Source organism: Hemiscyllium ocellatum, chromosome 2 (genome assembly GCF_020745735.1).
Source record: "Hemiscyllium ocellatum isolate sHemOce1 chromosome 2, sHemOce1.pat.X.cur, whole genome shotgun sequence".
NCBI classification, from domain to species: domain Eukaryota; kingdom Metazoa; phylum Chordata; class Chondrichthyes; order Orectolobiformes; family Hemiscylliidae; genus Hemiscyllium; species Hemiscyllium ocellatum.
In genome coordinates, this window is record NC_083402.1 from 75,099,243 (window position 1) to 75,243,421 (window position 144,179).

The 144,179-nt window shown below is 40.6% G+C and overlaps 1 protein-coding gene across 2 annotated transcripts; it reads right to left on the bottom strand.

Moving 5' to 3' along the window:
* Window positions 1-2,370: 2,370 nt before the first annotated feature.
* On the bottom strand, window positions 2,371-104,033 carry cep120 (centrosomal protein 120). 2 transcript variants are annotated; one of them, XM_060837686.1, is made up of 21 exons: window positions 103,850-104,033; window positions 95,229-95,385; window positions 94,366-94,480; window positions 91,506-91,647; window positions 80,182-80,342; window positions 79,259-79,456; window positions 71,237-71,461; window positions 70,030-70,252; window positions 63,945-64,025; window positions 56,999-57,173; window positions 52,068-52,217; window positions 44,999-45,181; window positions 40,348-40,444; window positions 36,479-36,640; window positions 36,036-36,125; window positions 26,887-26,979; window positions 22,990-23,151; window positions 20,549-20,671; window positions 14,871-14,969; window positions 9,378-9,523; window positions 2,371-5,593 (listed from the first exon to the last, which is right to left on the bottom strand). In XM_060837686.1, exons 1-21 carry the CDS (start codon window positions 103,899-103,901, stop codon window positions 5,359-5,361), a joined length of 3,069 nt encoding a protein of 1,022 aa, XP_060693669.1. In that variant the 5' UTR covers window positions 103,902-104,033; the 3' UTR covers window positions 2,371-5,358. The 2 variants fall into 2 exon arrangements, with proteins under 2 accessions (XP_060693669.1, XP_060693677.1); XM_060837694.1 differs by lacking the exon at window positions 63,945-64,025.
* Window positions 104,034-144,179: the final 40,146 nt, after the last annotated feature.

Below are 144,179 nucleotides of genomic sequence, written 5' to 3' on the forward strand. Positions count from 1 at the left end.
AATTAAACTTCATGAGAGAGGAGTTTTGGCACATTGATTGGTGTGAAGAAAGTGAGGATTACAGATACTGGAGAACAGAGTCGAAGAGTGTGGTGCTGGAAAAGCACAGCCAGTCAAGCAGCATCCAAGGAGCAGTTGAGCTGACTTTTCAGCATGAGCTCTTCATCAGGAATGAGGGGGTGGCCAAGGAGGCTGAGAGACAAATGGCAGGGGGTGGGGCGGGAGGGGAAGGTAGCTGGGAATGCGATAGGTCAATGAAGGTATGGGTGAAGGTGATAGGTTAGAGAGGAGGGTGGAGTGGATAGGTAGGAAGGAAGGACAGGTAGGAAAGTTCAAGAGGATGGTGCTGAGTTGAAAGGTTGGATCTGGGATAAGGTGAGGGGAGGGGAAATGCGAAAACTGGTGAAGGCCATATTGATCCCATGTGGTTGGAGGGTGCTCCTGGCCCCATCTGTGTTTTGGAGAGACCATTCCCTCATGACTCCCTTATTAGGTCCATACCCCCACTAACCCACCCTCCCCTCCCAGTACTTTACATTGCCACCATAAGAAGCGCAAAACCTGCGCCCACACCCATCTCCTCACTTTTGTCCAAAGCCTCAAAGGCTCCTTCCACATCTGACAGAGATTTACCTTCATTTCCACACACGTCATCTACTGTGTCTGTTGCTCTCAGTGGAGTCTCCTCTACGCTGGGGAAACGGTGCCAACTTGCGGAACATGTCACAGAACATCTCTGGGTCACACACATTAAACAACTCACCACCCTGTGGCTGAACACTTTAACTCCTCCCATTCTGCCAATGACATGCAAGTCCCGGGCCTCCTGCACTGCCAGACTTTAGCCACCCAATGCCTGGGGGAGGAGCTGCCTTAGGATCTCCACTGGGTCAAAATTCTGAAGGAATGGTGATATATTTTCAAGTCAGAAAGATGAGTTGTTTGGAGGAAGTTGCAGGTCTTCCTGTGTATCTGCTAATCTTGTTCTTCTAGATAGAAGTGTTTGTGGGTTTGGAAGGTGCTGACTAAATGAATTTATATAGTGCATCTTGTAGATGGTACACATTACTGCTACTGAGTATTGGTGGTGGAGGGATTGAATTTTTGCGAACGTGGTGCCAATCAAGCAGACTGCTTTGGTCTGGATGACGTCAAGCTTCTTGAGTATTATTGGAGCGAGACCCATCCAGTGAAAATGAGGAATATTCCATCAAACACCTGACCTATGCCTTGTAGATGGTGGATGGGCTTTGCGGAGTCAGGAATTGAGTTGTAGGTTTCCAAGTCTCTGACGCTGTGCACTGCCTGCTATCTACTTGCTCATATACAGTTAACATAATGGTACACTTGTGAGTTTTTTGGTTAAAGCTGAATGTTTGTAGGTTTCAATCCCTATCAAGAACAGTTTATAAAAGTCATCTGGATCAGAAGGAAAATACTGATGAAAGCATTTCAACTTGGATTGATCATCTATTGCAGGAAATACCCAGCTGTTTGTTTTTTTGTAAAAATTGATATGTGGGCTCCAATCTTCCCTGGGGAATATCAGAGGCTGGTTGCTTCTTCCCATGGTGTTCTTGCAGTGCCCAACATTCATTTCTGGCATGGACGGGATTGCTAGAACCATCCGCTCAATCCACGTGACCAAGAAATCTTGAAAAGGAGACTTTGTCCCTTCTGAGGGGTGAATCTCTGACCCTCACCTTGATAAAACTGCCTGGATTGTGTCTCAGCTGTGGGATGGCCTGGTTTAAAGTCAGTCATTTTTTTAAACTGAGGTGGCCAGCAGTACAATGTAAACATTCAACTCCCTTAAAATTCAGCCCCAAGTATATAATTGCTATGTGATGCTTCTGGATATGTCTCCCAAATATGTTTCTTTTCCCCACTTACATTTGTGGTCCAAGCTTTGGTGTCTGGTCATATATTTGTGTAGCATTTAAGATCTGCTATGTAAGTTGTTTAATTCCATTCCATATCAATAAAAATTCTTTTGCAGTAACTTCATTTTGAGGTCACATGTCCCCAACTACTTGAGGCTTCATAACTAAATCTCTTGATGCTAGTGGTCAATTTGGTGCCAGAGATCAATTTATTGTGAAAGTTATTCCAAGATGTAGTTTTCAAGTACTCTGCAACACTCAACTGGATTATTTTATTCATCCTCAGGTTGCCAACAGATTCACCCAGTGGGAATACTGTCAACTAGTATCCACACAGCTTGAAGGATTAAAAGATTGTGAATCAACTGTTACAAATTTACCAAGAAATAATGTAACCCAATTACGTTTTTGGTAGTTAAACAGATGACGTTCTGCAAAATAACACTTTGATTTAAGTCGTTTGTTTATTAAATCAAAAACCAATTCAATTAAATCACAAAAGTTGCATTAAAAATTCGCAGTTCAAGTTCTGATCCATAATGTTAAATAGAATCAAATTTCATGGAGAATGGTAAGTAGAAAATCAATACTACCACATAGGGCCAGAGCTTTTCCTTTGCAGGAGCAGCGCCCTCTGCTGCTAACAAAAGTTTCAAATCCATCATTTGTGCCAAGGAGATTCAAATAGCAGGTTGATTTCTTGCAAACCGTACTGATTAGTTACGTATTCAGATTTCACTGCACAGACTTTCCTATTCCAATGGAATAAATGTTAGTTATAATGTTGTACAACAGGTTTTGTTTTTATTTTACTGGGAGGAACAGAACAATCCTAAACTTATTATGCAATGCTGTCAGCCGTTTACCTCCAATACTGCTTTAAGGTTAAGTGGACCATACAGCTCCTTGACCATTTAATATTATCATGGTTGATACAATCCTGACACTCCCCTAAGGTTAACTGGGCCATACAGCTCCTTGAACATTTAATATTATTATGGTTGATATGATCCTGCTTTAATGTCATTTTCCCATCATTCCCCATTACCTTTGATAGTTACATCTATCCAATATATTTAACGATTCACCTCAGTAACTTTGGTCAAGAATTTTGAAGATTCAGGATTCTTTAAAAAAAAACTCAATGCCATCTTAAAATGAGTAAGAATCCTGATTTTGAAACTTTACCTTCTATTTTTAAGCACCCCCTACTCAGACAGCAGAACATCCTCAGTATTGACTTTGTCAAGCCTCCTCAGAACCAAATGTTTCAAAATATCTTGTCAATTTTCTTCAGTCTAACAGACCCAATTTTTCTTCGTAAGGCAGACTCAAAATCACCCAAATAAATCTTCGCTAAATTGTTTCCAGCACAAGTATATCCTTCCTTAATTAAGAACAAAACTGTACACAGTACACTAGGTGTGTTCACCACCGCCCTGTACAGCAAGATCTTTCTTTTTGTATTTTATTACCTTTTACAATATATGTCAACATCCAATAGGGTTCCATATTTTCCAAAGTACAGTTGCTGGGCTGTGTATAATTTATAGTTTTCTGCTTTGTCTCCTTTACATGAACATGGATGCTACAGCTGCAGTTTTCTAATTGACTGGGACCTTTCTAGAACTTCTGCCAGTAATACTCCCTTCACCAACTTAAGCAATTTTAATTAGAATATATATTCTCAAGAATCAAATTTTATACAATGTAGACACATGAAGTTCCTTTACGTCTAACATGAGAACATAAGAAATGGGAGTAAACTACATGGCCCTTGAAGCCCACTTTACCATTCAAAATTACTGTAGTATCTAGGCTTAATCTCCACTTTCTTTCTCAATCTCTTAATAATAAATGGTTCAAAATGGGGAGAAAAAAGCAGCTTGAAATAAATTATTGTTTGACTATCAATTATAGCAAGTGTGTTCAGGTTTGATGAGCTGAAGTCATAACCTGAATATCTTTGTGCACAGAAAATAACTATGATACTGACTAGTACTTGGTTTGCCCACGTATACCTTCTCTGCATTCCAGGTATTTTCCAAAAAAAATTCTTTAAAATCTTCAAACTGAAGGACTTGGAATAAGATTTATAGTGATGCAGTAGGTCAATACCTCTATAAATGCTTGTTAATACATAAATTTCAACATTGGAAAATAAATTTTAATAAGACATATATATATTCCTCATCTACTTATTTAAAACTCCAGAGAACACATTTTAAAAAGCCAAACTTGGTGCAATTTTTCCACATCAGTGTGTTACTTAAACAAGAGTTGGTGAATTAAGATTTTTAAAATCAGTCTGACAAAACATTTTACAACATCATATAAAAAACATCAACTGACTAAATGACCAAAAGCACTTAATTAAAACCTTTGAAGTGAAATAATTTCAGAATATTTAAAGTAATACTGGTGCATTCTCCTCTGAAAGTGAGCGCAAAGCAATACTTGTGACTATTAAATCCTGTAAAACCTCTCCCGCCAGCCTTTAGAACTGCGTTGGATACTGATTTGGCATCTTCTGCATGGTAAATACTCATTCTAAAAAGTTACAATTAAATTATTTTCTACTTAGCTTAACTGCAAAATGCAAATTTTTGTCACGTTTGACACAAGTACACTTAGTCAGATTTTTGCTCTCATGAGAGTTGCACTGTAATTACTTTGACAGAATGGTATATTTCAAGTCACAATAATAAAAAATAAATTAAAGCCAAACTGGTTGAGTATATTAACCATATAGTATATGTGGCATAAAGGACTTTTAGATATGTTTGCTAAGGCAGCTGGGTTTTCAATGAACATGATTTTAAAAAATGGATTATTTATTTGATATTGATTAAAATGCCATTCAAACAATTTCAGATTTCCATCTTCCCAACTCTACAGAAGATCGTATTAAAACATGTCCTCTGTACAGTTCCAAAATTTTGCATATACCTCAATTGCAGGTAATGAATTTATTGCTGTATACAAAGCAGAAACCTCCTGGTATCTCCACATTCTATGACCCTTTCAAAAATTTTTTTTAACTCAGCTATTGTTTTTACCATGAGGTGCTATTGTCATATCTGTTCTTCTTGATAGCTGATTTTCCTGCATGTATGGCATCAGCTTATCAGCCCAGTGATACTAGCAAAGAAAAAAAATGCATAAAATTTAATTGGTATTTAATGAATTTGAGTGGGGTTTACTCTCAAAAATAGCTATTTATAGACCCATTTAAAAAACATCACACATCAATAGAAGTAACTGTTCAAAGAATGAACAGAAATTTTGTTTCAAGATAATTTTTCAAAAACCTATTAGTTGTATAAAAGTCAATGTAAACTCTATCAAATATGAAAATATGAAATATACACAAAATTTACACTAAGTTTCTATCAAAGGTATGATTAGCGAAATGGTAGATGATTTTGTGGTTGTCTTGTTACATGCCACATAAACATTCAGTGACATATTATTTTCATCTCTGACCACCTCTCTTTGTCATAACTTCACGGATTTGTTTGTCAAGCTCACTGATAATCCGATCCTCGTGAGTGTATACCCCTGTCCTTAGTAAAGTGTCCCTCTCCTCTATGAGCCGAGCAAGATAGTTGTCCAAAGCCTCATCTGGCTGTTGAACATGATCTCCAGCCTCCCTTCCAACTGCAGGAGCACGCTGATCTGAAGCATCTTTAACTTCTTGTAGCTTTAACCTGATAAAAATATAAAATTTCTATCATACATATCTTTTAAAAGGTTTACGTTCTAATAGTACTTCCTGTGAAACAAGTAAAAATTTCAGATTCCTTTAAACCATGCGATAGAAAGAATAAAAAAATGGAATGAGAAGTGCAATGATTAATGGAGGTGAAATATTATCACACAATGTCTTCTAGTTGTGAATTATAGATGAATGTTTATCTTTCATTGAGTTTTGATCTTTGCTGCTGCGATTGCTGCAGGAATGTTACATGTGGGTGAGAAGGGGAGCTACCATCACTTGTCATATATACACAGCTTTCAGCTTCACAGTCATGTTACGGGTACATTAGCAAACAACAAATCGAGGTTAAGAACAGGCAGAAGTGGCGCTAGGCCTCTTTCAACAATGTCACAAAGCCTCAAGGCTATCTACTAACTTAAAATGCAAAACATTCCTTCATCAAAATATTCTGAGAAAAAGTAAGATTATGGAAAAATAATAGGAGCATTTCAATGACGCATTCAAGGTCACAAATTCACAAATGGGAATGCTACCAAAGGTAAGTGCCTTTGATGCCATCACAACGTCCGACAGAATTGGAAAATCTGAGTTTAGCACTCACTGTGAATCTAAAATGTGGATTGGCATGTAAAACAAATTTCTCTGTTCAAATTGTACGAGTGCAAGTTACTAGTACAAGAACACGCAGCATGGACTGGTTGGAGCAAAGGGTCTGTTTCTGTGCTGGATGACTCTACGACTCCATGAGGTAGAATAGATTATTTCATCTGCTTCTCCATTCAATACAATCATGGCTGATCTTGGGCTTCAGCTCCAGTTTTCCAATATGTGTAAAGCCAACAACTTAACTTTTGCTCAAGCTTTCCAGATACCTTACGCTTCCAAGGTAATCACAGAGACGTACAACATGGAAACAGACTTTTTGGTCCAACTAATCGATGCTAAACATGTTCCAAACTAAAGTAGTCCCACCTGCCTGCGCTTGGCCCATACCCCTGCAAACCTTTCCTATTCACATACTTATCCAAATATCTTTTAAATGTTGTCAACTGTACTTGCATTCTCAACTTCCTCTGGCAGTTCATTCCACACAGAAACCATCTATGTGAAAAAACGTTGGTCCTCATGTCCTTGTTAAAACTTTCTCCTCTCACCTTAAAATATTTTCTCTAATTCTGAACTCCCCCACTACCCTAGGGAAAAAGACGCTTGCTGTTCACCCTATTTATGCTCAAGGTTTTATAAACCTCTATAAGGTCACCCTTCAATCTCCTACACTCCAGTGAAAAAAGTCCCAGCTTATTTTTATAACTCAAACCCTCCATTTCTAGCAACATCCTGGTAAATCTCTTCTGAACCTTCTCCAATTTAATAATGTCCTTCCTATACCAGGGTGACCAGAACTGCACATACTACTCCAGTACAGGCCTCACCAACATCCTGTACAACATCATAATGACATTCTAACTCCTATACTCCAAAGTCTGAGCAATGAAGGCAAGTGTGCTAAACGCCTTCTTAACCATCCTGTCTACCCGTGATGCAAATTTCAAAGAAATATGTACCTGAAACCCTTATCCAACATTATCCAAGCACCAGCATAAATGCATAAGTCCTGCCCTTATTTGTTTTATCAAATTGCAATACCACACATTCATTGAAATTAAACTCCTCAGAGCATTCACCAAATTGATCCAGATCTCTTTGTAATCTTCAATAACCTTCTTCACTGTCCATTATACCACCAATCTTGGTGTCATCTGCAAACTTACTAAATATGCCTCTTATATTCTCATCTAAATCATTTATATAAATGACAAACAAAAGTGAATCCAGTACTGATTCTTGTTGAACATTGCTGGTTACAGGCCACCAGACCAAAAAACAACCCTCCACCACCACTCTGTCTCCTACCATCAAGCCAACTTTGTATCCAATTGGCAAGCTCACCCTGAATCACATGTGATTTAACTTTATTAATTAGTCTACCATGTCAAACTTTGTCAAAGGCTTTAAAAGTTCATGTAAGCAACATCTATCACTCTATTCTCATCAATCTTTTTGGTTAATCAAAAAAACGGAATCAAGTTTGTGTGACCTAATTTTCCTCATGCAAAACCATGTTGACTATCCCTAAATCAGTCCTTGCCTCTCAATGCATGTAAATCCAATCCTTCAGAATCACCTCCAACAACTTACCCACCACCAATGTCAAGCCCACAGGTCTATAGTTGCCAGGCTTTTCCTTAAAACATTTCTTAAATACAGGCAGAACATTAGTCACCCTCCAGCACTTTATCTGTGGTTATAGATGATACAAATATTTCTGCTAGGGGCTCCGCAATTTATTCCCTAACTTCCTGAATACACTTGGTCACATTCAGAGATTTGTTCACCTTAATGTTTTCTAAGACTTCCAGCACTACTTCTTCTGAAATATGAACTGACTTTCAAAACATAAGTATTTATTTTCCAGAATTCTCTAATCTCCATTTGTTTCTCCAGAGTAAAAACTGGTTTTAAGAGTTAATTTAGTATCTCTATTTCAAATTCATGCTTGAAATGCAGCAGTCATATGAGTTCCCTTCCCTCAATATCCTAAATGAGAAATCGGCCTAGGCATTCTGCATCACTGCTATTGCAAACCTACCTAGTCAGTATTCATGCTGGTATTCCTGCAGTTTCACATGCTACAAAATTAACCTCATCAGCAGCCTTCTTAATAGGGCTCTGAGCCATTTGTTCATTGTTTAAACTTGCTGCTGACATAGGGAGTATCAAAGCCTGCAGGATAGCGTAATCAGATAATCTCTCACTGTACATTACAATATATCTTGATTCTGAACAGTGTCCAGTATCTCTCTGATTAACCTACGCATGTGAACCTAGATATTTCACGTGGCCAATAGCACAAACATGGTATTTGTTACAAATAGGTGTTTGTGTCAAGCCAAAAAGACCTCCTGCAAGTCACACAAACGAGTGACATAGTATATGAAGTTTGGCGATGTATGGCCATATATGCCGAAGAATGAGTGATAACATTAAACAGCATATCCCTTCGGCTGTCCACAACAAGAAAGGTAGTGGCAATACCCATACAACCTATGCTTGCAAAACTCACAACAAAGTCCAACAATAGGACAGGATTTGCTGAACAATTGAGTGTGTGGTGTATTATACGGACAACCATTTAATGTCACCAAGTTCACAGTGGGCTGCTTATGTGCACTGGAAGCTGTGTGTATAAATACACAAACCCTGTTCTTTACAAAAAGAACATGTGTGCACACTGTGCCTGTTTCAACTCAATAAAACAGGTGACAGCTATTCTCTGCTTCATTTCCCAGGGCAATTCCGTGACCAATCAGAACCAACCTGACTGATTTGAAATTTAAATAAAGCCTGGAAGTTAATTGTCAATCATTACTAACTAGTGGATACTCCATGACACTATCAGAGTCTACTTGTCAAGCAGTGCTTTCCTCTCATTACACAAAAATGTTTTCTGTTCAAAATAGTATTTCTTGTGATATGTCCTGATGAATGCAAGATAAAAACAAAGAAAAAAACATGTTTCCTTAAAACAATACTCAAGTTCTGTAGAGCCAAATGATTATTTTTCGAACCAATTCACCCCAAATATTGCGTTTATTGCTAAGGCTTATGAAAATGGTTCTCTTTTCATATCATGCATATATATCAAATGCTTCACATTTTTATCTTAAACTTAAAATTATGTAATTACGTGGCATTTCTCCACTTTCTGGTACCTGTTCAATTCATTCCTAATTTCTGCCAATTCTTGTCGTTCTGTTTTAACTACTTCTTTCTCCTCAGCTGCCAGGTAACGCAACCTCATATGTTCCAGTTCTTGTTGCTGTTTCTTAAGTCGTGCCATAGCATTTTCTTGCTCACGCTACAATAAAATACATTAAAATAAAATTGCAATCAGTGAATGACTTTCCAGACTCAATTACTAACAGCATGTGAATGATATTTAAACTCATTCAACTAACTTTTCATTGATAATTCAAGAACTTTGCATTGTTAACTGATTTACCACTCAAGTATATTGAAGAGTGTGAAGCTCCTATAACGAATTTGACATTTAAACTTATTATTTTAACTGATATTTTCTGATTCCGACTCTGTACTTATTAATGATTCAAGTTGATTCTTGAGTAGATGCAGAGTTGCTTGTCTGTTTACACATTAATCCGTAAGCCCTCTACAGGATGTTGCAATTTTCACTGGTCAACTGATTGAAACTTTCAGTGTAAAAGCTCATCGGAAATCTAACAACACTCATAGCATAATCCAGCCACGTACAGTAATCCTGAAGCAGATTCTTAAGTAGAAGTCTACTTGCACTCCAAACAAGAGTGAATCAAGTTGCAAAGTTATTCCATAATTAGAATGGAAACTAAATGAAAGAAAATTCTCCTGCCTCTAAAATAAAAAAGCTGCTTTGTAATGTGTTTCCCTCCTGATTACAGCTCATGGGGACGAAGGCTCAGGTCTATGTTAAATCATTTAAGGATACTTTAACATCTGTCTATTGAGAAAGTTTGCACAGTATTCGTTTCAAAATTTGGTTTTGTATTGAAAATGATTCTTACCAACATTTGATCAAACAGCATGATAGTAATGATATGCCTGTTGTAAAAGATAATTTGGAGACGCCAGTGTTGGACTGGGGTGTACAAATTTAAAAACCACCTGATGAAGGAGCATCGATCTGAAAGCTAGTGCTTCCAAGTAAACATGTTGGACTATACCTGGTGTTGTGTGATTTTTAACCCTGTTGGAAAACTACCTGATCTCTTCAGAACATGAATATTAACCAGTGAAATAATTCCCTATGAGGATGATAAAAAGAAATAGGGAGACAAAGTCTACATTCTTAGTGCTATGTAACTTCGGTAGTATGAAAGACAGGTTTGTGATAAGTATAAAGGGTTCTACAAGTTCAGGTGATTCTCCATCTGGTGTATGCTTGCTGTTGTCCATGAGTTTGACATTAAATGCTCAGTTCTAGTACTCTATTGTTTTTATTCTCTGTCATAATATCCCTGTCTGTGTATTAATGTGCATTAATGTGTTTATTAATATTTTCTGAAAAAATATCTTTGTTTGTATACATGTTCACACTTCTGTTACCAGAAGAAATAAAACTTAATTAATGTGAAATAATTGTGTTCAATTTGTTTGTTTTAATATTCTGAGCTCTGGCTTGGCACCTTTTGAATGGCATCATCAAAACATCATCTCATCATGTGGATCTCATGAACTAGGCTGTAGTACAGTCCCAGTATAATATTTATCTGAACTACTTTTGAAATGGAGCATTGGAGTTAAGCACCTTATCAAAACAGGCAAAGTGTGATCTCAGTACTGTGTTTGTTCTGATTCCAACACAAATAAGACACCTATAAATCTTTAGCCCACCATTTCATATAGTGGCAATCTTTAAGCAAAAAACTGTTAGCCACATCATAATTTATTTACATATGTTGACAACCAAAAAACATCATAAATATACACCATATTTCATAACCTTTCAAGTGGTCTCACAGTGGGGGCAGCCAAGCTATTTGAGACAATAAGCAAAGAACATTTTTTAATAATTAAGATTAAATTCATTTCAAAATATATTGGAAATGATATGTAACTGATGTAGGAAGACACCTTAGTGTCAGAGACTAACAATTTAAATGTTTCATCATTTAGTTTTGATGTCATTGAATGCATAAAACTCCCAAGTAAATGATCTACCAGTACAGCACACAAAACAATACTTTTCACTGTATCTTGGTACATGCAAAAACAATAAATCAATTAATCACTCGAAATACAGTACATCACTAAAACAGAAAGAACAGAATTCTCTTTTGCAAGTGTCACTGTTAAGAGGTCTCTCTACCAAGTAAATAAACATCTTTACTTGGCAGTACTGCTCATAAATCTGAAGAGTTGTTGTAAACATACAGCCATTAGACTAAACAATGGTCAATCGCTGGTCATTGGACACTGGTTGCTAAGCTGTAGCACAAGCCTTTGGCAGATACTGAAGAATGCAACAAGAGTGGTTTTCTGAAAATAACCCAGAGTTGTCAAGCGTATAGAACAACCTGGATGACTTCAAGACTTTTTTTTTGCATACAACTGCTTCATTTTCGGAAAAATTTACAACAAATCTTTAACCAATTTGTTCAGAAATAAATCAATTTAGAGAAAAAAAATGCTGAAAGGTTGAGAAGAAATTCAAGGGGAACGGGAGTTCTTAGAACTGACAAGAGTTTCCAGTAAAGAATATCTTTAGCTTTCAGAGATCACTGCTTGCATATATTCTTTAAATACTCCAGCAAAAACAATATTAATACACAAAATGAACACAGACAATATAATCAGAACAAATGTTACTTGTTGCATAAATTGTTATTCCAAACTTAAAGTTGGATCAAGTATGGCTGCACATTGATGGTCTGTATAAAAACCTCAAAAGATACATCATGTTCTGTCTAAAGTAGACTACAGCTGGATGTTATCATTAACATTTTATTAGGGAGTTTTGAGATTTCCTTCTGCGTGCAATAGGTTATGGAAAAGCTTTGACAGAACTCCACAAAGATTTTGGAGCTAAGACATAAACTGAGATTTTAGACCTACCGGGATTCAGTAAGACTTTAATCAAGTTTTGACATTTATTCTGTGAAATAATTAAGTTTAATCATAAAACTTGAGAGCACATGCCAATTGTGGTTCCTGCAGCTGAAGAAATCCTCATATTTGAGCAAAAATATGCAACAAAAAAAATGTTTTGGGGGCAGTCTTGATCCAGAAAACTCCTGCCTATATGTTGTACATGATGTAGAGTGATGTGGGTTCAATGTGGGTTCAGTTCGCACATCAGCGAAGATCTCCCCTTTTGCAACATCTCCTGAGGAATGGTGAGCCTCAGATTGAAATCACCACCAGTCATATTTCTCTAAACAGACAGCAACTTTATAATCGTCTGGGACTATGGCAACTTTACTTTATACTAACGTACCGTCCGCAGTGTTACAATTGTGAGGTAAATATTCTTCTTACAAACAAGATGGTGACAATGTTGGCAATTTGCTCTACAAATCCATCTAGTCCCCGATGAAGGAGCGGTGCTCCGAAAGCTTCCTTTATCAAAAACCCTTGGGGCAAGCTGGTTTTTGGATTTTGGAATAAGTGACCGTTACATGGTGAAATAAAAGAATTACCAAACAGCAAGCGCACCTGTGAGTACTAAGAGTGCTGAGGCAGAATTGACATTTGCCAGAGCTGGGCCATGCTACCATGTCACATTTCAGTGAAGTGGGTTGAGCGGGTGTGGAGTTGGGTTAACTGTTTGCATGCCAAACAACCTTGTTATGAGAAAAAAACTTCACGAAGAAGACTTCGGATTTCGGAGCTTTTCGGATTTCGGATAAAGGATTGTCTACCATACTTCCAAACAAAACTGTTGAACTATAACCTGGTATTGTGTGATTTTTAATTTTGTCCACCCTAGTCCAACACTGGCACCTCCACATCATGGCAACCAAACATCAAAACTGAAGGGAAAATGCTGTCACAGCGATTTACAATGATAAATATTAACAGAGGTGTGAGGAAAATGAAAATTATTTGAGAACCAAGTGTGTTCAGGATGTGAGATTTTTAGATCTATATCTGTAAGATATAGATCTTACTATTCTAATATATGACCCTAAAAACTGCATTGTCATGCTTCCTCTCTTGAAGTTATTAATTTGTTACTGATCCTTCAGTATTTTGCTCAAGTGGTTTGTGTACATGCAAGAGACTAGACACTTAAAGTTGGTATCAACGCGACCAAAAGGGAAGTTAAATCACTGCTCAACCAATATGATCATTTTCTAGACAGCCCACAGGTCTCACTATGCAGCTATAAACAAAGATAATTTAAGATGACCTTTTATTGCCTAATCCTAGCACAGTCAAGCAAAATATAACTTTTAAAAATTCATTCACAGGACGTGAATGTCACTGGCTAGGCTAGTAGCAATTGCTCATCAGGCAGTTAAGAGTCAACCACATTGTTGTGAATCTGAAGTCTCATTGTAGGCCAGACCAGGAAGTCACTGCAGTCTTCTTTCCTCAAGGATATCAGTGAACCAGATGGGTTCTTTACTGTCACTTTAGTTGTGATGGCTAAAAAACTTCAAACTGGCTAAGTAGTATTAACTCCAAGTAGTACAGAGTTTACTTAAAAAGGAAAATAATAAAGTCTATTATTTACTGAAATACACAAATATCTCCATAACTGTTAACATCAAAATACGGTGGTATTCACAAACTAATTCCTGAATATCCCAGTTGTAATTTCTAAACATATGCTTAAGAAACACAGGACAATCGCACAAAACAATGTTTGTCAAAAAAAGCTTTTGTTGCCACCTCAGTGGCTTTTACTAAAATAAAAATAAACGTCACATTTCTAAAACGTATTGATGTAAACATTCAATCTTTGTAGAATATTTACTGCCATTGTTAACACTAAGAATACTTGAGCTGAAGGCAATATCCTCAACGCTACCTTAATTAATGAACTCCTACAGTAGCAATTCAAGTTTATATTTCTCAACTTTATACAGTAACCCCTTTACAATGTGATTGCTAAGCGCAGATCAATGGGAAGCAGAAGAGAGATTATGGTAATCTTGTCTGATTGTAGACAAACAGGAGTCTGGAAGAACACATCAAGCCAGGCAGCATCAGGAGGTGGAAAGTCAATGTTTCGGGTATAACCCTTCTTCAGGTTGACTTCTCCACCTCCTGTTGCTGCCTGGCTTGCTGTGTTCTTCCAGTCTCCTAACTGTCTACTTTGGATTCCAGCATTTGTAGTTTATTTTGTCTCTAACTAATTTTGTTTGATAGTTTAAATAGTTATGGTGAGCGACCAAAAGTTTCATGTTTGCAGGTACAGAGATGAGAGGATGCAAGACAGCAAGGGTGTAGATAGAGAGAAAGGGCAGGTAGAGACTCAGCCTGCAAAAGGACATTGGCATGATAAGAATGGCTCAAGCATGTGAGAAAAATTAACAAGATAATATGGTGTTAGAAAGGACAATAAAAGCAATTAGAACAACTTTGCTGACAATCTTCCCAATTAAATTGATCTTTTTCCATTTTGAAACATGGAATTTAAGAAGTGGTTACTCAAACCATGGTTTACATAGGACATTTGAAAGGAACAGGAGGTGCTTTACCTGTTTTAGCCGTGCTAACTCTTTCAACGCTCGCCCCCACTGCTGCTTATAGTGCAGCTTAGATTTTGTGGCCGATTCCAATTTCCTCTCAAATTCCACCTAATAAAAACATCAAAGGTTGAAACAAAGCTTATGTTTTGATATCACTTAAAAAATTACTACTTCTATTTTCAGGAACAAGATCTGAATCCATGTAAATATTTTAGAAGAAGTAGAATTTTGGCATAATGGGCTGAAATTATTTCTTAAGAACACTTTTACACAGCATTCACTTCATAAGTAATTTATCTCTTGTTCACTTCAGACAGCTGAATTAAATATTATCATCATTAAAGGAACTTTAATATATAAAAGCCAAATGCTGCAGATGCTAGAGACGAAATAAAAACCAAATGCTACAGAAACTCAGCACATCTGGTGAGAAAAACAAAATTAATATATCGAGTCCAATGACTTTTCTTCTGAACTACAATATACTTGGATTTATATTTGAAGGATCTAATTAGTAACATTCGATATGAGTACTTATGAGTTCATGAGTGGGAATAGGTTTGCCCTATCCACTTTGTCCCGACCCCTCATGATTTTGAAAACTTCTATCACATCTTGTCTCCAAGTCTTCTTCTTTCCAAGGCAAGCAGTCCCAAATTCTTCAATTTTTTATCTTAATTTGCGTAAGTATCTTCAGTGCTCTATCTAATGCATTCACTTCCTTCCTTCAGTGTGATTGTCAGAACTATGCACAATACTCCAGATGAGGTCTAACCATTGTCTTAAAAGTTTATCATAACCTTCTACTTTTGAGTTCTATGTCTCTACTTATGAAGCTTAGAATACTGTATCATTTCTCTCTCTACCTGTCAAGCCACCTTTAATGATTTATGCATAATTATAACCAGCTCTCCTGTACACCCTTTTGAACAGTATCCTTTAGTTTATACTACCTCCCATGTTACAATGCCCAACGTTGAACTCCAGGTACCAAATTTTCCATTATCTGTCAAAATGGAAGCATGGGGTAAACTTTAGAGATACTGTTGTGTTTGATTTGATTTGATTTATTGTAGTCACATGTACCTAAGTACAGTGAAAAGCGTTGTGTTGTAAGCAGTACAAGCAGATTATAGTAAGCCAGGACATACAGATCATAGGGTGCTTAGATAGAGTGAGGAATACAGGTTAAACTACACAGGAAGCGTGCAAAGTAAGATCAATATTAACAAGATCAACATTATTTGAAATTGGAGAGTCCATTCATCAGTCTAATAATGGCAGGGAAGAAGCTGTTCTTGAACCTGTTGGTGCATATGTTCAAGCTTCTGTATCTTCTGCCTGACGGAAGAGGTTATAGGAGAGCATCATGAGGGTGGGAGGAGTCTTTGACGATGTTGGCAGCCTTTCCTTGGCAGCAAAAAGTGTGAGCGAACTCCATGGATGGCAGGCTGGCTTCCGTGATGGCCTGCACTGTAGTTTCTTAAGGTCCTAGACAGAGCAGTTACCATACCAGGCCCCTATGCACCCGGATATGCTTTCTGTGGTGCGTCTGTAAAAGTTGGTGAGGGTCTTTATGGACATGTTGAATTTCATAAACTGCTTGAGGAAGAAGAGGCATTGTTGTGCCTTCTTGACCATCCCATCTGCGTGACAGGTCCAGGACAGGTTGTCGGTTATCACCACTCCCAGAAGCTTGATGGTCTCAACCTTCATTGATGTAGATGGGGGTGTATTCTCCTTCTTTCTTTCTGAAAAGAATGTTCAGTTCTTTTGTTTTGCCAACATAGAGAGATTGTTACCATTGAACCATTCCATCAAGCCCTCTACCTCCTTTTTGCATTCCAACTCATTGTTGTTTGATATCCATCCTACCACCCTGGTGTCACCAGCAAACTTGCAGATGGCATTCATTCAGAATTTGGCAACACAATCGTGGGTGTACATGGAATACAATAAGTGGCTGAGAACACATTCTTGGAGGGGCTCCAGTGTTGAGGGTTATCAAGGAAGAGATGCAGGTGTCTATCTTCACTGATTGCAGTCTGTGGGTCAGGAAACTGAGGATCCAGTTGCAGAGGGTAGAGCCAAGGCCTAGGTCTCAGAGTTTTGAGATCAGTCTGGAGGCGATTATGGTGTTGAAGATGGCGCTGTAGTCTATCAGTAGGAGTCTTGACATAGGTGTCATCATTGCTGAGATATTTCAGGGACGAGTGTACGGCTAGGGAAATGATGTCTGTTGTGGACCTGTTATATCAGTAGGCAAATTGCAGGGGATTGAGGGAGGCTGGGAGCGGAGAGAGGGGAGAGGAAATGAGGAAGCTGTGGAAATCTGCATTTACCTTGTGAGGTTGCAGAGCCCCAAGGCACAATATGAGGCGTTCCTCTTCCAGGCATTGGGTGGTAATAGTTTGGCAGAAGAGGAGGACCAGGACCTGCAAGTCTTTGACGGAGTGGGAGGGGGAGTTGAAGTGGTCAGCCATGGGTTGGTGGGTGCGAGTGTCCCAGAGGTGTTCTCTGAAATGATCTGTAAGAAGGCGTCCTGTGACCCAGGTCCACACACCCACCAGCCCACACCCTATCCTGGCACCTTTCTCTGCCAATGCAGGAAGTGCAAAATCTGCGTCCATACCACTCCCCTTACCTTCATCCAAGGCCCCAAGGGATCCTTCCATATCCATCAGAAATACACCTGTACCTCGACCAATGTCATCTACTGCATCCGTTGTATCTGGTGTGGTCTACTCTACATTGGGGAGACAGGACACCTGCTTGCGGATCATTTCAGAGAACATCTCTAGGTCACCCGCACCCACCAACACCACCGGCCCATAGCTGAACACTTCAACTCCTCCCACTACTCCGTCAAGGACATGCAGGTCCTGGGCCTTATCCAACGCCAAACCATTACCATCTGATGCCTGAAGGAGAAACGCCTCATATTGCACATTGGGACCCTGCAACCATACGGGATAATTGTGGATTTCAACAGCTTCCTCATTCCCCCCCCCCGAAACATTTTCCCAGTCCTAAGCCTCCAACCCAGCATCGCCCTCTGGACTCATCCATCACTGTTCCACTCTGACCTATCACCTGCTCCCTCACCTGTATCCACCTATCACTTTCCCAGCTATCTTCCCCCCAACCCCACCCCCCTCCTATTTATCTCTCAGTCTGGACCCACAAGCCTCATTTCTGATGAAAGGCTTATGCCCAAAACGTCGATTCTCCTGCTCCTCGGATGCTGCCTGACCTGCTGTGCTTTCCAGTACCACACTCTCGACTGTGGTGCACCCACCAGTTTGCAGAACTGAGTCTAATCTAGGTAGAGACCCCACTGAGATCAAAGTCTCTGAGCTGATGGTACAGGTAAAAGCCTTATTAGTGCATCCTCTAAGGGTTCAGTGGCTTCCTCCTCAGAGGTGGAGATGGAGAGTATGGTGTCTGCTACTGGCCTCTTCAAGGCAGAAGTTTGTTGATTGCTGCTAGTGGCTCATAAGAAAAGAGAGTTGTGCAAAAGAGATCAAAACTTGTGCAGATTAAAAAGATGTTAGTGTTGATGGTAATGGAAAACAGACCAACACAATGACGCTTGCTGGGTTTGTCACCCATTGGGGTTTCTCCATCTTGACTGGACCGAATGTGTTCTTCTCTGGCCAGCTTGTTGCACGGGCAACGTACCGCCCCCCACATCCCCACTTCTGCCTCTCTTGTTTTATGATTTCATGAAAGTAGCCAGTACATCATGTTTGCATTATTAAAGAGGAAGATTGAAACAGAAATCGCTGAGAGCCATGGCGGACCAGATGTCATGAATCTCACTCGATTAAACACAGACAAAATTCAGACCTTTGTCTCAGAAAGCACAAACTATCTAAAACAAAAACTGTCTTAAAATTTAACAAATTGAAGTTTTGTATATGCTTCTTAAACTAGGGAACTGCCATTCCTTAATCATACTTGTATAACTGGCAAAGTGAACATCTTTTCAATAAGTCTATACAGTGCATAATTAGGGGAGAACATAAAGAGAAGTATTTTTGATTTGCTCAGATTTCCTTCACTATTGCCCATAGTCTAGAATTTTTATTGTATACTGAAATGCCGTTCTCATTCTAAAGCAGTCCATTCTGGTCCCCATGTGACATTTCAAGGGGATCAGAAAGTCTTAACTAATGAAATAGTAAATTGGCTGCTATGGCTGCACTGAAGTTTAATCTTGGATTCAAACATGTCGTGCCATACTGGCATTTTTTCATCAATACACATGAGACTACTTAGCATCAACTTAAAGATGGAAGAACATGTGCAGCCCTCTATTGGTATTCCCCCATTGTAAGGACAAATCATATTGAGGAACAAAACAACAAACAGTATTCTAGAAGAATTTTACATGAGCAATGATCCAAAATATTGAGCCAATCATAATTATTAATGGACAGCAAAGCCCATAAACCTGAAGAGAAGTGAGTATTTCTGTTCAAAGAATCAATGGTGGTTCCTGAAGAAACGTGATAGCAAAATACAGAGCACTTTGGGGAATTGAACTTCCATGCCAGAAGTCCTTAAAAATGGTAGAAGCCGATATAGTTCAATGAAAAACTAATCTGACATCTAAACATTTCATTAAAGTTTTATTATGAAAGATAGATTTTTTTTTAGAACTGTGGAATGATTTAGAGAATAAAATATGCTGAATGTTTGAATTGCCTAAGTTTTTACACCTTTTAATAACCAATCAGCTAATTTGATCTCTAACAGAGCATTAATGTTCCCTAAGTGCTAGATACAAATATGTTTAATGAAGCAAAATTCTCAGCCACAGAAAGTGGTTGATGCCAAAACACTGCAATATTTTCAAGAAGAAATTAGAAACCATTCTTATGGCTAAATAGATCACAAGATATGGGGAGAAACAGGAACACCGTACTGAATTTGACGATTATTCATTATCAGAATAAATGGCAAAGCAGGCTTGAAGGGCCAAATGACTTACTCCTGCTCCTGCTATATTCCTATGTTATGGCTCACTGAGATACTGGCAAATTACATTATGCAAGAGAAAAACCGATTCAGGAAATTGCTTAAACTTCAACAGAAATCTAATACATTTCATGCTGGGTTACTGTTAAACTGCAGCTACTTAGAAGTAAATACCTACATCTGTTCATTTGCATTATCAACTTTGAAAAATCTAACTTCCATGAATGACTTACACATGAAATTTTATGCAATAATTTCAAAGAAAGAAAAAGGTTTCATGGTCCCAGTTTCATTTTCCATTGGAAGTTAAATAGCTATTTGAGAAAACGATCACTACAGATTGCGTAGTTTTTACTTAAGAGTGAAAAATTAGCATCTTTATATTTGTCCCCATGATGAGGTTTTCTTTTCAATCACGAATGTTTTATGTCAATCTCTACGAAGATAAAATAAATTGATTAAGCTTTATAATTCAAAAAAAGGTCTAATTATTTGCTTATCTCCATGTCATTTTTTCATCCAGTTTGTCTAACCAAAAATAACATTTTGTTGGGGCAATTTACCTCAACAAAACATTCAAAAGAAACATTTCTGGAGGTAATCACTCCCTTTAAAAAGGAACAAAATATGTGAGATTGTTTTACTGATTTCTCTACGTTAGTATGGGAACTAAATTATATAAGAGACATCTGAATGCATTTTACCTTTTCAAGAGTTAAAAGATTGATCTCTGACTGAAGTCGAATTTCAGGTTTACTGCTCTGCTGCTCCTTGTACTGATGGAACTCTTTTTCAAGTAGTTTGTATTTCTGTTCTGCTTCATGGAGCTAGATAGAATTCATGAAAGGAAAAAAACTTTCAAGAAACTAAAGGAAGTCAGCTTATCCTTTAGACATTAAACAGATGCTCTAAACATTCACATTCAAAATAAATGGGTTTTTAACACAACTGAAGTACATGCAGACTAACAGCAAGATAGCTGAACACTGACCAAACTGCAGTTTAAAAATGGATGAATAATTTCATTGTTTACATCCTGCTGACAATGCCAGTGAGGATACTAAACAGCAACACATAACTAGCTAATTCTTCTACAGCAGATCATTATTTATACATCTATTCAGTTAGCACTTTGGCAGTTTACACTACATTGCAATAACTTTTTAATATATACACTGTACAATATCCAAGTGTAACTTAATAAATAGGCCAACGGGTATACTGACAACACAGATTTTAGGATGTTACTCCAGCAAGAAATTGAAAAATTATTCTTCCTCCTGATGACTAACTTCAAATTATAAAACATATGAGGTCATTAGTTACTGACAAAATGTTAAATGCTGACATGCAAAAATAACCTGCTTTTGATGAGTGTTAAAACTGAAGTTTTAATTAATGCAGTTTCTTAGACACAAATCGAAGTTGCTAAAACGTATCAGTAATTTAACAACCATGGAAATTGGTCTGAATACAATTATAAAAAACGCATCATCTGAAAATGCATAATAGTTAGCATAGTACCCAAACATGTGAAAATGTTATGTATGAAAAAAAGTTCAGACTGGGAGCTTTTCTGGAAGGGGGAATTTCTTAAAATAGGTCCACAGTCTGAGGAGAAACAGTAGAAACACTCAGATATATTAAGTTTATAGTGTTTCATTGAATAGGCACTGAAGATGGGAAAGGCCTGGTTGTAGAACACACTTATTCTACAATTATGGGTACACAATGTAATTGAATTTATCAACTATGAAACTCGAATGAAACAAAGGCATAGATTTAGTTCAAAACAGTAGCTGCTTTATGAAACTTACTTAATAAATAGCTTAACATTTTATTAACAAGTGGCAAAATGCTGCAAAATAAACTGACAGCCAAAACAGAAAATGGAAATGGATCAATAGCTAGGGCACTTCATATTTAATTTAATTGCAGGAGCATTGAACCTAGACAGCAGAAATTTGAGATCCCACTTTCCAACTGCATACGACAACAAGTTGGTCACTTGAGCCCATGTGATAGTAATTAACACTGGAAGAGAGCTTTCTTATGTGATCAATTGGCAATAAGACGTTTCCATTTCTGTGAATGAATTACAATTAATTCAAAAGTTAATTTTTGTTAATTGGTCAGGAATTTCATTGCTTCATATAGCATTACTGTCAATTTTCATTAACAATGTTGCAGAAAGCTATCCTGACAACTAATGTATAGCCCTCGACGCTTGAATATTTCTGTGCACTAGATTACCAAATTGCTTGTAATCTGTTACCTTTTGGTCAAAGTAGAATTTTAAGATCTTAGATGAATGTGAAGAGAATATCTTTTCACTCTATGACAGTATACAAGTGCCTTGTACTTGTAACTGTGATTGAAATCTGGTATCCTCACTTGAGCAGCACATCAAGCAAAAGCTGAAAGCACTGTACTGAGCTAGATGCCTAAGTTGTGAGCTCAAATTGTGAAATGGGAGTTGCATCAATGATTTTCCAACTGGCAAGTAAGCTACCTCTAAGCAAAGGTGACATGAAACTTCCTGAGGTGAAAAACACTGATGTCTGCAACTGGGTGCAATTGTACAAATAAGTTATAAAATAGTGGCATAAAAAAGTAGCCTAAATATTTTTGAGCGCACCTATAAATCTACATGGCTGGATTTTACATGTTCCTATCAGGCGTATTTTTGAAAAGGCAGTGTGGGAGAGAAAGGGGTTCACAGAAAACATGCCCACAGTCTGGGGAGAAATGCTGGATGCGTTCTGCAAAACTAAGTTAATAATGTTTCACTTGTTAGGCAATGAAGGTGGAAAAGGCTTCGGAAAGAGCAGGCTGTAGGTGTCTGACATCATGTTGTTGACAATGAGACCATTATGCAAGATCACCTGGTGCCAACTTTCATGGAGATTCTGATAAATGAAGACAAAAGTAATAACAAATTCAATTTCTAAGTGCAAATACACCAGAAAGAATACTTAATGTGATGCCATTGCTAAAATACCTACAAGTATGAAGAAATGAAAATTGCATGCTTCATTGGCAAGATGGATGAGCACAATAAATAAGAACAAACTGATCATAAAGAATTACTAATGCTTTGAAAAAGCATCTTATGTTGCCTCTGACTAGCAATCCTTTTCCTCACCTGCTGTTGTAAACGAGACTTATCATGTTCCAACTGGTTAAGTTTTAACTTTTCCAGCTCTACCTGACGGACAGAATCTTCTGTACAACGTCTCATGGTGTCTTGCATTTCTCGCAAACTTCGATCATGCTCATCTTGTAACTCTCTTCTCAACCTCTGGAGCTATATACAGGATAATAGTTCAAAAACTTACAGATAAACTTAATGACAAACAAGATAATTAATAAAATACTGATGATGCAGTAACCACTTTTGTTAATTCCTGTACACGATGTTGCCAATGTTGGAAGTGCTTAGTGTCCAGTCCAAATGCTGTTGAAAAGGTGTGAAGAAGCCATTGCATCCCTTGTCAAGATATTTTTCACAGTGCTGTTAGGTGAAAAACAACAGGATTTTGGCCCAGCAATGGAGAAGGATGCCAGACATTGAACAGCTGTCCTGTGAAACTTGTTTGCATTACATTATGCAAATTTCAACTGACTGATAAATTATTGGTTTATTTGATCTACTCTAATCTTATACACATCTTGCATGGTTGAAAGAGCTGACCACTCAACAAATTCAAGTGGGAACATCCTTTAGCTTAGTCTGCTCACAATATTTATCAATGAAAACTAATTTTGAGTGCAGTGCTGTGGAAGTTTAAAAGCATACTATAAATGAAACAATGTAACTTATGAAAATGGAATGCAAGTTATGTTTGAGTATGTATCATACTTTTAAGCATCACAGTAATCTGGACTAGTATTTCAGGGCATTTCACCTAGACTGGTTTATCATCAGTAACTCTTAGCCACAGCTTTCGTGGTCAGTCATAGACTGGTTCTTAGTAAGGTGAAGGTCTGATAGCCTGAGATTATTAGATCTGTTAACAGATTTAGAGTCTCCTGATGCTGAGGTGAGCTTCAGACTCATGTTCATGTCCTCTATAAGAATGACTCTTTTAATCTCTGTAACATCACTCAAATTCACATTTGACTCAGCTGATCTGTTGTTGAAATCCTCATCCATGTCTATGATTACTTCTAGAGCTGATTATATCAACTCAATTTTGGCTAGTTTCCCACAGTCTATTCCCCATAAACTTCAGATCATCCAAACCAAGACCATGTCTTACTTTGTGACATGCCTTATTCATCCATTACCCCAGTCCTCAACAAGGTCAAGCAACAACTTGATATTGGAAAAATCATCCTTGTTTTCAAATCACTCCACTGCCTGTCACTTCCCATCTCTATGATCTCTTCCAGTCTCACAACTCATTTTAAGAGTTTTGTATTCCTCTAATTATTGTCTTTTGTGTATTCCCAATCATAATTGCAGCACTTTTGGAGTTATTTAATTCCCACCTTCCACATCATTTTTAAGACATTGTAAAAACAAAGTTACTTAATATGTCTTCTGTGGCTCAGGCTCAGTGTCATACTTTGTTTTGTTACACTCCTGTGAAGTGCATGGATATATATCATTCTGTTGAATAAGTAAAATTTGTCCTTGTCAAAGGTGATCTGCATTAATTTGGTGCTCTTGATGAATACCTTACCAGGGCATAAATTAAAATATTCCAAATGATTTGCTTTGTACACTACTCATGCACTGGAAGTCCTTAGGCCTACAAGATGCATGCCTCCCTTCCCATTTCAGCACGACAAATCAAAAAGAGATGTCATGCAGCTAACCATATGTGCAGTGTTAATTTTCAGCTTTCAACAATGCATATTTTCGAAGTCAAAGAAATTGAATCGAATCCCAATTTTGCTTGCAACTTTAGGGTGAGTATTAAAACACTGTCCATGAGATACTGACAACACAGCAATAGGAAATTATTCTTTTGAAACAGAAACTTTGTTGTAATTTACCAAAAAGAAAATATTGAAGCCAAAACTAAGAGGACTTCTTTTTAACCAATGAGGCAACTGAATTATTTTATTAAGCAAAATGATTTTTTTCTTTGCTCATCTAAACTCCAAATTTTGCATTTATCTTTTCAACTTGAAACTAATTTTTACACAAATAATATTGAAATCACAATGCAGAAATTCATATGTCCAGTCTTGTGAAAGGTCAAGTCAACATTTTGTTTTATATTATAGGTGAAAAATAAATTACGATAAACTTTACACAGTTCACTTGAGTACAAAGCCTGTCAGTAATTCCTCAAAAGTAATTTACTATCAGTATATAAGATTGACTCAAAAACGGTAACCATACTTACGGATTTACTAAATAATTCTAGTACAAGAATGGGAAAAGGAAAAGAAATCTTCTTAATAATGTTTGGATTATAGAATGGATCAGTTCAATTTAATTGTAATCATAAAGAATGTTGCAATTATAAGTCTGCTTGCTTGTTCAGTAAGATTTAAAAAAATCTCAAGGCAACATTTGAAAAAGAGAGTTCCCAGTATCCCATATGGCCTACATTTATGCTTCAATGAACCTTACTAAAAATATTAACATGCTCAGTTCTGGTCTCCCTGCTACAGGAAATATGTTGTGAAATTTGAAAGGGTTCGGGAAAAAATGGCAAGCATGTTGTCAGGGTTGAAGGGTTTGAGGTATCGGGAGAGGCTGAATAGGCTGGGGCTATTTTCCCTGCAGTGTCAGAGGCCGAGGGGTGACCCGATAGAAGTTTATAAGATCATGAAGGAATGGATAGGGTGAACAGTCAAGGTCCTTTCCACAGGGTAGGGGAGTCCAAAACTAGAGGGACTAGGTTTAAAAGGTGCATGGGGAGAGATTTAAAACAGACTTAAGGGGCAACTTTTCCATGCAGAGGGTAGTGTGCGCATAGAATGAGGCACCAGAGGAAGTGATGGAGGCTGGTACAACTACAATATTTAAAAGGCATCTGGATGGATATTTGAATGGGAAGGATTTAGAGGAGTTTGTGCCAAATGCTGGTAAATGGGGCTAGATTAATTTAAGATATCTGGTCAGCATAGAAAGTTGGACTGAGGCGTCTGTGTCCATGTTGTACATCTTTAAGTCATTATTTCATTGCTGATTGGAATATGCAAATTGTTATTTAGACAGAAATAGAAATGAATCACAGACTTTAAAAATAATTAGTTAGCTGTGAATCATTTTGGGACACTAAGAAAATGATAGGCATTTTTTAAATGTGGCAATACAGCACCAATACCATTAAGTCTCCATCGTTAGCATTTCATCGCTACTGACCAGGAGTTTAACTGGATAAACCATCGAAGAGTTAATTTGCTGAAAAGAAACTATTTACCTCCTGACCTTTGAAAGCAACTCCAGTAGTTAACAACTAAAGTCAAAGTTGCAATGGAATAGTCAATTTTCTGTATGGCCCAAATTTAACTCAAATCAAGTTCAATGCCATTTAGGACAGCACAGTTCAGTTGCTACTGTCCCATCATTCAACTCAATATTCATTTATTTCACTAACAGTGAACTGTGGCTGTAGTATATTCCATCTACAGCATGCAGTGCAATACTTCAAGTTCACTTCAAAGATCGCAGCCCTTTAACCTCCATATCAGAGAAGAGCAAAATTCCAAGGGCACGGGAATATATCTCAAAACCCTTCATGCCATGGATTGTCCTGACTTGGACATAGACTGCTATTCCTCAATTGCATACATACCCTAGAATTCTCTCCTCAACACCTTACCTGCAGTGATTCATAAAGCTCACCACTACCACCTACAGGAAAATGAGGGATGTACAACAATTACAATCTTGATAGCAATGTCCAATTGTCAGGAACAAATGTTTCTTTTAAATCTTTTTAAAACATTAAATTTACTTGAAATTTTACACTGCAACTAAAGAGAAAGGTTACATGTTCATGAACAGTATCAAATAAAAAGCAAGATTATTGTATTTTGCACCTTTAATGTTATAACAAATTTTAAATACAATCACCTCCACTTCACCATGAGCAAGCTGTCTCTCTCTTTTTTCCAAATCTGCCAATGTTTTTTGTAGTCGTTCCTCAAGTGCAGCATATTCAAGCACCTAACATCAATAACAAAAGAATCCCAAATTATGCAGTTTCTTTTCAGTGCAGTATTGGTAACTTACAAAATCTTACAAATCATAATTGGACAAGTGGCTCCCCACTTTCAGACTGTCTCTCAAAAAAAAGAATAAAAGCCTCATTTACCATGTTCAGTTATTAAAGCAATTTATCTTTATCATTATTCAAACCAAGGTAAGCAAGGGAAAAAAGTGTTGAGATCTGGTACAAGGGGATATATCTATTGGACGTAATACGCTTCCTTTTACTTCAAACTTGCTCAGCACTAGGATTTATTTATCAACTTTTCCTACAAGATGTTTTGAGTTATAATGATTAAGTGCTTATGCCACTCCTTTGTAATGGTAGATAGGAATTTTACATGTGAAGGATATTTTTAAAAGGTTCAAAGAACCTTCTAAGCATTTTACAAAAGTTAGCTGGACTTTTTAAAAAAATACCCCAAATGTCAGTGCACATGTCCAGAATCTCACTATATTTGCAATTTACTAGTTAAAGCTGAGTTCTGTGCACATGATAAACTCCACACCACTGCCTATTATCTATATTATTTTATATTCTGGTCATCACCGGTAAAGTCTAAATATCATAAGCATAACTTCAATAATGCTGTGCAGCCTTCTATGCACTTGAGAAGAATTTTAGTTTTTAATTTCAGGCTTTGAACATTTGCAGTTTTAATTTAAATTTTACAAGCCCAAACTTTGATTACTAGTTAAAATATGTATTATTACAGATCATGTAGAGAATGAAATGAAGGTGAAATCAAACACAACTTTACTTTAGCTGACCAGACATGAGTATTAAATCAGTTCCAGCTATTTAGCTACAGACAAATAATAATCACCACTGTTCTGAGCTAAATTAACATATATTGTTCAAAGTATGTCACCACTTAAATTGCATCAGAATTCAAAGTGTTAATCTTTATGACATACATTACAATGCCTTCTCTCTCAGTCAAATGTTACAAATAAGAGAGGGGTTTCCTCTGCATTAAATATCTCAAAAACATAACGAGTTGCAGAGCAAAACAGGATTATTTAATTGCATTTTGTCTATCCTGTTACAAAGGACTGAAACACAAAATATGCCTCACATCTTTATGAGATAATGACAACAAGTGTAAACTAGCACCCAAATACAACACCAATAATAGCTCTAACTGCTCATTGAAACTTTTTCACTTAAACTTTCAGGGATGAATGAATTTGAACTCCTCTGTCAGAACTCATACAACACCAGGTTATAGTCCAACAGGTACATTTGAAATCACAAGCTTTTGGAGCATTGTCCCTTCACCAGATGAAGTGAGAGAGAAGCACATAGACACAGAATTTAAAAGAGGCAGTGAGATAATTACAAAAAATTTAAAATAAGGTCATGCTGGAGACAAACCAAATGATTGGAACAACATGCGTGATGTAAGAGTCACATGCTGAGGGTCTAACCGAAGTAATAAGCAATCCAAAACTGTACAAGCTAATTAAGGTAGAGAGATCATAACAATCTACCAAGGTCATGGTGTCAACACAGGAAGATTTTACAGATATAGAACAGTGCGGTGGGGTCACATATAATGCAACATGAAATCAAGATCACAGGTGAGGCTGTCTTCATGGGTACAGAACTTGGCTATCAGTTTCTGCTTGGACATTCTGCGTTGTTACATATTTGAAAGGCCGCTCAAGATTGGAGGCTGAATATTCTTAACCATTGAAGTGTTCCTTGACTGGGAAGGAACATTCCTGTCTGGCATTGTTGTGTGCTGTCCATGTTGTAACGTCTGCATGGTCTTACCAATATAGCATGCCTTAGGGCATCCTTGCTTGCAGCATACGAGATAGACAACTTTGACTGAGTCGCATGAGTATCTGCCAGGTTTGTGGCGGGTGGTGTTTCCATGTGTGATGGCACATCTCTGTCGATGATTGACCTGTCTTGCAGAGGTCGCTATGGCAAGGTTGTGTGGTGTTGTGGTCGATGTTGTACTGAAAGCTGAGTAGTTAGGTGTGAATGATAGTCAGTTTAAGGTTTGGCGGTTGTTTGAAGATGAGATGTAGAGGATGATCTTGGTGAGATGTTCATCATTACTGATGTCATATTGAAGGCTGTGAAGAACATGGTGTAATCTCTCTGCGCTCAGGAAGTATTGGACAATGGAGGGTACTCTATCAGTTGTATCCCATGTCTGTCTTCCAAGGACATCATTAAGTTTTTTTTGCTGCGGCACATCAAAACTGTTGATCAATGAATTAAGCATTGTATCCCATTCCTATGAGGGCATCCTTCAAAATCTTCAGGTGTCTGTCGTGTTTCTCCTCATCTGAACAGATCCTGTGTGTATGTACTGAGCATGTCCATAGGTGATGGCGTGTTTAATATGTTTAGGATGGAAGCTAAAGAAGTGCAGCGTCATGAGGTTATCCATGGGCTTGCGGTAGAGTGAGGTACTGAGGTGTCTGACCTTGATGGAGATATATGTATCCAGGAGGGAGACGGACTCTGAAAAGTAGTGTCCATGGTACGCCTGTTGATTGGATGAAACTTGTTGACATTGCTAAGTTGACGTTTCAATGATTCCTCATCAGGAATCCAAACTCCTGTATCACTGTTGCTGAGCACTATATAGTACCTTTTCCATGTAGTTTGATTTCCATTTCTGATTTATTCCACAAAATATACAACCTCACAATTACAAACTATAATCTATTTGCCCAGTTCCCATAACTACATGTCAAGTCTCTTTTCTATTGTCAACAAATTCCAAGATGAGGTGTCCCTGATGCAACTTCAAATTATTGATTTACTCACAAATAAGGAAGTGGAGCCAACATCTATCCCTGAGCAAATCTACATCCAACTCTTGCCTTCTGCATAAATAATTTTCACTAATTTCATCAATCCAAGCAAATTTATTTATCTAGCACCTTTAAAATAGTAAAACATCCCAAAGCATTTCACAAGAACGTTTAAAATAAAAACTGACACTCTGCCACATGGGGAGCGATTAGTGCAGCTGAACAAAAGCCTGATCAAAGACGAGGTTTTAAGGAGCACTTTCAAGGAACACAAAGTAGTGGAGGATGGAGAGGCTGGGGGTGGGAATTCTAGATCTGACAATCTTAGCAGATGAAGGTAAAGCTGTCAGTGGAATGGTGATAAAAATTAGTGATTGTTTAGAAGCCTGAATTGAAGGAGCACAATATGAGGGCTGCAGGAAAGTGACAGAATGAGAGAAAGGCAAAGTGTTGTGAGGATTTGAAAATAAGGATATGATTTTTAAATTTGACAGATTGCTTAACTGGGAACAGTGCACATCAGCAAAACATATGCAAAATCACATTCAATACTGAGTTTAAGGCTAGCTGCAGGGTTCTGTATAAGCTCTAGTTTAAAACATGCCATGGGAGGCTAAACAGGAGAGCATTAGAATAGTTAAGGCTAGAGACAACCAGATCTTCAAGCAGACACCAAAGACCATGGCTTGAGTAATCTTCCCACTATTTTGTTGAAGACTATTTCAGCACATCCAATTTTTCAAATTAGACAAGCAGTCTGATGATTTAGAGAAGGTGGAGGGTAGAAAAGAAATGGTGCAGAGACGGAATTGCTAATGTGAATAAATCTGTGGAAGCTATAGTGTTATCAGATGATGTCACCTGAGCTTGTGTTGATGAGAAGCAGGAGCGAACCAAGATTAAATTTTAAGGGATTCCAGAGGTAAAAGAGTTATAACAGGAACAGAAGTTATTGCACATGATAGAGAAAAGATAGGAATAGGACCAGTCGAGTGCTGTCCCACTCAGCAAGACAACAGAAAAAGACATTGAAGAAATATGGTGTAGTCTTACCATGCCAAAGGTTACAATTAGGTAGAGAATGACATTACCACTACCACAAAGAATGACATTTCTGATTTTTTTCCTATTCATTCACAAGATGCAAACATTGCTTGCTGGGTCAACATTTACTGCCCATCCCTAATGTGGAGTCGGGACCTTAACAATGATGTTAAGGAGAAGGTTCCAGGATTTTGACCCAGCATCAGTGAAGGAGCGGCGACACAGTTCCAAGTTAGGATTGTGAATGGTAAGGGGGTAATGCGTAGGGTGGTGCTCCAGTGTACCTCCTACCTTTGCTTTGTTGATGGTGGAAATCACATTTGGAAAATGTTCTGTAAGGAGTCTTGGTGACCTGTGGCAGTGCATTTAGTGGATTAGTCAGCAGTAAGTGAATATGCAGGTATTGGAATTGGCACCAACCCAGCAGGTTGCTTTGTCCTGTGTGGAGTCAGATTTCACAATTGTTACTGAGGCTACACTCCTCCAGCTAAGTGAACAGTACCCTACATTCCAGATTTGTGATGCCTAGAGAGTAAGCAGGATTTGACAAGTCAGGAGCTGAGTTCCTCACTATAGAATTCATAGTCTCTGACCTGCTCTTGTAGCTACAGTATTTACATGGCTAATCCAGTTCAGTTTCTGGCCCAAGGTAACTGTAGGAATGTGTTTCGAGTATAAGCAGGTAGGGAAAGAATTAAGTGTTGAGTATTGTGAAACAAGAGATTCAGCTGAGCATGACTCAGATCAGATATAAACTTGCCGTTAACAATGGGGTGCTGGAGGCAAGAGTAATCGGTTAATAAGGTGGAAAAGCATCCATTATGTAGAGCAATTTAACAATATTGTAAGATTCAGTATGTAAGGTCAGTTTAACAAGGTGAAAAGTATTCATTATGTAACAGCAGATGGCTTAATCTTTACTATTGACACTCTCTGTTTGTAACAGTCATGCAATCAATGTGTATGTTGCCTTATCTGGATGCTCCTCCCTGTAAAATGATGACATAATTCATCAAGAAACTGCTATTCCAGAGAAGACTGAGAACACATGTCCCTGCACACATGAATGATTGTTCTCTCTCCCTCCATGGTCCAGAATAAAGATGAAGGAGGTAAAACGTTACTGTGTCTCCGAGCATTTTGCATTGACTAAGGGGGGAAAACGGGAGGACAATATTGGCATAGTCAGCAGGATCCAAACAAATAGGTATGATCGGACTGTGTCAGTGGTTGCCCGGAACATTGGTGTCTAAAGACGGACGGGCCTACAAGGTAAGATCTTAAACCTTGGCCCCTCTCAATATTCCTGTGTGCCAGAGACGGCCCCCTTGCTTAATCACTTGCTATTCTAAGGATCCCTCCAATGGTAATTAGTTCAGTTGAGAGACAAAGTTTCGCAAGCACACTGACAAAGAGGCTTGAGTCCTCTGCGCTGCATTGGGGGAAGGGGGGTATGATTGAGGTTTGAGTCCTCTGCGCGGTACTGGGGTTCAAGACCCCTAGGGAGGTGTGATTGAGGTACAAGTCCACTGGGTGGGTTGATTTGAGGTTCAAGTCCTCCGCACTGTGCTGAGATTTGAACTCTGTGTTTAAGTGAGGTTCGAGTTTTGTGTTTAATTAGGATTTGAGTTTTCTGTGTTTAATTAGAATTCGTGTTTTCTGTGTTTAATTGGGGTTCGAGTTTTCTGTGTTTAAGTGGGATTCAAGCCCTCATGAGGTGTAAAGTGAGAAAGGGGTTAAAGTCCCCTAGTGGTGAAATTTGAAGCTCTGCGAGTCTTTGTTCTGGGGAACAGAGTAGCTTGGACTGCAATGCCATGTGGTCTATTGTGAGGGCTTTCTGTTTTTATAAGTGTAATTTCAATGACAGGATGCAAAATAAAAGAAATGCTGAAATTAAGGTTGTACTGATACTTGGGTCAGAAAAAGGACACTTCAATGTAAATTATGCCATGCTGACAAAGTGTTTGATGTTTAAAAAGTTTGGTTTGTTAAAATACTGGTTCAGAAAATCCCTTTAAGTAACTTTTTTGCCTTGTTTGAATCAGGGTCTCAATTCAATGTGTTTTGTGGGCTATGTAAGGGGCAGATTTGTTTTAACATTGAAATTGTACAACAATGTGTCCTTTTAAAAATTATCAAACTTGTTACCTTAAAACAAATTCATTAAGTGCTTTGAGCCCCGATTTGTTTAAAATTCTACAATGCCTATTAAAAAAACAGTCAGGTCAGTGGTCATGCTTTAGCCAGATGAGAGCATTGTATTAAAATATCTTTGCTGCTGTATTTTTAATGCAGTGTTCACAAAAAGAAGAGTGCACAGTGCCAGGGACCCAGGTTCAATTCCCGACTCCGGCGACTGACTGTGTGGAGTTTCCACATTCTCCCCGTGTCTGCATGGGTTTCCTCCGGGTGCTTCAGTTGATAATGTCAGTCCAAAGACACTTGATAATGTCAGTCCAAAGATGTGCAGGTAAAGTGAATGGGTGGGTTGCGCTTCGGCGGGTCGGTGTGGACTTGTTGGGCCGAAGGGCCTGTTTCCACACTGTAAGTAATCTAATCTAATCTAATTTTGAGTTTGATGTTTTGTTAAGATTTTAGAGAATATTAGAATTTGAGACTGAGCTGTTTCAGTTCTGTTAAATATTAAGACTTCATTAGCCCCCTTCATATTGCAAATTCAAAGAATGCTGATCTCTACCAAAGTTGTCACTGTAATTTCCACTGTCTTATTTGGGAAATTTAATTTGGAGAATACATTTTAAAATATTCAGCATTTATTTCCCACAAATATTTGAGATTTAAATCTGAATCGAAATTGCCTCTTCAATTGCTAAAGCACAGGAAACATTTTGTTGTTTTCTTGCTGTTCCAGATTTTGGAAATACTTTTCCTGACAGCTTTCAGATTAGCCAAGTACCAATTTGTTAAAGGAACATCATTTTTGAATAACCCGAATGAGGTACCAGAGGGTTTGATTTTAGGATCATTGTTGTTTATAATGGACTGAATTGTTTAGGTAGTACATTTAGAAGTTTATGGATTTTATAAAACTTGATAATGTCATAAATAGTGAACTGAATAATAGACTTCAAGAATTCAAAGAAGGTTGAAATAGACAGACATAATTTAGTGTAGTTAAATGTGTGACTGTCTTTATACTGATAACCACCTTGGCAAGGAAAAAATGAGAGAGGAAATGCAGAGATACTTTCAGCAGCTAACATCGTCTCTAGGGTTTCTCCATTCACAGGTAAAGCACACCTTTGGACCACTGCAACCACACCTCCCCCACCCCCACCTCCCTCCACCCCCCACAACCTGATCCAACGGGTTCAATCAGCTCTCCAGTCATGAGCACAAAGGTGAAGAAATTAACAACAGTGAAGAGGAGGTCGGTACATTTTTTGTCAGTGGCCTTCCTACAGACGTGAAACCACGTGAGCTTTACCTTGTCTTTCGATCATTTAACAGATATGAAGGTTCACTGATCAAACTAACATCACGGCTTTGTTACACTTAACAGGCGAGCAGGAGCAAACATAGCAAAGAATGTTGCGTTCACCTAGCCTGCAGCAGCAGCTGCTGCTCTGCACGCTCAAAGACTAATGTGCAAGTATCCTGCATCTGAAGCATCTCTGAGTTGACGGAAATCTCGTCAGTTTTGTGAAGCACTTAACTGCCCTTATCCAAGAATTCAGATTTCTCTGTGGAGTGAAGGAGACTTTGGAGAATTGGCTCATTGGAGGGGATGGAGTGGTCACTAAGGACTGTGGATTTAAGAACTTTACTGGTGAACGTGTTTTCCACATGGGAGGATTCTTCAAATTCTAATTACTGTAATGGAATAATAATTTTTGTTGTGATCATCATAGTATGCTGTGTATCAATAATTTGCTTAAAGATGGCTGTCAGAGTCTTACGAAAGATGGCAGTGCCATCTCGGTGGTTATCATGAAATGATAAAAGGAGGGAATGAGAATGTGTACAGGGTATAAGCAGGTCAGGAAAAAGTTTTGTGTTTTATGAAACAAGAGGTTCAGCTGAGCATGACTCAGATCAGATAAAAACTTGCAGTTAACAATGGGGTGCTGAAGGCAAGGGTGATGGGTTAACAAGGTAGAAAAGCATTCATTATGTGGAGCCAATTAACAATATTGGAAGCATTCAGTATGTAAGGTCAGTTTAATAAGGTGAAAAGTATTCATTATGTGAAGGCAGTTAAGATAAAGAACATTCATTATGTAACAGCAGATGGCTTAATCTTACTATTGACACTCGCTGATTGTAACAGTCACCAATCAATATGTACGTTGCCTTATGTGAATGCTTCTCCCTGTAAAACGACAATATAATTCATCAAGAAACTGCTATTCCAAGAAGAATGAGGACTCATGTGTCTGTGCACATCAGTGATTGATCTCTCTCCCTCCATGGCCAGGAATAAAGATGAAGGAGGTAAAACCATACTGTGTCTCTGAGCGTTTTGCTTTGACTGAGGGGGGAAAAAGGGACGACAACTGCAGGATGTTGCTTGTAATGGATTCAGCAAGACTATTGCCATGGTAAGGTCCTTAGTTGGCACCTGTGTGGCTCTTGCCATTACCAGCCCAAATCAAAATATTGCCCGGCTCTTGCTGCATTTGGACGCTGACTGCTTTGTTATCTGAGGAGTTATGAATGGTGCTGGCTATTGTGCAAGCAACAATGAACATTTCTACCCATGAACCTTATAAAGCTTAATTAATAGTGGACATTTGCACAGGACACAAATAATTCTTTTCTCCTTTTCATGGGGTGTTGTGGTATCATAGAGACATACAGGCTTTGTTGGACACCTTATTTCATAACAGTGTTCGAGTCATTGGGCAGAAACATTGCAGTCAAGAGTGTCTGGGCAATTTGGATAGCAGTATTAGGGTTTGGAATTATTCAGCAAGTGAAAAAGTAAGATCTAAAGCTTTCCTTTAATCCAAACTCCAAGGAAGTAATTTACCACTGTTTAAAATGCAGTATACTATATTTTTAATATACACTTTAGTATAGTTTATTTTATTAAAGAGACTAAAAGTTCATGAGGCTATTTAATTTATAAATGCATAGTCCTTGACTTCACCCAGGGATTAACTTTAAACTCTTGAACAAGCATACAGTTACTTTAGCATCATGCAAATTTATCTCCTCTACCTCACCTTTTTCTTCACAAGTGCTTCCCTTTCTCGGTCTCTCTTCTTCCACTCCTCAGCAAGGGCTTGCATGTGTGCCAACTCTTTGTGCTTCAACTATTGGTAAGAAACAAATAATACATTAGCCACTTAAAAACCACAATAAAATATTTATCCACATAGAACACAAGATTTACTTAGATAATTAATCAGGGAGTTTTGAGTTGGAGCCTGTAAAGAGATGAAGAAAATTAAAGAAAAATGGGGAAATGTTTAATTCTTTATAAGTTACATAACATCTAGGTTGTAATTAAAAATACAAAAAGCTCAAGTAGTAGGGAGTTGCTTTCAATGTTATACAATTAGGCTGGCCCCAATTATTTCAATGGTCCAAACATAATTTTCCGCTTTAGCATTAACAACGAGTTACTCATTAAATTGGGTTTTTTGCTCTAACAAAAAGGATTTACCTGGTCCTGAAACAAATCTTCTTGTGCTTCTTTCCACATTTCTAACTCTAATGCAGCTTTATATTCCATCGTCTCACGAGGCCTAGGGTCACGACCTGGCTCTGACGCCTGACCAGGCTTAGCTGAAGGATCAGGCTGTTGCTGGTATCCAATATTTGAATTCTGCAGTAGAAACAGTTTGTTAGTATTTAAAAATATATTTGCATTTGTGCGCTAAACAAATACCAGTGAACAAGACGTTGGCAGGCAGCTCTTTGAATGTGTTGAATCACTGAATTAGAGTAGGGTCTGCAACCTGTGGTTCCAGAACCATCTGCAGTCTTTAACGTTTCATTCACAGGTTCCAACCTTGACAAGTTGAATCCATCTAATATGAAAAAACCTACAAAAGAAATCAAGCCAAGAAACACAACAGCCATGCTTTTGTTGTAGGGATTAAAAGCTAATCAATATTGTGTATTTTAAGGGTTTAAATGATAACTGAAAACATTTTCATACTCTAAATACGCAGTATAACTACACAATGGTTACAGAAAATTACTGTGTCAAGAATAGATTTTATGAATGTGATCATTATTGCTTGAAATGTAATGGGGATTATACATCATTCTAAATAAGCTGTGGGAAGATTTTTTAAAATTGATCTATCGTATATACTCCTGTAAAAGTTGATTTTTTTCAGGCTATTTTTTAAGATTAAATTTGTGGGGTCAACTTTTACATGGATACTACTTTTGAGAGGCTGAAATTCATGCTACATTTGAATTATAATTACATGGTACATCTTAAATTGAATATGTCAATAAAAATGTGATAAATCTTGCATCACATTAATTATACTAATTATAGCACTTGCTTGATAATGAATTTAGAAATCCATAGTCTAACTTTGGTGTAAACATCAAAATACAAAACAGCACAAAAAAAATCCTCATTGTAACATTTATGGACAGGATAATACCTTGACTCACAAATGTTGATATGTTATCTGTGAAGAACGAGGGTTGACTTTTATAGGAGACAAATGGAAAATTCCAGATTTATCTGGCCACAAATGGGGTTGACTTTTACTCGAGTATACATAGCTGCAAAAATTACTTTACCTTTACAAAAGCTTGTTTTAAAAATTTCTTTACAAGCAAAATTAGAGTCAAAAAATCTAAAACCCCTGTACTAACTCAGCATTATGGAATTCAAATAGATACATCACTGAAAAGGTTCATTTGGACAGTCATGTCTGCACTGGTTCCCTGTAGGAGGAATTAAACTAATGCTACTGCCTTGCCTTCTCCTCAGAACCCTGCACATTCCTCCTTTTCAGGTAATGATCCAATTCGTTCTTAAATACCTTTATTGATCTTGGCTCCAACAGACTTACAGTCAGTGTATTCCAGATCCTACCCACTAGTTGTGTGAAAAAAAAATTCCTTATGTTGCCACTTCTTTTCTCAATTCCCTTCAATCTATTTCCTCTGATTCTTAATGCTTATACCAATGCTAACAATTTCTTCCTGTTTCAAATATCATCTCAAACTTTTCTCCAAGGCTACAGTTCCAATTTCTTCAATCTACCTACGAAACTGTTTCTGATGCATAGACCCTTCCTCATGCTGTTACTCTTAATCCTCTATAACGCTTTCATATCCTTCCAGTGTATGTGGTGCAACAACGACACATATTTCAACTGAGGATAAACCAGTGTTTTCTATGCCTGTATTGATAATACCCAGCATGTTTTATGCTTCATTAACAGTTCTCTCAACCTATCCTACCACCTTCATCAATTTTGCACATGCAGATGCTCATGCATCCCCTTTAGACTTCAGTCTATTTGAATTTAATTTTTTTTTACTGAAGCATTAGATGCATACAAGAAGTCAAACCTGTATTGTATTGATGCAAATTATGCATTTTACTGGAGATGTAAGGCAATGTCACATCTCTGATTTGCAGAAATCATGGACAAATCTTTCTAAAAAGGCACTTTAGTGAAGAAAAAGACGCACTCAACTAATTCCTGGAATGAAAGGTTTGGAATAAAGAAGGCAATGCATTCTTTGGATCTAAACTCATTGGACTTCTGAAGTTTGACAGATGATCTTATTGAAACATACAAGATCCTGAGGGGTCACGACAGTGTGGATGTCTTGCTGAGGAGACTATAACTAAGGGACACAGTTTAAGATTAAGAAGTCTCACTTTTAAAACAAAGATTACAAGAACTCTTTGAGAATCATTAGTTTGTAGGATTCTCCTCCTTAAAAAAGAATGAAGCTGGATCACTGCATTTATTCAAATGGTTAGAACAATTGTTGATCGATAGGAGAGTCAAGGTTTTGTGTGGTACAAGTGTGAAAATGAAAGTTGGGACTACAATCAGATCAGCCGTTTTCTAACTGAACTCACAGCAGTTCATAATTTATGAAAAAAGATGCTTTGAGAACTCAGTCATTGGACATGGTATGGGACAGCTTGAGGACAAGAAAAAGCATTATATAAATGTTAGTTAGTTCTTTCTCGAGTGAAAAGGTCAGAGGAAAGGATCAGCCTTCTTTTTATCTTTTAAAAAAAATCAGACCAGTCCATTTTGTGATTTGATAAACTGTTTAAAAGTTTAGCTGGAATTGCTAATACAGAAAAGTGTCTTAAATGCTCTCAATCTGATTTTCTAGATCATGTTCAGAGTATATATAAAGTAATCAGGCATGAATATGCATCAAATTTCATTAATATCAAGGGGTTCTTTAACGAGTTATTAATTCTCTTATCTGGAACAGTCATCTTTAGTGCACTAATTATGCCAGCTATCTTGATTCCTTTAATATGTCAACTTGCCCCCATTCAGTTCCTTTCAAGCCCCCTATCCTTTTCACTTGTCTGCACAATTTGCAACAGAACTTAGAAAACAGATATAGAGAACTCTGAAAGGTCTGGGTCTGCGAGCTCTGCAAATTTCATGGACTTTTTATGTGAGGTAGACAAACAGGCAATAATCACATTTAACTGTTTTTTTGCAGTTTGTGGGAAATAAACTTGGGAGGAAACTAGGGGGAATTGGCGGCAAGAGAATGGTTCACCCTCACAGAAGAAAGGTAGGTAGCCAACCAATTGAACCTCACCCTTAAACCAGCTCATGGTGAGACTTCCACTAGCTACCAGCCATTCTGTTTGGGTGGCCGCTCCAGTAGCTCCAGCAACATCAGTGCTCCAAAGTGGATGCCGCTGGCACAGCAGGAAGGCCTAGAATTCTCCTTCTTCTGGAAGCAATTACCCCATTTGTTCTGGATGGGGTGGAGATTGGGAGGGGGATAGCAAATGTGGTGGATTATAAAGAACATGAGTGTAGGGTGGAGGAGGGATGCTGTCTTCTCAGTGGTGTCTTGATGGGCAAGTGAATCCTTCAATTATAATACCTCTCCTTCCTTCCCATCGTTTCAAATGCTTTGGAGAAAACAAAACTCTTGCCCACACCTACCAAACATCTTATGGCATGGGTATAGTAACACTAGGGAATAATATTTAACAACATCAAATGACCCATAATTATTTACCTACATATGATGGGTGGGCTGGGGATTTCCGCACTTGCCAGCCTCTGCGTTATTAGGCTGACCTCATGAGTGGATGGCAAAGCATAAGCTAGCCATCTGATGAATATTACCTGTGAAAATGTACCCAATGGGGCCATATAATATCCAGGTCCACGATAAAGTTATATTTTAGTTAAGTTTTCAGTTGATCGTTTTTACAAATTCATATGCTGTGTTGATTACACAGTACTTAAGTAAATGCAGATCAAAACAACGGTTTTTCAAATCAAGATCAAAAAACCCTAAGCTTTAATTTATGTAAGGATACCATGGGCTCACCTGAGATGAATCAGATACAGTAACATGTTGAGTTTTTACAAAATTATAATCCTCCAGCGTCATGGAGTAGTACAGTTCAGCAATTTTGTTGTTTGGCCTAATAAAATAGTGGAATAATTTTAAATAAGAACTTATCCTTACAATATCAATTCTCAGAGCACAGTATCAAATTCAAAAACTTTATAATTAATGAGAGAGTCTGTTCGCTCGGTTGGTTGGACAGCCATTGTGTGAATTAAATTACACTAAAAGCACAGGGTTTGATTCCTGTACAGTCTGTTCTGCTATAATGCAGTAGTTCCATTCTCATTCAATCCCACGTTATAAGAAAATTGAGTAATCGTGGTACCATTTAAACTAATTGAGCTGGTATTGCATTATAACCAATGCGTGCTTTAAAAGTTCGCACTTTAGAAACAGTGTCCCCGATTCGTCAATCACGTCATCGCAAATTCAGGTTAATGAAATGCACGTTATAGCAGAATGACCTGTACTTCATGAGGTAGATTCAGGGCCAATCTCATCGCTCTTCCTGAAGCAAAAACAATTACAGCAGTTTACTGTGGCATGGTAAATAATTGCCAAGGTCCTACCTTAGACAGAGAATACAGGAAAATGATAAGTAATGACAAAAAGGGTGACTAAATGGTGTTTAAAGATTTTTTTTTAATATCTAACTTTAGCCCAGTCTGATATTTTCCAATGTGTTCACTATATAATTTTCTGAAGAATAAATGAATAGCATAAACTATTGCTTTAGATGTAATTAAACTTTTAATCCAGTGATAATATTGGAATGTATTACTAACAACATTGTCACAATGAAACAATTTTGTCAGCAGTTTTCAATTTTCAATTACAATCTCATTATTGTTCCCTTTCTCCTTCATCTCTCTTCCAATAGTTGGCATGGAGAAGCATTTTTCTATTTATTTCTCGCACAAATGAATACGTAAAAGAAGTGTTTTCCCAACAAAAAACTACCTTGATCTTAAAGGATAAATGCCTATTTGCTGAATTATTGGTACACAAATATCATTGCTCAAATATTCTGTACCTATGAGTGCCTTTCAGAAAGTACAAACATATTAAAAACACAAATGCCACATTGCATTGTCAATAAATCTCACCACACAAATCTTTCTCCTACTTGCTGCCTAGATTTTTTCTACTTTTCTGCCAAAATTGCCATTGTACAGGGAATCAGAGGTTCTCCTGCAGTTCTTTTTTGTTTACAAAACTGTTTCCAAGATGTGCATAAATACCTGCCGCAGCACAGCCAAAGGGAAATAGTGGTCATCAGAGCTTGACTCCTCACAAGTCATTTTAACTGCAGTAAATTTGTCTTAACAAGAAGCCAGCAAGCTTTTGCAGGATACTTGGTTCCATTAAATTGGATCTCAAGCTCATTTTGAAATTCCAAAATAGGTGTTCAATCCTCAAAGTTTATATCTAGCTTACAGACACACTTTTTAATAGTTTATCACTACAGTCAAACCGCATTTCAGAATCAAATTGTTCAAGATACTCAAGTCACAGGTTTAGATTTTCCACCATCTCAGGTCTACACAGTGAAAGTGTGAGTCTTAAGGGATCACTTGTACTTCATAGCAAGCAGTTTTTCTTTGAGTATAAAGCCACAGCCCAACCTGTCTTCCAAAAATATTTTATTTATTTCAATCCCACCCTCAGCAAACAGAGAACTAACCAAATGTTAAATTTATCAAAAAGCATTATTCAGACAGAACTTTGTTTCAAACACTGCTGACAAGTAGAAGAAACAAAACTAAGTCAGAATACATACAAGCAAAATATTGCTTAAGTGATTATAACGCAGTCAGGCAGCTGGGCCTCAGAGAATAGGAGTTCCGATTGGGGCTGTTAATCTGGTCCACTCAGGGATTCCTCGCTGACAGATAAAAAGAGTGTCAGAGATTCTGATCACTCTGGGTGCTGACTCTGATGAGACAGCACCAGAATCAAGGATTTTCCATGTGTAAATAAATGTACTTCGGTGGAGTTATTTCAGTAGGAACAAGTGTAAAGGACATTCCTGAAGAAACTCGCTCTCAACAGTCGTGTTTGAGTAGGGGTAAGCATTTCTTGCATCATGCCATTACTTGGGAAGCTTGACTCGTTCAACCCTGCCATCAAGGACTTGGCTCAGTATGCAGAAAGAGTTATTTTTTCAGTGCAAATGACATTGGGGCAGATGAAAAGCAATGAGTGATTATCCTGATAAGGCTGTGACTCCACAGTCTTGTCTGTTAATAGGAGCCTAACTTTCTCTGAGGCACCAGATACTGAAACCTTTCAAAGTTTGATGGATTTGGTTAGTGAATATTATGACCCCCAAGCCTCCCTTGATTCTGAGACACTATTATTTTTACTTGGCATTTTGAAAACCAGGGAATCAGTTTTGGGATTTTTAACTCAGACGATTAGCAGGGGCATGTGACTACGATTTATCGCTTAATGAGTTGCTCAGACACTGGTTGGTTAGTGGGATTAATGATATAACCACACAAACGCACTTACTAGGTAAAGGCCAACTAGACTTCAGACAGGTGCTACAACTGGCTTTATCATTGGAAAGTGCAACATATGGAACATATGATTTGCAGGGTAATCCGATGGAAATAGACACCTTTGCCAATCTAACTGAGTTTGGGGAACATCATTTGAGTGCAGGCAATTGCACAGTCTCACTCAAAATATATAGCGATTGGAAGGACTGTAGTTCAGCCAACAGCAAAACAAAGCTTAACCTCGGCCAAATGGTTAAGCTTTTCTTCAGGATCTGGGCCAGCAAGCCATTACAGTTGCTGCTGGTATGCAAATTTGAGGCAGCCAGAGTCCTATTAGACCTAACATCAGTAAGATAACTTATAAGCTGATACTCAGGGGATTGCACACCCTGGAAAATCCACTTATATCTTGGTTGGAACAATTAAATTGCTTCACAACAGCCAAACCAGAATGAAAATAAATGTCAATTTAAATGGTCAACAGGGTTCTAATGGAGGCCGATACCAGCATGGCTGTTTCAGTGACCGCAAAACTAGTCTTTAATAAAATTTGCTCTGGACTCCAACCTTTAAGTTACGTGGTATAGGTTGGCTGAGAACCTATACCTGGGAACCTTTACAGATTAAGGGTACAACTTTGATTCCAGTCTTATTTGAAAAGCAGCTGGTTCAGTTACCACTGATTGTAGTAAAAGGCTTGTTCCCAAGCATGGTGGGGTGAAATTGAGTGAGAAAGATTCACCTATATTGGTTCAACATTTTTCAATATGAAAATGGCTGCCTGAGTGAAGTCCTAATGAAATACTCAGGAGGTTTTGTGGGGGCAACCAGAGGAAGCAAGGCCACCTTGCATGTTGACCCGGAAGCAATTCCATGCTTCTGCAAGACATGCCCAGTGCCATTTGCCCTATGGGGAAAAGTAGAGGCAGAAATCAGAAGGCTAGAAAATGAAGGAACCATCAAACTATTCTAATTTGCAGAATGGGCAACACTGGTCTACTGATTTTGAAGCCCAAAGGCTCTTCCATGTGTAGGTTTTAATGAAACAGTAAACCACATTGGCTCATGTGCAGAACAAAGCGCATGAATCAATCCCCACTGAAATTGCGCTATTGCCAACAGAGGTAAGAGTTCTCCAAAATATCGTTCCCTAATTCTTCACTGACATTGTAGCCAAATTGCATTGCTGAAATACATGTTATCCCAAAACTACTTGTTTTTTAAGTCATGGTTCTCAAAATGGGATAGGAAGAGACAGAGAATGTACAATCATTGAAAGTGCAGCAATTAGGTTCAAAGGAGGAAAAGTGATTTAAAAAAAGCAAAATTAAATAATGTCTCTTTACTAGTTTATACATAGTATTCAGATCAAAATAAATGAATTAACAGTACCAATAGAGATAAATGGTATCTGAGAGCCATTACAGAGATTTAGTTACAAAGCAGAGAACTAAATATTCAGAGGAGTTTTTTTCGGCAGGAAAGAAAGGGTGCTGGGGTAGTTCTGTTTATAAAAAATGGAATAAGAATGATGGCAAGAAATGGTTTCAGGAGTTCAGGAGAGATGATTTTCCTGAAACATAAGATTCTTTAGCTGTGTGACAATGATAAATGCTGATAGAACATTTCTCATTTGTAGCGCACCATTGAAGACAGAGATGAGGAGGAATTCCTTCTCTAAGAGGATTGTGAAACTGCGACGTTTCAGGCATAAGTCCTTCTTTGCTGCGCTTTTCCAGCAAAACATTTTTCAGAATTTTAAATCAGTAAGGGAATCAACGGTTATGGTGAAAAGACAGGAAAGTGGAGTTGATCAGATCAGCCACAACCTCATTGAATGGCTCACATCTGCTTATGGTCTTTTAGGAGAACAAAGAAGCAGTCCAGTGATTTGGCACAAAACCACAGTACACATCCCACAACACAGCCAAAGTCACACTGGTGAATCTTTGCAATTAAAAAAAAACTTACATGAATGACTTATTCTACTTGCCTGTGAGAGTTTACCATAGGATGTATTACTAAAAATGTAAGGTGCACTATTACACGCGGATAAAATTTGAAAATGAGACATTAGAACTGAGATTAATCATTTTTAGTATTATTTTAATAATTGTACTTGCCCCTGTGTTGCTATCACTGGTATCCTCTCACTGTAGGTCTGACGCCAACACTGATCTCCTGATGGTCCCAAAAAGCGAGATTTTTCTGCTGTCAGAATATTGGACAATTTCAGTCTTGCTACTCCCAACAGCAAGTCTTTGGCCATTTTATCTTTGTGCCATACTTCAACCAACAAAGGTAACCTAAAAGATTAAATGAATCTGAATTTATAGTAAATATAACATGCATTATTCAATTGTTACACTTAAATCTATTTACTCACTTCCTTTGAAGTCAAATTCAAAAATAACTTAGTTAGAATCTGAAATGAATTTGTTTTTGAGACAAAAAAAACCCATCAAGTTCCTAACTAAATCAAGCAGGTAAAGATGATGTTGGATTTAGTCCTTGATCTATGCTGATTGGGTAGTGTTAACTTCAATGGCCTCAAAAATTAATGAGAATTGTCCAGGGTTCTCTTTTTTGACTGTTACTCAATTACTCAAGACAGAAAAAGTGAGAACCAGAAAAAATGTACAGTATGTAGCACAAGTATACCAAGTATGGCTTCAAAACTTAAACAGATCAGAAATTCTCAGGATTAGCACATAATGATCATGTAAGTATGGGACAAAAAAAGTAACTAATTAGATGCAAGTATTCCAGTAAGGAGTTAATACCTGCAGGGAAAGAAAGTTTTTAAAATTAATTTACTATTTTAACATCTGACGAACAGCAATATCTTCCAGAGGCCAATACTGGAGTCTCTGGTCTCTTTGTGAAAATATTGGACATGAGCGTATGCAGGTAGTAGTTTCAAAGTTTGCAGACAACACAAAATTTGGATCGCAGGAAACAATAAGGAGGACAAGGTAGATTAAGGTTGCTGAAATAGGTAGAAATTTCACAGATGAAATCTAATGTAGGAAGTATGGTGCAGTGGATCTTTGAAGGAAGAAGCAGGAAAGGCATTATAAATCAAATAGTATAATTTTAAAGAACAAGACATACCAAATAGAGGAGTCGGCCACTCATCCCCTCAAAGCGAAAGTGAAGACTGCAGATGCTAGAGTCAGAGTGAAAAAGTGTGGTGCTGGAAAAGCACAACATGTCAGGCAGCATCCGAGGAGAAGACAGTTGACGTTTCCGGCCGAAGCCCTTCATCAGGCATGTTCCTAATGAAGGGCTTATGCCCTAAACATTGACTATCCTGCTCCTCAGATGCTGTTTAACTTGCTGTGCTTTTCCAGCAACACACTTTTTCACTCATGCCCTCAAGGCTGTACACCATTCAATAAAATCAGGGTCAATTTATAAAATCATTCCTGCCCATCCACAATAACCTTTCATTCTCTTGCTGATCAAGAATCTACTCAGCTGCTCTAAAGACTCATGACCCTCTTTGCGAAAACATTTCTTATTTCGTTCTTACATGGATACCTATTATTTATGATAATGACTCCTATTATAGGTTCTCACATGCACCCTGTCAAGAACCCTCAGGATATTTTATGCTTCAATTTAATCATCGCCTGCTCTTCTAATCACCAACAGATACAAGTCTAAAATACAAGTCTTTCAGCTCATAAGACAACCCACCCATCCCAAATATTAATCCAGTAAACCTTCTCCAAACTGCTTTCAATGCATTTACACATTTCCTTCAATAAAACCACTCCTGTATACATAATGCAGATATGGTCTCACTGATATCCTTGATAACTAAAGCATAACATTTCAGCAACCTTGATGTCAGAAATGACTGCTGGAACGTGAAACCTGACATGAATCTTCACTGACCATATTCAGTGCATCCTTTGGATGGTACAAATCCTGGAATCTGCCATTATTCTTAAAGAATCAAGATGTGCCAGAAAGTAATCAACATATGTAAAGAAAGCAAACAGACATTCAATATAACTGATGATATCTTGCCCCATGGTGTAGACGGAAAATATTATGACCTCCACTGCATGAAGTCAAATATGATTGTTGGGGTCAAGTTGAACAAATATACTATTAAGTTGATAATGCCAGTTCTTTGGAGTGGTGTATACACTGACGAGTCTAACTGAAAATTATCAATGATCACACAATAAAGACAGCAGGTCAATTGACATGCTACAATAGCAGAATGTGGGAACCTCTGGATGCTAGTGTGTTCTGGAAAACACATCTGCAGCTGCAGGAACCTCTGCTTGGTCAGTGATGGAAGCCAAGCTGCAGGTACTGTGGCACATAAGGAAGGGGAAAGTTATCACATCACATCATTTTAGGAGACACACAGATACCTTGAAATATGGTCATCTGATTTGATCAGTGATTTCGGACAGGAGGATACAACTGAGAGTAAGACAGTTAAAAGAACCCAGAGGCAGGAGCCCTAGCCTTTTATACTATCCAAAACTTACATGAAAGGTTTTATTCAGCATGTTTAGACAAGAATGCGGGCTGCAGGGTGGATAAGCTAACTGCCCAATGCACTGTGGTACTGCAAGTCACTCATGAGGTAGTACAACGTGGTCCTGGGGCCTAAGATAGACTTCAGCTTAGCTCATAAAAGAGGTGGCTACTAAGATGTTAGATGTATTCGTGATAATCTTCCAAAATACACAAAAGATAGGAATGGTTCCATTGACCAGAAAGTAGCAAATATAACTCTTCTTTTCAAAATGGGAGGGAAGAAGTAAACTAAAAAACTATAGGCCAATTAGCTTGACATCTGTGGTGAAGAAGGTGTTAGAATCCATCATTAAGGAGGTTACAACTGGGAGCTCGGAAAATTTGAGACAATTGGGAAGAGTCAGCCTGGTTTTGTCAAAAGGAATTCATGTTTAACCAATTTATTGGAATCCTTTGAAGGACTAGTATGCACTGAAGTTAAAGATTAGCCTTTAGACATACTACATTTGGATTGACAGAAGGCATTTGATAAAGCGCCACAGAAATTATTGCACAAAGTAGAAGCAGGTGATTACAGGATAACATATTGGCAGAGAAAGAAGTATGGTTGACTGGTAGAAAACTGTGGGCATAAATGGTATTTTTCTGATTGACACAATGTGATGGATGGGGTTTCTCAGGGTTGTGTGCTCGGTTCTCAACTGTATACAATTTATGTCAATGGTTTCATTGAGGGAAGTAAAAATGTAGAAGCTAAATTTGCAGATGATACAAAGATAGATAGGAATGTTTATTATGAAGAGAGCATTAGGAGGTTACAGATGGATATAGATAGGTTGAATGAGTGACATTAATCTAAGAGATGAAGAGTAAAGTTGGAAAATACTATGCAGGATATTGTTGATACCACATCCCAAATACTGTCTGCAGTTTTGGTTTTCTTACTTAAGGAAGGATGAACATGCAATGAAAGTAGTTCAGAGGAAGTTCAATGGATTGGATATCTGGAATGACTGGATTGCCTTATGAGGAACGGTTGGACAGACTGGATCTTTTTTCACTGGAGTTTAGCAGACTCAAATTGACTTGGTTGGAATATACAAGATTCTAAAATCTTGACAAGTTGACACTGAAAGGTTGCTTTTTTTTCTTGTGGGTGAGTATAGAACTAGGAGGTGCTATTTTAAAGTTAGTGGTGCCCTTTTAGAACTGAGATCAGGAGAAATCTTTTCTCTCAGAGTTGTGCAACTTTGGAACTTTCTCAGAAGATAGTGGAGAAGAGGCCATTGAGTATTTTTAAGGCAGAGATAGATGAGTTCTTTGCCCAACAAAAATCTAGGGTAATTAACTGTAATGGGAAGTTGAATTCAAAACATAAACCCACCAGCTATGATCTTATTGAATGATGGAGCAGGCACGAAGGACCTAATGTCTTACTCCTCCTCCTAATGCAGATGTTCACGTGCATTCAATACTACTCGCCAATAAACAGCAAAATTCTTTTAGTAATTACTTGCTGTAGTTTCACACTAACCTTTGTGGATCATGGACTCAGACACCCAGGTCCTTCAGCACTTCAGAGCTTTACAATCTCTTATCATTTATGCTTCTTTTTATATTCTTCCTCCCAAGGTGGGCCATTTCATATTACATTCCATTTGCTGGATTTTTGGCCACTTACTTAACCTATTTATATCCTTTTGTAGACTCACTGTCTTGACTATCTGTGTAATTTATCAAATTTGGCAATTGTGTCTTCTACCCTTTTGTCTAAGTTATTTATGTAATTTCTAAAATGTTGAAGCATCAACTCGAATACCTGTGGCACATCACTTGTTACATCTTGGCAACCAATAAATGACCCATTATGCTTACCATCTGTTTTCTGGTAGCCAGCCAAGCTTCTATCAATGGCAATTGTTAATTCTTATATAATGAACTTTTATCTTCCACAATTTAACTTCAATGCTATCTGATTCCTGCAAATCAAAATCCAGCAAATGTCATCTCACTATGAGAGAGAAAGAGAGAGAGAGAGAGAGAGACAGAAAGACAGAAAGAAAAAGGGAACAACAGATTTGTTAAACTTACATCAAAATGGTGTAATAGATTATAAAGGATGTGATAAATGAATACTTGGTAACAATGATTAGGTTGGGCATAGTTAATGTGGACTTGTTCATAAGAATTTGTGTTAAATTAACTTATTTGAAGTTTTCTGAAGATGTAACCAATAAAGTTGATAAAGAAATGTTGATGGATATAATATATGTGGATTTCCAAAAAGTTTTTGGTAAGGAGCCTCACAGGAGGTTAGTTAGCAAAAGCAGAAAAACTGGAAACGAGATAATGCATTGGCAAGGAGTAAGGATTAGCTAACAGGCAGGAAACAGAGTAGGAATAAATAGGTCATTATTGCAGTGGCAGGGTATAAGTAGTGGGATATTATAAACATCAGTACTTTGGACCCCATCGGTTGACAATATCTATCAATGATTTGGAGGTGAAGACCAAATGTAACATTTCAAAATTTGTGGATGATACGAAGCTAAGTAAGTGGGAACATGTTTTGCAAGGAAGCAGGAACGTAAAGTGCAAAAATGTAAGGTTATTCACTTTGGGTAGGAGGAATTGATGTGCAGAGTATTTCTTAAATAGTAAAAGCTTGGACAAGGACCTAGGTGTCATTGCCAATAAGTCACTGAAGGCTACCATGCAGGTGCAGCAAGCTATTAGGAAAGCTAACGCAACGTTAGCATTTATTGTAAAAGGATTTGAGTACATAAGTCATGATGTCTTGCCGGAATTGTAAAGAAGCTTGGCATCTATATGACTGTGTTCAGTTTTGGTCTCTTCATTTCAGGAAAGATATCACTGCCATTGAGAGAGTGTAACAAGGTTCACCGAACTTGTTCTGGGATGGCAGGACTGTCCAATGAAGAGAGATTTGGGAAAAACTTAGCCTACATTCTCTTGAGTTTTCAAGAATGGCAAGGTGATTTAATTAAAACCTACAAAATACAGAGGGGATAGACAGAGTAGGTGGAGGTGAAATGTTACCCCGGTTGGAGAGTCTAGAACCAGAGGAAATGTTTAAAAATAAGGGAATGCAATTTAGGACTGCAATTAGTAGAATTTATTTGTATTGAGTGTTGTTAATCTTTGAAATGCTTATGCAAGAGTGCTATGGAAGCTATCTTTGAGTGTGTTAAAGTAGAAACTGATATATTTCTTATTACCAATAAAAGAAAGGGTTATGGGGATTGTGTGGATAAAAGGCTTTGAAATGTCTGATCAACCATCATTGTACTCAATGGTACATCAAACCAGATGAATTAAATGGCCTACTCCAGTTTCTATATGGCACCATGTCAAATCTCTTCTTGGAAATCTAAGTTAGTACATTCACTAGTCCCCCTTTATCCACAGCACAGGTTACTTTGTCAAAGTTCTCCAATAAACTGATTAAACATGATCTTTCTTTTAAAAACCCAGGTTAATTCTGCTGATTATCTTGCATTTTCTAAGTGTCTAACTACAATAACTTTAATAATAGCTAGTAACCTTTTTCCTACGACAGAGATTTGGATTGTACATTCAAAAGTCATAGGAGGTACAAGTGTTTTCCAACTTATACCAGGTACAGAGCACAAAAATGAAGAACTTATGCAAAACCTTCATATAACATGAAAGCTTCATGAATGTCCTTTAGGGAAGGAAATCTTCCATTGCTTACCTGGTCCAGCTTACATGATTCCAAACCCACAACCACATGGTTGACTCTTATCTGCCAGCTGGACAACTCGGAATCAATAATAAATGCTAGCCTAGCCAATGACACACATACTTCACAACAAAGAAAAATTTCTAATCAACCTGTTCAGAGATGTTCAGACATGGAGCAAGTAGGACTCGAACCCAGGTCTCTAGGTTCAGGGATAGGGACACTACCACTAAGGCACAAGATGGCTGCCGTACTTCACGAACAAATGAAAGGAACTCCAGGCCCAGCTGGAGTGCAGTGTTTAATTTTGGGCAGCACAATTTACAGAAAAAAGTCAAGACCTTAGTGAGGGTGCAGAAATCTATTAGAATGGTATGAAAGATGTAGGACTTAAGTTAAGCAGAAAGACTGTATTGTTTCCATTTGAGCAAAGAAAGTTAAGTGGATACTTAATTAAGGTGATCAAAATCATGATGGGTTTTCAGAGAGCTAAGTAAGAAGAAACCATTTCCAGTGACATAAGCACTAAAGATCAGATGACAGATTAAAGGTAATTGACAAAATAACCAATAGAAGTTTGAACAAACTTTATTAGTGAATTTTCATGATTTGAAACATACAGTTTGAAATACTGACATAATATTCAATAATAAATATCAAAACTTAAGTGGTTAAACATTTTAAGCGGAGAAAATGGCATGGTTACTGGGAATGGACAGAAGAGTTGGACAGCTTGAAGGGAAAAAAAAAGCATAGGCACAGAGAACCAAAAAACACAACTTCTGTATCGTTCCAGAATTCCAACAAAATTGTTTGATTATACTAACATTTTCAAAACTAAAATCAAATCCTGTCATTAGCGTTAATTGAACAAGATAACTCAAGAAACTGAAAAAATCATTTGCAGCTTTACAGGGGGAAATAAATAAAACACATTAAAATACAAGTTTAGATAATGATACCTGAAGAAAGTATCTTGCAGTTGATGAGGTAGTGCTGCAAAATCAAATGCGCAGTATGATTGAGGGAAGACCACTTCCATGTTTCGCTTCACCTCCACTGGAGGATTCGTCATGATTGGGGCTGCAGTTCCAAAAAATGGATAGGAGTACCTGGTCAGCAAATAAAAGGAAAAAAACACCCTACACAGTTAGGATATCATGGTACATTCACGACAAAATAAGCAGACATGCAGCCAAAGGTTCCTCAACTGAGCTCAAACACTTTTACTATAAAAACAGAAAATGCTGCAAAAATTCAACAATCGCATCACAAGTATGGTGAAGGAAACAGAGTTCAATCTCGGATTAATTAAAACTGATGACCACCAGAAATGTAACAGCTTCAAAGCAGGTGCAAAGGCAGATAAATGGAGGGCTGTCACAGTGTGGAAGGCAGGAGAAATTAAATGGTAAATGGGGTCATTATGCAAAACAAAAGGGGATGGTAATGGGACAAGTGAAGTCCAGTGGAGACGTAAAAGACAGAAAATGTTTTGTCCACAGACAAGTGATAACAGTGGTTCGGATCTGAAATTGCTGAATGCAATGTGAAGTCTCGAAAGGCTTGAACTTATGTTACAGGTGACTGGAAGTCACTCAGCTCAAGTAAATCAAGCTCTCTGAGTGGAGGCTGGACACCAATGCCGACACTTCATCTCACCATAACTTGAGAGCATGACCCCACCACCAAACATCAAGCCTTCATTTTAATGAATGTCACTGATTTTATCTCCCCTATTCCTGAATATTATATTTAACCTCCTAGTCACTCAAACTGGCACAGCTCTGCTTCTCCTTCACAGTGTCTTCTTCTTTTAAGAACTGATTGCTTCCTGGGTCTTTTTCACCTACATCTGTGACGCTTTTGATACCCTTCTGCATTTCACGTCAATGGTGAAAATCTAGTCCTAAGCCACTGACATATATTAAAAACGGTTACTTGATCACTGGGATCCACACTTTGAAATTTCCCTTGATGCATAGAAAGAATTGTTGCAGCATAGAAGAAAGCCATTCAGCCTATTAAATCCCTGCCAGCTCTCTATAAGAGCTAATCGCTTAATAAACACCAGTCCTAATGAGTTTGAGTTGCAGTGGCAATATGCATGTGTAAATGTATGTTGTTGTCCCAGAACTATGAATAGGAATAGAAGGATCTCCAATTTTCTTTCTTTCACATGATTGACAAGCAACCCTTCCCAATCTTACTACCTGCTATTGACTTACAGTTTGGGAAACCTGGGCAGCATGAACAAGTTGGACCAAAGGGTCTGTTTCCGCTCTTTGAGACACTATGACTCTATAAGCAATGTTGAAAAAATCTGCAGGTTGATACTTCCTTGGCCATTAAATCCATGAATGGGAATGAACACAGAGCTTCTGGCTCAGAAGCAGGGATGCTTCCAGTTCACTACAAGCCCTCTGCAATGATGTTATATTACCACAAAGGTTATATATTCTCTTGAATAATTTCTTGAATTAATGTCAGACTAATAGCACAGAAGAAGTGAGCGATCATGTTATAATTAATCAACAGCAGTCACATGTACAAATGGATAGTTAAACACATGACTGATGATTAATTGCCAAAATAGATAACTTAACTGTTTGGAGGTAATAAGTCAAATCGTTACCATGCTAATGACAAGAACTTTTGTTAAAAAAAAATACTTTTTGCACTGCATAATTAAATGCTGTCAAAAAGTTACAAAATGATGGATGAATTTTAATGAAACATTTGCTTTCACAACAATATGATGGGTTAGTTATCCTACTAATCAGTCATGACAAAGTTAATTAATGCTGAGATATAAATCTGGATTACTGTATGAAAAAGGTTAATAAAACTGTCTCAGTTTCTAATTACTTTTTGCAGTGAATATTAAGTTAATAGTTTGTTTCAAAATCTGACCTGTAGCTATAACAGAAAAAAGTAGAAGACATTTTCAACCCTTCAGAAAGTGAAACACTATTCCTAAGTGGCAAGTGAACCAGCAATAATCATTGTCAACATTAGATTTGTGCGCAAAGTGAAATGTGAAAATTAGCATGCAAAGACAGAATGATTCCTTGGATTTTGAAGATTATTAATTGGAACTGATTGGTGATGACAGTTGTTCAGCATATTTTCTTTCATCTGTAGGAATTGAATTTTGATCAAGCACAAGTTGAAGCAATGAACAGAAAGGAGTATCCTAGCCAGCAATGACATCAAAACTGGACTGTGGTAAACTTCATGATCTGTTACCAAATACCTTCTGAAATGTGAGACATTATACAAAAAGCTATAAGTTGAGTTCAAAGCTGTGGAAATTCAGGATAAATACTCAAAATTAATGGGAAATAGACCGAAGTATCAAAAAAATTGATTTTTCAAAAATTTGCCAAAGACCCATCAAGAAAGAAAATGCTGTCTGAGTTACAGTGAAAGACGAGGGAGTTGACACTAGGATGAAAAATGTCAGTTATGGGAAAGGATGGATAGCTGGATTTGTTCTCCATGGAGCAGAGGAGGGTCAGTGGGATCTCAGGTGGCACAGTGGATCGGTTGTTAGCACTGCTGCTTCACAGCACCAGGGATCTGGGTTAGTTTCCAGATTCTGTCTGTGTGGAGTTTGCACATTCTCCCTGTGCCTGCGTGGGTTTCCTTCAGTTGCTCAGGTTTCTTCTTACAGTCCAAGGGTATGCAGGCTAGATGGATTGGCCATGATGTCCAGGGCTGTGCAAGCTTGTTGGGTTAGCCATGGGAAATGTTGGGTTGCAGGGATGAGGGGGGATGCTTTTCAGAGGGTGGGCGTGGAAATGTTGGGCCAAATAGTCTGCTTCTGTAGGGATTCTGACTGAGGTATACAAAATTATGAGAAGTATAGACAGGGTAGATCATGAGAATCTTGTTCTCATGGCAGAAGTGTCTAAGACCAGAGGATATAAATTTAAGGTGAGGAGTAAGTGGTTCAGAGGAGATCAGAGAAAAATGTTTTCACCCAGAAGTTGGTAGAAATATGGAATGTGCTTCTTTGGAGGGGGGGTGAAGATAGGTCCTCTTGTAACATTCAAGAAGCAGCTGGATGAGCACTTAAATTTCCAGGGCATTGTAGGCTATGTACCAAATGTAAAAAAATTGGATTTGTGCAGTTCGATGTTTCTTGGTTGGCATAGGCATGGTGGAATGAAGGGCTTATTTCTATGCTGTATGATTCTATAAATGTTCACAGAGAAGATGCATCAGATAGGCTGGCTGTACTTTAAGTTGATAAGTCACCAGCAATGGATGAGATGTAACGAAGGATACTGAGGGACATGAGGGTGGAAAATGTTGAGGCAGTATCACACCTTTTAATTCTCTCTAGATTTGGGGATCATGCCAGAGGATGACAGAATTGAGGAATGGTTTAGAAATTATAATTCAGGACGAGAATCAATAAACCACTTCTCTAAATGTGGTTAACTAAGGAAAACCAGCAGAGACTAGTTGAGGGCTAATTATGTCAACTAACTTGCTTGAGTTTTTTTTAATGAGAGAGTAAATGAGAGGGAAGTTGGTGCAATTATAACATTTAGAAGGCATCTGGATGGATACATGAATAGAAAAGGTTCAGAAGAATATGGGCCAAATGCTGGCAAATGGGACTAAATTAACTTGGGATATCTGGCCAGTATGGACGAGTTGGACTGAAAAGTAGGTTTCTATGCTGTACAACTCTAAGTGGATGATGTACATGGACTTCTAAAAGGCACTTGATAAAGTGTCTCAAGACAGACGTGAGTGAAATTAAAACCCAAGAGCATGAATGACAGCTCAGATATGAAATTGGATGGGTAACAGAATCAAAAAGCAGTGGTGAAAAACTATCATTGCACTGTAGGAAGGGTTGTGTTAGGACCACTGCTCTTGATGATTTATATTAATGACTTACATTTTGGTGTATAGGGCACAATTTTAAAATCTGTGATTGACATAAAACTTGCAGGTATGTGTAGAGGGTGGTGTTAAACTTGTGTAGGATATAGACAGGTTAGTGAAATGAGCAGACATCTGGGAGATTACATTTTATGTAGTGAAGTGTGAATTATTGATTTTTGTAGAAAGAATTGAGACATGCCACATAGAATGAAGGGTACAATTCTCAAAGTGTATACAAGAAAAGATGTACCTTTGAAGTCATTGATTTTAACAGGTGATACAGATTGAGAGCATGATTAAGAAAGCAAAAAGGATTCTGGGTATTATAAGGAGCTCAGATTACAAAAGACTAAGTAATGCAAAACCTATACTTAACACTTGTTCAACCTCAACTGGAGACTGTTTACCTCAATTGAGGAAGGATGTGAGACCATTTGAGAAAATACAGAAAAGATTCACAGGCAGGTCGCAACTGAGTTCAGTTGTGTGCATAAATTAGAGCACTTGAGACTAATTTCTTTGAATAGAACACTGATAAGAGGTTTGAAAGAGGTATTCAAATAATGAGAGGTCTGTAGAATTTAAGGGAAATTTTGTCCACAATGGAAAGATTGAGAACAAGGCAACACCGATTTAAAACAATCAGCAAAGGAAGCAACGGAGAAACAAGAAGAAACATGTCCATTTAGCAAGTGTTTGGGATGCAAAATGCACTGCCAGCGAGTGTGGTGTTTACAGGCTCAATCAAGGCATTCAAAAGGGAATTTGATTATTATCCGAAGAGGAAGATTGTGTAGATAAGAAGCCTGGGAAATGGTACTTATGCACTCAATTTACTTGGAAACCCCATGCAGACATAACAGGTCAAACGGTCTCCTTCCGTGCTGTAATAGTTTCATCATTAGTATCGCGTAATTGCCATAATTGGAGTATTTGTACTTTACACGATACATTTAATGAGTCAAAACATCAACAGAAGGACTTTTACCGTACTATACAATTCACAGCAAAACTGACATCCAGCTGTCTAATACTTCTTATATCCAGGGCAAAACAGAAATGGTGTGCTGATGCTGGAATGGAAATCTTTGGTGCTGAAGAGGAATCAGATAACTTGGAAACGAAGGCAGGACCACATTGTGGTTCCATTGCCGCAACTGGTGCTGCAGGGGAAATAAGAGAAAAATGCAATTACTATAACAATCAATAACTGCATCTACTATGTACAAATATACAATTAGGAGCAGGAGTTGACCACTCGACCCCATGAGCCTACTCATCATTCAAAAAGATCATAGTTAACCGAATTATTTCACATTCTTAGCCACCTTGAATAAATCTTTTTGCTCTTACTTAGCAATAATTTAGTTACCTCTGCCTTAAAAATATTTGAAGACTTCGGTTCCATTGCTTTTTGAGAAAATGTGAAAGTTTTTAACAACATGTAAAGCAATGTTTTCCAGCAAAACATCATAATCAAACATCACATTCACATCAGGTACAGTATGATCGATGTAAAACTAATGGTATTCTGTCAGATTTTGAATTTCTCAGAAATATTAACAGCACCTGTTAACCACATTACAGCTACACAGAGTACAGAGCTCCAACAATATGTTAACTTATGGAAATGGTCCTGCAACTCAGGCTTCAAAAAAATTCAAGTGCCTGATCAGCTTGGGAGTTATACTGCCACTGTCATTGCAAAGTGAACCCAAGATTGTTCTGTTGCTGGGTAACTGCTCATCAACATTTTCAACTTCCCAGGTTATTACTTTGTAGTCAATGGTGCAACTTTAAAGCTAGAAATTGTTTCTCACTATCTGAAGATTGGAAGATTTGGGCCATTACATGGACATCCTTTCAAACTACACACGACAATAAACATGCGACAGCATGTCCACTCATGTTTTACCTTCGACTCATCATATCTGCAGGCATTGATATGCTTAACCATATCCTCACCTTTGTACTCCAGCGCTCAATAAAACCATTGCATTCTCTCTCTCTCTCACACACACACACACACACACACACACACACACACACACACACACACACACACACACACACACACCTCCCCCAGCAAAGCTCTCATTTCCACGCCTTAAGTGAATGGTTTGGCTTTGGAATGCACTACCTGAAAATGTGGTAAAGATAGATTTAATTGAGGCATTCAAGAGAGTATTGGAAGATTATTTAAATGGAAACAATGTGTAGGGCTACAGGGAAGAGGCAGGAGTTTGGCACTCAAACAAAGTACTCACAGTCAATGCAGACACATTGAACTTAATGGCTGCCTTCTGCACCATAACAATTCTGTGATTATTTTCACAGTCACAGATTGGAAGGGGCATGGCATCCAATTAGTTTAGTCTTGGCAGCTTGGGGCCACTTCAAACTATGGGGGCCTAGATTCAATATTCCTGCAAAGATAATCCTGATTTTTTTTGCTGTGCTATAAAGTATCTCCTTAAACCCCTCTTCCTTAGATCCTCCATCCTCATCTCCAAAAAGTGCATGGAGGCTTTTAATAAAACTGAGATCACCAATTAGCTGTTCATGATCCATCCCTCTAACTATCAATCCAATGAACCAAACTTCCCTCTGAAGTTACACCTTCTCCTTGTCCCAAACTCATATTTTCTCTAATTTCTCCATTCTTGCAGATGTCACCACGAAGCCCATTTTACTGTCAAGATCCACTTCCAGTTCCGTTGACCCTCTTTGCACTAAATTGCTGAGTACCTGACTTCCCATCCTGGTCCTAAAATTAGTTGATACTGCTAATGGTTCACTTTATTCAAGCATGGTCCCTCTCCCCTTTATGTTTGCCATCATCAATCCTCCTGGACCAACACTCAACCTTTATCATTCTTGAGACTTCAGCCCCATCTCCAACCTTCCTTTGCTCCTTAACTGTGATGTTACCTTCCAAATCTGTGTCAATTTTTTCTTGGAAACTTATTTTAGCATGCCTGCCAAAATATCAAAACAACTTTTCCCAAAACTGCAATGACATTCTATGTGATCATGACAAAGACAAACTATCCCTCACTGCCCTTCTTGACCTGTTTGCAGCCTTTAACATGGTTGACCATATCAACTTCCTTCAATGTCTCTCAACTGTTGTCCAGCTGGGTGGAACTGCAAACACTTAAATTTAGCCAAAATATCACTTGCAATGGCTTCTCATCCTGCTCTCGTATTCCCACAAGGGGCTATCCTTGATTCCCAGTTTCTCATATTTACATGCTTTCCCTTAGCTATAACATTCAAAAGCACGTCAGTTGCCACATGTGCACTGAAGATACCACCTGTCTTGATTCTGGCAATGTTGCCACATTGTCTGACTGTTATTCTGATATCCACTTGTGAATGAGTAGAAAAGAATATGTATTAAATATTGGAAACATTGAGACCGTTGTCTTTGGTATCCTTACAACTCTGTTCCCAGCAACCAATGCCTGGCAACTGAGGCTGAACCAGACTGCAAGTTTGGTTTCATATTTGAGCCTTCAATGAGCTAATAACCATATCTGCAAACCTTGATTTTTACTCCTATATTATCACAAGACTTAGCAAGCCTCTGTCTCATTTAAAACTCACTGCCTAAGCAAATATGCTGTGGAAATCCTAATTTATGTCATTATTATCTTAACTATTTCAACTTACTTCTAACTGGCAATACAGATTCTACCATCCATAAATTGCTCATCAAAAATTCTGACTCACACCAATTACCCATTACGCATGTACTCACTGATCTAAATTGATCCCTGTTAAAAGAGAGTTTCAATTTTAAATTTCTTATCCTTGTTTTCAAGTTCCTTCATGCCTCATCTCTCGCTACTTCTGTAATTACCTTTAGATTAACAACCCTCCAAGATACCTGCATTTCTTTAATTCTGACCAGATATCCATGATTCAACTGTTCCACCATCAGTGACTTTGTCATTAGCTACCTATTTCCTGAATACTGGAATCCTTTCCCTGCAACATGTAGGAAATCAGAAACACTTCCAGTGTCCATAGTGACTACAAATGCAGCAAGTGTGTTCACCTGCAGCTCCTGATTTGCTGCATGGTGTGGACTTACGATGGAGCATCCACGAAGCTGAGCATGTTGTGGATAGCACATTTAGCAAATGTAGCACCAGGAAGATGAGTAAGTGTGGACAGTCAGTGCAAGAGTCCATTGTGGCCATTCCCCTCTCGAACAGGTATACTGTTTTGGATGCTGTTGGGTGGGGAACGGCCTCTCAAGGGAAAGCAGCAACAGCCAGATCAGTGGCACTACAACTGGCACTTTTGTACTGCAGGGAGGGTTGAAGGTTAGGAAAGCAGCAGAGATACTTGACTCTACAGTCCAGGGCACAGACAGGCATTTCTGTGGCACAAGTAAAACTCCAGAATGGTGTGTTACCTTCCTGATGCAGGGTGTCTCTGAGCGGGCACAGGATATTCTGAACGGAGACAGTGAGTAGTGTTATGACGGTTCTACCGTCCCCGTGTTCGTTTCGGAGGAATGAGACACCGGGTCAGATTTTAAGAAGCAGACTGCTTTATTCGAGAGAGAATCGAGTTACAGCAAGGTATCAGGCTTGCTGGAGAAGGCGTTCTGACTATTTTTTAAATTTGTCTATCCTTTTGTTCTCTCACATTCCAGAGTTACATCCTTATTTGGTAAAAAGCAGAATTTTCGTATGTGATTGGGTCTCGCCTGATAACGTTCTATTACCTCAGTTTGAGCTACGTGTATCTAGACACGGCTCTAATGTCCTGTTATCTCTCACCCTCCCTGGGGCCTCTTCAGGCTATACCATCAGCTTTTCAGTCTGTTCTTAGTGTAACATAATGGCTTACTGTTGTCTAGTGAAGCTAACAAGTTCCAGACTTGCTAATACTACCTTACGTGAGCACTACCTAACAATAAAGTTTCTTACACTACCCAACCTTAATAATGGATCCCAACAGTAGCTAGAGGCTGTGGTCCATATTGGTACCAACGACATAGGCAGAAAGAGAGATGCAAAGAGATTTCAGGGAGTCACACAGGAAACTGAGAAGCAGGACATGTGGGACATGTTATAATCTTAGGATTATGTCCTGTGCCATGTGCAAGTGGAGTATGCAGTTAGTACAGTTAAATATGTGGCTAAAGAGCTGGTGCGGGAGGTAAGGCTTCAGGTATGTGGATCATTGGTATGTCTTCTGGTGCAGTTGGGACTTGTACAAGAATGATGTGTTCCACCTTATGTGGATAAGGTGATCAAGAAGGTAGACAGAATACTTGCCTTCATTAGTCCGGGCACAGAATATAAAAACTGCAAGTCATGTTGCAGCCGTATAGAAATTTGGTTAGGCCACATTTGTAATACTGCAAACAGTTCTGGTCACCACATTACGTGGAGGACAAGGAGGTTTTGTACTGAAACAGTTTACCAGAATGGTGCCTGGTTTGGAGGGTATTAACTGTAAGGAGAGATCTGAAAAAATTGATTTGTTTTCATGTGAACGTCAAAGGATGAGGAGTGACCTGATAGAAATTTACAATATTATGAGAGGCATAGATAGAATGGGTAGTCAGAGTCCTTTTTCCCGGGTAGAAATTTCAATTACAAGGTGACCTTACAAGCATAACGTCAAAGGGGATGAGTTTAAAGAAATGTGAGAGGCAAATTCTTTACACAGAAGTTGGCAAGTGCCTGGATTGCACTGTCAGGAGGAGGTGGTGGAGGCAAATACAATAGCAACATTTAAGAGGCATCTTGACAGATACATGAATAGACAGGGAATAGAGGGATATGGACTGCACAAAGGCAAATAGTTTGAACTTGAAAACGGCATCATGTGTAGATGCAATCTTGATGGGCTGGAGGGCCTGTTCCTGTGCTATACTGTTCTTTGTCTTCTCGGTTTTTCTTTCTTCCTTTAAACCGTATGTTAAACCTACCTCTTAGACAAAGCTTTTGACATAACATTCCCTAGGGGGCTGTGCAACAAATGTTGTTTCACAATACACCTGAGAAGCACTTTGGGACCTTTTGTTACACGGAAGAAGATGATATATATGTTACAAAATAATCCATTAAAATCCTTTAACCAAATATCCCATAAGTTAACAAGCACACAAATAAGTTTAAATTCATCACAGTTGAGAGTGGGGAACAGTGTTCCTTTTCAACGAAAGACAAACCAATAATTTAAATGAGATAACACCTGTCCCCTTTCAGGAAGCACAACCTTCGACAAGATCATGATATTTAATAACTAATAATTCAAATAAAATTAGATAAAGAACATTCAAAATGCAGGCTCTCACAATTCAAAATAAATTGCTTGACATATATTAGCTTTGGACAATATCCTCAGAATAATGAACTCAAAAGTCCACAGGATTTTTATGTCTGTAATTGATCAAACTGGAAGAAACAAAATGAATGACGAGAGATATATCTTCCTGGTTTTGTGAAACTACAACTCACATAATAATGCACAAAGACAATCCAGCAGAGAGTAATTTGAGACTTCATTACATATTTAATAAGTAAACAAGGCTGTAAATGGACATATCTTCTTAGAAGAATTTGCTTCAGACTAATGGTAGGGCAAAAGAAGGTGTGGAATCAATGAGCAGACTTTAAAAAAACTCCTGAGAGGACTATAATGTGCTTCACTTTCCAGATATATATTTGCAACAAGGTCAAGAAAAGCAATATTGGTTTAGAGATCAAAATACGGCAAGCAATGTGGTAGTACAGTTAAGCTTTGGAACTGGAAAGAAATTTAACTCTAAAAATGTCACAATTGAAAAGAAAATTTAGAATCACAAAGCAGAATTAGATCCAAGATTAAACATGGTAACAATTACTATACTTTGTTATTAAAGATTAAACAATAGAAAAAGATAACCTCATATCAATAAACATGAACAGCTAAAGGTACAATTTACCACATTTTAAGAAATGCTTCTTTTGGTCTATATAATACACTGCTGCTACATCTCTACCTCTCATCAAGGTGTCCGTCTCTATTCCAATGTCTCCCAAATGCCCTCTCATCAAGAGCATTTATTTAACTTTGCTTCTGAGAAAGCTCGTGCTGTCAGCTGCAAGAAATATCTGAGCCTAAAAATTCGTCCTAAGTATTGAACTATTTTCTCTATTTTACCCCCATGAAAGTAACAGTTCTTTCTGGTCCCAGTCCCACTTGAAATTTAATATACAAACATTCACATTTTGGAGCAAGGACCATATTATGAGCACCCCAGGTCCATATGTTACTCAATTTGAGATAAGTTCAGTTCGGAATGTTTGAAAATTGGAGAATTCTCATTGAAGCAGTCTTGTGCATTGCGCAACACTTTTCATAGAAACTTTTAATGTGTAGTAGATTCAGTATTCTGCAGGTTAATCAAATAGAGAAATATTGAGAAATGCATATGTTGCGGGATTTTCATTTTTGATTAGAAATTTTACACAGGGAACATATATCATTGGGGCATACACAAGATTAGGATAAAAGCCAAAATATGCAACATCTAAAGAAAACCTGGAGAAATTTGACATTTCACAAATATAAAATTTGATTCTCAGGTCATTCAAGAATTGTGATGAACTTAAAACACTATTAAGAATGCATTTAAACCTACACAATGAAAAATATTTTTTCAAGGGATTTTACAGAGAGGCTAACAGCATTAAAGAATGAATTCTGGAAGGACTTCATCAGCACACTCCACGGGGAAGCAAAGAATGACTATCAACTTCTGGATTTCAAAGCTTAAACTCCACTTGTGTAGACAACAGTGAGAAGTATTAACAGCAATCACTGACAATATCTGTGCCATTATTATTGCAAAATCCATTGTACTAATAAGAGAGTTTAAAAAGACTTTGTATAAGTACTCAGATAATTAAACTGAATCTCACCTTGGCAAGGTTTAACAGTTTGAGATGAATGTGCCTTGGAATGTAATGCTGCTCCTGATTGCTGTTCTAATTGTTGTTTGTCTATACATTCACCAGAATCAGTTATCACAGCAAGTAAAGACAAAAAAAAAGTAATGATTATCAATTTAATTCAACCACTGTCTAAATAGCTCTGGCAATTTTCACTACTACAGTATAATGAATTTGAAAGGACTTTTGTGGAGCTGTGGTATTGTTCCTACTTCTGAGTCAGGAGGCCCAGATTCAACTTCTGCTCCAGAAGTGTGTAATAATGTCTCTGTACAGGCTCATTCAAAAATGTCTATAATTAATGTGATTTAGGACAGTGGTACATACCAAGTTAACAACTTCAATAGTTTAATAGAAATGGTTTGGATTTTAAAATCAAAAATTCTGAATTTGTAAATGAAACTAAACTCTAGGAAAGCTAGTCAACACTAAGGAAGACTGCAACAAATTACATGAATTAACTTGTAATTGGCAAATGAAGTTGAACATAAATAAAAGCAAGGTATTCCATTTAGTTGGAACACTGCAGTTCACTTATTACTTTGGAGATCCAAATCTTGTGGCATACAGCAAAGACATTTCAGAATATAAACAACAAAATATATGCCAAAGGATAACAAGGCTATGAAAAATAGCAAACCAAGTAGTAGGCCTTATTGCTAGAGGGATAGAATTAGAAAATAGGAAAATTATTACAAACATTCACGAAAATTTGCTTAGTCCATGCAGAATACAGCATATAGTTTTGATCACTGTGGCTCAGTGGTTAGCACTACTGTCTCATAGTGCCAAGGACTCCAGTTTAATCCCCCCCTCAAGCGATTGTCTGTATGGAGTTTGCACACCGTCTCCGTGTCTGCATAGGTTTCTGATTGGTGCTCCAATTTCATCCCAGAATCCAAAAATTAGCTACATTGCCCATAGTGTTCAAGAATGTGCAGGCTAGGTGGGTTAGCCATGGGAAATGTAGCGGGATGAGTCTAGGTGGGATGCTGTTTGGTATGGACCCATTGGGCCAAATAATCTGTTTCCACACTGTAGGGATTCTACGATTAATTCAATGATATATCCATGCACTGGAGAGGGTGAAGAGAAGCTTCACAATTATAGTGCCAAAAATGTGCAATTACGTATCTGCAAAGAATTGATAAGGTAGACATCATTCTCTTGGGGAAAAAAAAAGGTGAGGGGTGACCTAATAAAGATCTTTAGCATAATGAAATATTTTAATAGAGCATAAATAGCTAGAATGTCTTTGTGTACAAGAGATTATCGACACCAGACAGTTACCAAGAACCCTGATGTGGAATTCAAAATAAACTTCCTTATCCCAAAGATTGGCAACAGTGTGGAACTGACTGCCTCTGGGACAGGCTGAAGTGAATAGCATTGAGTTATTTAAGAACATATAAAAGACTAGAAGAAATAGACTACTTGTCCCCTCAAACCTGCTCCATTATTCAATAAAATCATGATCTATTTGTATTTCAATTTCTGAATCCCCATTTACTCTGAATAATCCTTATCTCACCTGCTTAATAAAATTCCACCCACCTCTATCTTAATAATATTCATGATGTGGAGGTGCTGGTGTTGGACTGGAGTAGACAGAGTTGAAAATCACACAGCACTAGGTTATAATCCAACAGGCTTATTTGGAAATACTAGCTTTCAGAGCGCTGCTCCTTCATCTGGTAACTATTGGGGCAGGATCAGAAGACACAGAAATTATAGCAAAAGATTAGTGTCATACAATTAAAAAATATATTGAACAAACCCAGGTTGCTGTTAAGTCTTTTATCTTTTAGAATGGGATGCAGGTTTCAGTTCATTCATCTGTAAATGTCCGAACTTCTTCTAAGTCACTTTCCGAGATAACTTAAGGTTTTATACGAACAAAATTAGATTTATTTATTTTATTAGACTTACAGTGTGGAAACAGGCCCTTCGGCCCAACAAGTCCACACCGACCCGCCGAAGCGCAACCCACCCATACCCCTACATTTATCCCTTACCTAACACTACGGGCAATTTAGCTTGGCCAATTCACCTGACCCGCACATCTTTGGACTGTGGGAGGAAACCGGAGCACCCGGAGGAAACCCACGCAGACACGGGGAGAATGTGCAAACTCCACACAGTCAGTCGCCTGAGTCGGGAATTGAACCCGGGTCGACAGGCGCTGTGAGGCAGCAGTGCTAACCACTGTGCCACCGTGCCGCCCAAAAAGTGACATCTCAGCTGAGACAATGTATTAAAGATGTGAGGTTAGACTCTGTCCGTATCCCAGTCTTGAGTCAGACTGGTTCTATTTCCAAAGTAGGAATTTGTAACATGTTATATGGATTGACTGCCTGAGCAAAAATAGAACGTGTCTGAAAATACAACTCTGCAAATGCAAATTCACCCATAGACTTATATACATGTGTGTGTACATGTGAGAGTGAAAGAGAGAGAGAGAGTGTACATGTGAGTGTGTGTGTGTAAGTGTGAGTGCATGTGAGAGCGTATTGCGTGCGTTCATGCATGCTCGGTAGAGTGCGAGCGTGCATGTGATGGAGTATAGGCTTGGAAGAGAGTGTGTATGTGTGGGTATGAGTGTGACGGGTGTGTGTGGGAGAGAGAACATGCATATGTATGTAAGAGTGTGTGTGTATGTGTGTGTAAGAGTGTGTACATTATAGTGGGGTTACCTGTAATGTGACAAGAACCTAAGTTCCCCGTTGAGGCCATCCTCACGTGTACTGAACTCGGCTGTCAGCCTGTGCTCGGCCATTCGACATTATTGCATATCCCGAAGTTCACCTTGGAGGATGGTCACCTGAAGATCTGAGGCTGAATGCCCCAACTGCTGAAGTGTTCACAGATTGGGAGGGAACACCCATTACCACCATAACACATGGGGATACCACCACCATGTACACGACAGGTACTTATTTGACTCAGCCAATGCAGTCTATCTCATATGCGGCAGGCAAGGTTGCCCAGAGGGATGGTACATTGGAGAGACCAAGCAGACTCTGTGACAATGGATGAACAGATACTGCACAACAATCGCCAGACAGAGATGCTCCCTCCCAGTCAGGGAACTCTTCAGCGGTCAGGGACATTTGGCCTCGGATCTTTGGGTGACCAGTCTCCAAGGCGGACTTTGAGATGTGCAACAATGCAGAGTGGCTATGCAGAGGAAGTTTGGCATCCATGAGGATGGCCTCAAGGGGACTTTGGGCTCATTTCACACTACAGATGACCCCACTACACTACACTCACACACACACACTTACATACTCATGCAGACGCAGACACACACACACACACACACACACACACACACACACACACACACACACACACACACACTCTCTCCCTCTCTCTCTCTCTCTCTCACAGGCTTATACTCCATCACACTCACGCACACATGCAAACACACATTCTCTCACACGCACTCACTTTCCCTCCCTTACATGCATGTGCGCGCACACACACACACAAACTCATAAGTCTATGGGGTGAATTTACACTTGCAGAATTGTATTTGCAGACACATTCTATTTTTGCTCAAAAAGCACACAACCTGCAGGCAGTTAATCCATATAAAATTTTACAAATTCCTACTTTTGAAATAGAATCAATCTAACTCAAGATTGGAATACAGGCAGAGTCTAACCTCACAGCTTTAATACACTGTCTGAGCTGAGATATCACCTTTTATTAATAAAACCTTAGGTTATCTGAGAAGGTGACTTAAAAGTAGTTCTGGGATTTATATATTAATGAATCAAAACCTGCATTCCACTCTAAAAGAAGAAAGACAACAGCAATCTAGATTTGTTCAATATATTGTTTTAATTGCATGACACTGATTTTTTGCTATAAATTTTGCATCTTATGATCCTGCTCCACTAGTTACCAGATGAAGGAGCAGCTCTCTGAAAGCTAGTACTTGCAAATAAACCTGTTGTTGTGTGATTTTTAACTTTAATAATAATTAATGATCTCTGCCTCCATTGCCTTGGAGGCAAAAAGTTCCGAAGTCTCACAACCCTCAAAGGGGGAAAAAGAAATTCTCCATTTCTGTTCTCTCAGGGCAACCTCTAATTTTAAAAAAAAGTGCCCCTTGGTCCTTGACATTCTTTCCACATATTTGTCAAGACCTTTTAGAATCTTATACATTTCAATCAAGTCTAAACTTCCACGGAACCTAGTCATTCTATCAAATCTATCCTCATAAGATAGCTCGCGCATTCCAGTTTCAATCTAGAAAACCTCCTCTGAACTGCCTCTAAAGCACTCATATTTTTCCTTAAATAAGGCAAGTAAAACTGCACACAGAATTCAAGATGTAATCTCACCAATGCCCTGTGAAACTGAAGCAAAGCATCCTTAACTTTTATGCTCCAGTTCTCTCATAATAACGGGAGAGCATTCCATTGATCTTCTTGATTATAATTCATACTCGTATACTAATCTTTTGACACAAACGCAAGAAAGCCCAAATCCCTCCAGACCTCATAAATCTGCAGCTGTTCTCTATTTAAATATTCTGCTTTTTTTTTATTTGATCAAAGTGAACAACTTCACATTTTCCCACTTTATACCCCACCTGCCAGAAGTTTGCCCTCTCATCTACCTATCTATATGACTTTGCAACATTCTAATAAAGTTTTCACAAGATACTTACCCACTTATCTTTGTGTACTTTGTGAATGTACTATCGAGTTCTTGCTTTTTTAAATTATTTAAGCTATTGTTCTATTCAACCTGTTCAGAGATTTTATTACATGCCTCTGGAGCAGGTGGAACTTGAAACCAGGCCTCCTGGTCCAGGGATAGGGATGGTGCCACTGTGCCACAAGATGGTCAAAGCCTACTGTGCCTGGTATTCCCAGGCAGTCTCTCAGGCAAGTACTGACCAGTCCTGAGTCTGCTTAGTTTCTAAGATCAGACGACTTTGGTCGTTTTCTTACTAGTATGGCCATAGGCAAGTTCTTGCTTCTAAATCATTGATGTAAATTGTGAAAACCTGAGGTCCCAGTTTTAGAGACTAGATCAATTTATTTTCTCTTAGAAATTTGTGTGACTTTGGAACTCACTGCCTCAAAAGATCTCCATCAGTTATTTACTATCAGTCAGACAACAATCCATTTTTGATGACTTCTTTCTTCCAGCCAGTCAATCTTCTACACATGCTAATATGGAACACACTGCTCCTTGCACTTTTATGTTTTGCAATAATATTCCATGTGGCACCTTATCAAAAGCCTTCTGGAAACCCAACTACAGTATGTCTCAGTTCGCCTTTAGTCACAGGGTGTACTGCTCCTTCACAGAACTCCAATAAATTGGTTAAATATAATTTCCCTTTGACAAAATCATGCTGAACCTTCAAGCTTACCCTGTGTTTTTCTAACTATACAGCTATAATCTCTTAATTAATCAATTCTAACACCTTTCCCAGGACAGTCATCAAGGTGACTGACCTAGAGTTATGTTTTTTGCCTCTCTCCCTTCTTCATTGGAAAGGTTTGTTTGCTACTTTTCAGACTAATTGAATCTTTCCTGAATTGTAGAGAATTTTGGAAAATTAACACCAATACATTCACAAACTCATTAGTAACCTTCTTTAAGAATCTTGGATTTAGTCTGTCCAGACCTGAAGACTTGTCAGTCGGCAGGTCCACCTGTTTGCTTAGCATCACTTACCTCATGATTGTAATTTCACTAAGTTCCTTCCATCCTGTACCTCCTGATTTACTTCTATTATTGGAATTATTTTTTATATAGTGGACAAACATACAGGGGAGATGTGAATAGAGGACTCCAAGGATAAATTTAGATGAGGTTAGATGGGAAAAGACTCAAGTGGGGCACAAACACAAGTACACTCTGGGTGAGCCGAAAGGCCTGTTACTGTGCTGTATATCTTTTGCAAAGCTAAGGATTATAGCTCTAAATAGCACAGCAAATATCCTAAGGTCACTTCAAATTATGCCCTGTGATATTTTTAATTCAGTCACAGAAATAATGTGCCTTAGCAATGCCAAGTTGTACTCACCATTTTGAATCTCTTTATCTTCTTCTCCCTGCAGGCTATTCACCTCATTTTCTGTGGCCTGGTCTCTGCTGGGAGGGGAATCACCACGTTCGGGAGAAATGCTTGCAACATCTACAGTCTTGGGCTTTTGTTCAGGAACTGAAGGTTTAACAGTTTGAGGAGAAACTATTCGCTGCATCACTGGAGACTTAGGTTCAGGTTCCATTTTACCTGGACTAGATTGCTTTAAAAATATGTTATTTGGTTAATAGTGGAAAAGGTAAATACTCAACATCCAAATTATATAGGTTTATAATCAGAATATATAAAAACCTCTTAAGACAGAAAACAGATTCAAAGTTCTGTGATTCAAAGATCTCCATTGATCACTGATATTTCACTCATTAGATAACAAACAGAATTACATCAGCTTCAGAATTTTAATTCCTGATTAGTTAATTAGCACAAAAGAATTAAAAAGCAAAGATTTTTAACCTAACAAACAAATCCTAATTAGTGTAGAATCATCAAGTAGCAATACTATATTCAACGCCTTTCAATGAAACAAATCTTGGACAACTCTAACAAGAAACAGATTAGAAAATAATTTCAGAATAATAGTTTTATCTGGTACTCATTTATTCCAACAATATGTGGTCAAAACCACTATAGTTTTCAGAAGAAGCAGGATTTGAAGATGTAAGATAATGAAACTGGTTTGCATATCTGTACTGGTGCCTCCATTTTAATGTGATCATGTATTTTTAACCTTGTAATACAATTCTAAGCACTTAGAACAACATGTGTATGTTTGAAACAGAAATTGTAGTTGTGAGTTTGACATTCTGTAGTTATGCATTCCTGTTAAATGTAGTGCAGCAGCACCTCCATCAGTAGGAAAGGCAATTACATTGTGACAAGTTTTCAACAGTAATTTCCACTACAAAGGTAAAAATAGGAATGTATAACAAAAATATCAAATGATGTGGAAGAACTACAAGACATTTTATCTATTAAAAATAGATGGGTGTATTTTTGACAATTTTATACATCCTTACCACCAGTTTTTAAACATAATTACAATAATTATTCTATTCTATCCACATGGTTAATAATCAGAAAGAAAGAATTATTACTTTCCTGACAGGTTTACAGTAAATTGTGACTGGATGCAAGCACAATGGAAAAAAAATTGCATCATAGATGAAATAAAGCAAATAGTAACTACCTGAGATTTTATTCCTTCTTTTCTAAGAGTTACTGACACGCCCACAGTCGGAGACAACTCAAGTGGCAGAGGAGGGTCCTTTTGCTTTGCTTTGTTAGGTGGCACCAAAGTAAAAGCTCCTTCAACTGCTGCAGGGTGCCGATCTATTTCTTGACCTCTTTTTAATAATCCTGCAAGTGAGACCTCTGTACTGCCCAATGACCTGTCGCCACAGCACAAATGAATCTGAAGTTTAAAGGAGAAAACAAAGTGGAGCATTCATTTTGCACTTAAATCCACCATCCAGAGGCATGACTAGACTTTAGACATTTCAGATGTCATTTTTAAAATATTAAAATTAACAAATTTTACCTATCTTGTCCCTTTGGGGAAAACAATCTGCCACCTTTATCCTTATGTCATACTAGATGTACAGCACTATGGCTGATTCTTAACTGCCCACAGAAACCATCCAACAAGCCACTCAGTTGTACTAAGCTACTATGGAAAATAATAAAACTAGACTGATCATGTGGCTGTGAGTGAGGCATGAGATTTAGACACATTGGCAAATTCCTGATGAAGAGCTTCTGCTTGAAACATCTGATCTCCTGTTTCTCGGATGCTGCCTGACTGGCTGTGCTTTTCCACCAACACACTTTTTGACAAAGGCAAATTCAGTCCAGGCAATTTTCTTTAATTTCAGACTCACCGAATTGTATTGTACAACAAATGCTCTAAGTTATCTCTAATTATCATCTCTATTTACTTTCTATCCTATGGGGAGAACAATCTGGAAGTAGAGTCCCAGTAATCCTCAACATTGTCTCTAAACTCAATGATAATGAATAGCATTAGACCAAAATGGAAAAAGCTGCTTCTGCTGATTACCAGGTTTCAGTTGCATCTCAACACCACATGTAAGATGCACTAAACTCAATATGGGCATGGTATGATTCACTGTTGGTGGGGGAACTTCAGTATCCATCATCAAGATTGAGTCAGAAACATCACTATTGGTTACCAGATAATGCCTATGACAGACAGTGATAGAACGACTCCTTGGATCTTTTTCCTGTCAATGATGGCATTTTTTGGAGGAGCAGGTCACATGTTTTATGGCACTATCAATTTGTTAAATGGGACAGAAAAGATCCAAAAGTTTATAATTGGGTATACATTAGGCACTCTCAGCAATCAGAAAAAATAGTACTGTATTCCACCACAAACTGTAGACTGCCATGTGCAGTCCTTACCCTGATAGGCAATTCAGCAATTAACAAGAGGGTCCTTGGCTCTTTCTACCTTCAACTATGGTATGACTCAGAAAGAAAATACAAAAGGCTTTTGAGATGTTTTGAGTACAGAATCCCTGCAGTTCTTCTTCTATCGCAATAAGAACATGGCATACCTCCAGGCTCTCTATTCAATCCTCAAATCCCTTAATTCCTTTAGTTTTGAAGACTCTTTCAATCTCAGCCTTGAACAGACATTCAAAGCTCAGGACACAGAGCATTCTGAGAGACTGACAAACTTGCTCTTTGAAGAAATGTATCTTCATCTCTGCTCCTGAGGCAACACCCCCTAGTTAAAGATTCTCCAGTTAAGGGAAATTGTTTCTCAGCAATTGCATAGAGGCCCAAATGACATGGACTGCGGTGAAAAAATGGCAAGAAGTCCAGCAAGGACTACTTCAACATCAGGAACAATCATTACATATTTTAACTAGGTACTGGGTGTGGACTCAAAATTCTTGCTAGACAGCAATGAGTGCATACTAAGGCTATTGCTTGCTAACAACGTTTTTAACTGCTGATTTCACCTCATTAATATGCAGCTTTCTACGAAGACATTTGCTGTAAGCAAATGAGCCATTGAGAAATCCGGACATGGGAGTCAGAGTGGATACCAAGTGTATTCAACTCAATGTTGGCTGCAAATATCCTTCATGTTGGTCATCAGTACAATGGACATGCGCCATTGGCACTGGTCACACATAGCCCATAGCAATAGATATTGGAATCAGACATGTGCTAACTCTTGGCACGTCTCTTATCCACTGAAAATATGCTTCTGTGCTTCCGTGCTGCACCTCAAAGTGCAAAGGGAATAATAGCTGGAATGCTGCAGCAAGAAATGGCTCTCAGGGGCAGGCATCCAGTGCATGGACTGGACGAAGCTGCATCGCAGAATGTTCGTTTGCTCTCTTTGTATTGAGCACCTTTGAGCTCACCACACCTGTGCCTTGTCCCTAAGCTCACAGTTTTGCTGCATTAGTGTGCTACTTAGCACAGACACAAAGCCAGGACAGTTGTCAGCAGTCCTCAGTCAAGTCAAGAAAGATAGCCAGTGGGCCCTGCAATTTAAATCAAGGGCAGCCTCTAATTCCAGTCCAAAGACGTGGACTTGATCAGTCAATGGCTTGAGGTGGTCCCAGTCTGCAAAGCAAGGTGCCAATTTCTCCTTCTCTACTACATCAGGGGCAAAAATCAAGACCATGCAGGACAGCTTTGAATCCTCCACTATCAACATCTGTGCAGGATACCAATTTGCTGACAACACAAAGACAGGCAGCAAAGTTAATTGTGAAGAGGACATATGCAAGCTATGAAGCGATTTAGATAAGTTAGTGAATGGGCAAAGATCGAACAAATGGGGTATAATGTGGTAAATTGACCACTTCTGCAATATCAAGAAAGAATAAGTCGACACAGTTTTGCACATGGCAGAATTAAGAATGAAAACACCAGTCACGAGTCAGGGGTGGAACACTGAGGTGGCTGTATGGCATGTTTTCACCTAATACATGAGCAGCCTGATAGGAATCCAAAGGTCAGACCAATTATGTCAAAATCTCAAATGGAAAACATTGATTTCATCACAGATTTTTCTTCGCAGATCAGGACACCCATGTCACATTTTTATTTACTTTACCAAACAGCTGGCTTAACTTTGATAAGAATAAGGAAAAGAAGAGAATAGCAAGGACAACAGAATCAGAAACAAGACACTCAAGATGCTGCATTTGTGGAAGAACAAGCAACAGAATTTCTCCAGCAATTTCTGTTTCTGTTTTAGATATTTAGTATCCTCAATTTTTTGTTCTATTTTATTGAACTTTTGAGCCACTGGCTCCTTTCAAGGCTCATTTAGGGACATGTGGCTTCTCCAAATCAACCCACAAACACAATCAAGAGTTCACAGAAAACAATACAGTTTGTCCTGTTTACCACAGAACCAGAAAGGGAAGGTGCCAAAACCATCGGATTTGCTGTCATTGTTGGGTACCCTCAGGTTCCAGGAGCCATCGACTGCAGTCATGTGGCATTGGGAACTCCCAGGCATCATCCAACCAGGTTCCCGAAAAGCAAGAGATGAAACTCTCTCAATGGTCAGTGCATTTGTGACCATAGACAACAATTCCTGCGCCCACTATTCAGTGAGCTGTCACAACATGCCAAACTCCCAGATTTTCTGAATGTCTGTCAGCACCAACACAATCTCTAGGGCTGGACTTTGACTAATGATCCCAGTGCAAAACCATCAGTTTGATATCCATCAGTGCTTCAATGCAGCACACGCATTCACTAGCGCCATCAGTGAGGAGGGAACTGTCTTCTGAATATGCATTTCCGATGTCTGGACTGCTCACGAAGAGCATGCCGGTACAGGTGGTTCTTCTGTAACATGATAGTTGCATTCATGTGCAATTCTGCATTACAGAAAAATCGCACTTTACAACCAGCAATTAAGGTGTTGGTGATGTAATCGCATTACAGCCAACGCATGTTTTAAAAGTTTGCATTTTAGAAACAGTATCCCCAATTCATCAATCGCATTATAGCGAATTCGTTTTAATGAAAGGCGCTTTATAGCAAAATGACCTGTGCTAATCAGACAGACTAAGACATAGCTCAATATAAATGGAAATCTAAAAGAAGGGCTCTGGAGCAGCTACTTAACTCCTCAGGCAAGGAAAAAATAAGACAATCTGATAAAGTTCCTGAAGGAGGCAGTGCTAATGATCAGGATGCTGAGGAAATGAGGGCAATAGTGAGACAAGGCAGACAAGCCATAATAACCTGACAACGGCTATGCCTGATAATATTTTTAAAAATTTACTCATGGATGTGGGACGTGAGCGTTGCTAGCTAGGCCAGCTTTTATTGCCTATCTATAGATGCCCTTGAGAAGATATTGGTGAGCTGCTTTCTTAAACTGCTCAATCCATGTGCTGTAGGTAGACCCAAAATACCATTAGGAAGGGAATTTCACATAGATATATTTCCAGGTCAGGATGGTGAATCGCTTGGAGGGGAACTTGCAGGTGCTGATTTTCCCATGTAGCTGCTGCCCTTGTCCTTCTAGATGGTGGTTGTTGTGGGTTTGAAAGGTACTGTCTAAGGATCTTTGGTGCAGACTATAAGTGGTACTCACTGTTGTTAATGCATTTCGGTGGTGGAGGGAGTGGATATGGTGCCATTCAACTGGGATGCTTTGGTGTGGATGGTGTCAAGCTGCTTGATTGTTGTTGGAGCTGCACTCATCCACGTAAGTGGGGAGTATTCCATCATACTCTTCACATGTGCCTTGTAGACAATGGACAGGCTTTCAGGAGCCAGGAGGTGAGGTACTTACTGCAGCATTCTTAGCCTTTGACCTACACTTATTGCTATTGTATTTACATGCTAGATCGGTTCAGTTTGTGGTCAACGGTAACTCCCAGGATGCAGATAGTTGGGGGACTCTGTCATGGTAATGCCATTGTATGCCATGGGTTGACGAATTGATCGTCTCTTACTGGAGGTGGTCATTGCCCGGTATTTATGTGGCACAAATGTTACTTGCTACTTTTCAGCCCAATCAGCCAAATAGCTTCATATGAATATTTGTGGACATTCTGAAGTAATAGCCGACTGCAAAGCAAAGCCATTCCAGCCCTCAAGGGAATGCTCATTTTATAACTGAAACTTTGATACTATGTTTGTCACAGACTATCAAACATGTTTCCTTGTGCACCAATAACTTCTTGTTCTGTTTCCTAATCAAAGGATCAGTTACATGATGGCTGTGCCAAGCTACGCCAAACATAGTGTGCAAATATCAGAGACAAAGCTGACGTGCATGGTGCTGAATTTCTGCTGAAACACCACCATCTAGTTAAAGTTCTCATTTTTCAGAAGTCATGTTCCTCCTATAGGACAGCAGTGATTGAAAGGCTCAGCACTCTTCACGCAGCTACACATGACGCTCATGTCAGTGTTTACGGTAGTCACTGGCTCTCGTGTTAGTAAACAAGGAAAGCAACAGGTCAAATGTCTTAACAAATTTGTACAGACCTCAGGAATATATCTCTAAACTCTATTTTTGCTTCGTGTAGTGCTGCATGGAAGATGCAACCAACGTGGATTCAATGTTGTTTAACCTTTCTTTTCCTCCCATTACAACTGGGTACCACCACAGCAGCTGTAACTGAGCTTGAAGAAGCCTATTGACAGCTATGTTACCTTACCTCGATGACTTTGGCAGTCTTCTTCCATTGGGCCTGGATCAAGAGATGTACTTCAAACCTCCTGGACCTGACCTTTAGGTACATGGCAGAGAGGAGGTGATGTGTAGGACAACTCTGGAGTGTCTCACGATGACAATCCTTGGCTGTCAGCTGTCACTCCTCATCCCTGTTGGGTGTAATTTCACCTCCTTCATCCATCAAGGGATGGAGGATCTGCATCGCTGTCAAGGTCACTTGGATCATCTCATCAAGACAATTAATAAAACCATTCATGGCTTGCGCAATAGAATGGAAGCCCAAGTCCTTATCCAACAGATACTGAATGCTCTGCCTGACCAGGTTCTCCAAGGCAGCCACACCTGGTTCATGGAGATAGTCACACATTCACCTGACATCAGACAGAACTTAGGAAGCTTTCTCTACCCTTCTTTCCAGTTTCTGCCAAGGGTACCAGATGCATGCAGACATTCCCCGGCTTACCTAGGCACTACCATCAGCTCATCATCTGTACGTACTAAGACATAGAGAGATGCCTGACATAAGCTTACAAGATGAGCAAATGGCTAGAGCCCTATTTACACAATTGCTGACAAGGTCAAGGAAATATGCAAATCCCAAAGTGCATTTTTACTAATGAAGGTAAGTTTGCATTTGTGGTAAAGGATCCATTAGATTTCCCAACTTGCATATCAACAAAGAGAATGCACCTTTCACTGCTTCATCGCAAAAGCAAATGGCAGTTCAGGATGGAGTGTATCATGGTATTTAAAGAAATTTTTAGATGCATCTGGAGTTTCAAAGATTTCATCAACACATTGGATATACAGGTTGGAGGTTAGGGTATCTTCCATCAAAAACATGCCTAAACAATGATTTCACGTAGGTATTCCTCAAGTTGCTAATGTCCAAGCAGGTTAAGAAGGCATCTGACTAAAATTCAGCTGAAGTCAAGTTTGCTAGCTTTATTTGAAATGAATACAGAAATTATGCAACTTAATTTCACACTTCTGAGTTTTTATAAGAAAAGAAAGAACACCAGGGTCCCTGCTTCTGATTGCACTTTACACTCATACACACGTACACGTTCTCTCACAGAGAGTATTACACACGGAGCGATTCGTAGAATACGCAAATAAGTTGAACAGTGAATTGCATTAGCTTTACATACTCAAATGAATACAATGAAAAGTTTACAAATCGCCATTTATGGAGCCACCTTAGGAAACAAGGTACCTAGGTAGAGATTTTTCAGACCAAGTTCTAAGGAAAAAAAATTAGAAAAATAAAGAAATAAAAGGCTAGCATTACAGATCATAAAAGTAAATTAGAAAAATAGAGAAATAAAAAGTTCAGAATAACAGTACTACCAACCCAATTCACGCTAGCACATTGCCTCCAATCTGTGCCAGGCCTTGAATCACCTCAAGGCCAGAAATCTACACTAAGACAACCTCAGGCCGAAAGACTGTCATGGGCCACAGAGAGAACGCCACGCCAGTTTGGGAGATCACCCCGCCGTGTTGGGAGATTGCTGCACTGGGCCAGCAAACCACCATGCCAGGCCACTGAAAGACACTACATGCCATCAAAAGACCAACACACCATGGGAGATCACCATGCCAGGCTGAATGACCACCAGGCTGGGAGACTGCTGGACTGGGCTGCTGAAAGACTGCTTCGAGAGTGTGGTCCTGGAAAAGCACAGCATGTCAGGCAGCATCTGAGGAGCAGGAAAATCGACATTTCAGGCAAAAGCCCTTCATCGGGAATCACCATTCCCGATGAAGGGCTTTTGCCAGAAACATCGATTTTCCTGCTCCTCGGATGCTGTGTGACCTGCTGTGCTTTTCCAGCACCACACTCTCGACTCTGATCTCCAGCATCTGCAGTTCTCACTTTCGCATTGCCAAAAAACTGCCACAAGCCTCTGAGAGATCACTACATCGAGCCATCAAGTGACCACCATCACAGGTTGAGAGGACACCACACCAGGCCGAGAGGTCGCCTCACTGTGTCAATGCTGAGGCCAGCAGTTCAGGACATTGCAGAGAAGAAAGAAGAGAGAAAAATAGAGAAAGAAAGAAAAAAGAAACAGACAGAGCCGACTAGCTCCAGCTGAAGTGCCATATTCCATCGCCATCTTGGAATCAGTGTGCACCATCTATATATATGCACAGCTGCAACTCACCAAGAGCTTCCTTCCACTGTATCTTTATGCGATCTCTATCATTTAAAAGGACTACAGCAACAGATGCATGGAACAGCACCACCTGCAAAGCTTCTCCAAGTCACACCATCCCGACCTGGAACAATACTGTTGTTTCTTAACTATTGCTAAATTCAGATCTTGGAACTACCTCTCTGTCAGCACTGTGGATATAACTATTTGCTACTTTAACCAACACGTCACTTGCTCTTTACTTCATTTTCGGCAAATAATCTTCATCATCGCCATCTCTATCCTGCCCTCTTCCCACTCTAATCAGCAAATACTATAAGAAATAAATTGCAGTATGTAATACTAAAACTACCTGGAGATTTGGTTGAGAAGATAAGAACAGCTGGAGAACATCTAGTTGACTCCGAATTCTCACTGAAGCTCGTTCTGGTGCAAAGTTCGGGTTCATCAGATCAATGAAAGGATCATTGGTGACATCATTTCCCAGCAAAGTGTAGTAAAAGAAAAATTCAGGTCTCCCCTCTGGTAGCTTGATTGTACTTGGAATCAACTGAGAATAGTACAAAGTTACACTCTGGATTAATTTTCATCAAAGTAAGCTTTGTTAGCATACAGATATGAAAAGTGTGGTGCTGGGGAGCAGGGAAACCGACGTTTCGGATGCTGCCTGGCCTGCTGCACTTTTCGAGCACCACACTTTTCAACACTGGTCTCCAGCATTTGCAGTCCTCACTTTCTCCTAGCATACAGATACGGCCACACACAAATTACAAACAAACCTTTGCAGCAGTAACGTCAGGACCAAAACCTCAACTGTAAAAATCAGATAAAAACAGCAATCCCCTGAAACATATTCATCTGTGGGAGATTTCATTTTAAGACCTATTATGGTTCCACTGTGAGCAGTCAGAAGAACTTCCTTTTAGTTTGGCAGTTAAGGGCAATATATAATTCATGCATTTTGTTGAACATTACGTTCATCAAATGGAGAAGCTGCAGGAGTATTTCTACATTATCAAAGAATCTGGTTCAACTCTAGCTAGACAATCTGGTCTTAAAAAAACAAATTTGTCTTGGTTCAAAATACTTGAATAGCAGTAATGAATTACAGGCTGAAGTCCAAGTGATGAAAAATTTAATTAAACTTATTCTGAAGACTTGAGAGCATGAAGTAGTAATTAAATTATCTAACAGGCAATATTGAAGCACGTTTCATCAGTACTGCTACACGATTAACATTACTAATCCTAAATTGAGACTAGTGCTTTCACCAACCTGCTCTAACTGTGTTGCAAATGCAATGGTCACAGAAAGCATAAAGAAATCGTTGCAGAATTCTGCTGGCCCAATCTGATAATAGCTTTCGTCCTCATTCAGAACTGCAGTCAGATTCTTGGGGTTCAAATCCAGGATAGGATCAGGCGAAGTTTCTATTACTACAAAATGTGCAAATAGTTTAAAAGCAATTTTAATTACTGAGTTTTGTCAACAGTGTTATGGCTTTAAGCACTGGATTTGTTCAAAGTGGATTTAGGAAAAAAAAAGCTTGATATACTTTTAGCAAATGGATCTTACAATGTTACAAGTGATTTTTCTACATGTACAACTGTATTATTCAAATCACAAAAATATTTTAAATAAACAATTCAGTTCTGAGTGTAAAAAAAACAAGGCTAAAGAATATCTTAAAGACACACAACCAAAATATTACATTTTTTTAATAGACACTGATTAGTCTATTTTAGATACATTTAAATAATGCAGAAGACTGCTTTTGTAGCTGGCAAATGAAAAGGGTGTTAAAATAGAAATAATAAGCATGTTCAGCAGTAAGATAGTATTTTAAAAAAGTAAAAGAAACCAAGTGAAATGTTCAAAACTCTAGCTAATCTGTTACAACAATCACAAGTTTAAGGTCAACCTGAAATGTGGATTCATGGGATAAATCCAACTGATGCCATAATATGTAATAATTCCATTTCTGTTGATGCTATCAGTTATTTTTAAGGTAATCAATGCCATTAGATATCAGGTACAAGTATAATCCATCAGCCTTGTGCAATATTCTTGAGGTCTTCGAAGTTATTTTTATATTTTTAGAATACCACATCATACATGTAGTAATTGTTGACTAAATACTTCTTTTGAGTTGGTTGATATAGAGCACCCGACCCTGTTTGCTGTAAAAACAATATTACCTATAAAATTAGAATTTTAAGTGATAGATTCTAATCCAAGTCTTCTTATGAGAATTCCAATAAAATTCTTCCAAAATACTAAATAACTAATCAACTCGATAACATTTGGCCCAACAAGTCCACACCAACCCTGCAAAGAGCAACCCATCCCCCAACATTAATCCCCTGATTAATGCACCTAAAACTATGGGCAATTTAGCACGGCCAATTCACCTGACCTGCACATCTTTGGATTGTGGGAGGAAACCCATGTAGACACGGGGAGAATGTGCAAACTCCACACAGTCACCCAAGGTGGGAACTGAACCCCGTTCCCTGGCGCTGTGAGGTAGCAGTGATAACCACTGTTTCATCCAACATAAGACCATAAGACATAGGAGTGGAAGTAAGGCCATTCTGCCCATCGAGTCCACTCCGCCGTTCAATCATGGCTGATGGGCGTTTCAACTCCACTTACCAGCATTCTCCCTGTAGCTCTTAATTCCGTAATTCCTTGTGACATCAAGGAATCTCCTCCACACAGTTTTAAAACTTCAGCTGAACAATTTATCCCATACATTTCGATTGAAATCCTACATAGACACAATAAAATTCCCTGAACAACCACCAATTTGATTTTTTTTAAAAGTCAGCACCTTCCCCTACTCAACAGACGATTCAGGGACTTCCTCAGAAGACATCTTTAGCTTTTCTGAATGTGACTCCATTTTGAGGCTGGAAAATTGTCAGGATAATTGGGCGAGCAGTGGAGTGGGCAACAGTGAGAAGAAGACTTAAGGGAGTAGGGGCACAGAAGTCTACCATTGTTGTTTAAAAGCTCACCACCATTCTGGGGTCTCCACCCTCACTTTGAGAAACACTGATACAGATCACTGCTGTGGATAAATAATCAGTTCAGACCTTTGAGGACAACAATTTTTTGCTGTTAAAATAAAGCATGATTTTATTTCTAATCACAACAGAACAGATTTGTAAAGTACAACAAAAAGGGATCTCACTTCTCCGCTAAGACAGTGGTATTCATTTAAATTGTGTTAAACAGAGAAAATAATTTATTTTGAGCAGTTTGGTAAAAGGTCGGCATCCCACTTCAATGCCTTACTTCAAAACGGAAAGGAATATCCTTTGCAAACACATACATCATACAGGTGTGCATAGAGGAGCTCCTTAAAACACAGCTGCGTGTCAATTTTGAGCAAACTATGAATGTAACCAGCGTTTGAAATCTTTCTTGATTATCAAAATAAGAAAGAAAGACAAGGGAAAAAAAAATGAGTTGAATTGGCTTGAATATAAAACAGAAGGTGCACTTTTCTGATCAGTAAAAGCAATCTCTCTGCAAACATAAGGAAACAGCAGCGAGAAGCAGAAGTAAGAAATTCAGCCCCTTGAGCTCGTCTATTTGATATGATCATAGCTAATTTCATTCTGGCCGAATTCCACTTTCCTGCATGCTCTCCATAACTTTTCAAGGCATTGTTCATTAAAATTGTGTCTACCTTCTTAAATTTATTCACTATCTCAGTGTCCATCTGACCTGGGATACTGAACTCCACAGATTCACAACTCTTTGAGAAAAGTAATTTATCCTCATTTCTGGTTTAAATCAGCTACCAATGATTCTAAAGCTATGACTTGTTGTTCTAGATTGCCCCACATGGTGAAGCATCTTTTCTGTGTCTACTTTGTCAATCCCTTTTAGCATCTGATGTACCTAAATTAGATCTCCTCTCATTCTTCTAAATTCTAAGAGGTATAGACCCAAACTGCTCAAGTTCTCTTCATAACACAAATCCCTTATCTTTGGAATCTAGTGAACTTCCTCTTAACTACTTCCAATGCAACAACATCCCTCCTCAAGTAAGGGGACTAAAATTGTACACAATACTCCAGCTGCAGCCTCACTAAGACCTTATATAGCTTCAGAAATACTTCTCTTCATTTATACTCTATTCCTTCAGCAACAAATGCCAAAATACCATTTGCCTTCCTTTTTACCTGCTGTACCTATTTACTTGTTTTCTGCAATTCATGCACAAGGATATCCAGATTCCTCTCCAAATTTCTCTCCAGTTAAATAACAAATTGCTTTTCTATTTCTCCAATCAAAATGGATAACTTCACACATATCCATGTTCAATTTCATTGATCTAATTCTGACCTATTTGCCTAATCCATCCATAGCCATTTGTAAATTTCTTATTTTTTCATAGCAACTTACTTTCTCACCCAGTTACTGTCATCTGCAAATTTGGCTATCATACTTTCGATCCCTACATCCAAATCATTAATACAGATTGTAAATATTTGGAGTTTGAAGACTGAGCCCTGTGGCACTCCACTAGTTACATGTGAAAGCTCTGCATCCTTACTTCAAAAAGGAAAGAAATATCCTTTGCAAACACATACATCATACAGGTGTGCATAGAGGAGCTCAGCTGCGTGCCAATTTTGAGCAAACTATGAGTGCAACCAGCGTTTGAAATCTTTCTTGATTATCAAAATACGAAGAAAGACAAGGAAAAAAAATAATGAGCTGAATCGGCTTGAATATAAAAGAGAAGGTGCACTTTTCTGATCAGCACACATCACAGTAAAAACAATCTCTCTGCAGCTACACTGGCACCAACCCCCACCTTTTTATCCGCTACATCGATGACTGTATCGGCGCTACCTCGTGCTCCCACGAGGAGGTTGAACAGTTCATCCACTTTACTAACACCTTCCACCCCAACCTCAAATTTACCTGGACTGTCTCAGACTCCTCCCTCCCCTTCCTAGACCTCTTCATTTCTATCTCAGGCGATTGACTCAACACGGACATTGACTACAAACTGATCAATTCCCACAGCTATCTAGATTACACCTCCTCCCACCCTGCCCCCTGTAAAAATGCAATCCCATATTCCCAATTCCTTCGCCTCCGCCGCACCTGCTCCCAGGAGGACCAATTCCAATACCGTACAGCCTAGATGACCTCCTTCTTCAAAGACCGCAATTTCCCCTCAAACGTGGTTCACGATGCTCTCCACCACATCTCCTCCATTTCCCGCTCCTCCGCCCTTGTACCCCACCCCTCCAATCGCCACCAGGACAGAACCCCACTGGTCCTCACCTACCACCCCACCAACCTCCAGATACATTGTATCATCCTTCGTCATTTCCGCCACCTCCAAACAGACCCCAAAACCAGGGATATATTTCCCTCCCCTCCCCTATCAGCGTTCCGGAAAGACCACTGCCTCTGCGACTCCCTCGTCAGGTCCACACCCCCCACCAACCCAACCTCCACTCCCGGCACCTTCCCCTGCAACCGCAAGAAATGCAAAACATACGCTCACACCTCCCCCCTCACTTCCCTCCAAGGCCCCAAGGGATCCTTCCATATCCGTCACAAATTCACCTGCACCTCCACACACATCATTTACTGCACCGGCTGCACCCAATGTGGCCTCCTCTACATTGGGGAGACAGGCCGCCTACTTGCGGAACGCTTCAGAGAACATCTCTGGGATACCCGCACTAACCAACCCAACCACCCCGTGACTGAACACTTTAACTCCCCCTCCCACTCACCAAGGACTTGCAGGTCCTTGGCCTCCTCCATCGCCAGACCATGGCAACACGATGCCTGGAGGAAGAGCGCCTCATCTTCTGCCTAGGAATCCTCCAACCACAAGGGATGAATGCAGATTTCTCCAGCTTCCTCATTTCGCCTTCCCCCACCTTATCTCAGTCCCAACCCTCGGACTCAGCGCCACCTTCTTGACCTGCAATCTTCTTCCCGACCTCTCCGCCCCCACCCCCACCCCCTCTCTGGCCTATCACCCTCACCTTAACCTATTTCCACCTATCGCATTCCCAACGCCCCTCCCCCAAGTCCCTCCTCCCTACCTTTTATCTTAGCCGGCTTGGCACACGTTCCTCATTCCTGAAGAAGGGCTTATGCCCAAAACGTCGATTCTCCTGCTCCTTGGACACTGCCCAACCTGCTGCGATTTTCCAGCAACCCATTTTTCAGCACTAGTTACATGTTGTCAGCCAGAAAAAGACCTATTTATTCCAACTCTCTGCTTGCTGCTGATTAACTAATTCTCTATTCAACCTAATTAATTACCCTAACCCATGTGATCTTACTTTGTGTATTAACCTTTTGTATGGTACCTTATCAAATGATTTCTGGAAGTCCAGTGTACTCCATCTACATAATTCCCATTATCCACATTGGTTGTTCTATCTTCAAAGAACTCAAACAAATGTGATTGACTCTTAATAAAACCATGCTGATTCTGACTAATTTTACTTTGACTTTCCAAATGTTGTATTATTACTTCCTTCACAATGGATTCTAATAATTTCACAACAACAGGTGTTAAACTAACAGATCTGCAGTTTCTACTTTCTGTCTTCGTTTTAGAATAAAGGTGTGATACAAGCATTTTTTTGAATCCACTGGTATTTTGATCCACCCAGGAAATTCTGGAATATTTTAACCAATGGATCCATTAGTCCTGCAGCTAATTCCTTTAAGACTATAAGATACAGGCCATTGGGAACTTGTCTGCTTTCAATTCTAATAGTTTGCTCAATACTCTTTCCCTAGTGATGATGATTATTCCAAGTTCCTCCCTTTCCATAATTACTGCTTTGTTATAATTGGGATGGTACTAGTGTCCTCCACTGTGAAAACTGAAGCCAACTATTGATTCAGTAACTCTGCCAATTCTATGCTCTCCACTATTTACTCTCCAGTCTCATCCTCCAAGGGACCAACATACACTTTAGCTACAATTTTCCCTTTAAGTGCTTATAGAAGCTTTTGGAAGCCATTTTTATATTTTGTGCTAGTTTGCTTTCATAATCTACCTTTACTCTTTTATGATTATTTTAATAACCTTTTGTCAACCTTTAAAAGTTTCCCAAATTTCCCATTTTTGTCTGTATGTTATCTTTAATCTCCTTCCTTAGCCTTGGACGTTTTCACCCCCACCTTACAATCTTTCTTCTATTCTGAAATATATTTTAGTTGGGAACAATTGAGTAGCTCCTTAAAAAACCTATAACTGCTCATCAACTTTCCTACTTGTTTGTCTTCCTGCCCAGTCCTCTAGGGCCAGATCTGTTCCTGTGTAATTATCTTTGTTTCACTCCAGAATGCTAGTGTGGGACTCCATTTCCCACCCTCCAATTGAATTTGAAATTCCAGCATGCTAGCATCACCATTCCCTAGAGGATCCTTTATAAAGGAATCATTAATTAATCCCATCTCATTACACAATACCAAATCTAAAGTAGTCTGTGCCATGGGTGCTTCTATAAAATATTTCTCCAAGAAACAAACTGTCATACATTCAATGAGATTACCGTTGTCAATGTGGTTAATCCAGTCAACATGCACATTAACATTACCAATGACTATTGCTGTAGCTTTCTTACAAGTCCCAATATTTCCTGGTTTATACTGGGTTCACTGTAAGATTCCTGTTTGCGGACCTATAGAATATCCCAATCAGGGGCTTTTCTCCCCTGCTATTTCTTCTTTCTGCCCAGACTGAAGTGCTGTTAAGATTTCGCTGCATAGCACCGATCTCTTCTTTTATGAACAAAGTTTTCCCACCTCCTTTTCCTTCCTGTCTATCCTTCCAAAACACTAAGCACCCAATCTAGAGCCGAGACATAACTTAGAAACAAAAGAGGATTCACTTCAATCCAAGGTGAGGAGAAATTACTTTACTCAGAATACTGTGAACCTTTGGTATTGTATAGCACAGAAAGTTGTGGAAGATCTATCTCTTAGGATGTTTAAGGCAGAAACTGAAGGTGGTGGAGAAGTCATACAGCATAATCAAGAAAAGAGCCAATTATAGAGTCATAGAGCCATACAGCATGAAAATATAACCTTCGCTCCAACCAGTTCATGACAACCATAATCCCAAACTTGCCTTCACTGGTCACAGCACTGAGTATTGGAGTTGGGATGTCACGTTCTGGCTGTACAGTGTCTTGGTGAGGCCACTTTTGGAATAGTACATACAGTTCTGGTTGCCCTTCTATAGGAAGGATATTATTAAATTGGAAAGTGTGCAAAAAGGATTTTCAAGGATGTTACTGGGATTGGAGGGTTTGAGTTAAAAGAAGCTGTACAGGCTGGGACTTACTGCACTGCTTAGGGGGTGACCTTTTGGAGGTTTATAAAATCATGAGGGGCATAGTAAAGATGAACATCATAAAATCTAGGAAATCACAAAGATGTTATCCAACTTTATAAATAGCAAAAAGGTCTTTTCCCCAGGTAAGGGAATTCAAAACTTGGGGGCATAATTGTAAGGGGAGTGGAGAAAGATTTAAAAGGGACCTGAGGAGCAACATTTTCACCGAGGGTGGTTCATAGTGGCTCATGAACTGCTAGAGTAAGTGTTAAATGCAGGTACAGTAATGACATTTAAAAGACATTTGGACAAGTATGCGAATAGGAAAGGTTAAGAGAGATATGGGCCAAATGCAGGCAATGGGAAACCTGGTCAACATGGACTCAATGGACCGAAGGATCTGATCCTGTGTTCTATGATTCTATGATGGACTTGTGCCTGTCAATGGCATATAGGTTATGTGGATGGGATGAGCAAAAGGCACTGAAATGTCCAATCAGCTGCAATTATACTGAATGATGGGGCAGGCTAAATGGACTGAATGGCCTACTCTTATTCCTGTGTTCATAAAATCTAGGTCAGAAGTCACACGACACCAGGTTATAGTTCAACAGGTTTATTTGAAATCACAAGCTTTTGGAGTGTAGCCCCTTTGTCAGGTGAAGTGTGTCACCTAATGAAGGAGCAGTGCTTCAAAAGCTTGTGATTTCAAATAAACCTGTTGGACTATAACCTGGTGTCGTGTGACTTCTGACCTTGTCCACCCCAGTCTAACATCGGCAACTCCACATCATAAAATCTAGGAAGAGGGTTATGGTGGAAGGTTGTTTTTCAGACTGGAGGCCTGTGACCAGTGGAGTGCCACAAGGATCAGTGTTGAACAGGAGTTGGGAGGTCATGTTGCAGCTGTGCAGGACATTGGTTAGGCCACTGTTGGAATATTGCGTGCAATTCTGGTCTCCTTCCTATCGGAAAGATGTTGTGAAACTTGAAAGGGTTCAGAAAAGATTTACAAGGATATTGTCAGGGTTGGAGGATTTGAGCTATAGGGAGAGGCTGAACAGACTGGGGCTGTTTTCCCTGGAGCTTTGGAGGATGAGGGGTGACCTTATAAAGGTTTACAAATTTATGAGGGGCATGGACAGGATAAATAGGCAAAGTCTTTTCCCTGGGGTCGGGGAATCCAGAACTAGAGGTCATAGGTTTACGGTGAGAGGGAAAAGATATAAAGGAGACCTAAGGGGCAACGTTTTCCACGCAGAGGGTGGTACGTGTATGGAATGAGCTGCCAGAGGATGTGGTGGAGGCTGGTACAATTGCAACATTTAAGAGGCATTTGGATGGGTATAAGAATAGGAAAGGTTTGGGGGGAAATGGGCTAAGTGCTGACAGGTAGGACTAGATTGGGTTCGGACATCTGGTCAGCATGGACGGGTTGGACCGAAGGGTCTGTTTCCATGCTGTACATCTCTATGCCTCTAAATCACAAAGATATTATCCAACTTCATAAACAACAAAAAGATAATCAAGAGCCAATTATAGAGTCATAGAGCATGGAAACATAACCTTCCCTCCAACCAGTTCATGACAACCATAATCCCAAACTTAATTAATCTCACCTGCCTGCACTCACCGTATATCCTTCCAGACATTTCTTATTCATGTACTCATCTAAATGTCTTTTAAACATTGTAACTGTACTCACATTCACCACTTCCTAGTTCAATTCACATATCACTGTGTACAAAAAAATACTCCTCATGTCTTTTTTTAAAAATCTTTCTCCTGTCCCTTAAAAATATACATCCTAGTCTTGAATTCCCCCACCCTAGGGAAAAGACATCTGCCATTCATCTTATCTATTCATCTCCTTATGTTATAAACCTCTATAAGGTCACCACCTCTCAACCTCTTACGCTCCTGTGAAAAATGTCTCAGCCTATCCAGCCTCTCCATATGACTCACAACCTCCATTCCTGGTAATATCCTGGTAAATCTCTTCTGAATCCTCGCCAGCTTAATAATAACATACTTATAATAGGGAGACCAGAACTGGACACAATAATCCAAAAGAGGCCTCACAAATGTCCTGTAGACCCTCAGCATAATGTCCCAACTCCTATATTCAAAGTTCTCAGCAATAAAGGCAAGCATGCTAACTGCCTTCTTAACCATCCTATGCATATGTGATGTAAACTTCAAAATATTATGTACCTGGACTGTGAGATCTCTCTGTTCTTCAACACTACCCTGGGTCATTTTTCAACTGTATATATCTTGCCTTTCTTGGTTTTACCAAAATGCAATACCTCGCATTTAACCAAATTAAACACCATCTACCACTTTTCAGCCCATCGGCCCAATTGATCTCTTTGTAATCAAAACAAAAAGAAAACTGTGTGCAGTCATGAAAGATGTGAACATTGTTCTTGATGAATATTTTACATCTGGATCTACAAAAGAGGGGATAAAGCAGTCACTGCAGCAAGAAGAGCTTGTGTAAATATTAAATGGAATAAACATTTTGAGAAAGGAAACGTTAAGGTGCTTAGCACTTTGAAAATGGATAAAACATATGGCCCAACTCTAAAGAAACCCAGAATTAGCAGAGGCCATCGCTTTCCAATCCTGATTGGCTACAGCAAGGAAACTGAAGGACTAGAGTGAAATTGTCTGATTTGTGAAACTGATATTTGCGGCCTTCTGCTAGAGTACTGAGAACTTTTATGCGATGCTGGAGAAGAGCCTTAAAAACTTTGTCGGGCAGAGTCTCAGGAGAAAAGATTGAGTAACAAGGAGGTGAGCAGTTGTTGAAGCAGGCTAAGTTGGGGCAGCAGTGAAACAGAAACGGAGCCTATATTGTTCAGAGGAGCTGGGCAAACCCCTTAAAAATTACAGGAATTTTGTGACTCAGTGATCACAGACATCTTAAGGGGTTGCTCATAAGTGCACAGGAGCTGCTTTGGTAGTGTTGACTATTTAATGTACAGTTTGCCGAGTGTTCATGTTTAGCTAATGGTGATTCTAGATGTTACTGTGGAAGATAGATGGTGTCAACTATTTGTTTTGAATCATTTTTGTTTAAATGTCTCCTTTCTTGTGACATAGCCATCACGAGCAAGGCACATATTTGTTGTCCATCACTAATTGTGCTTGAACTGAGTGTTTGCGAGATCATTTCAGGAGGCAATTAAGAGTCAAATACATTACTGCCATCTGGAATCATAAGTGAGCCAAACCTGCTGAACTTATCCAGTACTTAACTTTTTTTAGGGACAGACCTTATGATTTTGATTCCATGATGAAAGTTAATCAATAACTGATGAGAAAATTTGTGGACACTCAACATGGAGAAAGTGAGCACTGCAGATGCTGGAGGTTAGAGTCAAAAAGTGTGGTGCTGGAAAAGCATAGCTGGTCAGGCAGCATCTGAGGAACAGGAGAGTTGCTGGTTTGAACATAAGCTCTTCATCAGGAATGCGCAAAACATCGACTCGCCTGCTCCTTGGATGCTGCCTGACCAGCTATGCTTTTCCAGCACCACACACTTTTTGACAATCAACACGTATGTTGCCTGCAAATCAAATTCAGTTTTACCAAATAAGTAGTAGAGATAACTGACAAAGTTATCAGGAAGAAGGAATTCTCCAAGTTGACCTACTTGTATCAGTAAGGAAATTTTAAAATGTCTACCACATGCCAAAATGTATAACACTATAGCAGTTTAGTACAAGGGAGAGAAAGCAATCTTTCACCTGGATTCAGCAAGGTTCTGATGGACAAATTGGCATGATAATAATCTTGATCCATGCCAAACTAGTTTAATATGTCCATAGAAAAACATAGTCACAAAGCTACAAGACAAAAGTAGGAATTGCATGAGAATAAATGCTAACTTTAAACCAGAAGTCTGTCTAGCGACCTTTTCCCAAAATAAATACCATGGGTAGCTGTGCTCAAGCAGTTGCATTTGATATTGTGTACCAATTTTAAAAAACCTATGTGGAATACAAATGCCACCCTCTGATAAAGATTGATTTAACACACAATCAGGATTACTAATATGGAACTAATTTACATATTGTTCAGTATGATGTTCAGGGATCAGATTTAAAGTTCCAGTGCTGAAAATTTTAGAACTCTTATGAATTGTTTGACTGTTTTTACAGGCTGAGTATGATTGTTACTTATTGAAATAGGAACAACAAAATTCAATTAAGTAACATTATGTCATAATAAGAAATATACTTACTTTTCCCATCTCTTGGAGGTGCCTCTTTGGCTTTGAAACCTTCTATCTGTGGTTTAACATCAGTCTCCAATACAATGCCAATCCTGATCTCAGGTTTACTTTTTGTGTATTTGCTGCTAAGCAAGGGATACCATTTGGGTGCCTTCAATAAAAAATTCAAATTAATCACAATTTGCGATAGTAGGAACATTGTTGGTTTAACATGGCAACAAAAGTATTAAATGTTGCATTTTATTGAATACTTCTATATATGAAATCTGACCACTTGTACCAAAACAATGTTAGAAATAGAAAAGTCCAAATTTATTAATTTATGTTTTTCAATGTCATCAAAACTAAGCTTGTCTGAAAAACTTTAGTAACCAACTTACATTTTAAAAAAGTCAAACTCAAAATGGTAGCTTGGTTACTGATGTTGTTGTCTTACATATCGCAAGTGAGGGAACAAAAGAGATTCCATTACACAATAAATATACAGGTAATAACAAATACTTTTCCAGAAATACAAAGCTCACACTGCCATTAACAAGAGCAACCATTCCATGGTGAACACTTTAAAAAGAGCATGCATAAAATGAAAAAGGTAGCTTCAGTGGTAAGATTTTTTTTGAAAAGTAAAGTTCTTGCAACATTGATGCTGGAGAGACTTTGAACGACAATTCTTTTGAGAGTGACACAGAAATATGAAGTTTGTGTTTTAACCTGTGGTTTCTAATCTTCAACCTTCATGATTAATTTCAAAAGCTACATTTAGGAAAATTGCATTTCAAAAATCTAACTGGAATCTGAATTTAATTAGTGAAATGTTATATTTTAAAATTGATAGAGCCACATTTAAGATGAAATAATCTCACAAATTTGGTGCCAAAAGTAAGGAATTAAACCTTATTTGTATTCAAGTGATTCAGAATAAAAATATTAAGAAAACATTTGAATTCCTATGGCAACATTTTTAGAAGTGACAACAAGACATATACTGTTAAACAGCAGATAAATTTTACATCAGTGCTTGCTAACCTCCAATTACAAGCATTTGATGTTTAATATTACCCCCTTTTTTTAGTTCTATAGATCTCGAAAGAGAGTAAGTAATTAGTTGAATCTTTTCTTGAAAAACAGAATTACTTTTCCTTTGTTCCATCTCTGCCTATTATAGAACCAGTTCACAGTGCAAATTCATTCAAATTGTTATCCAATTAGTCCCATTTTCCTGTTCTTTACATATAGTTCTGCAATTCATCCCCAATAAGTACTTATCCAATTCCCTTTTACAATTTAGTTTATTTCCACCAGTCCTATAGAAGGTGCATTCCGGGTCATAATAATAATGGGAGATAAATTCTCCTCATATTCTTCTGCTGATTACTTAAACCTGTGCTTAACTTTTACCAAACACCCTGTGTGCGGAAACAATTTTTGCTATTCACTTCATCAACACCCTATACAGTTTTTAATACCTCTATGACGTCTCTTATTCTTCTCTCCCCTACAATTTAACAAGTTAAGCTTTACTAGGCCAGGGCTTTCCAAATTGGGGATTGGGACCATGGATGGTGTGTGAACTAAAGTTTTACGGTCACGATCTTTAAGACAGCACTGATTCTTCCTTCCCCTTGCTCTGAGTCTTCTGCTCCATCCTCACAATTCACTGAGTGGCCACTTCAATTTTCAAGCAAGTCCCTCCTCCCTACCTTTTATCTTAGCCTGCCTGGCACACTCTCCTCATTCCTGATGAAGGGCTCTGGCCCGAAACGTCGAATTTCCTGTTCCTTGGATGCTGCCTAACCTGCTGTGCTTTAACCAGCAACACATTTTCAGCTGTGATCTCCAGCATCTGCAGACCTCACTTTTTACTGATAGCAAGAAAATACCTGGAAAGCACTGTTCCAGGCTCTCCACATAACCTCTGTAATAATTCAAATTTCTGAAACGAATCCATTTTTGATGATTGATTATGTGATATAACTGATCAAAACAATGTTCAACATAATAAAAGTAAAACACTACAGATGCTTGAAAACTGAAACAAACACAAGATGCTGTAGAAACCTAGTGGTTCTGGCAGCACCTGTGGAGGGAAAAACAGAGTTAACATTTAAGTCCAATAGAAGAGTCACACTGGCCCTGAAATATAAGTTCTGCTTCTCTCTCCACAAAAGCTGCCAGAACTGCTGAGTTTCTCAAGCATTCACTGTGATTGTTCTCAACATTCAACATGTTGCTTTCTAACTATTGGCAAATATTGTTAGAAGTAAAACTGTCAGTTAGTGCTCAAACTGAGGCATGACCATAATAATTCCAGCTAGGCATTACTGCTTCAAAAAAAGCCTAGATTGGAATTTCAAATCTGTATTCACAAGTGAAAAATGTGGACTGTATTGTTGCATCACACGTATTTGCCTGTTTGACCATTTGCAGAAAAACAACACTAATATTAACAAGTAAATACACCAGATAACAAAACCCACAAAATTTTAAAAATCTAGCACACTTTGGAACATTCACTTTTGCATTGTTGTGGGCGGCACGGTGGCACAGTGGTTAGCACTGCTGCCTCACAGCGCCTGAGACTCGGGTTCAATTCCCGACTCAGGCGACAGACTGTGTGGAGTTTGCACGTTCTCCCCGTGTCTGCGTGGGTTTCCTCCGGGTGCTCCGGTTTCCTCCCACAGTCCAAAGATGTGCGGGTCAGGTGAATTGGCCATGCTAAATTGTCCGTAGTGTTAGGTAAGGGGTAAATGTAGGAGTATGGGTGGGTTGCGCTTCGGCGGGTCGGTGTGGACTTGTTGGGCCGAAGGGCCTGTTTCCACACTGTAAGTAATCTAATCTTGAATATCGAGAGAACAACAAGTCAACACACCTGTTTAGTCTCTTGAACAGACCTCAAATCCAAAATGATATAACCTACAGACTCCTTTGCTAATGTCAGAGAATCCACTGCATAACAATATAGCTTGATGGGTGTGCGTTGTAACCTAGAAAGGAAATGCACATATTTATAACAGGCAAACTTAATAAGTTGCTTAAGCTAATAATAACAATCATAATAAAATATCAAGAGTATCATTCAGCACATGTATGATTTCATCAGTGCACAGAAAACCATCTGTATTACTGAATGGAGGAGAAATACATACAAGCAGTAACTAATCAGTAACAGCAGCTTGGTATTGCAGAACTTGAATATTGCTGAAAAATTCACATTTTGTCAACGCTTTTCGTCTTGCACTCATCAAAGCTTTGCTCTGAAAAATGAACTACCAAATGGCTATGGATATTTTGATGAGTTGAAACAGGTACAGTGTGTGTTCAAGCTTATTCTGTCTGTGAAAAACAGGATCTTGTGGATTACTTTACGTAGCTTCTAGTACATGCAAGTGTGTCACAGTCTGGGCCTGACTGACACTCCTAAATTGGTGATCAGCATTATCCTTTACACATTCCTCTTGAACAGTACAAGATTTTGGCTTTCCCCTTCATTCAGTAATCTGACGAATTACCCTCATGGGTGCAAAGTATCAAGTTTTAAGATGCCTTTTTCAGTAACACAACAATCAGTTAGTAGCGGTGGTCAGAGTTGTGTGTTTAATTATCACCTTTCAACTTGTACATTTCAAATGATAGTAACAGACCATAACAATAGAGAAATCTAACTTCTACTTTGCTTGGAGAGCTTTTCTCTGTTAGTTATTCTTTAGCAAAATCATTTTATTAATGCCTCACCTGTGTTGATATAATGACCTTCTGTCAAGTTCCCAAGCAAGTTCTGTAACAAACTCGGGCTGACTTTTGTGTTCAACAGGGTCTGTTGCCAGCAACTCTCCATCAAACCGTGCTTCTACCACAATGCTGTGCCGATGACGTTTTGGGAAATGTCGCCCTAATGCATCAACAAGACCAAGAATTTAGATTTACAGTTCACTCAGAGATATATAACCTTTTGGAAATGACAGCTCAATGTATAATGAGCAATTTGATTGCTTATGATTGAATATCTTTGGCATCAAGCAATTCAATGATTAAGCGCTCGCCATTTCAAAACAACTTTAAGCTGCCCACCCACACTTATGTGGGACGAGACTAGACTGCTAAACTCATCCCTCAATAGATCCTGGGTGACAGCACAGTAAAGAAACATGTTTGGTAAATCACTTGAACTTCTGTTCCAAGAGGAAATATTTTAGTTTCTAACTCCCTGAAATATCCAGTCTTACAACAGCATCTAAAAATGTTATATATAGCATATGTGCTCACATCAAATTCAAAACAATTATAACTTTGAACATTAAAAGCCATTTCATCAGGATTTTTGAAATATTTGGAAGTGTTGGGAAAAAAACCTGGGAACTGACTTGAGGTTACTGCAACTAAACTAACAGTATCACAGGAACATGTCAGACAGTATTATTATTTTTACATTCCATCACAGAAGTAAGCTGTGCAGATCAATTCTCAAGGATTTTGTTTCAGCACTCACTAGCTTAAGCAAAAATATGGTTTCATTCAAGAAGGGGAAAAAAACAAATGGACAACTACACTATGTAGTATATTACTGACTCTTACCCAACAGTGATATCATACATTAATTTTCTGGGTTATTCTAGCTTAGCGGATCTCAACTCAGGTCGTGGAGGAAATTGATCTAAATGTCACAACCAAAAATGAGTGCGGACAGCAGCAAGTGTTCTCTTTTTATGATTATCCACTGAGCACCACAGTGACGTATCTGATTAAATGTTCAGACTTGACTGAAATGAACTATCAACACACTCTTCAGTCTCAAGTGAGGATCAGCTACTTTTGCAAAATGTGGGAACATTGCTATTCTATTTGGAATTGTATCTTGCATCAAAATTGGGAAGTTTGACTGCAATTGTAAAATTGCTGTTATCAGTCCTTCATGGGTTGTGAGCATCCCTGGCAAGCCATTGAGGAGGTGGTGAGCCTCCTTCATGAAGTGCTGTAGTCTATCGTGTAGTCTACCCACAATGCTGTGCAAGACAGAATTCCAAGATTTTCATATAGTGACAGACAAGGGAATGGCGAAAAAGTTCAAAGTCAGGATGGTACGTGACTTAGAAGGGAAATTGTACATAGTGGTGTTCCCATGGATTTACCGCCTTTGAATTTCAAGCTGGTAGCGGTCACAGGTTTGAAAGATGCTAAAGTAGTAGTTTGGGGACATGCTGCAGTGCATTTTGTGGATAATGCACACTGATGCACTGTGAGCCAGTGGTGGGAGTGGATGAATGCTTAACGTTGGGTGCCAATCAAGTTGGTTGTTTTTCCCTGGGTGTTGTCAAATTTCTCCAGTGTTGTTGGAATGTACTCATGAACTCAGTATTCGGTAGCACACTTGTCTTCTACCTTATAGACGATGATCAGGCTTTGAGGAGTCAGCAGATAAGTTGTTTGCCACAAACTTCACAGTCTCTGACCTGCCTGTGTAGATACAGATCTTTTACAGCTGGTCTACTCAGTTTCTGGTCAATGATAATTCCCAGGATGTTTATAGTTGGGAAGATTCAACAATACAATACAGCTGAATGTTAAAGGGAGTGGGTTAGAGTTTCTCTTATTGAAGAATGCCACTATCCAGTACTTAGTGGAATGAATGTTATGAGTGATTTATCAGCCCAAATAGGCTATTCAGGTCAAATGTTTACTGCTAATTACAACTAACAAGGAACAGAAAAGCTAAAGTACTTGACAGATTTTAAGAATGCTTATTACTTTGGGAGTTACACTTACACTACTTAGAACAATTCAGTGCAATTTGAGACATAGGGTCGAGAGTGTGGTGCTGGAAAAGCACAGCACGTCAGGCAGCATCCGAGGAGCAGGAGAATCAACATTTCAGACATAAGCCCTTCATCAGGAAGGGGATTCCTGATAAAGGGCTTGTGCCCAAAACGTTGATTCTCCTGCTCCTCGGATGCTGCCTAACCTGCTGTGCTTTTCCAGAACCACACTCTCGAGTCTGATCTCCAGCATCTGCAGTCCTCACTTTCTACTAATTCTAGATATAAAACAGGATCTAAAGGAACTTATTAAGATTTTCATTTCTGTTAGCTAATTCCATGATTTGTTGATTCTCTTTGTAGACAATATTCTTTAAAATAAGGGACTCAAACAATATCAGGGTAAACAGAAAAACAGAAAAATGGAGCCAAGGTCACAATAAGATCAGCTATGATCTTAGGCATGTTGGGATAAAGCAGAGCAAGATGGTGGACATAGACACATCCCTCACTAATGCGGTCATTGCATGCTAAGCTCGGATTGAGCAGAATGCCAGCGGTGCAATGACACCTGCCCAGACACCCCCAGGCACACCTGTTCCCTCAGTAGCTGCTGCAGACATCAGATTGGTCTTCCTGGGAGTCAGCCCAAGGAAAGAGACGGGCCAGATGATGTCCCTGGCCATGCACTCAGATCCTGTCTGGACCAACTGGCGGAAATATTCACCTAATCTTCATTCTCTCCCTCCTACAAACTGAAGCCCCCACTTGCTTCAGGAAGACCACCATCACCCCTGTACCTACAAAAGCCACATGCAATGTGCCTTAATGACTACCGCCCAGTGGCTTGGACCTCAATCATCATGAAATGCTTTGAGAGGCTGGTCATGTCCACATCAACTCCAGTCTACCAGCTGGTGCTGATCCCTTACAATTTGCCTACCGACGTAACAGGTCCACAGCGGATGCCATATCCCTAGCCCTGCACTCATCCCTAGAACATCTGAACAACAATGACATCTACGCTAGGCTCCTGCTCATCGACTACAGCTCGACCTTCAATATCATATTCCCCTTCAGACTGATCTCAAAACTCCATAACCCGTGGTCTCAGCTTCATCCCCGCAACTAGATCATCAGCTTTCTGACCCACAGACCACAATCAGTGCAGATAGGTAACTGCACCTCCTTCACAAAAACAATCAAGACTGGTGCCCTCGAGGATGCGTTCTCAGCCATCTATTCTACACCCTGTGCACCCACAACTGTGTTGCCAATTTCCAAACGAACACCATCTACAAGTTCGCTGACAACACTACAGTAATGGGACAGATATCTCACAATGATGAGTCAAAATACAGAGAGAAGACAGAGGGCTTAGTGACATGGTGCAATGAGAACAACCTCTCTCTCAGCATCAGCAAAGCTAAGGAATGGATCACTGACTTCAGAAAGACATGCCCCCAACTACATCAACAGAAGTGAGGTTGAGAGGGTGCAGAGCATCAAGTTCCTCCGACTGACAATAGGTGAAATGATCCAAAAAAGCACAACAACACCTCTTCCTCAGGCAGCTTAGGACCCTCACCAACTTCCACAGATGCACCAGTGAAAGCACACTGCCAGAAGCATAATAACCTGGTATGGCAACTGTTCTGCCCAGGCCCCTATGAAACTATAGAAGGTTGTGAGCACAGCCCAGATTATCATGAAAGCCAACCTTCCATCCATGGACTCCATTTACATAGCTCGCTGGCACGGAAAGGCTGCCAACATCATTGAAGACCCACTACATCGCGGTAACGATCTCCGACAACCTCTTCAGGCAGAAGATACAATGCATGAACATATACACCACTAGGTTCAGGAATACCTTCTTCCCGGCCGTTATTAGACTGATAAATGGACTGTCTAGCCTCAAATAATGCTGATCTTGCTATTGCTGAACTCACCTAGTGCACACCTTGTGCAATGTAACCTGTATGCCTCTGTCTAAGTCTTTTTGATCAGACATTCTTGCTTACTATGATCTGCTTGTACTGCTCATTTACAAAGCTTTTCACTGTACCTCGGTACATGTGACAATAAATCAATCAATCAATGATGACAGAAAGAATCTTTAAAGGGATATCGATAGAGGGCGAAAAGTGGACAGGTCAAATTCAATATGGGAAAGTGTGATGTTATGTAATGTCTCACTGTGGTAGCGCAGAGGACATCAAACCTCACCATTTGAAGAATCATCAGAGCAGTAGTATACCGAATTCTCCAATTTATCTGCCTTTTGGATCCAGATTGAAAGACTTCTGCCCTTAACAAAAATTAAAAATCACACAACACCAGGTTATAGTCCAACAGGTTTATGTAGTAGCTTTCGGAGCCCTGCTCCTTCATCAGGTGGTTGTGGAATATAAGATCATAAGACAGAATTAATCGGAAAAGTTCACAGTGTGATGTAACTGAAATCATATTTTGAAAAAGACCTGGATTGTTTGTTAAGTCACATGAAAGAGCTGAAACCAACATGTTCATTCTAAAAGATAAGAGACTTAACAAACAATCCAGGTCTTTTTCAACTTTTGCGATAAATTCTGTGTCTTATGATCTTATACTCCACACCCACCTGATGAAGGAGCAATGCTCCGAAAGCTAGTGCGTCCAAATAAACCTGTTGGACTATAACCTGGCGTTGTGAGATTATTAACTTTGCTTACCCCAATCCAACACCGGCATCTCCAAATCATAACAAAAATTAATGTTTATTACAAACAACGAGATTCTAATGACAGGATAAACAATTATGAACCGTTGACATATAACCCTGCTGGTGAAAACTCTGGGACACACATTCAGACATGAAAATATATGAGTATTATGGGCAGAGGGAAATTCCAGGAGGCTCCCTGTCCACAGGTTTTGCTGAGATGATCCTTTTGGCATGTCGGGACTTGCTCCTCCTTCCTAATTTTCCTTCTCCAAGCACATCCATTTGTAGGAGGCTGGTTCATTCTGATTAAGGTTTAAAACACCACAGCAACTGGTGAGGGAAAATACTCTGGCTTTCTTCGGGTTTGAGGTGATTTCTTCATTGCAGAGTTGGGGATAGCTCCTTACTTTTTGAAGATCAGATGCAGTCTCCATCAAACATTAATAACCGCACCTATTTAATTACCTGGGAGCCAGTCACATTGTTGTTGACAGGCAGAAAGATCTTTGTCATCGATACCACTGACCAATCAGCTACTTACTATCTATCAAAGGTTTATGAATATGTATATCTTGGATCCAGCTTGTCTGTAACTAGACTTCAAGCAAACAGCTGAGTAAATAGCACTTGCAATGAGTGTCAGGCTACTTGCTTTTAAAATCCTTCAACTATCCTTGGATTTTAAAACAGTCCTTTTCCTATTTCAGTCCCTAGTCAAAAAAACATCAAAATAAAAACATGAATCTTCAAAGTGAAATAATGCACTTTAGTAAAAAGAATAAAAAGGCAGATTATTATTCAAATGGATAAGGACTCCAAAACATTGCAACAGATCTGGGTGGTCTTGAGCATGAAACACAAAAAAATTAGCAAGTGGGTGCAGCAAGGAATTAAGAAGGTGCATAGAAATTTGGCATTGATACAGACTAAGGTGACACTCAAGAACTGAGATGCATAGCAATTTCATGTCTCAGGTGTTAATATCTGGAGTTTAAAGGTTCCAAGCTTACTTTCAAATCAAATGTACACAAAAGCACAAAACCTTTCCTAGGATTGGGGAGTCCAAAACTAAAGGGTACAGGTTCAAGGTGAGAGGTGAAAATTTTTTTTTAAAAAGATTCCCTACAGTGTGGAAACAGGCCCTTCAGCCCAACCAGTCCACACCGACCCGCCAAAGAGTAACCCACCCAGACCCATTTCCCTCTGACTAAGTATCTAACACTATGGGGCAATTTAGTATGGCCAATTCACCTAAAATGCACATCTTTGGACTGTGGGAGGAAACCAGAGCACCCGGAGGAAACCCACGCAGACACAGGGAGAATGTGCAAACTCCACACAGACAGTCACCCGAGGCTGGAATCGAACCTGGGACCCTGGTGCTGTGAGGCAGCAGTGCTAACCACTGAGCCGCAACTTTTTCACACAGATGGTGGTGCAGGTATAGAACAAACTGCCAGACAAAATGGTGGAGGATGATACAATTACAACATTTAAAAGGCATCTGGATGGATATATGAATAGGAAATGTTTGGAGAGTTACGGGCCAAATGCCAGTAAATGGGACGAAATCAGTTAAGGACATCTGGCTGGGGCAGTTGAGTTGGACCAAAGAGTCAGTTTCCATATTGTGTAATTCTATAATTTCCATCAGAAATATTGGAATCAGTGCATTGCAAGACTGGTGAGGACCACTGCTAGTTGTATGCAGCATTTAACCCACGACAACCATAGAGTCCCATTCTCAGAACACAACGGCATGATTGCAACCTTTGCTGCAATGTGTTTTAGAAAAATAATGCAATTTCTAAAAAGGAAACACGGTGGAGAAGGAAAGAAAAGCCTCTACTCCCAAAAATGGTGCCTGGGATGAGGCTTGGAAATGAACCAGCTGGTCAAACAAGGGAATCCTGGGAATCAGGTGGTCCAGTTTCCAGTGATCCCAGGGATACAGTATAAGCAGGACCATGGCAATCCTGGCAAGACAGTGTTCGTGGGGTGACAGTGTTCGTGGGCTTACAGTGGTCCCAGGGATACAGTGATGCTGGGGATATCATGATTTCAGGGATGGTCCCAGTGATTCGTGGTCCCAAGGACACAACAATCTGATACTCATTTATAGAGTAATCACGGGGATATAGTATTTCAGGGATACAATGATCCCAGGGTTACAGTGATACAGGGATACAGTGACCCGGGGATACAGTGATCTCAGGGGTTATGGTGATCCTGGAGGTACATTGATGCCGAGGGTCACAATGATCCTGGTAGTGATGGTGATCCCGGGGGTGAGGGTGATCCACAGGGTGAGGGTGATCCACAGGGTGAGGGTGATCCACAGGGTGAGGGTGATCCCAGAGGTGACGGCGATCCAGGGGGTGACAGTGATCCAGGGAGTGACGGTGATCCCGGGGTGAGGGTGATTCCGGGGTGAGGGTGATCTTGGAGGTGACAGTGATCCCGAGGTGACAGTGATCCCAGAGGTGATGGTGATCCCGAGGTGACGGTTATCCCGGAAGTGACGGTGATCCCGGAATGACAGTGCCGGCGATCCCAGGATGACGGTGATCCCGGGTTGACGGTGATCCCGGGGGTTACGATGATCCCATGGGTGACGGTGATCCCAGGGGGTGGGGGTGATCCCAGGGTGACGGTGATCCTGGGGATTATAGTGATCCTGGGGTTCTAGTGATCCTGGGGTTGACGGTGATCCCAGAGTTACAGTGATCCTGGGATTACGGTGATCCCAAGGTATAGGTTATCCAGGGGTGACGGTGATCCTGAAGGTGAGGGTGATCCCGGGGGTGACAGTGATCCCGGGGGTGACAGTGATCCCGGGGGTGACAGTGATCCCGGGGGTGAGGGTGATCCTGGAATGATGGTGATTCCGGTGGGGGGGGGGGTGTGAGGGTGATCTTGGGGGTGAGGGCGATCCCGGGGGAGGTGACAGTGATCCTGGGGGTGAGGGCGATCCCGGGGGAGGTGACAGTGATCCTGGGGGTGAGAGTGTTCCCAGGGTGAGGGTGACCCAGGGGGGCGACAGTGATCCCAGGGGTGACAGTGACCCCGGGGGGGGTAACGGTGATTCCGGGGGGGTGAGGGTGATCCCGGGATGAGTGAGGTGATCCAGGGTGACGGTGAACCTGGGGATTATGGTGAACCTGGGAATGAGGGTGCTCCCGAGGGTGAGGGTGATCCCGGGGGCGACATGGTCCTGGGCAGAACAGTGATCCCGGGGGTGAGGAGGATCCTGGGATGAAGAGTATCACAAGGTGACGGTGATTCCAGGGTTATGGTGTTCCCGGGGGGGGGTGAGGGTGATCCCAGGGAGATGAGGGTAATCCCGGGGTTACGGTGATCCTGTGGGGGGGTGAGTGAGTGTGATCCGGGGTGACGGTGATCCCAGGAGTGAGGGTGATCTGGAGGTTACAGTGATCCTGGGGGTGTGGGTGATCCCGAGGGTGAGGGCGATCCTGGGGTGATGGTGATTCCGGGGAATGAGGGTGATCCCGGGGTTCGAGTGATCCCAGGGGTGAGGGTGATACCGGGGGAGGTGACGGTGATCTTGGGGGTGAGGGTAATCCCTGGGGGATGATGATTCCGAGGGGGGTGAGGGTGTTCCGGGGTGACAGTGATGCAGGGGTGACGGTGATCCCGGGGGTGAAGGTGATCCCGGGGGTTACGGAGATTCTGGGAGGTGAGGGTGATCCCGGGGAGAGAGTGATCCCGGGGGGTGACAGTGATCCCTAGGGGATGAGGATGATCCTGAGGGATACAGTGATCCCAGAAGGTGAGGATGATCCCGGAGGTGACAGTGATCCTGGGGGGTGACAGTGATCCTGGGGGGTGACAGTGATCCTGGGGGGTGGGGGTGGTCTCTCTCGGGTCCGGTTTACCTTCCAGGACGGAGACCACGATGAGCAGCTGCTGCTCGGCCCTGCTGCCCATGTTGCCGGTGCCTCAGGAGCGGCTGCAGTGTCTCCTCCGTCTCCCCGGACCCTGCTCTGCTCCGTCAACGGTTTCTCCCCGCTCCTCCGGCATCTTTTACCGCCTCCCGGTTCAAAGAAAACTACTTCCGGTCGCAACGGCCACCGCGAGGGCACCGGAAGCTGCTGCTGGGCCCGAGAGCGCCGCCCGCAGGATCCTCAAGGAACAACAACAACAACACCCAGCTGGACAACTGAGAGGTCACAGTGTGACTATATCACTGAGAGATTACAGTAAACCTGTCTCACCAAGAGGTCACAGTGAGATTGTATCACCGAGAAGTCATGGCGAGACTATACCACCGAGAGATTGTGGTGAGACTGTATCACTGAGAGATCACAGCAAAACTGGATCACCGATAGGTCACAGTAAGACTGTACCACCAAGAGGTCATAATAAGACTGTATGACCAAGAGATCACAGTGAGATTGTATCACCAAGCAGTCATTGTGAGATTATTTCACCAAGAAGTCACAGTGACACTATACTGAGAGATCACAGTGAGACTGTATTACTGAGAGGTCATGGTGAGACTGTATGGTGAAAATATATCACAGAGAAATCACAATAAAACTGTATCACCAAGAGGTCACGGTGAGACTGTATCACTGCGAGATCACAATAAGACTATATCACTGAGAGGTCATGGTGAGATTGTTTCACCAAGAAGTCACAGTGAGACTATACCTCAGTGTGGGCGGCACGGTGGCACAGTGGTTAGCACTGCTACCTCACAGCGCCAGAGACCTCTGTCTGTGTGGAGTTTGCATGTTCTCCCTGTGTCTGTGTGGGTTTCCGCTGGGTGCTCCGGTTTCCTCCCACAGTTAGGTGAATTGACCATGCTAAATTGCCCATAGCATTAGGTGAAGGGGTAAATGTAGGGGAATGGGTCTGCGTGGGTTGTGCTTTGGCGGGTCGGTGTGGACTTGTTGGGCCGAAGGGCCTGTTTCCACACTGTAAGTAATCTAATCTATTCTATACGGAGAGATCACAGTGAGACGGTATCACTGAGGGGTCATAATTTGATTGCATCGCCAGGTCACAATGAGACAGCATGACCAAGAGGTCATGGTGAGACTATAGCACTGTGAGGTCTTAGAGAGACTGTATCACAGAGAGGTCACAGTGAGACTGTATCTGTGAGAGATCACAGTAGACTGTACTACCGAGAAGTCATGGTGAGATTGTATCACCAAGAGGTCACAGAGAGACTGTATCACTGAAAGACTGTATCATCATGAGATCACAGTATCACTGAGATGTCATGAAGAGACTGTATTGTTGAGAGGTTATGGTTATATCATATCACTGACAGATCAGGGTAAGCCTGTATCACTCCAAGATCACAATGATATTGTATCACTGAAAGATCACAGTGAGATTGTATCACTGCCAGGCCATGACGAGACTGTATCACTAATATGTCATACTGACACTGTATGATCGACAGCTAACGGTAAGACTGAACCATTGAAAGGCCACAGCGAGACTGTGTCAATGAGTGGTCAAGATAAGGCAGTTCAACTGACAGGTCCTGATGAGCCTGTATCACTGAAAAGTCTCTGTGAGACTCTATCATTTACAAGTCACCATGAGACTATATCCATGAAAGGTCATGGTGAGATTGTATCTCTGACAGGCCATAATAAGACTATTTCACAGAGAGATCATCATGAGACTGCATAATTGACACATCATGCTGAGAATGTCTCACTGAGTGTCACTGTGTGACTGTATTACTGTTAGGTCTCAGTTAAATTAAGTCACTGATAGATGACAGTGAAACTGTAACACTGACGGGTAATAGTGAATCTGTGTCACAGGTAAGTCACAGTGCTACACTATCACTGACAGGTAACAGCAAAAATAACTCGCTGACAGGTCACATGAAACTGTATCAATGACAGGTCAAAGTTAAATTGTATTATTGAAAGGTAACAGTGAAACAATCTTACTATGAAAACTAATAGAGTGAAACTGTCTCACTTTAATAACCACAGAGTGAAACTATCTAATCTGGCAGTGTCTATGGACAAGAAATTGAATGAATATTTGCAATCCAATACTTCCTCTTCTGAAGTAACATCTGCACAGATGCTGCCAGACCTGCTGAGTTTCTCCAGTATTTTCTATCTTTGCCTCAAATTGTGAACATCCACAACATTTCATTTTTATTTCAGTGGAATTGTCTCATTAGGAAAACTAACACAGGGAAACTACCTCACTTGGTTTCAACACTACAATTAAACCACCTCAGTTGGATAACCAATACAGTTAAACTATCTCACTGTGATAACCAACAAAGTGAAATAATCTAATTTTGATAACTGACAAAGTGAAATTATCTTGTTGGGATAACCATCATTTAGAAATTATCTCACTGTAATAACCAGCAAAGTTTAACTATCTCACTTGGATAACCAACAAGTGGATTTCACTGTGATATCCATCACAGAGACATGATCTCACTGTGATGGATATCATTATGAATTTCTCTGTGTTATCCATTACAGAGAAACTATCTTATCAATGATAAGCAACATGAAGAAACTATTTCACTATGAAAGCCATGCAGATAAACTATCTCAACTCACAAATAAATGAGCCATGATATTGAACCAAGGAGTAGACCTGAGGAACTGAATGGTTTACTTTGGTTCCTGTTTCATCTGTACGTATTTAAATATCTCAGTAAGATAATTAACAGTGAAGTTATGTACCTTGAATGACCGAGAGAATGAAACAATCTCACTGTGATAACTAACAGGGTGAACCAATGCATTTAGTTTTCTCAGCCCCTGAATAAAGTGGGCAATAAAAGAGTTGGTTGGGAAGTATGGTGAAATTGGAAAAAAATGAAATTCTTGATATTGAGGAAAAAAGATTAGTTTTATGCTCAAGGTTTGAGCTGGGAGATGAGAAATTCGTTTGTGAGTGGCAAGAGGCCTCTTTGCAAGCATTTATTTCTCTCATTATTTATTCTCACCTCATTTATATACAAGTTCATGTTTTCCCATTTGGTGGAGAGTAACAAAACAACAACAATTCTTGATACAGATGTCAGGGTAGGGTACCTGGTGGCTCTAGCTTGGTGTGTGTCCCTCCTGGGTAGCAATTGCTGAGACCTGAGGGTGCACACTATGGGCAGTGATGGCCTGCACTGTTTGGTACCTAGAGGTCAGCATCAGATACATCAGTCTCACCATGTCATCAAGATACATCTCTGACTCACTCACTACACTGTTCCCCACATTAATACTCACTTTGGAGAGCACCAACACCTTTCATTGAATGCTGCTGCTGACAGGAATAGGCTCCCCATTCATGTATCAAAGTAAGGTGTTTATCGGGGCTCTTTGCACGCTCTCTTCATACTCAGTCACTTTGCACCAGCTTGAATACTAATACCATTCTGTCTTGTCTTGCCTTGAATTTTTTGCATTTTGGCACTTTATTCAGAACTTAAAGGCTCAATGTACTTTTGTTTTGCCTTGCATTTAATGCAGGCAGAAAGCCATAAGACCACAAAATATTTGAACAGAATTGAGCCATTCGGCTGATTGAGTCTGCTCTGCCATTCGATCATGGCTGATTTGTTTCTCAATCCCATTCTCCTGCCTTCCCCTCATAATCCTTGATCCCCTTATTAATTGAGAACCTATTCATCTCTGTCTTAAATAGATTCAATGACTTGGTCTCCACAGCATTTTGCAGCAATGAGTTCTACAGATTCACCACCCTCTGGCTGAAGAAATACCTTCTTATCTCAGTTTTAAAGGGTCACCCTTCACTCTGAGGCTGTGACCTAGTCTCTCTGACTAGTAGAAACATCTTCTACATCCATTCTATCCAGGCCTCTCATTGTTCTGTAAGTTTTAATGAGATTCCCACCCCCCCCCCCCCCCCCCAACCATCTTCCTAAATTCTATTGCATACAGACCCAGAGTCCTCAACCGCTCTCATATGTCAAACCAGGCAACCAATCATGATCACCAGCATTCATCAGTCAAGATAGTAGATGTATTGCTATGTGGTAATATGTTACATCAATGTCACACCTGCACTAACCTGTGCAGCAAACACACTGAATGTGCTCCAGCTAAATGTCTTTGTTTCAAAGTCTAAGGGGAGTTGCCTTCACTCAAGTCATGTGGGACTGTCATTAGTCAGATGGTATTGCCACAGCCAGTCAAATTCAATCTCAGTTCATGGGGTTTGGGCACAGTCAGTTGGCCATTTGGATGATCAAGGTTTTGAGTTCTGTATCACTGCATTACGGGGAGTGGGCCATGCTCAAACCTGCAGGTCCAATATGACCAGTACAGAGACTCAATGTTAACCAATTGTGGAGCTACACAGAGGTCAGTAAGAGGTCCAATCATGTATCAATCATGCCTGTTTTTCCAAGTCAGTCACAGGGTGAAACCACCATCGGTCATGGAGATCTGCTTGTTGAAATTCAAGTGAGGTTATCAGGGTCCATCGATGAGGTAGGAAAGTTAGGGAAGACTGTTGTGCAGGTTGGAGACAACATGCTGGGATATGGAGGGTATTATGATTGTGAGGGGAGGGAACTCAACATATTAGGGTGGGAAATGGTAGTGTGTTGGACAAGATCAGTGACAGTGGTAGGTCACCATTACCCAGGGGGCATTGCAGCTCAATGGTTGGCACAACTAGGCTGTAGGGCACTGTCACTACAAATGCACTACAAGCCCCTAACATAGGGTTCTAACATACTGGAAGATGAAAATGTAATTGAAAGAGGTGGCTGGGAATGTCGAGAAACTCAGAAATGATGGGGTCAACAGAAAGTGCAAGGAAGAAAGGAATATAAAGGTTTGGGTGGACCCCAAGATTAATGGGTTGAACCTGTGATTCACTCCATGAAACACAATTCATGTTGCATTCCATTCTCATTCGAATTGTAAATGCATTATGGCAAATGGAAAATGGCTACCAACACATTTGGACAGGCTAGTGTTCATGGTTTTGTCTATCTGAGCATATGAGTTTCCCTCGTGAGCAGTGAATTTCAGGGGCAATTAGCCACATACATAACACATAATCTATGATCTCTAATCATAGCATTCCACTTGTGAATTGCATGCAGCGTCCAACTGTGTCGGTTACAAATCTGGTCACAAGCAATCCTGACTATGTCATTGGTCATAGAATCATAGAATCCCTACAGTGTGGAAACAAGCTCTTCGGCTCAAAATGTCCACACCAACCCTCTAAAGAGTAACCCACCCAGACCCATTCCCCTACTCTACTACTCCCCATTTATCCCTGACTAATGCACCTAACAGACAACATGTTGGCTCAGTGATTAGCACTGCAGCCTCACAGCGCCATGGACCTGGGTTCAATTCCTGCCTTGGGACACTGTCTGTGTGGAGTTTGCATATTCTCCTTGTGTCTGCCTGGGTTTCCTTGGGGTGCTCCTGTTCCCTCCCACAGTCCAAAGATGTGCAGATCAGGACTATTAAATTGCATATAGTGTGAAGTGCTTAAGTCAGAGGGAAATGGGTCTTGGTGTGTTATTCTTCAGAGGGTCGGTGTGGACTTGTTGGGCCGAAGGGCCTGTTTCCATACTGTAGGGAATCTCATCTCATAATCTCCACATCCCTGAATGCTAGGGTCAATTTAGTATGGCTAGTTGACCTAGCCTGCACATTTTTGGATCATGGGAGGAAACTGAAGCTCCCAGAAGAAACCCACAGACACGTGAGAATGTACAAACTCCACACAGACAGTCACCCAAGGCTGGAATCAAACCCAGGTCTCTGGCGCTATGAGGCAACAGTCTAACCACTGAGCCACCATGCCATCTGTCATTGCAGATTAACCATTGATATCTTTGTGAAACAGAACTGATCACAGGTGACCTTAAAAATATCAATCCAAACCAAGTCTCATAGGCTGCACAAGGATATGTAGTTAATCTCATCTAAGCATTCACCAACATGCTCATACATGAAATTCTGCCTTTCTTGGGCTTTGTATGGGTTGGATATTGGGACAAGGTTTCAGTACTAAACTTGTGATTTCCTACAGCAATTGTGTGGTTGGAATTGTGTTGTATACACTGGAATAAGGTCTGGTATGTCACAGGGCCATGTACAGATTTTTCATGGTGCTCCTTTTTCAAGTCTGCAGGATTATTAGATTTCCATAATCTGCAGCATTTTGCTTTGTTCTGTGCTATTCCTATTGCCAATGCCTGAGTGAGAAATTGAGGAGGAATAAATGTGCCAGCAATTCCAAGACCCACACCAACATCCAGTTGCTGCCAAACAGCTGAAGTCCTCGTGGGGCACCAAAGATTACCAGAAGCCCAGAGGCTATCATCATGAATGCCATTTCATCCATTTGAGCTGGGCACATTGCCACTTCAGGCTGCAGATATCATAGGCACTATTTTAAAACTATACCAACTGCTAAAGCAGAACCTGTGGCCTGAAGGCTTAGATGGTGATCCAATCCCAGTGGCCATCAAGGTGACAGCTGAGCTAAATGTTTATATAAATGGCTACTTCAAAGTCATCTCAGTCCACAAGTGCATCAAGGCTGCTAGCGATGCAATTGATGCCTCACAAGAATAGTGATCGGGAGACAAGGGATACCCTCTGCAACCATGGCCAGTGGCTCCATTATGCAACCACTTGACTGAGGACAAGCATAAATATAATGCAACCCATTTTCCCAACATCTTGGAGCAATTGTTGGGGTGGGGGGGGAGGGTGGCGAAGAGGGTGGGAGCGTGGACCCTTGCCATACACGAGAAACAGAGCACCGCATGATCCTGGCATGCTCTGCTCTGAACAACTGAAGCAGGAAAAAGAGGATGTCATTGAAGCTAAATAGGAGGAAGGTGACGACATTGTTTAGGGGAAATTGTAAATTGTAGGATGTTTCCCTCTACGTGTTGTACTGCAAGAGGATTCCAAGATGGAGACTGTGACAGTTATACATCAAACTGCGTGTCATGATACATTGGTGATATCATGAGCATGTCCTTTAAAGGTATATTGCAGACTAACTGAGAGCATTGCATAGTAACCAAGAGCAGACCTGATTTTCGAAAGTAAGAAAAAATTAATTCTCAAACAGATATACATTGTTGTACAGAGGCACATGTTGGTTGGTTGATAATTATACATTGTCAGATTATATTCACTCCAGTACACCAAATAAGATGAAAGCAGAGGTAACAGGATTTGCAATCCAAACTTCAATGTAATATTTTGAAATTTGGACAACCTCCTGATCTGGTGACTGTATTTCTTGAAGTAGTATGCGTTATTGTCAGTTGCTCTTAACTGACAACTTGGTTGTCTTGCTGCTGGTTGCTGTTATGCAGCATCAATACACAGTCATCATCATCAGAGTTTTCTTCCCCAGTCTCTGCACACATGACTGCCATGTTGTACACTGAGTTGAACTGACTTCTGTTCTTTCATAATGTAGCACCATAATCAGTAATGATATCATAAAATTTGGGCTGGTTGCATATTTTCAAAACCTTTATAGATATTGTGGCTGTGTGTCTGGCACGTACTGTGCTGAATGCATAATTGTAGTCATTCTCTACCTGGTCAATGGTTGTGCATTGCTTTTATTCTTCTCTATTTGAAGAAGAATGTCCTCTGTCTCAAAATGGTTCGTCAATTGATGGATAGAGAATGGCATTTACATTTGTCATTCAAGCATAAGCTGTGCTGGGAATTCAATGTGTTGCATGATGAACGTGGAATTGATAGTACCACACATCATGAAGGCATTTTTGAACATGGAGAGTGGAGTGCAAATGTGATAAGGGTCAATCTCCACTTAGCACAGGTCTTGGAATTGTTTGCTAGTGAATTGCAGTACATTGTCAGATTATATTCACTCCAGTATACCAAATAAGCGAAAATGAAAGTAATTGTTTCAGTGATAATTTCACTTGCTGTGTTGATAAATCATCGAACAATGGGAACTTTGGTGAAGTAACAAAGCTGTGAATGTAGGTAAAAACAAGGACTGCAGATGCTAGAAACCAGAGTCTAGATTAGAGTGGTGCTGGAAAAGCACAGCAGGTCAGGCAGCATCTACTGCGAATCCTCTTGCAAGGATGCCTGCCTTGAAGAAGTTTTCTCTCTCAAAGCTGTGAATATGTTTGTTGCTATTTTTGTCCAAGCTGGATGCAAAAGCTCCCTCTGCTGGTGGGATTGATAATTGTTGAGTTGAGCGTGAGACATCCTGATTCATCCCTGGCCAGTGCACAGATGCACTTGCTAGTTTTCTTGTGTATTCAATGCCTTCACGTAACATGATCTTGATGTCTTGGCATAGTGCTTTTGGTATTAAGACTTATTTGCCATTGAAACTGACTCACTGTGGTAAATCAACTTCATCTCTGTGGCCAAAATTAATGAATGTTCACAGGAGCTTCCTGAATATCATCAGGCCATGTTTTGGTAATAGACTTTACAACTTTTGTAGTTGCTCACTGTCAATTACAACTCTTCACACTGGCAATGACCAAAGTGTAATAGATCCACCTTGAGCTTGTCTTCAAAGTTGTGGTCAGCGGGTACATCAAGAGGAATATGGAGGTCCTTTTTCAGGTTAGACTGTCTGCACAGTGCACCAAATGTAACCATCCTGGTACCTAGCCAGCATCTGACTTCAAAGTCACATCTTTGACAAGTAACTGCTGCAAATGTCAGTGAACTCATTGGTGAGTTAGGAAAGATCATTTCTAGTGGCTTATGGTTTATTTCAGTGGTGAATTTGTTCCCAAGAAGTAAATGTGAAACCAAATTGTGCTGTATACCAAACCAATGTCTCGCACTCTATGGTGGAATAGTTGGATAGGTGGCAGGTCTTTCAGGTCAAAGCAATAGGATTTTGTTCTTGCAAACAATTGGTGCCTAGATCTTTTTATGATGCATTTATTTCCAGAATTGTGTCTTTCCTGGGGCCATGGTATTGCGGTAGGCAAGAATTTGTTGACGGAACGTGCTTAGGAGAATTGTAACTACATTGGTGGTCATCTTGCCTCACATAGGGGATGCCCTTCTTGAACAAATCTCTCGCCAGTGACACCTTTTCCATGCAACTGGGAATAAATGTTGAGAGGGAGTTGAAAAATCATGGTTCATCCTTATCCGGTGGGATGGTCATTTGTTCAATATCCTCAAACTTGCTTGGATCTAGAAAGACTCCATGAGCAAAGTAAGTGGACCTGAAAAAGAAATGTGGTTATCATTGACCTGACACTCTGTGCTGTTAAACGCCAATCTATATTATTGCTCTGCTTTTATCAGTGAGAACAGGCTGTGGTCATGCTTTACCTCTGCCTGACCCATGACTGTGTTATCAACAGCTACGTGAAAATGACCAGGTTCATTTTCAGTGATTGAATCTGTGTGCTGTTGGAATAGGTTTTGGCTTACTGATAGCTCACATGGTAACCATGGGAAACAGTATCATTCAAACGATGACCTAATAGGCATGAAATGAAATTGGATAGACCAGGGGCCATGTAACCCCTTTAATGCATTTTTCTGCCTTTTGGTATGATATCACTAATAAATAATGACCTAAATTAGCATATTTTAGGCATTGGAGGAAGTATACACCAAATATGGAGGGGTAACATCACGCCAGCGTTGGTGCTGAACTGGGGAAACAAAATAGCAGAACTAACAAACCTGTTCATAACTGTAGTGATTGGAATGAGGTTGGCCAGGTGGATGTTGTTGAGTGTGAGATCCCTGATTGGGGCTGTTAACCTGGGCCAATCAGGGAGCCCTGGCTGATAGATATAACCAGGAGTGTCACCTTCTTCACTCTGACAGTTGGCTCTTGAGGGAAAAAAAATAAACGGGAGTGTTAGAGAGTCACTTCATTCTGGGGAATGGCTCTGAGCTGACTGGTCAGAGACTATGTACTGTACATGTGGAAATAAAGAGTGACTTGTGACCAGATACCAGCCTCTGTACAGTTATTTCAATAACAATAAGATTTGTTAGGCTGTGTTAGGTAAAAGTAGCACTCAGGCAAATGTGAGATGGAAGTAACACTAAATGTTAGATAGAAGCAGTAACACTAGAATGTTAGGTAGAAGTAGCACTCAGACAAATGTGAGATAGAAGTAACACTAAAATGTTAGATAGAAGTAGCTCTCAGGCTGATGTGGCCAGGGGGCCCCAGAGGGGAAAAAACAGACACGAGGTCTGAGGAAGATAATTGAACCAGTGGAAAAGTACTGAAAGAGCAGTAAAACTTGAAAAAACAGAACAAAGGGGCCATCTGGTACATAGCAAGTTGAGCTAACTGATAGCCGAATAAGGCATGTTAGAACACTGATAAGAGACTGGGGCCAATGGCAAACTATAGAACCGACCATTACCAAATAAGGGAACGGTGCAGGAATAAGGGGGGTATAAGAATAGACAACTTAGAACAAAGGATTAGAACGCGCCTTCTCCAGCAAGCCTGATACCTTGCTGTAACTCGATTCTCTCTCGAATAAAGCAGTCTGTTTCTTAGAATCTGACCCAGTGTCTCATTCCTCCGAAACGAACACGGGGACGGTAGAACCGTCCTAACAGCTGTAAACCTAATATTAGTGTTTAAAATGTCATGCTTTCAAACAGGAAGACACTGAGGTTAAACTAATGTATGTTTGGACTTTCAAGTTTAGTTTTTAAATTGAAAGAAGCTTTTTGGCTACTGATTTTACTTTTAGGTCAGTATATAGTCTACTAACTGCTGTATCGTGATGTGCCAGGAAACAGAGTAATACTTCATTTGGTTTATTGCAGGAGCAGTACAGGCCATATAATTTGAAATGTCTTGTGCTTTAAGTAGAAAAATGATATGTTTGCCTCCTGCTATCTAATGGGCAGAGATGTACTCACATAAATATGCTACTATTAGGTTTCCGAATGCTTTAAGGTTCAGGTCTGTGCAATATGTAATGGTATTTCTAATGTACTGTAAATCAAACCTTGTATTTTTTTATTGGTATATACTACTGCTTAGCATTGCACTGCCACCATGTTGTGATATAATATGGTATCTGATATCTGGGAGTTGTTTATTTATAATTAACCACTACATTAAACCCAGATCTGTTCTGACCTCATAATAGGTATAAAGATGGATGTTTGCCTTCATTAGGGTATTCATACCTAATGAACTGACATTTATGTCAGCTTCTGCATCATAAAAATAAGATAAGCTTAATGTTGTACTGAAGGATTCAAAACACTGATATTAAAGTTCATAATATTAACTCTATTACAATTACAAACACTTACATTTCTGGGCTAAAGCTAGATGCAAGTTATAGCATTCTTCACTCAACATGTCATGCTATAAGACAATATAGAAGGGTGGAGATTGAGATATTTATGTCATCAGATTACATGCCATGCTACTGTGATGACATCATCAGCATGTCCCATAAAGGTATATTGACATATTAACTGTGAGACACAAAGCAACAAATTTAACAATGCCCAGTGTCCTGGAATAAAGACAGGCACAGAAACAAATATGACCATCAGGTGAGGAATGCAAGAGTGAACAGTAATGCAAACTATCTGTGCAAATCAATGCAAAACTGTCCCCGGCACAATATTGTGCATTTGCAGCATTTTCAGACCAATATCATCTCAAAATGAATATTCATAAAATGCAAAAAGGCGAGAAAATCATTCCATGTTCACATTTTACAGGAATGTAAACAATCCATTGTCTACTTTATGCAAAAATGAAATATATTGATGATAGTTTTGGAAGATCACTGTATTTAATTAAATTTTGTGTTGAAGCAAGACATCTCTAGTTAAAAGTTGTCTGTCAGCAGAAAACTTTCACTTTCACTCAAGATCACAGTTGTTAATAACACATAACCCATTAAGTTTTTTTGTGTGCTGTTTAAAATTGAAATGAAATAAGTAGATTACTGTATCAGCAAGGGAATAGATTAAAGGAATAAATCTACAATTTTCCTTCAGGTGACGTGCCTGTCTTGAATTCCCCTACACAGAACAAGTTGTCATCTATTATTGTCCAAATGGTGTAAGCTAATTAAAATTAAGATACAAATACAAATTAGGTCATTTACCAAATAGACTCTCCTGTATAATTCTCTGAGTTTAATTTCCATCATCATGAACCTAATGTAACTATAAAACTATGAATAATGACATAATAAATTTTGATAATTGTTGCAATTTCTATTCAGTTCATACTGCAAATAATGTTGATAAAGAAACAGTAATGTTTTGCTTTAAAAGAATATTTTAGAATTAAAATGCTGTTTTCAAAAACAATTAGTTAAAATGTAAATTATATTTTTATGCAAATTAAAATACTGTATATAATTGAACTTGCAATTTTTTAGATGCTGTACTTGATGATTCAGATTGCAGCCTTATCTTCCCAACAGTTATTTGCCACTTAAAGCTAGCTCAAGAGGTTTGGGTTGCATTTTCAAAATATTTTCTGGATCAGTATATTAAAGAACCAACTAGAGAACCAACCATCCTAGACTGGGTATTATAATGAAAAATAATTAATTGGTAAACTGGTTCTGCGGGACTCCTGTGGAAGATTCACTCTGAATAAATTCTTCATTAAGACAGAGAGTGAAATAGTTGATTCCGAGACTAAGGTCCTGAACCAAAATAAAGGAAACAACGATGGTATGAGGTGTGATTTGGGTGTAATAAATTGGGGAATGTCACATAAAAAGGTGATGGTGGACAGGCAATAGCAAATAGTTAAAGCGTGTGTGGATAAACTGCAAAAATTGTTTATTCATGTCTGGCACAAAAAAAAATTGGAAAAGGTGGTCTTCTCATGGCTAATAAGGAAAATGAGGGATAGTATTAGATCCAAGGAAGAGGCCTATAAAGCAGCAAAACTGAGGATTGGAGCTACTCATAAAATGTATTTATCCAAGTGCTCTTACTATATGAGACAAGCAAAGGAGTGTGATTCAAACTTAATTTTATTGAAACACTCGCAAGTTATAAAACCAACTCTTACACAATTAAATCAACTTTTCCAAACCAGCCTGAAAAGCCCTTATACTATTCGCTCTGGTAAACTTGATTGGGTTGCTGAATCCAATTCACTGACCTTTGTTGACAGGGCACACCAGGTCTTTTTTGTACCAAGGTGGCTCTCACACAGCATCTTTGCTGGCCGAAGCTTCACTGAGGGAATGGCCACCAGATATCCTTCCTTATCCACCTTTTCTGAAACCTTCTGGAATGTTCTCTGACTTCAGCCAGAAGTGAGGCTGACAGTACACAATGTGGTTAGGCCAGGTCATCTGAGCTGTACCCATCCATTTTTGAGGTATGATTACACCATGCTGTCAAAGGGTCTCATTAAAACCAGGAATGCATAAACATAATATCTCTCCCTATTCAAAGTTTGTGAGAAGGTTTGTAGCTCGGGTGCTCGTTGTTGTGGTTCTGTTCGCCGAGCTGGGAGTTTTTGTTGCAAACATTTCGTCCCCTTTCTAGGTGACATCTTCAGTGCTTGGGAGCCTCCTGTGAAGTGCTTCTGTGCTGATTCCTCCGGCATTTATACTGGTTTGAATCTGCCGCTTCCGGTTGTCAGTTGCTGCCCGCTGCAGTGGCCGGTATATAGGGTCTAGGTCGATGTGTCTGTTGATAGAATTCGTGGATGAGTGCCATGCTTTTAGGAATTCCCTGGCTGTTCTCTGTTTGGCCTGCCCTATAATAGTGGTGTTGTCCCAATCGAATTCATATTGTTTGTCATCTGAGTGTATTGCTACTAGGGATAGTTGGTCGTGTCGTTTCGTGGCTAGTTGGTGTTCATGGATGCGGGTTGTTAGCTGTGTTCCTGTTTGTCCTATGTAGTGTTTTGTGCAGTCCTTGCATGGGATTTTGTACACTACATTGGTTTTGCTCCTGCTGGGTATCGTGTCCTTTGTCCTGGTGAGTTGTTGTCTGAGAGTGGCTATTGGTTTGTGTGCTGTTATGAGTCCTAGTGGTCGCAGCAGTCTGGCTGTCAGTTCAGAAACGCTCCTGATGTATGGGAGTGTGGCCAGTCCTTTGGGTTATGGCATGTCCTCATTTTGTTGTCTTTCCCTGAGGCATCTGTTGATGAAATTGCGTGGGTATCCGTTTTTGGTGAATACCTTGTATAGGTGTTCTTCTTCCTCTTTTTGTAGTTCAGGTGTGCTGCAGTGTGTTGTGGCCCTTTTGAATAATGTCCTGATGCAACTTCGTTTGTGTGTGTTGGGGTGGTTGCTTTCGTTGACTGTATAGAGTGTCTGGATCCGCTAATCAGGTGTTTCAGTTTCTGTTGTAGCTCTTTAGCCAGTTTGTGTGATGGTGTTCCTGGTAGTGATACTATGGGTCTGAGTGGGATGTCTGGTTTGTGTACTTTAGGTAGTCCATAGAATCTGGAGTGTTGTTGCTTTCCAGTTTCATTCTTTGTAGGTCAGACCTGGTTATCTGTCCGTTTTTGTGTAGGTTCCTCAGTGTATTGTTTATCCTATTGGTGAGCTGTGGGGTGGGGTCAAACTCCCTCTTTTGGTAGGTGTTGGTGTCTGCAAATAGTTGTTCTGCTTTGTGAATATAAGCTGACTTATCCAGTATAACAGTCATTCTGCTTTTGTCTGCTGGTAGTATGATTATGGTCTTATCGTTTCTTAGTGATTTTAGTGCTTCTTTCTCCTTAGTGTTGAGGTTGTGTGTTTGTCTTTTCCTTGTTATCATAGGTACGATACTTTGTCTCACTGTTTGTTGTGTCTCTTCTGTCAATCCATTGTTCCTGAGTGTGCATTCTAGTGCTGCTAGGAAATCTGCTGTCTTGGCGTCCCTGTGGTTGTAGTTAAGTCCCTTGGCCAGTATTGTTCTTTCCGTGTCTGTGAGCTGTCTGTGGGAAAGGTTTTTAACCCAGGTTTGTATTGTGGTGTCCTTTTCGTTGTGTGTTAGTTTGGCCATTTTTTCTTTCAGTGCTGTTTTTTTTGCGGTGTGTGGTCCTGTTCTGTACTATGGTGATAGCCTGTTCTATGGTCCGGGTCTATTCCTGATTGGTAGTTTTTAAAATTAACGATTTTTGGTGCGCAATTTCTTGCCTGTATTTGTGGAGTCTGTTGTGAGCGTCTGTAATCATTACCTGGATCATCCTGAGTCCGTTCTGTCTGGCTGTGTCCCTGGCTTGTGGGTTGTTGACTGGTGGTCCGTATCTGACACATGGTGGAAGGATTCAATTCTTCCGGCATTCATGCAGGAATCGGAGTTGTTCATATGTGGCGCTTAGGCGGTTAACACAGGATTCCCATTTCCTGGCTTGTCTTAGCGTCTCTCGCCCGTAGGTGTTCAAAGTTTGTGAGAAGATTTGTAGCTCAGGTGCTCGTTGTTGTGGTTCTGTTCGCTGAGCTGGGAGTTTTTGTTGCAAACGTTTCGTCCCCTTTCGAGCTTCACAGGAGGCTCCCAAGCACTGAAGATGTCACCTAGAAAGGGGATGAAACGTTTGCAACAAAAACTCCCAGCTCGGCGAACAGAACCACATCTCTCCCTATTTTTTTGGCCGAGTACTTCTCACTGACTGTTGGTACTCCTGTTAATACAAGGCAGATATGGACAAGACCAAACCACCTCCAAATATATCAAGGAGCTAACCTAAACCATACCTTTTATCTTCTTTACAAGCAAGTGTTCAGCACTGGGCTCCAGATGGGATTCTATTGGTCAAATTGCTAGGTTTTAGGTAAACACACTTTATTCCTGCATGACAGCTAAAAATACAAAGAAAAAATAGAATCGGCATAACTTTAATTCATTAAAAGATTTAATAAAAGAATACATTATTTAACTATCGCTCATTAATTGTTGCCATGCAGCAGCAGCCCGTAAACAGTGGGCGGCACTGTGGTTAGCACTGCTGCCTCACAGCGCCAGACACCCTGGTTCAATTCCCGCCTCAGGCGACTGACTGTGTGGAGTTTGCATGTTCTCCCTGTGTCTGCGTGGGTTTCCTCCGGGTGCTCCGGTTTCCTCCCCCAAGTCCAAAAATGTGCAGGTTAGGTGAATTGGCCACGCTAAATTGCCCGTAGTGTTAGGTGAAGGGGTAAATGTAGGGGAATGGGTCTGGGGTGGGTTGCGCTTCAGTGGGTCAGTGTGGACTTGTTGGGCCGAAGGGCCTGTTTCCACACTGTAAGCAAAGGCAAATTCAGCAAAACAGATTTACTTCACGTTATCTTCTCTAGTCCAGGAGAAAGGGAAAAACTGAAAGAAGGAATCTAACAGCAGAGAGAAAATGCAAACTTATTTTTTGCAGTAGGGAGAGACCTGTATCTAACAGTTTCAACTCCTAAAATCCCCAATTTTAAAAACCAAAAGCAAAACTAAAATTGTGGATCTGTATGATCCTAACACCACCCACTCATGTTTCTTTTGTCTAAGTTTTAAAATCCAAAGCTATTTATTCTGTTTTCCATGGAGTGGATGCCTCAGTTCATAACACTCCACTTCATGAGAAACAGGACAGAACAACTTCCTCTGAAAGGCACATACCAGCACTCTGGGCCAATCCTGGGTTTTTTTCTAACTGTGTTAACCTTGGCATAACTGCAGTCCATCAGGCCTTACTTGCAGAAACCATTTAGCCAATTTTATGTTTGGCCTAGTTGTTTCAGCTGTTGGCCACTTGGCCACAGTGAGACCACACCTGGAGTATTATGTGCAATTTTGGTCTCATTATCTGAGGAAGGATGTTCTGGAGATAATGCAATGAAGGTTTATAAGACTGATTCCTAGGATGGCAGGACTGACAAATGAAGAGATTGGATCAGTTAGAATGATATTCACTGGTGTTTAGAACAATGAGGGGGCTCTCACGGAAACCTTTAATATTCTAACAGGACTAGACATAGTAAACACAAGAAGCATGTACCTGATGACCAGTGCTATTATAGTGAATAAGCTGTATTGTAATTTGCTAAAACTTCAGTCGAAAGTAATCTCTTTTTAATCTTTCAATATCTGTTCCTGACTGGTCTTTTTTCAAAAGCTTTCTTGTGGAATGAGTAAGACTGACTATTGGAGATAAACATTTCCATTTGATTCAAAGTTAAAAATCACACAACACCAGGTTATAGTCCAACAGGTTTATTTAGAAACACTAGTTTTCATCACCTGATGAAGGAGCAGTGCTCCAAAAGCCGGTGCTTCCAAATAAACCTGTTGGACTATAACCTGGTGTGTGATTTTTAATTTTGTATACCCCAGTCCAACACTGGCATCTCCAAATCATGACTACCATTTGATTCACCATGCCTAAAAGGTGCTGTTCATCATACACATGGTTCAATGTCTGGTATTAGGCTTCCTTGGATCTTTTGTGAGTGCTTTTATTCTTAGCTGGCATAGGAATGTAATAGCCATTGTGGAGAATTAACATTTCTCATTCAATGTAAGGCCTATATTCTGTGCTGTATTTAACATGTCCCTGAACCTCTGGTTAAGTTTTTTCTTCATTTTATCATGCTCTATGATGTCATCTATGTGACAAATTGTTTTCTGTTTTAATTCCAAGTTTCTACAGATTGTCTTTTGAAACATTTCTGACACGAGTGGGGATTCCAGATGGTAAACACTGAAGCAATTCTGCCCAAATGCTAAAATAAATATAGTCAGCTTGCAGCCAATTTTGCCAAACTAATATTGAGAAATGACGTTGGATAGATTTTCTCCCTAACCTCTTTGTTTAAGTGAATGAGACTCACGTGCAATCTTAGTTTTCCATTTGGGCTGGGAGCGGTTAAGAGCTCATAGAACCATTGTAGAGCTAGTTTTCACCCCTCAATCCTTCATGCTGTCTGAAATTTTATTGTTCCCAGATAAAAGATGAAAAATTTCCTGAGACTGTACAAGCAGGCAAATTTAGCAATTTGCTGCACGGTAATTTGATGCTCCTGCTTCAATTTACCTAAACTTTTAAATAACTTTGAAAATCTTAATACATTCCTCTCCTGTCTTATTTCTGAAGTATTTAATCCTTTCTAAGAGAAAGAGACAAATTAATGCATTTCTGCTGAAAAATGAGTGACTCTGATTCCTCAGTATTTATAACTTTTCATTGAGATTCGTCCTCTTTGACTGAGCTTCATGGTGATTTGTTCCATGCACTCTGTTGAGACGGAAACCGAATGGTCTCGTCTCTACGTGTTCGTTGGAAGGAGAGATCAAATCGGCTAGAGTTTGGAGCAAAAACACCGTTTATTACAGAATCAAAACTGGCAAACCATGCAACGAATTCAAAGGCATGCAATTCGTTGGAGAAGGCGTTCTGTCTCACCCTTCGGATCTGGTGCAGTTATACTTCGCGCTTCCTCGAGTTCCCGGTCAGGTTCCCCTTGTTCGGCTCTTTCATTGGTCGGTTCACCTGTCTGTGAAGGGATTAGTGTCTCTATTGGCTGCCCCGAGATACCTGTCCCACTCCTGCTGTGCCGAACAATGGGTAGACATCCTGGGTTCGGCAGTTTCCGATCTTGTAAATTAAAAGTTTATTGTTGGAAGGGTTTCCTCATTGCCATGCGTCTGGCTGTCTGGGCGCTCACAATAGTTCTCCATAGCTGAATATACAGGTATTATCATTTAACATAGGACCCGAATGAGTTTGACGTCAGCGGAGGCATTAGCAAGTACTTTATCGATCAAGTGTGGTATCGGTGCGATTTACACTATCCGATAGTTACCGGTTTCCTTTATTAACAATGAGAGTGTAGCAGGATGATCTGAAACTGACGGACATGTTCTAATCCCCCAGGAATGTGGCCCCAGGCAGACAGTCCTGCAGTGGCTGGGTTTACTTTACATGGCTGTGTTTTAGCTGGTATCTGACAGTGTCTGCTTTAATAATGGTGCTCCCCTCCCTAGCCCCAATGTAGGTACCCTGATAGCAGATTCTCCCCAACATTCCCTCCCTTGGCCTCGAAAGAGGCCACACCCCCTTATAGTATAGGAACGCAACCCCACGAGGCGACCGGTGTCCGGTGTTGAATCGACCAGACTCACTGGTTCTAGGGAGACAGTCATATGGGGATGAAGGGTGCCCTGAAAAACGCGCCGCTACACAATTAAGCAATAGATAGTCACGGCTGCATGCTAAGCTAAACTAATAGTTGAAGTAATTGAGGCAGTGTCTGCAGGAATAACGAAAAGCACAGGATTAGACAAGAATTGCAATAAGTCATTCAGAGCTGGCGATATGTACGCGAGTGCGTTAGAATGAGTAAGCCATTTAGTAAACGCAAGTCTGTAGTCCAAAGAGCCGGCAAATGTAAGTAGGTGTTGTAAGTTTGGAAAGGGAGTAGGAACAGCCTGGTACCAGCAGTTAGGTACCCGCTAGAGATCTGAAACCCAGTGTGAAACTGTACTGTGCCCCGGTAGTCCAGTAGATCAGTATGCTCCAGAGATCAGCAGTGCTGTCCAACCGTCCGACACGGATGCAAGCAGGCAGAAATCGCATTAAATGGAAACGAACGGAGGCCACGCGTTCCGATGTCAATGCGCGACTGTGCCTGTCTTAGGTTGTCCCTCGCCCGAGGGATCTTACCCGTCATTGGCTAACCAGTCGTGCTGCATTGAGTAATAGATGGTGACATCCATTTCACCACCCCAAGGACAGGCATGGGCAGCTCAGTAGCATGGTCAGTGGCCTCCGAGGGTGGCTGAGGCCAGTCAGGAATACTGGACAGTCCGCAAAGGCCGCCTGTGAGAACAGCAGTGTCTCAATTGCCAAGGCACACAGTACATTTCACCCACCCGCTGTTATGGAAGGATCAATTCACATATCCCCAATTTAAACGGGCAAAATAAATAAGTGGGGGCTCTTTGGACAACCAGGCTGCATTTATTGTACATGAAGATGAAAAGTTAGTCATGAGTACAACAGGATCAGACAAATTCAAAAGAAAGTCATTGAGGGAGCTGACACGCACCGGTGAGATAGGATTTACCACGCCCGAACCGCGAGCTTATGCAAAGGCGGTACTATAGCAATGAAGAAAAGAATTGGGAGGTCCCCACTCGCCAGCCCTTATCGCAACCAGCCGTAAGCAAGAAACCCGGTGTCATGGCTCACGAGCGGACGTCGCATTACATCATGTATTGGATGTGTCCCTGTCCGTTTGTAGGAGGTCACACACAGGCTGTCGTGTTGTTGGAGTTGGTGGCAGCGGCGTCTCCTGGTGGAGCTCAACGGATGGGGGTCCGGTTGAAAAGTAATAATACCTTATCACCTTTAAATCAGTGAGATGGGGCTGTGGGAATGCAGTAAAAAGGAGTCCCCGCATCACGAGGGTGATATATGGCGGGGTCAGTCAGGAACCATGTGACTACTATGGGAAATAAAGTGTTGTGTTGTAAGGGGTCTTTGGGGTGGCATGTCAGGGAGACCGGAATGGACGGGAGGCAGTCCCCAAAGTCTCCAGTCAGTACTCCTGAACATAAGGTCTGTGCTCATGTGGACTGTCAAATGCAAGCAGGAAGAGTGCACTCAACCATCTGTGTAAGAGGAATGGAGAGAGCAGATATAAAAAGACAATGGTGAAAATAATGAAGGTAGTCTGAAACCCTTAACCTTTCTTATGAGTTGCGGACCTGTACGTGGCAGTATCCCACAAAAAGGAGTCACATCAAAATAGAGAGAACTCTGTGTGAGGTAGAAGGAGTGGTCTCATGTAAGGGAAAGGGTACAACTTTACACAAAGGTAGTCAGAGGGATTCGTGATCTCAAATCAGAGAAAAAAAGGCTCCCCAGCACGGGCTGCCACAAAAAGGCAGTCGAGGCAGGGGTAGCCAGATTATACTGTAGGTGTTTTAATGTTCGTCGAATTACGAAGAGGCAGAGGAAAATTGTAAAAAACGTAATCATGACACTGGTCCAGTGTCGGTGAGGTAATTGCGGGGAGCAGTCACGCAAACGGTGTCAAGTCGCAATATTCTGACAAAGTTAAAATCAAGTGTGCGCATAGTGTGGAAGACAATTAGTAGGATAATCCATGTCCATTTGAGCAGCAGCACTACACGGGGTAGATGAAAGTCGGGACACTGATATAAATGCAAGATAGTACGAGTGGCAGTTCTGACTCGGTAGGAATGTATACTAGCAGCTGCAGGAGCGCAGACGCCTGTATGTTTTAAAACGCAATGTTTGAAGTGTAAAAACATTCGTCCAGGAGTTGTGTCGAAAAAATAGAGTAAGTCCCTCGAGAGGGAAGTGGGATTGGTAATATTGAGAAGGGAACTACAATAGACTGCATAGGGGAAGGCCTACGGTACGCCTTGATAGTGCGCGGTAAGGGGCGCAAGCAATCTCGATTTGCACCCCGGGGAACTGCCCGTGCTCAGGGCGCACAACCAATGGGGTTGTCGTAGGACAATCGTTTGATGAGTCACCCATGGAGACCGTTTAGGATAAGGGTCATTAATGTGGAAATGATGAGGATCCCCATCAACTCTGTGGCAACAGGATAATAGAGCAGGTAAATTTCCACCGTGTGGTTAGGGAAGACACAGCGCAGGAGATCGCCCTAACCTCTCAGGGCGTGCAGCGTAAGCCTCAAGGCGGCTGGGACCCCCCCTTTGCAGGCAGGGCGGATTGTCGCCCCCAGACATTTGGGTAGGATATTGGAGCGGACCGCGACTGTAACTCAGAATATGGGTAACATCAGATTTAGGCGCCTACGCAAGGGATAAAGACAAATTTAGACGAAAAGGGAGTTGAATCACCAACGAAAAAGGGCACAATCCTACTTGGACGGCTATTCGCCTGCTCACAGCGGAGTCCATGATTAACAAGGTGGATCTCCCGAGAGAAGGCCCAATGAAGAGTTTAGACAGCAGAATAAAGTACAAGAAGAGCAAAGATATCAGTGAAATGGACCCATGTCGGGCCGTGTCAAGGTGGGGCTGCATGCTCCCCTCTCAGTCTGCATCTCCCCGTCAGGTCCCGTCTCATCGAGTGATTTTAGAGATATATTAGGTTCTGCTGACCTGGAGCAATGAGAGAAGTGGTGCGTGCGGTGGCCTATGTGTTTCCAGCCAGCTCAGTATAAGATATGATGATGATGATTATGGAGAGGGGGACAATGTAAAACTCTGGGCAATTAGGAGATTTGCGGTGGGACGAAATTGGACTGTTTGCCTGAGGGGACTTGTCCCCCCAAACGAGATACAAAACGAGAGGTGCAAGTATAATCCTTGTGTATGCAAGAATGTGTGTGTGTGTAGGGCCGTGTGGCATAGACAAAAAGGGAATGCGCAGGTGCTGCGGGCATATCGGACTTCATCCCTGTGTAAAGGAGAAGGAGAGGGAGAGTATCATAAAAGGATGGTCAGACAGGTCAGGACAGAAATTGTCTGTGTAGCACTTTCCTCCATTTGACACTTGAGGATTTGATCAGTTTGAGGGAAGTAGCAGCCTTTAAAAGATACCCCGGGAAAAGGATCATAAAGGAACCTGGTGACCCTGCCGTTCTCAGTGCGTACCTGTGCGTCGCAAAAGATATGAACAGATGAATTGGCGAGGAGCACTCGCAGCTGAGGAGACTGAAGGATTTGGGCAGGGCATGAGGGTTGGGAAGTCCCGGTAGCAAACCTCAGGGGGCATGAGACTTTGGAAAGAAGATGGGGCGCAGAGCAAGGCAGTAGAAGCATAGTGAGTGAAATGCCCTAATGGAGAGATGAGGCCAGAAGATGAGTTACTGTGTCCTGGTAGAAAAACCTCAGGGAGCTTAAAACCTTAAAAAGAGATGGAGCGTAAGGATCCGCGGATCTTCTATTCAGCAAGACCCAGTTGAATTCATGCAAGCTGAATGAAAGACAGAACTAAGATGACCTCAGATCCGGCGGTGAACATAAAGTGTGTGGGTTTGGGAGAAAACGATGAAGGGGCGTGACTATGGCGTGGGGAATGGGGAGCGGGGTTGTAGGATAAGGCAGTACAATCGGCAAGAGGAGTCTGGACGAGATTTCGATGGGAAGGTTTGGTACTGACTGGCAGTTACAGGTTGCATGTTCAAAGCATTGGAGAGTGTGGCCTCAGACAGGTAGACTGGCTGGCATCTTCACCCCGCATGGTTGCCAATGCCCGCTTTAGGGACTGGAAATGGCCGTGTCTGTGGCAGCAGTAGCTCAACCCTCCCTAGCCGCAAAGTTGAGGAGGGGGGACAAGTAGCAGGAGAAAATTGCTTTAAAATGAGCGTCCATAAGGCTTTAGCGAATGAAAAAATCTGTGGACTTGGGAGAAAAGATAAAAATGGGTTCGTGAGAGGGGCAGAAAAATGTGGAGGGCATAGACGGAAGAAGGAGTAGGTGGCCCCCCCCTCGTTCTTGGCACTTTGTGAACACGAGGGGAAAAGGGATGGCCTAAACACCCATGTCGGCGGACAAAAAGATGAGTGAGCGGCCACGAGGAAGAGAGATGGGCCAAGCACCCTGCTGTGTGCTGAGTAGCCGGTCCTAGTTGGAGGCCTGAGGCCTGTGACCAGCGGGGGGAAAAGAGAGAGACAAAATAAGTGGGCTGGGGGATATTCAGGCAGTGGGATGGCCAACCACTGGACATACAAAACGTTGTAAATGAAAACGCACAATATGGCGATACGGCAATGCGCATGTTGTCGGTCGGGACGTTAGAGTTAGAAAGGTACAACCTGTTAGAGAAGATGTGGTTAGAGGCATGATTCATATCGACATCCCAGTAACTGAAGTGGACCTGTTCATCGAGTAATCCCATGGAGTAGGGCAATGACGCTTGAGAGACCCATCGGTGTAGTGGTGGCGCGGTAGTTGAGCTAAAAGGGTGGCGGAACGTCCGCAGGCGAGCAGCTCCTTCTAGACTGTGCGATCCTGCCAAGAGTGAGCATTCGCGCCAAAAGCGAACGGGCACCGCCCCAACTGAGCGTTCACGCCAAAAGTCAGCTGGCCCCGCCCAACCTGAGTCTTCGCGCCAAAAGCAAGAAAACCCGCCAAGAACTAAGGTGACCCGCCCAGAGAAAGGGTGACCCGCCAAAACTAGGGTGAGCACGGGACACCCCGGAATTTGCCGTCTTAGGATTCCACAACCGTAGTGTTATTAAAGTAAAAGCTCCACCATCACTTCCTGCGCCCCCTCCCTACATTCAGGTATTCCTTTCCAAGTATAAGAGTAATTAAAAGTGATAGTGGGGGGACCAGCGGCATTTAATCCTAAAAATCAAGACGAGACTATGGAGAAAAATCCCAGACCGTTAAGTTATCAATCCCAAACCGCTAAGTGTAGGGAACAATACTCACTTACCCCGACAGCAGTAATACTGCTTTCGGCTGCTGGGCGGCTTCCCACGGTCCCTGTCCGTCACTCAGGCTGTCGGCGCCGGTCCACTGTACACCGAGACCTGGGATGAAACATTTGTTGCGACACCTCCGTTCGCCACGTCTGTTAAAAATCACTGCACTCATTCACTCACTCCCTCTCACACTGGGCCGGCCCCACACTGGTTTTCATCCACATACATGCCAATCCACGCATACTGTCGGTGTGTCGTACTCTCGTCTCAGCCTGTCGCAGTCCCTTGTCCCCAGTTGTAGTGACATGTTTGGCAGGGGCGTCCAAAATGACTGGGGCTGTGGTGGAGGTACAGTGGCCCCCTTGCCACTGTGGGATGAATGTGATTGACAGTGTCGTTTTCCACCCCGGGGATTTTTCGGCGGTCGGTGGTGCCCAATCAGTAGGGGGTTCCCCTAGGCCTATCGTTTGCCGCGCTGAATATTGCGGCGCGAGTAGGAGACCGTTTAAAATTTTGGTCATTAGTGCCGTATCTGTGAAGGTCTCTTTTAGTCTCGTCAATATCAGGTCTTTTTGGGCGGGCGCTTGGTTAAACACTTGATCCAGTGCTGTCTTGTGCACTGTTACACTGTCCAGTAATAACTGGGCATGCCAAGTTACGTCTGTGCCAACCGTGAGGTGCCACCAGGGCACTCCGGGGCGTAATGGTCGAAATTGGGTCATTTTCGGTGGTCCAAAGTTCAAGTCCCCCATGACGGATCTCACCTGGTGGGTACCGCTTTAAAAACAGAGCGTTTTTCAAAAGCCTGACCTTCGCGTGGCAGATTTCTGCTCTTAACAACCGGTCTAAGGCAAACGCCTGTGCAGGTAAACCCTAACCAGGAGATGAGATCCGTCCTCTGTCCCCTTAGGATGCTAGCAGCGAGTGTGTCTATCGATAGTTGTCGGAGTTAAAGTGCTTAATAAAAAGAGAAAGGATCCAATCAGTCAAGTGCGGTCAGCGCTGTCTTAATTAATTTCACTAAGCGTCCAGGCTCCGTAAGCCACGCTTTTACCTTAACTCAGAAAGCTGCGTCCAGGATCTGAAATCCACGCATAAACTTTACTGAAAAACCCGCGTCCAGGATCCGAAATCCACGCTTAAAACTCAAACTCAAAAACATGCGTCCAGGATCCGAAATCCACGCATTAACTTAACTCAAAAACCGCGTCCAGGATCCGAAATCCACGCGTAAAACTCAAACTCAAAAAGCTGCGTCCAGGATCCGAAATCCACGCAGTAATTCGACTCAAAAAGCGCGCATTAACTTAAGGCTAGCCATGGATCAATTAGTCACTTCAGTACCGCGATAACAGGCAGGTATTAGTGAAGAAGTGAGAAAATAGCTTACCAGTATGGACTCTGCAACGTTGCTGCCAAACTGATTTAAAAGTACTGTTTGTGTTGGTGAGGATCAGGGAGCAGACAAAGACTGACTAACTGAAAAATTTTACCTACTGGAAGCCTTTGCTTTAACAGGCGCTTCCTCACCTTTTAAAAGTTCGGCCGAAAAGTTTGTCTGCCCTCCGGTCCGCCAACGTGGCCAACTTGCGGTCGTCTCTTACCCTCATCACGTCAGGTCACCATCTGTTGAGACGGAAACCGAATGGTCTCGTCTCCACGTGTTCGTTGGAAGGAAAGATCAAACCGGCTAGAGTTTGGAGCAAAAACACCGTTTATTACAGAATCAAAACTGGCAAACCATACAACGAATTCAAAGGCATGCAATTCGTTGGAGAAGGCGTTCTGTCTCACCCTTCGGATCTGGTGCAGTTATACTTCGCGCTTCCTCGAGTTCCCGGTCAGGTTCCCCTTGTTCGGCTCTTTCATTGGTCGGTTCACCTGTCTGTGAAGGGATTAGTGTCTCTATTGGCTGCCCCGAGATACCTGTCCCACTCCTGCTGTGCCGAACAATGGGTAGACATCCTGGGTTCGGCAGTTTCCGATCTTGTAAATTAAAAGTTTATTGTTGGAAGGGTTTCCTCATTGCCATGCGTCTGGCTGTCTGGGCGCTCACAATAGTTCTCCATAGCTGAATATACAGGTATTATCATTTAACATAGGACCCGAATGAGTTTGACGTCAGCGGAGGCATTAGCAAGTACTTTATCGATCAAGTGTGGTATCGGTGCGATTTACACTATCCGATAGTTACCGGTTTCCTTTATTAACAATGAGAGTGTAGCAGGATGATCTGAAACTGACGGACATGTTCTAATCCCCCAGGAATGTGGCCCCAGGCAGACAGTCCTGCAGTGGCTGGGTTTACTTTACATGGCTGTGTTTTAGCTGGTATCTTCGAGTAAAAAATGAGGTCTGCAGATGCTGGAGATCACAGCTGCAAATGTGTTGCTGGTCAAAGCACAGCAGGCCAGGCAGCATCTCAGGAATAGAGAATTCGACGTTTCGAGCATAAGCCCTTCATCAGGAATAAGAGAGAGAGAGCCAAGCCGGCTAAGATAAAAGGTAGGGAGGAGGGACTAGGGGGAGGGGCGATGGAGGTGGGATAGGTGGAAGGAGGTCTGAAGAGCTTCTGTGCAGAGGAGATGACCTGGGGGGTGCAGTGAGAGAGGGACTCACTGAAATCCTTGTAGAGGGAGGAAGAGAGCTTCTTCAAGGAAGGCATCCTTGTAAGAGGATTCGCAGTAGGTTAAAATCTTCGAGTAAAAAATGAGGTCTGCAGATGCTGGAGATCACAGCTGCAAATGTGTTGCTGGTCAAAGCACAGCAGGCCAGGCAGCATCTCAGGAATAGAGAATTCGACGTTTCGAGCATAAGCCCTTCATCAGGAATAAGAGAGAGAGAGCCAAGCCGGCTAAGATAAAAGGTAGGGAGGAGGGACTAGGGGGAGGGGCGATGGAGGTGGGATAGGTGGAAGGAGGTCTGTATCTGACAGTGTCTGCTTTAATAATGGTGCTCCCCTCCCTAGCCCCAATGTAGGTACCCCGATAGCAGATTCTCCCCAACAACCTGAAGATCTGTGCCTCCTGAACCTTAATATCATGTTTGCTGGTCTGATTCTCACAGATTTCAAGCTTTGTTAAGCTCTCTGGCAGTGTAGAAACAGCTGTTTCTTGATTTGAAGATGCCGATGTTGGACTGGGCCCCAGTCCAATTGCTTCTTCATGTTTTTCAAACTCTTGCAACTTCAAGGTGATGATCCAGAAGCTGTATAGACTCTCTCTGCCCTTCACCAGGAATGTTGCCTAAATCTTTTATTGTGTCATAACTTCTTGTAATTTTTCCTGTTGCATGATGTTGACTTCTCATGAAATATTCCATTTGTAGTATCTTTTCTTTGTTTATGTGGAGATGAAGATGCAGCTAACTTACAACATTTATTGAAATGATCCAATTGGCCATGCTGATAGCACCCATCTCCCCCTACTGGATATTTATTGCACTTGTGATTCTACTTGGAGCCACATCTGATGCTACCTAATATGTTGTGGTTGTGTTCGCCGAGCTGGGAATTTGTGTTGCCGACATTTCGTCCCCTGTTCAGATGACATCCTCAGTGCTTGGGAGCCTCCTGTGAAGCGCTTCTGTGATTTTTTCTCCGGCATTTGTAGTGGTTTGAATCTGCCGCTTCCAGTTGTCAGTTCCAGTTGTCCGCTACAGTGGCCGATATATTGGGTCCAGGTCGATGTGCTTATTGATTGAATCTGTGGATGAGTGCCATGCCTCTAGGAATTCCCTGGCTGTTCTCTGTTTGGCTTGTCCTATAATAGTAGTGTTGTCCCAGTCAAACTCATGTTGCTTGTCATCTGCGTGTGTGGCTACTAAGGATAGCTGGTCGTGTCGTTTCGTGGCTAATTGGTGTTCATGGATGCGGATCGTTAGCTGTCTTCCTGTTTGTCCTATGTTGTGTTTTGTGCAGTCCTTGCATGGGATTTTGTACACTACGTTGGTTTTGCTCATGCTGGGTATTGGGTCCTTTGTCCTGATGAGTTGTTATCTGAGAATGGCTGTTGGTTTGTGTGCTGTTATGAGTCCTAGTGGTCGTTATTGACTGGCTGTCAGTTCAGAAATGTTCTTGATGTATGGTAGTGTGGCTAGTCCTATGGGTTGTGGCATGTCCTCATTCTGTTGTCTTTCCCTTAGGCATCTGTTGATGAAATTGCAGGGGTATCCCCGCAACATGAGTTTGACTGGGACAACACTATTATTATAGGACAGGAGGCTCCCAAGCACTGAGGATGTCATCTAGACAGGGGACGAGGCGTCTGCAACACAAATTCCCAGCTCGGCGAACACAATCACAACAACGCGCACCCGAGCTACAAATCATTGCACAAACTTTGAACTACCTAATATGGCTGATGATGTTAATTCCTGCTATTTTGGCATTTTGGTGGGCTTTCATGAGGATGACAATGACAGCTGTGGGACCTAACCAACTGAAGACTTCAGAAAAATCCCCAATGTTTTCTCACAGACCTGATCAACTTTAGGCCTTGATTTCTGCCTCCAAAAATTAGATTGCTGTTCCAACATTAGACCCTCCTTAGATTGAAGAAAGTCTGACAATATCTCATCTCTTAACTGGATTAATATGAGGTCACAATTCATTCATCCTTCAAAGCTCTGTATTCACATATCCCGCTAGGATGTATAAATCCAGTAAAAAAGACTTCTATTGATTTGCCCAAACACCGAGATTACGATTAACTTTTGGACCTACAATGCCTGACAAATTCATTAATCAATGCATCATACAACATTGCACATTCTTCCATACTTTCTCTTACTAGAACATTAGCAGCATTGGACCTCACCATATAAAAATGTGAGGACTTGCTTCTTTCAGTGTAATCCAAGCTGTTCTATAGCACTGCAATTGCCAATTCCACATTACCCACTTAATTAGCTAATACATGTAGGAGCAGAAGTAGCCATTCAGCCCATTGATTTTGTTCCATCATTAAATGGAGTCATGGCTGATCTGATAACCCTCAACTCCATAGATTCGTATAGTGCAGGAAAGGTCCTTTGACCCTTTGAATCTGCATTGACATAACTACCACTAAAAGTGTACTAATCCCAATTTCCTGCACTTGTCCCATATTCCTGAATGTTATGATAGTTGAAGTGCTCATGCAAATATTTTTTAAAGGTTGTAAAATTTCCAGACTCCATGACCTTCCCAGGCAGTGCATTCCAAATTCCCACCACTCACTGAGTGAAAATGTTTTTCCCCACTTTCCTGCCTTTTCATCATAACACTTGACTCCCTTACTAATTAAAAAAAATCCATCTATCCTAGATTTGACTGTATTTAATGATTTAGTATCTTCAGTCATAGAAATGTACAGCACGGAAACAGATCCTTTTGTCCAACTCATCCATGCCGACCAGATATTCTAACCCAATCCAGTCCCATTTTCCAGCACTTGGCCCACATCCCTCAAAACCCTTCCGATTCATAAACCCTTCCAAATGTCTTTTAAATGTTGTAATTGTACCAGTCTCCACTGCTTCATCTGGCAGCTCATTCCATACACACACCATCCTCTGCATGAAAAAGCTGCTCCTTAGGTCCCCTTTTAAATTTTTCCCCTCTCACCCGAAACCTTTACCCTCTAGTTTTAGCCTCCCCCCACCCCCGGGAAAACATCTTGTCTATTTACTGCATCCATGCCCCTCATGATTTTATAAATTGCCTTCAGCCTCCGACGCTCCTGGGAAAACAACCTCAGCCTATTCACCCTCTCCCAATAGCTCAAATCCTCCAACACTGGCAACATCCTTGTAAATCTTTTCTGAACCCTTTCAAGTTTCACAGCATCCTTCGAATAGGACAGAGACCAGAATTGCACACAATATTCCAAAAGAGGCCTAACTAACGTCCTGTACAGCCATGACATGACTTCCTAACTCCAACACTCAATACTCTGACCAAGAAAGGAAAGCTTACCAAATGTCTTCTTCACTATCCTATTTACCTGTGAGTCCTTTTTCAAGGAACTATGAATCTACACTCAAAGGTCTCTTTCTTCAGCAACATTCCCCAGGACCTTACCATTAAGTGTATAAGTCCTGCTTGGATTTGCTTTTCCACAATGCAGAACCTTACATTTATTGAAATTAAACTCCATTTGCCACTCCTCAGCCCATTGACCCATCTGATCAAGATCCTGTTGCACTGCAAGGTAACTTTCTTTGTTATGTACTACATCTCCAATTTTGGTGTCATCTGCAAACCTACCTACTAAACCTCAAATGTTCACAATCAAATAATTTATATAAATGACAAAAAGCAGTGGACCCAGCACCAATTCTTGTGGCTCACCACAGGTCACAGGCCTCCAGTCTGAAAAGACCACCACCACCCTCTGTTTTCTACCTTTGAGCCAGTTCTGGATCCAAATGGCTAGTTCTCCCTGTATTCCATGAGATCTAACCTTGCTAACCAGTCTCCCATGAGGAACCTTATCAAACGCCTTACTCAAGTCCATATAGATCTTGACCACCACTCTGCCCTCATCACTCCTGGTTGTTACTTCTTCTAAATTCTCAGTCAAGTTTGTGAGACATGATTTCCCATGCACCAAACCATGTAGACTATCCCTAATCAGTCCTTACCTTTCCAAATACATACAAGTCCTGTCCCTCAGGATTCCTTTCAACAACTTGCCCACCACTGATGTCAGGCTCACCGGTCTATAGTTCTCTGGCTTTTCCTTACCACCTTTCTGAAATAGTGGCACCACATTAGCCGACCTCCAGTGTTCTGGCACCTCACCTGTGACTATTAATGATACAAATACCTTAGCAAATGGCCCAGCAATCACTTCCTCAGCTTCCCACAGAGTTTTAGTGTCCACATGATCATGTCCTGGGGATTTATCTATTTGTATGTGTTTTAAGACATCTACCATCTCCGCCTCTGTGATATGGACATTTTTCAAGATGTCACCATCCATTTCCCCACATTCTGTGTCTTCCATATCCTTCTCCACAGCAAATACTGATGCAAAATACCTGTTTAGTATCTCCCCCCATCTCCTGCAGTTCTACACATCAGTTGCCTTGTTGATCTTTGAGGACGCTATTCTTTCTCTAGTTAGCCTTTTGTCCTTAATGTATTTATACAATCCCTTTGAATTCTCCTTAACCCTATTTGCCAAAGCTATCTCATGTCCCCTTTTTATCTTCCTGATTTCCCTCTTAAGTATACTCCTACTGACTTTATATTCTTCTAAGAATTCACTCAAACTCTGCTGTCTATAACCCTATTCCTGAAGAAGGGCTTATGCCCAAAACGTCGATTCTCCTGTTCCTTTGATGCTGCCTGACCTGCTGCACTTTTCCAGCAACACATTTTTAAGCTAAATGTCTATAACCAACATATACTTCCTTCTTTTTCTTAACCAAAACCTCAATTTCTTTAGTCATCCAGCATTCCCTACACCTACCAGCCTTCCCTTTCACCGTAACAGGAAAATACTGTCTCTGGACACTCATTATCTCATTTTGAAGGCTTCCCATTTTCCAGCCTGCGAACATCTGCCCCAATCAACTTTTGAAAGTTCTTGCCTAATACCGTCAAAATTGGCCTTCCTCCAATTTAGAACTTCAACTGTTAGATCCTGTCTATGCTTTTCCATCATAATTTTAAGACTAATAGAATTATGGCCGCTGGCCTCAAAGTGCTCACCTCAGTCACCTGCCCTGCCTTATTTCCCAAGACTAGGTCAAGTTTTGCACCTTCTCTAGTCGGTATATCCACATACTGAATCGGAAAATGTTCTTGTACACACTTAGCAAATTCCTCTCCATCTAAACCCTGAACACCATGGCAGTCACAGTCTGTGTTCGAAAAGTTAAAATCCCTGACCATAACCACCCTATTCTTCTTACAAATAACTGAGACCTCCTCACAAATTTGTTTCTCAATTTCCCACTGACTATTGGGAGGGTCTATAATACAATCCAAATAAGGTGATCATCCATTTCTTATTTCGCAGTTCCACCCAAATCCCTTACCAAAAATGCCACACACACATACACATACTCACACCCTTAGCTTTCTGTCCTTCCTGTAGTATTTGTATCCTGGAACACTAAGCGCCAGTCCTGTCCATCCCTAACCATGTTTCTGTAATTGCTATGATATCCCAGTCCCATGTTCCTAACCATGCCCTGAGTTCATATGCCTTCCCTGTTACAACTTTTGCATTGAAATAAATGCAGTTTAATTTATCAGTCCTACCTTGTTCTCTGCTTTGTTCCTGCCTGCCATGATTGTTTGACTCGCTCCTTTTCCCAACTGTACCAGTCTCAGATTGATCTCTTTCCTCACTACTTCCCTGGGTTCCTCCCCCAACCACCAACCTTACTAGTTTAAATCCTCCCAAGCAGCTCTAGCAAATCTCCCTGCCAGTATGTTAGTCCCCTTCCAATTCAGATGCAAACCGTCCTTCTTGTACAGGTCACTTCTACCCTAGAAAAGACTCCAGTGATCCAAAAATGTGAATCCTTCTCCCCTGCACCAGCTCCTCAGCCATGCATTCATCTGTTCTATGCTCCCATTCCTACCCTCAATAGCTATTAACACCAGGAGGAAACCAGATATTACTACCCTTGAGTACCTCCTTTTTGACTTTCTGCCTACCTTTCTACATTCTCCCATCAGAATCTCATCCTTTTTCCTTCCTATGTTGTTAGTTCCAATAAATAGAACAACCTCCTGCTGGCCCCTCTCCCCATGGAGAACATTCTGTATCCTCTCCGCAATATCCTTGATCCTGGCACCAGGGAAGCAACACACCATTCTGATCTTTTGCTGCAGAAATGACTGTCTGTGCCTCTGACTAGAGAGTTCCTTATCAAAGTCGATTGCTTGAAAACCGACGTACCCCTCATTACATTGGAGCCAGTCTCGGTACCTGAAACTTGGCTGTTCATGCTACATTCCCTGAGAGTCTATCAACCCCTACATTTTCCAAACAGCATACTTGTTTGAGATGGGGATAGCCACAGGGGACTCCTGCACTACCTGTTTACCCTCCCACCTTTCCTGGAGTTAACCCATCTACCTGACTATATCTGCGGCTTTTTGCCCTTCCTATAACTGCCATTCTTCGCACTCTCTAGTTCCTGTAAATTCCTTATCGCCTCTAACTGCCACTCCAACTGAGCCTTCAATCTGATAGGATTCACATCCAAAGACACTTCCTGCAGACATAATTCTCAGTAACATAGAAACCCTCCCCAAACTCGCACCTCCGGCAGGAAGTGCACATCACTCTACTAAAGGCCATCTTTGCTCCTTCACAATCTAAAATAAACACTGCTCCAGGCTAACCTATGGTTTATATTTTTAAAATTTAATCAAGACCTCAAAAAAAATCAAGAAAAAACCCATTCTACTCACATAGTGGATTTACAACAAGGTTATACTTAAAAACTATGCACTTATCTATTTCTGTGCTATGAGCTCTCCCACACAGGTTCCTCCAAGATCAGCTGTGAATTTCACTGTTAGTTAATGTTTCCCAGATGCACTCTGATGTCCAGAGATACTTGAACTCAAACAGCAAAGGCAGTAACTGTGCAGATTCACTGCTGTGTCAGATAGCAACGTAGGTTTCTTTCTCTGACCATGTGGTCACTGCCTTTGTATGTCTTCCTCCTTTTAAAAGTCCCATTGTTTTGATCTTTTTTCCACCAACATTCCAAAACAATGCAACAGCTTATAAAACAATAATTCCTGCTCCTGGAATTCGAGGAGTTCTCCTCCAACACTTAAATGCCTCAAAAAAGGAATAACTCTTACAGCCAAAATCTTTCCCATTCTCCATCTTGGATTACCCTTCTCTGTATTTTAAAAAATATCCATAGAATCACTCCCCTCTGAGAAGAAATCTCTGCCTTAAATGGATGACCGCTTACTCTGACATTATGACTTTTGGTTCTAAACTCTCCCTCAAGGGGAAACAACATTTCCGCGTCTACCCCTTTATGTCTCAGATTTTTCTGAACTCCAATGTACTATAGCCAAGTTGGCTATGACATAAGAGTAAATAGGGAGGCTTGTAGTGAGGATGCCACAAAGAATCTGCAGAGGGATGCAGATGGGTTAAGCGCGTGAGCAAAATCTTGGTAGATGGAACATAATATGGAAAAAATGTGAAGTTATGCACTTTGGCAGGAAGAAATACAGGAGCTGAATATTACTTAGGTGGAGAAAGACTGCAAAAAACAAAAGATTGGAATTGGAAAGTATAAAACACAAAAACGTAAGCTTACATGTTTCGTGCATATTAAGAAATACAAGTAGAGTGTTGGCCTATAAAAGCAATGGAGTATAACAACAGGGAGTTATTGCTAAAACTGTTCAAGGCACTAGTCAGACCACAGTCAGAATACTATGAACAATTTTTGCTCGTTATCTAAGGAAAGATGTTCTGGTATTAGAGACAGTCCAGAGAAGGGTTGATGCTATGTATGAAGGAACTGTCTTAATGCCTTATAATAAAGGGTTGAGTATATGGTGAGTATGCACAAGGACTTCCAAACTCTACGCTATGGCCTTCTACAATCTTTCTCCATTTAAACAATATACAAGTCCTCTATTTCTTAAGCTTTTGCCCAATTGCTTAACTTGGCTGCATCCTTCCTCAGATTTGTCATCCTCACCACTAGCCTTCCCCATACTGTTGTGTCATCCCAAAATATGGCTATAGAACATATTTTCCTTATCTAGGTCGATAACATATGTTGTAAATGATCATGGACCCAGCACTGATCTCTGTGGCGCTTTGAGAAGTTGATTCCTTAAAATGCTCCCCTTATCACAGGTGTCGGTCTTCTGTTAGTTATGATGTGGAGGTGCTGGTATTGGACTGGGGTGGACAAAGTCAAAAATCACATGACACCAGGTCACAGTCCAACAGGTTTATTTGAAATCACAAGCTTTGGAGCGTAGCCCCTTTGTCAGGAGAAGTGAGAGGGAAGCACACAGAACAAAGATTTTATGAGCAGAGAAATCAAGGGCAGAGAGATCATACAAATAGTGTGAGTGGAGTGTTGAATAATAAATCTCTGCAGGTGACCAAGAGTGTTAGACAATGTCAGTAAAGTGACAAAAGCTGAATAACAACCAAAGTGATGACCTATAATCCAGTTCAATGAGACAGACCGATAATTACAAAAAATTAGAAGCAAGCTGGTGCTGGAGACAAACCAAATGACTGGAAGAACATTAAATAAAAACAGAAGCTTCTGGAACAGCCCAGCAGGTCCCGCAGCACCGGTGAAGAAAAACTAGAGGGAGGTCATTGGACCCAAAACGTTAACTCTGATTTTTCTTCACAGGTGCCGGAAGGGGAGTTCGTAAGTGTCCCGTACCTTTGATTATGGTGTCACATCAAAGGTTAATTGCAAGAAATAAAAGCTCATGGTATATAAAGGTAAAATTTCAGAAGACTGGCTAGCTAGCAGAAAGCAGAGAGCATGCTTCAGTTAGTTTTTGTTTAATTGACAGGAGGTGATTAATGGAGTTGATGCTTGGGCCTCAATTTTTCATAATTTACAAAAATGACTTATGTGAGGACAGTGAAGCCATGATAACTAAATTTGTAGATGATAACAAGACAGGTAGGAAAGTATGTTATAAAGACACAAGGGAGTTGTTTGCATATTTAGATTGAGTAAGAGGGCAAAAAATCCAGTATATTGATTTTAAAAAGTATTAGTTAAGTGGAGAACTACTGCAAAATTCCAAAGTGCAAGAGAACTTAAGTATTTTCATGTAAGAGTCACAAAACGTTAGCATGCATGTTGATCATGAACAACAAGCAAAAGCTTTATATTCCTCAGAGCTCCCCATACTTCTCCAAAACCATGAACTTGTAATTATGCCATGGTGCTAGTTGTCAATGGCGAGTCACATTTTATCACATATTTCACTAACTGGAAAAGCTGTGCAGTTTCTGAAGAACTTATCCCCTAATTGATCAACTGCTGACCACGAGAATGCTTCAAGGGATTGTTTTGTCTTAACAAAACATGGGTGTCCTTCATGGGAAACGTGCAATGCATAACTGCTCAAGTTCCACTTACAATCCAGTTGGCAGCAAACAACGTAACTTCATTCCATACTCTGTAGTATGAGACCAATTCTTCCTTTATTTTGAGAGGCTGGCTTTTTTTTAGGTGCTGGATTACTTTTTGCAATACAGTGCCACTGATTCTGCCTTCAGCATCTCTCACATAACTACATCAACAGTTTCATACAACTTCCATGTGATCACAGTCTTTGTCATTGCGCATGCAGTCTTCAATAGTAATGTAGCTAAGCATGTTGGTTCCTTGATTGTGTAACCTAGAGAAATACTCAATCTTGAAGTTGCGTAGCTGTAGACAATGTGACCATTGCAAGACGCACAGAGATCAATGATAAGATGCTGACACAGTGAACAATGTAGTAAGTACTTGGTGATCTGTATGGAGATGAAATCTCTACCACTTATATATAGAGCAAGATGGTGGCAGAATAGGGGAACTGAGTTCGGGGCTTGTCCACTCCTGTTGGCTTTCTTTCTCTTTTCCTCTTTTCTTTACTTTGCTGTTTGTATTTATTTTTTCTTTATTCTTTGTTTTCTTTTCTTTAAAGCCTGGAGAGTGGCAGGTGAAGGAGGAGTCCTTCAGCAGCAACAGCAGCAATGACAGGACAAGCTGGACATGGTTCCACCCAGGCCGCGGTCTCCAATTGAGCAAGGAGCAGGTTCTGGGCTGACTCCCCAGGCCCTGACTCGCAGGCTACACCAAGGCTCCAGGTCTATAGCTCAGCTCAGGCACCTGAAGGAGCAGAAGTCTCAGTGAATGGGACAGATAGCGGATCGACTGCAGTGTCTGGAGAAGTATCAGATGGGGAACAGGAAGCTTCTCCTGGCTGAGTGACGAGGTGGCTTCCAGCAGCCTGGTGTGGCAGCCTTGGCTCTGAATGGCGATCTCGCCCCGGCTGTGTCTTCAGGCTATTCCAATGGTCCTCCCTGTGCCCAGGAGCCGTTAGTTAAAAAAAGTGGTGCTGGAAAAACACAGCAGGCCAGGTAGCATCCGAGGAGCAAGAGAATCAATGTTTCTGGCATACGCCCTTCTTCAGGACTCCTCCTGAAGAAGGGCTTATGCCTGAAACGTCGATCCTCCTACTCCTCGGATGCTGCCTGGCCTGCTGTGTTTTTCCAGCACCACATTTTTCAACTCTGGTCTCCAGCATCTGCAGTCCTCACTTTCTCCCAGGAACTGTTAACTGGACTGTGATAAACTTTGTCTTAATCTTACTTAATTATGTATGACTTTTATCATTAATACAGGCACTGTGATCTGGCACCTTATAAAGCTTTTCACTATATTTTTCATCTAAAAATATATGTGACAATAAATTTCTACTCTATTCTACTCACAAATATATATGCAGACTAGTATTTCCCACCCTCCCATAGAATACTTGGTTCACTTTGGGCCAAAGAGCATGACACATTAATGATGAAGTAATTGACTTCCTTCAAATGCTGTAGTTGAACCCCGACTCTGACTCCAAAGCTGGTTGTTTTCCCCACAACAATTGGCGCTGTGAACAGGATTCTTATCACTGGTGCCCTGGTTGAAGGCCATGATCAGGGGCCACATGAAGGTTGGGATTTGAAGTGGGAATTGAGGCGCCGAGGGCACTAGGAGTTGTGAGGCACAAGTGGCAAAGTCAGGTAACATTGGACTCTGTAAGCGTGGACAACACAGAATCCAGGAAGAGTTTAAGTTATAAGTTGGGTGCTGTTTGTATTTGTAACTTCCAATGTGGTGAGGAAGAGGATCTGATCACCTGACCAAGAGCCAAACCTCAGTGGAGTGCACATTACCAAGGTGGGGAGCGTGGACACTGAGTAACCGTGATACCCTGTCAGCCTGTAGCAGAATGACAGAGCTTGGTGGCGGTGGCCAGGAGAGTAAAGAGCCCCACCAGTAGAGAGCACACCGGGCTAGTAGTAGGTTTCTGGGCCTATTGGGAGGTGTTGGGTCAGTAGAGCTGGCCAGGGTGGTGGGTTGAGCACACCCTACTGAGCCAGCATTCCCAGCTAACCGGTAGGTACTGACTTGCAGTGGTGGCCAGGAGGATAGAGGTCCCACCAGTAGAGAGCACACTTTGCTAGGTGGCTGCTACAGCCGTACAGATGGTGTTGGGACAGTATTGATGGCCAGGGGATAGAGAAGTCCCCACTGGTTCGTTACCCCAGGGGATAGAGAACTACCCAGACTCCTCAACCCCCCACCCCAGCCACCTCTACTGACCCAACACCTTACTGTTGGTGGTATCCGGGGGTACACAATGTGCTAAATGGCAGATCACAGTTTCAAGGGGGATACTGCAGGTTCCCTTATTGAGAAACACAAGGCAGACAGAGCAAATGAAGAAAAGTGGTTGGGATCCATACCAGACATTAGCACAACAGATAGAGTGGATAGATAAACAAAAATGAAATAAAACGAAAAAGATAGGGGTAATGTTCGTGGGTACTAATTAGCAGACCTAATTGAACAAGTAGGTGCCTCCACTAGCAGGTAGCAAGAAGGCCAAGAACAAATTGAGGAGCTGGAGGATAGGATAAAGGAGCTAGAACAAAGATTAGAAAAAAATACAGGAGGAAAGGGAGATTGACTCTCTCCCCTCTGACGAAACTGTCCAGCAGGGACCAACTGCTACCTCTTTTAGACGAACCGTGCAAGAGTATAACTTAACACCCGTTACTGGAGGACGAACAGACTCACAGCCCAAAGTGAATTATAAACCCTTCATCTCAGGGGAGAGACAGCAAATTATGGCATTCCTAGGCAAATTACAGCCCTGGAACACAAGCACCAGGTTCTGGGAAGAGCTGGATAGTGTATGGGTAGGGCACCAACTACACCTGAGGGACATACACCAGCTGATCCAGGCAGCTTGCCCAGCGGACAAGTGGAGAGAGGTAGCTGGTGGACCCGATACCACAGTAGCCTGAGACTTTAGGGGAGGATGGTAGACACATGCCATCACCCTTACAGCTGCGATACGTGCCCAGTAGGTCCCCTTCGCCAATTTTAAAGAGAAAATCCAGTGGGTGCTAGGAAATGCTCCCACGAACTGCAGCAAGATCATGACCACTAAGCAACTTAAATGGGAAGGAGCCTCTGAATATGGGAAATGATTATTTAGGGTCAACCAGGAATGCTCAGGGCAAGGGAACCCAGATCAGGAGGGGACCGGGCATTCATCCAAGCTTTTAAAGATGGGCTCTCTAGCGCTCATCAAGCCATCCTGAAGATGGGAGTAATGAAGTCCCAGGATTATGATGACCTAGTAGAGTGGGCTAGCAGCATGCAGGAGGCAGAAGCTCCTACGATAAAGGCAAGACCTGAGGCGAGATTAGAATACAACTACCCTGTCACAACTGTGACCAACAAGGACACTTTGCTACAGAATGTAGGGCCCCATGAGCAGGGAACAATGTAAAATACTGCAGCCACTGCAACAGAATAGGACACATAGAAGCAGTGTGCTGGGAAAAGCATGGGGCACCCCCAAACACTACCCATAATACTGCAGAACCGCAGGGATCCAGAGGTCAGCGGAGCTGACAACCAGCTGCTCCCATTCATTACGGTAAGGGAGAGGGGAGAATTTATGTGCCTGCAGAAATAGGAGGGAGGAAAAGTGAGATGCTAGTAGCCACAGGAGCAGCTGTATCCATCATAAACATATCCTTAGCCCACACAAATAAAATGATTCACTTAACTGGGTAGGAGGGGATAAAACACCAGCTTACCTAAGCGGAGCTACCCTCGTAGAAATATATATATATATCTCCATGAAATTCTATTTATGCCAAAATAGC

What these genes read in the sequence shown, in the direction of transcription:
- cep120 (XM_060837686.1), bottom strand. Translation starts at nt 103,901, where the DNA reads ATGGGCAGCAGGGCCGAGCAGCAGCTGCTCATCGTGGTCTCCGTCCTG. An exon ending in AGATAAAGAGATTCAAAATG is followed by an intron (nt 64,026 to 70,029) that starts GTGAGTACAACT and finishes GTGAATGTATAG; the next exon opens with ACAAACAACAATTAGAACAG. An exon ending in AGTTAGCACGGCTAAAACAG is followed by an intron (nt 9,524 to 14,870) that starts GTAAAGCACCTC and finishes ATTTTATTGTAG; the next exon opens with CGTGAGCAAGAAAATGCTAT.